Source organism: Haliotis cracherodii, unplaced genomic scaffold (genome assembly GCF_022045235.1).
Source record: "Haliotis cracherodii isolate W230 unplaced genomic scaffold, xgHalCrac1.p SCAF_2, whole genome shotgun sequence".
Lineage (NCBI taxonomy): Eukaryota > Metazoa > Mollusca > Gastropoda > Lepetellida > Haliotidae > Haliotis > Haliotis cracherodii.
This window is the reverse complement of record NW_027266275.1, coordinates 9,210,001-9,334,354: the sequence shown is the minus strand read 5'-3', so window position 1 is coordinate 9,334,354 and position 124,354 is coordinate 9,210,001. Positions and strand designations below refer to the sequence as shown.

The following is a 124,354-nucleotide window of genomic DNA, read 5'->3' as shown; positions in this document are numbered from 1 at the left end:
ACCTCTCTCCCTTTCTATCTCTCTCTCTCTCTCTCTCTCTCTCTCTCCTCCCCTCTCTCTTTCTACCCTTCTCTATCTTTTCCTTTGCCCACCTCTCTCCCTTTCTCTCTCTCTCTCTCTCTCTCTCCTCCCCTCTCTCTTTCTACGCCTTCTCTATCTTTTCCTTTGCCCACCTCTCTCCCTTTCTCTCTCTCTCTCTCTCTCTCCTCCCCTCTCTCTTTCTACGCCTTCTCTATCTTTTCCTTTGCCCACCTCTCTCCCTTTCTCTCCTCTCTCTCTCTCTCTCCTCTCCCCTCTCTCTTTCTACGCCTTCTCTATCTTTTCCTTTGCCCACCTCTCTCCCGTTCTCTCTCTCTGCTCTCTCTCTCTCCTCCCCTCTCTCTTTCTACCCCTTCTCTATCTCTTCCTTTGCCCACTTCTCCTTTCTCTCTCTCCTCTCTCTTTCTACCCCCTTCTCTATCTTTTCCTTTGCCCACTTCTTCCTTTCTCTCTCTCCTCTCTCTCTCTTTCTACCCCTTCTCTATCTCTTCCTTTGCCCACTTCTTCCTTTCTCTCTCTCCTCTCTCTTTCTACCCCTTCTCTATCTTTTCCTTTGCCCACCTCTCTCCCTTTCTTTCTCTCTCTCCTCTCTCTTTCTACCCCTTCTCTATCTCTTCCTTTGCCCACTTCTTCCTTTCTCTCTCTCCTCTCTCTTTCTACCCTTCTCTATCTTTTCCTTTGCCCACCTCTCTCCCTTTCTCTCTCTCTCTCTCTCTCTCCTCCCCTCTCTCTTTCTACCCCCTTCTCTATCTCTTCCTTTGCCCACTTCTTCCTTTCTCTCTCTCCTCTCTCTTTCTACCCCTTCTCTATCTTTTCCTTTGCCCACTTCTTCCTTTCTCTCTCTCCTCTCCTCTCTCTTTCTACCCCTTCTCTATCTCTTCCTTTGCCCACTTCTTCCTTTCTCTCTCTCCTCTCCTCTCTCTTTCTACCCCTTCTCTATCTCTTCCTTTGCCCACTCTTCCTTTCTCTCTCTCCTCTCCTCTCTCTTTCTACCCCTTCTCTATCTTTTCCTTTGCCCACTTCTTCCTTTCTCTCTCTCCTCTCCTCTCTCTTTCTACCCCTTCTCTATCTCTTCCTTTGCCCACTTCTTCCTTTCTCTCTCTCCTCCCCTCTCTCTTTCTACCCCTTCTCTATCTTTTCCTTTGCCCACCTCTCTCCCTTTCTCTCTCTCCCCTCCCCTCTCTCTTTCTACCCCTTCTCTATCTCTTCCTTTGCCCACTTCTTCCTTTCTCTCTCTCCTCCCCTCTCTCTTTCTACCCCTTCTCTATCTTTTCCTTTGCCCACCTCCCTCCCTTTCTCTCTATCTCTCCTTCCCTCTCTATTCCTCCTCCTCTATCTCTTTCTTTCTTTCTCTCCCTCTCTCTCTTTCTCCATCTTTCCCTCTTTTCTCCCCCTTCATGTATCCCTCTCTCTATCTCTCCCTCTGTAACCCCTCCCCTTCTCCATCTTTCTCTCTTAATTCTGTAAGCAATGAGGATATTTGAGATATGTGCTGTTACATAGAGAATTTCACCCGAGTGTCTATTGATATCAAATATATTTGATATGCTGATGCAATTCCATTGCAGCGATATCTACAATGCACCGCCGCAGTCAACATTCGTCCAACTCAATCAATCTATACTTATGATTCTGATGAGGCCAAATTCCTGTAGTACATAGCCTGGGGGGTGTTACAAATTCATACATTTCTTAGTTTCATAGCATGATATATGAACAAAGATAAATGTCTAGTATTTTTACAATCACGTGGCATTAATTTACAGAATTTGTTATAATACGTTTGAATTGTGGTGGAAATTAAGTCGATATGTTATACGGCCCAACTCTATCACTGCGGCCAGTAAATCGAAATGTCCTTGATAAAACGGTGAGTGAGGATATGAGCACTGATCCCAACCCCCCCCCCCCCCCCCCCCCCCCCCCACACACACACACACACCACACACACACACACGCCCAGGGCACGGTGACATGCAATCCGCCTAGTCACAGAGCCCGACCACTCAGTCCGGACAATGACTTACTTGTGACCTGAACTGACCCATACATTCCTTAGAATCCCCCATTTTAAATATGATGATTTGTTTGTTATTCGCATAAAGGCAGAAAATTGCAGAAATATTGTGTGCATGCATGAAGTGACTGCAATGGTGATGATATATTATTACAACTGATGCGACTTACCTCCTCTCTGCAACAACTTCAACAACTGTGTCTAAAGCAGTGACAACGGAACCGAATACAACAACGGTGATATCTACAACTGAAGATACGACAACAACCTTGGCGATGTCCCAAGCAGCCACAGATACAACACCTACCACACCGATGTCTACAACTACCACAGATACAACAACTACCACGCTGATGTCTACGCCAACCACAGATACAACAACCACGCCGATGTCTACACCATCCACAGATACAACAACAACCCACCCGATGTCTACACCAACCACAGATACAACACCAACCACGCCGATGTCTACACCAACAACGCCGATGTCTACACCAACAACAGATACAACAACAACCACCCCGATGTTTACACCGACCACAGATAATACAAGTCCGCCAATGTATACAGCTAGAGGTTCCACGATTTTAACACTGATACCAACTCCAAATGGCCCTACCACAGCACCCATCCAAACAACGACATCTGTCACATCTACAGTACCAACGACCACAACGACGCCAATTACAGCACTCACAGAATCTACTAAAGTTTTCACAACCATGTCTTCGACTCCAAAGCAGACCTCCACACAATCATTTTCAAAAAAAAAGGCGAGGACAACGACTCTTCCAAACCCTTCTGCCAAGACTTCGACAAGCCCTTCTGTAGAATCCTACACAGCCTCCCAAACACCAGAAACATCAAACACACCGTCTCTAGGAAACATCAGAATGTCAGGTACGTCTGTCCTATGTTTGGAAAATCACATCCACGTTCAGAGCATAAATACAGATTGGCTATAGACGTAGACATTTTTTTCAAACTCGTTTTTCCTTCAAAGAATATATTTCAAGATACAAATAAAACTATTACAGGGTAGTGAATCGCCATTTTGAAACATATGACACTGCTGATGCAATGTTCATTTCTATAACAAGACAACTGTTTTATGAAAACTTGTCTAGGTGAGTGCTTTGAATTTATAAGCATTTTTGTTGCTTAACTTTTATTCTTATTTACTGTTAACTTCGTGTTTTGTAATTTACGATAACGGGAGTTTGTTTGTATTTTCGATTATTAGAGGGGACCTTCAAAGCAAGCGTTGTTTACAACAATGTTCCAATCATTCGTGTGTTCCTACCCTTTATCCACAGTTTCTTTTACAGGGAGTCCTCGGATGTCTACAGATGCTCAAATCGGTATCGCCGTAACCATAGGAACTGTCACCATAGCCTTCATCATCACATGTCTCGTTATACTTGGGTAAGCTGACCAAGTCGAGTATACACGTCCTTCTGTATTCCTTGTTACGGGTCGAATCCCACAATGAAATAATATCTTAACCCAGAAATCTTTATGTAAAAGAATATATTGTGAAGGAAACAGACAACTAATGGTGTACAATCAACAAATGTACTACAATTCACTAGATTTTCAAATCAATACAAATTAATACACAGCAATTTCAATGGCAGTACACAAAAGAGCAGCAGTATAATATTCAATGGCAGGATATGATGGTAGTAGTCAGTATCAAATATAGTGGTGACAGCAAAAGTCAATCATGATAATATATTCACCCAGTGGCAACAGTGGTCAAGCTTCCGAGATGGGCCTGAGCTAGGAATCCAGGGTGATAAGTGATCTTCACACGAAAGCTGGTCTTGGTGTATTCTCAGATGAAAATGTGTGAGGAAATGTGTAAGAGATGAAATAGTCACGCATTCGTCATTTATATAGCCCAAACACTCTCCACAATATTCATAAACGCTCCATAGCAGTATATTTCGGTGTGCTGACTAGGCCGAGTAAACACGTGCATCTGCATGCTTGGGTGACTTGACTTGGCCGAGTAAACACGTGCATCTGTATATATTTCAGTGTGCTTACAAGGCCGAGTAAACACGTGCATCTGTATATTTCAGTGTGCTGACTAGGCCGAGTAAACACGTGCATCTGTATATTTCAGTGTGCTGACTAGGCCGAGTAAACACGTGCATCTGTATATTTCAGTGTGCTGACTAGGCCGAGTAAACACGTGCATCTGTATATTTCAGTGTGCTGACTAGGCCGAGTAAACACGTGCATCTGCATGCTTGGGTGAATTGACTAGGCCGAGTAAACACGTGCATCCGTATATTTCAGTGTGCTGACTAGGCCGAGTAAACACGTGTCCTTGTATACTTGGGTGAATTGACTAGGCCGAGTAAACACATGCATCTGTATACTTGGGTGTGCTGACTAGGCCGAGTAAACACGTAAATCTGTATATTTCGGTGTGCTGACTAGGCCGAGTTAAAACGGACCCGTGACGATCCGGGATAGAATAGGCCTTCTGTAACCCATGCTTGCCGTAAAAGGCGTCTATGCTTGTCGTAAGAGGCGACTAACGGGATCGGGTGGTCTTGATTGATGCATGTCATCGATCCCAATTGCGTAGATCGATGGTCATGGTATCAATCACTGGATTGTCTGGTCCAGACTCGAATATTTACAGACCGCCGTCACATAGCTGGATTATAGCTGAGTGCGGCGTAAAACAACCAACCAACCAACCAACCGAGTAAAACGTGAATCTGTATCACTTGGGTGTGCTGACATGGCCCAGTAAACACATGCATATATACTTGGGTAGGTTGTAGCCTTCTGTGCATGTTGTCCTGACTGCCTTGGGGATTGTTTAAAAGAAATATGTTGAAAAAAGTTAAATCCAACCCTCAGCATTATGACAGCATCAGATACATTCTCGTGTTGCAGAAGACGCAAACGACGCCAACGAAGCATACAACTTGATCAGGAAAGGGATACCACAGAGTCACAGCCTGCCTACATACAAGGGACGCACTCATACTTTTAAAACTATAATATCTCAGTTAGCGACTTTCGTCACAACTGGGCCATCGCTCGCAATTGCAAGACTCTTTCTCCTATCGATCATTATCACGAAAACACGACACGACAATCAAAGTTATATTGAATATTGTTTTAACCACAGAACAGTGAGGCAGTACAGATATATTGTTCTGAATAAGATCAAGAATATACTATTTAGCCACAAACCACATTCTATAAACTGCACAGTCCTTTTGGTTTGATTTTATTCATTCGTTGCAATGAAATGAGAATGATTCTAATCACGGTGTCTGCATAAACTGAGATATTGTAAAGTAAATTTGGCATGAAAGCTTGTGTATATGGATAAAAGTCGGGAGGCTATGTCCAAGCCTTGTTTCAAATTAAACACATCTGTTGGAAGTTTGTATGTTGTTTAACGCCGCATTCAGCGATATTCCAGCTATGCGACGGTGGTTTGTAAATAATTGAGTCTGGGCCAGACAATACAATGATTAACATCATGAGAATCGATCAACTCAAATTGGGAGACGACGACATGCATCATACAAAGTCAGCGAGCCTGACCACCCGATCCCGATAGTCTCCTCTTACGACAATCATGAGTTGCTGAAGACCTATTCTACCCCGGACCTTCACCGGTCTGTTGGAACGGGTTGCCCTGTCTCCCCTTGAAGTCTCTGTATGGACCGTAAGTGAATGAATACGGGGGCCGGTCAAGCCTGACTAACTTTCAACTAAGGGCCATAACAAAATGAACTAGTCAATGTAGTACATTGTTTGAGTAGTTACAGTTATGGCCACTTTAAAGTGTGTGACCCTTGTTGATAACTTGGAAAGTCAAAAGACGATTACCGGAGCATACTATACTGATTTGCTTCATCGCCTGATAGTTTCTATCAGAGAAAAACGGCGAGGAATTCTGACTTCTGGACTTCTACTACTTCATGACAATGCCTCTCGATTTGTAAAGGCTGCTGTGCGAAATGTTCGAAATGCTTCCCCACCCTCCATACTCGCCAGACCTGGCACCAAGTGATTTCCACCTGTTTCCTAAACTGTAAGAACACTTTCGTAGAAAGCGCTATGACGACAACGATGACCACAAAGCTGCCGTCAATGGGTTTTTCAGGGTGTCTTCAGAAAACGTCTTCCTGACCGGAATTGAAAAGCTTCACTATCGATATGAGAAGTGTATTGAAAAGCAGGGAGATAATGTTGAAATATAAAATTAAAAACACTTTCTCCGTTGTTGGTTTTGTTAGAACTTTTTGACCTGCCTTCGTATTGTTATACGCCACAGGCGCTCGTATCCCATCTTGGTCACGGCGACCTGTTGATACTCGAGATGTGGAAAATATACCTTCCCCCATAGATGCTACGAAATCAATGGACTACTAGGAATCTTCTCTGCCCGGGAATGTCCTAGAAATTTGACTGACCTAAACTGCTTGGCAAAAGAAAGTACACACTTGGAAATAGGAGTGAGTGAGTGAGTTTGGTGTAACGTCGCTTTTAACAGTATTCCAGTTATATCACGACAATTCAGCTTAATGTGGGAGGAAAGCTCGAAGTGATGAAGGTCTCAGACGTTTACCACTTCGGTGAAGCACGGATGAGGTGCTGACAACCTAGAAACATAATCGGGGCGAACCGGGATTCGAACCTACAATCATAGCTTTCTGACATGCCCAAGGGACGCAACTCTGCACAGCGAATTACGGCGCCTTAGACGACTGGGCCACCTGTGCCCCCTGGAAATAGGACTTGACCAAAGCATTACAAACAATATTAAAACGTTAATCGACTGAAACACTGCAAAGTTAAGGTCCAAACCAAGACTATGACACCCGTACCTAATACATCACCGTTGAACAACCATTTCTTATTTGTTTGATATTTAGCCACCATCGAACATGGGTGTATACTTTCTTTTGCCCGGCAGTTTAATGTAAAGAATAACATTGACCTTTCTCAATAAAATCTGGATTTATTGATTTATTGATTTGCCGATTAGTTTATTTTGACACCTCTCTTATAGTAGTTCACTAACATCATAGGGTGTCAGCTTGATGTGACCCGTGAAGATCCGGGTTAGAATAGGTCTTCAGCAACCAATGCTTGTCGTAAGAGGCGACTAACAGGGTCGGGTGCATGCCATCGTATCCAAATTACGTGGATCGATGCTCATGATGTAAATTATTGGATTGTCTGGTCCACGCTCGATTATTTACAGACCGCCGTCATATAGCTGGAATGTTTCTGAGTGCAGCAGTAACCAACCAACCAACCAACCAACCAACCAACCAAACAACCAACCAACCAAACAACCAACCAAACAACTAACCAACCAACCAGCCAACCAAACAACCAACCAACCAACCAAACAAACAAACAAACAAACAAACAACCAAACAACCAACCAACCAAACAACCAACCAAACAACTAACCAACCAACCAACCTACCAAACAAACAACCAAACAACCAACCAACCAACCAACCAACCAGCCAAACAACCAAACAACCAACCAAACAACCAACCAAACAACCAAACAACCAAACAGGAAACCCCAGAATGGTGCTGGTCTTTGAGGTTTACTACTTTGGGTAAACCCACAAGCACGGAAAGACGTTCACACACCCAAGAAAAATAGTTATTGCCATTTCAGGTGAAATGAATACACGTGTAACTGCATTATCATAAAGTGCCGCGTGAACCAAGAGATGGTTTGATTCCGTCCTCCCGTCTAAGGATGGTCCATGCAAAGATGTGCATAGTGTAGGTTCATTAACAAACATGTTTCATCAGTTCTCTTACAACGAATATGGTCAGATCTGAATTAATGAGTGAGTGAGTTGGTTTTAACGCCACTTTTAACAGTATTCCAGTTATATTACGGCGTGTCAGCTTAATGTGGGAGGAAAGCTCGAAGTGATACAAGTCTCAGACGTTTACCACTTCGGTGAAACCCACGAGAACGGGTATGGTGCTGATAAACCTAGAAACATAATCGGGGCGAACCGGGATTCGAACCTACAATCATAGGTTTCTGGGGTGTCCAAGGGACGCAAATCAGATACTAATCGACGTTTGATACGGAATTATTATCGTTGTCGAGGCATATACTGTTCAACGTTTTTTTTTTATGTACATATCGTTGTTGACGCATATACTGTTTACCGTTGGTTGGGATATTAGATATCGTTTTGAGGCATAAACTATTCAACGTTTAATTGGGATATACATATCGTTGTTGAGGCATATACTGTTTAACGTTTAATTGGGATATACATATCGTTGTTGAGGCATATACTATTCGACGTTTAATAGGGATATACATATCGTTGTTGAATCACGTACTGTTTAACGTTTGATACGGATATATGTAGCGTTGTTGAATCATATACTATTAAACGTTTGATACAGATATACATATCGTTGTTGAATCATATACTATTCAACGTTTGATTGGGATATACATATCTTTGTCGAGGCAGATACTAATAAACGTTTGATTGGGATATACATATCATTGTCGAGGCATATACGGTTAAACGTTTGATACGGATAAACATATCATTGTTGAATCCTATATTGTTCAACGTTTGATATGGATATACATATCATTGTTGAATCCTATATTGTTCAACGTTTGATACGGGTATACATATCGTTGTTGAATCATGTACTATTCAACGTTTGATACGGATAAACATATCATTGAAAAGGCATATACTGTTCAACGTTTGATTGGGATATATATATATCATTGTTGAATCATATACTATTCAACGTTTGATACGGATATACCTACCAGTGTCGAGGCATATACTACTCAACATTTGATTGGGACTCGTACTGTGTAATATGTTCCTGCACAAAGCGTGAAATAAGTCGCGTGTCTTGGAATCGAACACACTTCCATCTGGCCGCGGCGGGACAAAGGGGCGCAACTCTGCACAGCGACTTGATACTATTGGAAATGAAAAGTTTGAGATTAGATATTACCTGCGACCCATTATTAAATATGGCGAGGTAAAACATCCAAAGGCTTGTCTTGTCATCCTGCCAAAGTTTGTCATGAGGATATTCGGTTACCTTGTCTAACTGCAAACTTTGCCATATAGTACATGCGGATATTTCTCACACCTCCATAGCAGGCTAGCTATTAAGTACAGGCATGTGAGATAGGTTCAGCAGCATAATAATGTCAGTTGTGTTCACATTCTATAGGCTGCACCTTCCTGTTTGGACTGATTATTTTCTTTTGTTGTAAGACTACACTGAGATTGAAATGACGCGTGATATTGGGATATTGTTGAGTGAAATTGTAAAGGAGATATTAACGTTATTTCGTAATTTGTGTATAGGGTTACATATCGGAAGGCTATGGAAAGCCGACTGTCCAATTAAACGCCCTATTGGAATGTTTTTAGCGAGGTGCATTGAGCACCAGTATTCCAGCTCGGAGGCCGGTTCACAATGCAGCCAAGGCCAGGCGTTACAGGGAACGGCCGGGGTGGCGCCACTTTAATAACATCTGTAGACAGAGTCAGTTGTATTGACGGGGGTGATGTCTCCCCGAGAACCTGTGTCTCTACGGTTGTTACACGCTAACCTGCGTGCATGTGGCGATTCCCTGGTAGCCTGCGTGTCCCCTGTGATTCCCTGATAACCTGCGTGACTGCTGTGATCCTTTGGTAACCTGCGTGTCTGCTGTGATCCCCTGATAACCTGCGTGTCTGTGACAATCTCCCGATAACCTGCGTGTCCGCTGTGATCCCCAGATAACCTGCGTGTCTGCTGTAAACCCCTGATAACCTGCGTGTCTGCTGTAAACCCCTGATAACCTGCGTGTCTGCTGTGATCCCCTGATAACCTGCGTGTCTGCTGTAAACCCCTGATAACCTCCGTGTCTGCTGTAAACCCCTGATAACCTGCGTGTCTATGGCAATCTCTCGATATCCTGCGTGTCTGCTGTAAACCCCTGATAACCTGCGTGTCTGCTGTAAACCCCTGATAACCTGCGTGTCTGCTGTAAACCCCTGATAACCTGCGTGTCTGCTGTAAACCCCTGATAACCTGCGTGTCTGCTGTAAACCCCTGATAACCTGCGTGTCTGCTGTAAACCCCTGATAACCTGCGTGTCTGCTGTAAACCCCTGATAACCTGCGTGTCTGCTGTAAACCCCTGGTAACCTGCGTGTCTGCTGTAAACCCCTGATAACTGGCGTGTCTATGGCAATCTCCCGATAACCTGCGTGTCTGCTGTGATCCCCTGATAACCTGCGTGTCTATGGCAATCCCCTGAAAACCTGCGTGTCTATGGAAATCCCCTGATAACCTGTTCTCATCCCCTGATAACTGGCGTGTCTGTTGCGATACCGGACCTTCGGCCCCTCTCAGACAGCACTTGAGATCACTCTCATTTAAAATGCGAGCATCTGGGTTGAACAAGGCCACTTCGTAACCACATCCAAAATGTTATAATCAGCGTCAAAAACAACCTGTGTGTTTATACTGTCAAAGTACTTTCGGTACGCGTAGTCTGCCTCATGATCTCGTGGTGCAATTATTCGAACATACTGTCAATAGCACCAACGACACCTGGGAAACCTGCAATGTTCATGAACGCACCTGTTTCTTTGTATTTCACGTACATGAATTTGGATTTTTTTGAATTGCGTCTAAATACGAGTCAAGACATTCAACGTGTCATTGATGAGACTGCTGACCTTTGACTGTGATGGTACCAAGTCATCTCCATTGCACAATTGCATTTTACCCGTTGCGTACCCGCAAGGTAAAAGCAACTTGCAGCTCAGGTGCTATAGCCAAAATTCGTTCAGTGGGTGATCGCAATCAGTCTCCAACCAGATCAGTCACAAAAATGATTCCCGCTAACGAAATCTTTTGATTAATTCATGGCAAATGTAAATAGTTAAATCGTCTTTCCGTCCTAAAAATGTCTGAGGTGACGGCTGCGTTGTCGAGCGCAGCCTTTTAAAATTCTTTTGACTTGGTGTCCCTTGGCGGGACTCCCAACTTTGCGCACTCTAAGAGTAATCTTAAGTCTAAAGAGGCTTTATAGGTGTAACTCTTAGAGAATTCTAAATATTTTCTACACTAAGGAATAACTTTAATTCTGATAATGGTTGTACGGCCGATAGAGATATAGAGGATGTGGGTGAGTTGGGATTAACGCCGCTTTTAACAGTATTCCAGTCATATCACGGCGTGTCACCTTAATGTGGGAGGAAAGCCCGAAGTGATGCAGGTTTTAGACGTTTACCACTTCGGTGAAACCCAAGAGCAGGGGTATGGTGCTGACAAACCAAGAAACATAATCGGGGCGAACCGGGATTTGAACCCACAGGTTTCTGGAGTGCCCAAGGGACGCAACTCTGCACAGCGAATCGCGGCGCCTTAGACGTCTGGGCCACCCGTGACCCCTATAGGGGATGTGGGTGAAGGGTCTTGACATATAACTGTACGAACGCCATTTATAGTGTACGCCATTTATAGTGAGTGCGTAAGTGTGGTTAACGTTGCTTTGAACGCTATGTCAGTTACTGACCCCTATATTGTTATGTATAGCATATAACGGCATGTCAGTTTGATGTTGGAGGAAAGCCAAGTCTGAGGCAGGCTATAGACGGGTAACAGTATTGTTCTCGAGCCACTCTACCACACGTAACCAAATCGTTTCACTCAAAGCAATATATAGACAACACGTGCCTGTAATCCACACCACAATCGTGTCAGCGGCAATGTAAAGGTTCAATTGCCATGGTGCTAACCGTTGTTTGAAACAACCTTTGAACCTTGAACTGAGATCCATAATCTGTTGTCGCGTGATTCAAAACAACACTGCCAGCAGTTACCCAAAGCGTTTCGCAATACAACAGCTGTTACAGCAGTGAATACCACTATGTCATGTTGTTCCCGGATAATAGACTAGTCGATAGAGACAGTGAGACGAGAACCAGACAACGACACCTGCTTTGAAAGTTGATGAAGACGTTGAGGAGTCGTTGGTGGTGACGTGAGCCACTGGTACTGTTGTTGCCGTTGATAACGACATCGCCGAACGCTCCAGCAAGTAACCCACGGTATAAACGAGGCATACTCTGCAGACAGTAGATGTGAGTTTGTGAGTATATAGATACAGATAAATTAAGTGTATTTATTTAAAAGTGAAAGTGATGAGAGAGTTCGAATTAACGCCGCTTTTTACAGTATTCCCGTTATATCATGACGTGCCAGCTTAATGTAGGAGGAAAACCCGAAATGAAGCAGGTCTCAGACGTTTATCAATTTGGTGAAACCCACGAGCACGGGTATGGTGCTGACAAACCTAGAAACATAATCGGGGCGAACCGGGATTCGAACCAACAATCATAGGTTTCTGGGGTGTCCAAGGGACGCAACTCAGATACTAATCGACGTTTGATACGGAATTATATATCGTTGTCGAGGTATATACTGTTCAACGTTTTTTTTTATGTACATATCGTTGTTGACGCATATACTGTTTAACGTTGGTGGGTGTGGTGCAACATAATCAGTGCGAACCGGAATTCGAACCACGACCACAAGCTTCTGGTGTGACTAAGGGACGCAACTCTGCACAGCGAGTCCTGAGAGTGAAAGAGGCAGATGGAGAAATGGGGATGGTTCAAGACTCCTATAGAAAAAGTGGAGTCGTTTAAGAATGACGGATTATGAAATATGGATGATTAATTTTGGAATTTTAAGTGTGTTTTATCATTTCATTTTAGATCTTTTAAGATATATTGTCATTAATTCCACGTAAGGCATAACTACAGTTATAACCAGAGGAATGCAATGATCCTTGAGAGTATTCCGGGTTGTGTCACAATTGCATTAATCGGTGCTCATGCTGTCAGTCACTGGGTTGACAAACAAAACAACAAATTCATACAGAAAACACACACACACACACACACACACACACACACACACACACACACACACACACACACACACACACACACACACACACACACACACACACACACACTCCGACCATGTTATAGTTGATTTAAAATGTTTCCATAATTTTGCATAACAATCTATAAATGTATCACTTTTACCTGTCTATGTATAAATATTGTTCAGAATGGCGAGTGAATTCTGGGAAGAAGGATTTTTGGGCTGGGTAAAGTGTCCTCTGATTACAGAATGTAAGTGCCGTAACAGTACTTATCATTCAGCCGTGACGAGATCACCCGATCAATAACAATACACCGTTATATAAAAAGTCTTTAATAACATCACGTGCAGAAGGGACTATTTTGGGCAATATGTAACAGATATGAGAAATGTGTCGGATGTGTACATAGCGACGTGTAAGCATGACGTGGGAGAACAATCTCGATGTTTGGTAAATCAGCCCTACTAAACATCCACGGTTTGTCAGCACAATGCCCTAGCTGGTGGGTTTCACCAAAGTGGTAAACGCCTGAGACCTGCATCACATGCGTTCCGCCCACATTTAGCTAAAGCGGTGTTTGTGCTGAAATTCTGTTCAAAGCTGCTTGAAACCCAAAGCACTGTCAAATTAACAATGGATGTGAAGTCAGTTTGAACAGTGCAGGTGAGGGAGCCCGTGAAATGATCGACTCGTCGATTCATACACCATGTGACATGACTGATTTCTTTTGAGTCAGCAGATAGTTTATCTGTCATGAGATTAAGTGTAATAACCGTGAAGGTACACCATTTGTTCAATTTCGGAGCAAGGAAGATTCACGACACGGAATTGAATCGGTTAACTGACATGAAGACGAAATATCTACAATCTTATCAAAATCAGATCTCAGTGCCCGCCGCCGCTTCACGAAGATCCGGAGACATCCCATTAGAGGTCACGTCTGAACGACCTTTCCCAAACTTGAAACGACCAACAAGAAGTCAACATTGGCAGATCAGAAAGCAGCTTTCACAAGCTTTACGGCACTAATTTCCAACTGACAATCTTCTTGTTGACAATAAGTAGAATCATTTTTCGTTTTAATTTAAGCTGCTACTGAATAGCAATTTATGTTTTTCCGTAACTTTCAAGAATTACTTCCCCTTAGTGTCACCTGCGGTCCAACACAGTTGGAAACATGAAGAAACTCGGTTGAAGGTAAACACATGTATGACGTGCTATGAGACGCATGAAGCAAAAACACAAACACAATTTCATGTATCCAAGTGATGGCGTAGCAGGAATAAACTTTTGAAACGAATGACTTTAATTCTTTATGTTCTCTCACGAACATAAAGTTTCCAACTTGGTGTAATGCAGTGATCGAAAACTGAACACTATTTACGAAACACGTGTTTTGGAAGATTGTAGTTCGCCATGTCAGACGACGATTCTGTGAACACAAACAGGGATGAATTGAAGCATGTCCGTCGTGGACATGCAGCCCATGTTACTGCTTTGTGTAATAGAGCTTCAAGTGAAATGACAGCCGGTCGTTCCAAACGAAAACTCGGGCAAACACTTGAACAGTTAGAAGCGGCAATAAAATCGTTCACTATTGCACACAAACGTTATATTGACTCGCTTGACACTGAACAAACTCGGTATGAAGAAGAGTGGTTTAATAACAGATTTGATGTGGCAAATGATGTTATTCACCAGATAGCAGTGTATTTAACTCAAACCAGTGTTAAAAGTGTATCAGTTGCTTCCACATTCAACACACAAGTTACTGAAAACAGTGCAGCAATGAAAAGTGAGCAAGTAAAGTTAAAAGTTGTTCATGCTGAGGAAAATGCAAAACTAGTTTCCCAAATTGCTGACTTAAAAGCGGAAAAGGCGAGACAAGAGGCAAGACATCTTAAAGAAGTGGCCGATCTTGAACATCGTATGTACCAAACTATGCTGAACCACAATGAAAATCAAGCTGATCTGCTTGCAACTAAACACTACAGTAAAGCGTACATACAGCAGTGGCTGGATCATACTGATTTAAAACACACAAGTCATTTTAATCCTCATGCAAAGCCATTCTACCAAGAACCCATGACACAACAACTACCACAGTCAAGACTTGAACAAGTGCACATGAAACAGCAGTCTATTGATTTGTGGATAGACGAATTAATCATCGGACAAGAAACCACACCAGTGTTCCTGGATGCACATGAGAATTTGTCACATACACTGATAAAACTTGAAAGTGAACGTTATCTACCAAAGATCGACTTGCCAGTGTTTAATGGTGAAGCTCTTACCTGGCCACGATTTGTTGAGCAATTTTATGTGCAGATACACTGCAGACCTGCCATTACAGACACCAGACGCATGGACATACTTCAATCGCATGTTGATGGTGAAGCCAAACGACTTATTCAAGGACTTGGTTACAGTGGAAGAAACTATGCTTTGGCACTCAAGGAGCTAAAATCTTCATTCGGTCATAGAATAAAAGTATGCAGAGCTTTCATTGATAGCGTGGCCTCAGGAGCACAAATCCCTAGTCATGATCCATCTGCATTGCGTAGACTCTATGTTGCTGTTCGTGACTGTATTGCGACATTGCAGCAACTGAATTACCTGTCTGACCTTAACAGCTCTGACATTGTGTTGAAAGTTACAAGGCGCCTTCCCATCGACAAAGTAACCCGGTGGAATGAGTTTGTTAGAAACATTGTTTCTTTCAGAGACCCGAACCTCACTGATCTGCAGAACTGGTTGAGAGATCGTGTTGAAGCAGACTTCAACCCATATGCCATCCCGATTTTGAGTGAGCCATCACGTGAAGACACAAACAAACGTCGCAAGAATGACACACGGTACACCAAGCCTCAAGAGAAGCGGATTGTCAGAAAGCAATCAACAAAACCACCAACAATCATTGACAATGTAGATACAACACCAAAACAGGCAAAAGCGCCATGTGCATTGTGTGGTGAGTCTCATTACCTGTACAGGTGTCCTATTTTCGCAAACCAGACTGCATCTGAGAGAAGGGACATAATTGTCGATCACAGTTTGTGCTTCAACTGTCTTAAACCATCACATCGAGCAAACAAATGTTTCTCTACTGTGACTTGCCAAGAGAAACATTGTGGTAAAAAACATCACACACTACTGCACAATGTTTTTTCTGAGCCACTGGTGGTTTATAATAAGAAACTGCAGTCATCCAGAGCAAAAGTGTATTTGCAGATTGTTCCTGTTCATGCTTTTGGTCCAAATGGCAGAATAATCAAGACTTTTGCCTTGTTAGACTCAGGAAGTGATGTCACCCTTATTCATAGGGATCTGGTAAAAGATTTAGGTCTCCATGGAGAGAGAAGAAAGCTCAAGGTTAAAACATACAACAGTGTTTCAACTGAAAACTCCCTTAAGGTATCACTTGACATTGAATCAGCTAGTGATCTTGATGCACAGAGAATCCATTTGAAAGAAGCTTGGGCAGTTGATACTAATGCCTTTGATTGCCTTCCTCAGCGCATCAGTGATGAATGGGAACACCTCAAAGACTTGCAATTGCCTGATATTGAACCCACCCAGGTCAACATGTTGATTGGTGTTGATGTCCCTGAAGCACACCTTCAACTTGACATGATACAAGGACTTGAAAATCAACCCGTTGCAGTCAAAACCCTGCTGGGGTGGACAGTCATGGGAATAGCCCACAGTGATGATGAACTGTATCATGAAACTCAAGCTAGAATTAACCTCACAATTACTCGTGATCAACATTTGAGTGATCAGCTTGAAGACTTCTGGAAAACAGAATCTTTTGGCATTTCACACAACAAGACAAAGCCCTATTCAACTGAAGATGAAAAGGCACAATACATCCTTGAAACAACGACTCAACTTATTGAAGGACACTATCAAATTGGCATGCTGTGGCGTGATAAATCATCATTGCCAAACAACTTGAAAGCAGCTCAAAGAAGACTCAAAATCTTAACCAAGCGCATTGTGAGAGACTCTGAATTTGGTGTTCTTTATAGCAAAACTCTCAACGATTATGTGTCAAAGGATCAAGCAGAGAAACTCTTGGCTCAAGAAATTGACAATTCATCATGTCGGACCTGGTACTTACCTCATCACGGTGTGATGAATCCTAATAAGCCAGGGAAGGTGAGAGTTGTGTTCGACGCTGCGGCTTCATACTTGGGCACATCTCTGAATGACAAATTAATGACTGGTCCTGATCTCGTCAACAGTTTGTTTGGCATTCTCCAGCAATTCAGACTTTTTGAAGTTGCGATAGCTGCTGATATAGAAGGTATGTACCATCAAGTGGGGGTCCCTAAAGAGGACTCTGAAGCACTCAGATTTCTATGGAAATCAGATCTCAAGACTCCTGGTCCTCCGGATGTGTACAGGATGAAAGTACATGTGTTTGGAGCAGCTGACTCATCCTCTTGTGCAAACTACGCTGTGAAGCGCACAGCTAAGGACAATGCTGACCTATTTGAGCAGTCAGTGATCGATACAGCCCTCAATGATTTCTATGTTGATGATCTTTTAAAATCAGTTGAGACTGAAACTACTGCAGTGCAGCTGATCCAAGACATTACATACCTCATGAAAATGGGTGGATTTCACCTCCACAAGTGGATTTCGAATTCAGAAGTTGTGATGAAATCAGTTCCTGAAAGTGAAAGAGCTGTTAGCTCAAAGAGTCTTGATCTTAATGAAATATCCACTATCAGAGCCCTTGGACTAAAATGGAATATTGTCTCCGACACTTTTGTGTTTGATCCAAGAATTCACAACAGTGCCAGAACAAAGAGAGGTTTGATAAGCATGGTGAGCTCCATCTTTGATCCTTGTGGGTATTTGGCTCCATACACAGTTCGCGCAAAGTGTCTCATACAAGACTTATGGAAGCTAGGTCTTGATTGGGATGATGACTTACCACTAGAAATTCAATCAAGATGGAATGTCTGGCTGGAAGAAATTCAAGACTTGTCATCATTCAACCTGTGCAGGCATCACCAGGGCTTTTCATCAAAATCTAGTCTCATTGAAGTTCATCTGTTCGCGGATGCCTCCGAGAAAAGCTTTGGAGCATGTGCATACATGCGCTACAAATCTTACCCTGACCAGGATGAAGTGACTTGTTCATTCCTGGCTGCAAAGACGCGCGTGTCCCCCCTAAAGCCTGCATTGACAATTCCAAGGCTGGAACTGCAAGGTGCAGTATTAGCGGTTAGACTTTGGCTTTCTCTCAAAGAAGAATTGATGGTCCCTGTCCAGAGAATTCAGTTTTGGACTGACTCAAATACAGTGTTACAATATTTGAACAATTCCAACAAGCGATTCAAGCCTTTCGTCGCTAACAGGATAGCAGAAATCCACGATTCCACAAAACCTCAACAATGGCGTCATGTCCCATCAGATATCAATCCGGCTGATCACTGTACTCGCGGACTTCAAGCAAAACAGCGCACAGAAACACATCCATGGCTACGGGGTCCAGAGTTCTTATGGAAAAGTGAAGACACATGGCCAAAACTGTCAAACCCTGTGGATATGCTCAGTGATGATCTTGAAGTGAAGAAGAGTATGTTCAAGACCACTAGAAATGCATCATCTGAAATCAATCTGAATCAAAGACATTTGACTGAACCACAAATCACAAATTTGTTGAATCCAGCTGACTATTCTACATGGCAAAGACTGTGTCGCATTTCAGCTTGGGTTCTCAGAGCAGCCAGAAACTTTCTGTCGAAACTCAGGCATCTTGACCTCAAACCTGTAACAGATGAAAGTCTGACAGTGAGTGAATGTGAGGAAGCGTTGCTCGCCTGGGTTCAAGAAGCACAAAAGGATGCATTTCAAGGTGAGATTTATTGTGCTCAATCCGGAAACGAAATATCTCCAAAATCATCTCTGATAACACTATCACCATTCTATGATGGACGACATCTCAGAGTGGGAGGACGACTTCGAAAAGCTACTATTCCAAGAGAAGCGAAGTATCAACTCCTCCTTCCAGATTATCACCCAGTCACACAGCTACTGATGAATAAAACTCATAAGGAAAATGCTCACTGTGGTACTGAACACATTATAGCTACAGTAAGACAGCGATTCTGGCCTCTTCATGCAAGAAAGTTAGCAAAGCGTGCTGTCAGAAGTTGTCAAGAGTGTAGGAAGCGTTCCGTGAATCCAGTTGCACCCAAGATGGCAGACCTTCCATCATGTCGTGTAAGCCTTACCGATGGAGTATTCTCTCATACTGGAGTGGACTACTTTGGCCCGATTTTGGTAAAGTTCAAGCGAAGCACAATGAAAAGGTGGGGATGTTTGTTTACTTGTCTGTCTGTAAGGGCAGTACATATTGAGGTTGCTGATTCATTGGAAACAGATGATTTTCTTCTCGCCCTCAGAAACTTTATCGGGCGTCGTGGAAACCCTCAACATTTGTATAGCGATAACGGTACAAACTTTCATGGAGCAGACAACGAACTCCGTCAGTGCCTTCACAATCTCAAACAAGCCAAAATCAGTGACTTCCTGTGTGTGCGAGGTATTCAGTGGCACTTTAATCCACCGCTTAGTCCGCACTTTGGTGGTGCATGGGAACGACTGGTGAGATCTGTAAAAACAGCCTTAAATTGTGTTTTGAAAGGAACCCTTGTTCATGAATCTGTGCTTCGCACATCTCTGATTGAAGTCGAAGCAATGCTGAACAGTCGACCTTTGACTTACAACAGTGCAAACCCAAACGACTTCACCGCCTTGACACCGAACCATTTTTTGCTCGGCAGATCTAACCCATTCCAACCAGTTGATGTGTTCCAGGACAAAGAGATGTGCAGCAGAAAAAGATGGCGCCAAGCCCAAGTCCTTGCAGATCATCTGAATCGCCGATGGATGAGAGAGTACTTACCTAACTTGACAGTAAGGCATCGCTGGAGAGTTGGTGGTTGCAGAATATCGGTCGGTGATCTTGTTCTGATAGTTGATGACTCTAAACCCAGAGGTCAGTGGGAAATGGGAAGAATAATTGACATTCTGCCTGGTGATGATAGTGAAGTGAGAACTGTGAGAGTGAAAACTCCCAAGGGTGAATACACAAGACCTGCTGTGAAAGTGTGTGTTCTTGAATAGACAGTGTAGATGTGATCTCCAATCATCTATCATTGACTTACCTGTTTATCAGGTACATAGACTGTGACGTTTAACTCTGTCAGGTGGGGTGGGGTTTTGTTGACAATAAGTAGAATCATTTTTCGTTTTAATTTAAGCTGCTACTGAATAGCAATTTATGTTTTTCCGTAACTTTCAAGAATTACTTCCCCTTAGTGTCACCTGCGGTCCAACACAGTTGGAAACATGAAGAAACTCGGTTTAAAGGTAAACACATGTATGACGTGCTATGAGACGCATGAAGCAAAAACACAAACACAATTTCATGTATCCAAGTGATGGCGTAGCAGGAATAAACTTTTGAAACGAATGACTTTAATTCTTTATGTTCTCTCACGAACACTTCTTGAAACAAACTTTGAAAGCGGTAGCGAGAACTAGGATCTAATTTTAATCAGACTGACCACTTGGTCCAATCTGAGGACAATTTACAACACGAAGGTCAAGGTCGTAAGTATAGCGGCGATGACTGTTGTGATGATATTTTCATCGTAATGTTTTGTTTATCAATAATGCTCTGAACCTTTATGTGAGGCCAAGATGCTAGCAATACAACAAATCAAAAGTCTCTATTCTCTCTCTATTGTGAGTGAGTGAGTTTTTTAACAGCATTCCAGTTATATCACGGCATGTCGGCTTAATGTGGGAGGAAAGCCCGAAGTGATGCAGGTCTCAGACGTTTACCTCTTCAGTGAAACCCACAAGCACGGGTATGGTGCTGACAAACATAGAAACATTATCGGGGCGAACCGGGACTCCAATCTTTATTTCACATACTGAAGAGGCCACAGGCCTATAGTACAATTTGAAGAATATACAATTTTATACAATTTATGTACATATCTCACCAAATCACCTCACGTCATTCTACCTCGCATCTCAACGCAGTCACATAATTTCACACATACAGTACAATGCCATACCCTGTAATTACATAATTTCTATTTTACCATATCACAACTTGTTATATCATACAACATATTTTATAACATCATATCATATTGTATCATTATTATAAGATCATACTATATAGTATTATTTCATATACCATTATCATATCATAACATACCATACATACCATCGTACCATATATCACCCCTATATAATATCACATTTCAACATGTCATATCACACAACACATTTGCAATTTCATAGCTTGTCCCATCATATCTTATCATATCATACCATATAATGCCATGTCATTCCATGCCAATTTATTTCATATAAATCAATCAATATTTATTCAACACTGGAAGACCGCAAGCCATAAAATATGTACACTAAAAAAAACAGTATTTACACAATTTCTATTATACACATAACATGTTGCATCATATCCCCTCATGTTTCATATCACACCACAACACTTATCATATCATATCACATCATGTCATGTCACATCATATCATTTCATATACATATAACTATACTAAACCATTTGTAATATCACATCCCACAAGATCATATGACAGCCTAGTAGTTTAATACCATTTCTAACTCTTTTGTTTGTAGTTTATTCATAAGGCAAATATCTATAAAAATGTACTTAATGTATATACACAATAGTTTCCTAGTACCAAGCAGCTAAGATTATTCTTTCATAAGGTTCTGTCGGTATAAAGAGGCATAATATATGTACATGGAAACATTTTGTAAGATACTTCTTTTTCTGTTTGACAGCAGTGTAACAAATTTAATAATATTAGGGTACCTGTAATAATAAGCTTGCAGGTATTTTTCTCTAAGGTGTAAATACACTGGACATCCAAGTAAGAAATGAAATTCATCTTCTACTAAGTTTAAACTACATAGATTACAGATTCTTTCTTCACGAGGAATGTTTACATAGCGCCCTGTTTCTATTAAAAGGTCGTGAGAAGAACATCTAAAACGTGAAAGAGCCGTTCGAAATTTTTTAACATTAACTTTTGATAAATAATCTTCCATAATTATTTCTGATTTAAACATTTTGTAATAAAAGCACTTGTTTGTTAGAGTCAGTGATGCTGTCCAAGATTGTAAATAAATATCCTTTAATCTCTGGGTTAATGAAAGTATAAACATTGATTTGGAAATCACATTTTGGATTTGCCAAATATCACCAAAGCCACAACTGAAAAGTAATTCTCTAACACCTGTAACCCAGTTTCTTTTCCCATTATTATCATAAACTATCATCATATTATAACACTTTTTTGGCAATCTATATGAGGGCATGTCGAAGTGATGCAGGTCTCAGACGTTTACCACTTCGGTGAAGCACGGATGAGGTGCTAACAACCTAGAATCATAATCGGGGCGAACCGGGATTCAAACTCACAATCATAGGTTTCTGGCGTACCCAAGGGACGCAACTCTGGACAGCGAATCGTGTCGCCTTAGAAGACTGGGCCACCCGTGACCCCCTCTCTTGTGAACGTATTTGTTCGCAAATCCTGCGATGGATCAGGCAACTACAAACCTCACGGACTTGACCTATATAATACATGTACTATAATTATCATTATAGCTATCACGCCCACGACGGGATTATCACGCCCACGACGGGATTATCACGCCCGTTGTAAGGTGACGTCATATTTATGTTCAATAGTGACGTCATCTGTTTTGTTCTTTGACGTTTCCATATTTGCTAAAGTGGGTCATTGACATTCGTTCGTTGATTGAAGTAAATGTTTCAAAGCCGATATTATTGTTAACTTATATTTGATAAATTCTATCCTTTTCAGATATAATAACGGTAACGCTATTTTTCAGGGCATTATCATTGGCAGAAGATCTCGGTCTTTTCAACTGCCCTCCTTCAACGTACAGTTAATGGAAGACCTATCCTTTCTGTACATGATAATGCCCTGAAAATAGCGTTACCCTAATATTAATAATGCAGTATTGCGATGCATATGTGGTGTGTCTATGCATCTATGGTGTTTTGTGAAATATCTGAAGTAGATTCTCTGTCTAGGAATAGAGAAGATGTTGTCGAGTCCGTTGCACAGTTCCGACGCCACCTGAATGGCTACCTGGTTCCAAAAATAGTGCCCAAACACGTGATGTCAACAAACACTTTCTATAACGGTGTGTTGTTAGTAAATGGGTTAGCTCGGTCTGCCTTTATAATACAGTACCACAAACCGTTTAAACATATGACAATATCCTATAATTTCTTATAGGTTAACAAAAACACCGGCGCAATAACGCCCTGCAACGTCAGGGGTCATCGAGTGTGCATTAGAAGCTCCTCTGTGATCTCTTCACTGGTGAGTAAGAAATATAGTTGCTAAACACTCCCCGCTAGATACCGTTTTTATTACGCATGTACAGTAAAGTGCGGTTATAACAAACTCAAAGGGGATCACTGATTTTAGTTCGATATAACCGTAGTTCGTTGTAAGCGTATATACAGCATATACACGGCACAAAATGTGTTCGTTAAATCCGTCAGTCCCTTCAAAGCGCGTTCGTTATAAAAATGGTTTTCAAACGTATTCAGCGAAGGGTAGCGAGTTGTGATTAAAACGGTATCTAACGGAGACGAGTGTGTTGTTGTTGTTGTTGCATTACGTGTTTAAGAGGCCGCCTTCTGCCATAGCAACTTCAGCTGACCTGTCCCTCTTTGGGACTCCTGTGTGTGAGTTGGGTACACATATCTATTGTGAGTTTGGTATTCACAGAATTTCTGTTGATATGACTTCTATTTTCGTATGTTGATATAGTTTCATTTTTTATCTTTGGCTGTTCTGTTTATATTCGTTCGAGTAGCTGTCCATCTCTCAGTTTAGTTTGGTTGGCCTTCGCTATAGCATCTCTTGGTTTTAGAAGATCTACGACAGACACCGAATCTAACAGCAATTCTTGTTGTAAGGACGAGTGTTGTGATGAATTTGTTCTCACTTAAAGTATTTCCTGGTGTGGTTGAATTATCAAGGTTTGCAAAATATTATCTAATTTACTTTTTCCAAACGCCATGATACACATCGCCTGAACTCATAACGAAATCAAAGCAATGCCACAGAAACTATCAATATAATGCCACATACTATCAATATATTGCCACATACTATCAATATAATGCCACATACTATCAATGTAATGCCACATACTATCAATATAATGCCACATACTGTCAGTATAATGCTATATACCATCAAAATAGTGCCACAGAAACTATCAATATAATGCTACATAATATCAACGTAATGCCACATACTATCAATATAATGCCACATACTATCAGTATAATGCTATATACCATCAAAATAGTGCCACAGAAACTATCAATATAATGCTACATAATATCAATGTAATGCCACATACTATCAATATAATGCCACATACTATCAATATAATGCTATATACCATCAAAATAGTGCCACAGAAACTATCAATATAATGCTATATACCATCAAAATAATGCCACATACTATCAATATAATGCCACATACTATCAATATAATGCTATATACCATCAAAATAGTGCCACAGAAACTATCAATATAATGCTATATACCATCAAAATAATGCCACATACTATCAATATAATGCCACATACTATCAATATAATGCTATATACCATCAAAATAGTGCCACAGAAACTATCAATATAATGCTATATACTATCAATATAATGCCACATACTATCAATATATTGCCACATCCTAACAATATAATGCCACATACTATCAATAAAATCCCACATACTATCAATATAATGCCACAGAAACTATCAATATAATGCCACATACTATCAATATTATGCCACATACTATCAATATAATGCATCATACTATCAATATAATGCCAAATACTCTCAATATAATGCCACAGGTTAGTTTACAGTTGAATCGCATTCATCAAGCACGGTGGTTCCTGCTAATTTGATTAATATGCAGTTTTATACTCGAGATTAATGAGGTGGGGAAGAAGTGATCAAAGGGCGACAATCTAGTCCGTCGAACGATGCAATGGCCAGAAAAATGACATCAGTATCAACTGTTCAAAGCAAAACCCTGTCATGACCCTGTCTGGCACCACTGACATGTGCACAAAGAATCTTGTGTCAGCTTCTTCATGTGAACACTGATGCAGATCATTGACGACATAGGACCTTTGAACCTGCTTACCACAAGTGGTTGTTATTTGTTTATCCCCACGTCCCCGTGATCCAGTCCCCACCTCCCCGTGATCCAGTCCCCACGTCCCCGTGATCCAGTCCCCACGTCCCCGTGATCCAGTCCCCACATCCCCGTGATCCAGTCCCCACATCCTCGTGATCCAGTCCCCACATCCTCATGATCCAGTCCCCACATCCTCATGATACTAATCCCCATATGCTCATGATCTAATCCCCATACCCTCAGGATCTAATCCCCACATGCTCATAATCTAATCCCTAAATCCTCATGATCTAATCCAAAAATCCTCATGATCTACATTTTACACAAACATGCACCTTTCTTGAATTCCTCCTCCACTGTAGGATGTTTCGATGCTATTCATGTCACGCAAATGCACTGGAAGCCAGTGGACACAATCAACATGGTCAAGTAAAAATCCCATGGAATTAGCTTTGCGAGTGAGCACTTATACACGTCAAAGTCAACTTCAACTTGTTGACTAGGATTTGAACCGAGGACTTTCTTGTGTTTTGTCACCTCTCCGTGTGCTAGGATATGGAATTATTGCTGTTGACAAACCTGATGTGTCTTCCCTGTAAGCTTTTGACATCAATATGAAGAGACATGGGGCTGTGATGTCATGCAGGTGTCTTGTTCCGGATATATTTGAATCTTTCCAAAAGCAATCAATTGTTCTTGGAGAAGCAAACTTTGCTTCAGAAAATGCAAATTTCCATGCACTTTCACCAAGCCAGTCCCCAGCTGTGCTCAGTGCTGCTATTCCTAGATGAAGGCCACTGAGCATCATGACAACGTGATCTTCACATACCTATCAGGCTATTCCCATGGTACTTGTTTTGCTGTTTGAAACAAGGTTTGATCAGATGCAACAATTGGGATCTGTTCTGCATTGACATGGTATACAGCTTTGTGTGTTCGTTTGTCGTTTAACGCCGCATTCAGAAATATTCCAGCTCTCTGATATATATATTTTCCAAATCTTTTCAAGTGGTTTGATGCACTTCGCGAGGTGAGACCCGTCTTTACTGTGCGTCACCTTTTTGTTTAAAGCAAATGCAAGTGATATGAGATGTGGAATCTGATTGGTCAATAGGAAGGACATAGAAGGGACATAACTCGTAATAGCCAGTGGTGGCGCGAAGATCGAGCCACGAAATTCCAGCCTAGTTCGGGTGGAAACAGTACTTGTACAGTCAATTCACCCCCTTGCCTCACGAAGATGGTATGTATATACATGATAATCATAGAAGTATGAACATGCAGTTTCAGTGAATTATCTCACATATTAGAACAAATCACTTATTAAAGGTGATCGATTCCTACCTGAACTATGGACTACATAGAGGGTTCATCATATCCATGGCTTCAACAGAAGGCACATCAACTTACTTATTCCAAAGTGCACAGTCCACCTTATGTCTGTCACGAAAGGGCTGGTAATGTGGACAGAGAGACAGTAAGTCATACTGATATGCAGAAAATGAAAGACATGCCTGCCTATGTAACGTTGGGTTATTACGTTTCAAAATGTTCATTTTCCACAATATATGTAGGTTGTGGATCATGTTCGTACAAGATATATTGTATCTACAATATCTATACAACCTACAACGGTGTCAATTTTCATGCTTTTTCAACTCAAAGTGCACACTTTTTCACATTTAAAATACTTTTTCTTACACTAGTTATTTTTTTTTAAATGAAAAAAAAAATTACAATAAAACCAGAAAATGTTTTTTTTAAACAAATATTAAGGTATTTGCAAACGAATTTTTATTTTAATTTTTTAGTCAATAACTAGGGCCTAAAACTAGTGTCTGGTGGCCGTCTTTGGCCGTCTTTGTTAATGGTCCCATATCCATAAATGATGGTGACACCAATATCTACAATCATTGCAAACTTCATCCTTTTTATCATGAAGTGCACAACTGACACAATCTTTATCACGAAGCGGCTGCACAATGAGTGAGTGAGTGAGTTGGGTTTAACGCCGCTTTTAACAGTATTCCAGTTATATCACGGCGTGTCAGCTTAATGTGGGAGGAAAGCCCGAAGTGATGCAGGTTTTAGACGTTTACAACTTCAGTGAAACCCACGAGCACGGGTATGGTGCTGACAAACCTAGAAACATAATCGAGGCGAACCGGGATTCGAACCCACAATCATAGGTTTCTGGCGTGACCAAGGGACGCAACTCTGCACAGCGAATCGCGGCGCCTTAGACGACTGGGCCACCCGTGCCCCCGGCTGCACAATGAAGCTGCAATGGCAACCCAAACGACTCCGTCCACCAGAACGTTTAGGAACCGTGGGAGAGCAGCAGGAATGGCGTCAAAAGGAGTGATCAAACGGAACCCATTGGCTGATCACCATCATAGCTTCCGTGTGGCATTGTGTTTAGCACGGTTTGGAATCTGAGAACCTGGCGGAAAATCCATGGGTCGGGCGAGCAGGTTCCAACTCCCTGATACAGATGGATTACTGAGGCTGTGGGGGTACAGGGGCGTCAGGCCGACTGTCCCTTATGGGGGAGGCTAGCTAATGATTTTGGGGTGTATCTCGCACCATCGCAAGCTGGACCGATCAGCCCCTTCAACAGATCCGGCGTGTTACTGGATGGGCGCAATAGTGGAGGCCGTGATCCGGGCATGTGGAGAGTTTACTCGCAACTGAACCTTTGAACTTTCAGTCTCATCTAGAGACTCAAATAGACATGTTTATCCAGAAATATATCTGGATAAAATCAAATCGGAGTGAGTGAGTGGGTGAGTTTGGTTTAACGCCGCTTTAAACAGTATTCCAGTTATATCACGGTGTGTCAGCTTAATGTGGGAGGAAAGCCTGAAGTGATGCAGGTCTTAGACGTTTACCACTTCGGTGAAACCCACGAGCACGGGTATGGTGCTGACAAATCTAGAAACATAATCGGGGCGAACCGGGATTCGAACCCACAATCATAGGTTTCTGGCGTGCCCAAGGGACGCAACTCTGCACAGCGAATCGCGGCACCTTAGATGACTGGACACCCGTGCCCCCAAATCAAATCTGAAATCGTTGTATGAACTCTGCTACAGCACATTTAAAAGGGATGTTGTTTCGGGGTGAAAACATCACCGGTGGTTTGTTTTACAATATCGTAGGCTCAACTGACAATGGTGGCGGTTGGGTAATTTCATCCCAGCACTTGTCTAATTAGTCACTGAAACATTCCGAGGGTGCGAAATGTATTAATGCATAACCATTAGCGAATAACACCAAATAACTAAGATGGCACCCGTTGCTATGGTTACTAATACATGACATGACTTAAATTTTTCCTTAATACCACACTGTGAGCTGATGAATACCAATCTGTGAACTGATGAATACCAATCTGTGACAAGTCATGCCTGATTTGCCTCAGAGATTTCATTATGTGCCTTATTATACAAGTGTCTTCATGTTGAGAGTCGGTGCATCGCATATGTCCTACAAACACACTTCGGTTGAACGAATATACATTGTTAGTTTCGATTGATACTCGTAATATCAACATAAAACCTATAAAATTTCATGTAAATAGATTGAAGGATAAGACAATCTGCGGACTGACACACATATACACACAATTCATATACACCTGTCATTACGTTAATGTGTTCGTCAATGTTTGTGTTAATGCGTGTGTCATTACGTTAATGTGTCTGTCAATGTGTGTGTTAATGCTGGTGTCATTACGTTAATGTGTTCGTCAATGTTTGTGTTAATGCGTGTGTCATTACGTTAAAGTGTGCGTCAATGTGTGTGTTAATGCGGGTGTCATTACGTTAATGTGTCCGTCAATGTGCCTGTTAATGCGTGTGTCATTACGTTAATGCGTCCGTCAATGTGCATGTTAATGCGTGTGTCATTACGTTAATGTGTCCGTCAATGTGTGTGTTAATGCAGGTGTCATTACGTTAATGTGTCCGTCAATGTGTGTGTTAATGCGTGTGTCATTACGTTAATGTGTCCATCAATGTGTGTTAATGCGTGTGTCATTACGTTAATGTGTTCGTCAGTGTTCGCGTTGACGTGTGTTATTACGTTAATGTGTTCGTCAATGTTCGCGTTGACGTGTGTTATTACGTTAATGTGTTCGTCAATGTGTGTGTGTGTCATAACGTTAATGCGTTCGTCAATGTGCATTTTAATCCGTGTGTCATTACGTTAATGCGTCCGTCAAAGTGCATGTTAATGTGTGTGTCATTACGTTAATGTGTTCGTCAATATGCGTGTGTCATAACGTTAATCTGTGCATCAATGTGCATGTTAATTCGTGTGTCATTACGTTAATGTGTGCGTCAGTGGGCGTGTTAATGCGTGTGTCATTACGTTAATGTGTGCGTCAATAGGCGTGTTAATGCGTGTGTCATTACGTTAATCTGTGCGTCAATGTGCATGTTAATTCGTGTGTCATTACGTTAATGTGTGCGTCAATGGGCGTGTTAATTCGTGTGTCACTACGTTAAGTGTTTAATTGCATATTAGCGCTGACTGCATATTCCCTTACCTATCATTGGAAAGATACAACCCAATAACAATACGAATGTATAAAATATGCATGAAAAACATACACAAAGCCTTTTGTTACATGTATTTCAAGTTGCATCTTCCTTTACTTGATACACTTCCAGTGAATGCAAGTTTGTGTAGCAATGTTCTTGTTGTACATGACAAACTGACCCGGGGTAGAATAGGTCTTAAGCAACCTATGCTTGCCGTAAAAGGCGACTATGCTTGTCGTAAGAGGCGACTAACGGGATGGGGTTGCAGGCTCACTGAAGTGGTTTGTGCATGTCATCGATCTCAATTGAGTGGATCGATGCATATGATGTCAATTACTGAATTGTCTGGTCCAGACTCGATTATTTACTGTCGTCTGGAATATTGGAATATCTGGAATACTGCTGAGCGCCTCGTTAAACAAAGACACAAGCAAACATGACAAACTCGACCTTCCTTAAACCAGCCATTGTGATGACCCATGCTGATTTTGAAAATTATATTCTTTCTACCCTTCTACACCTTAGTTTGTATCGATATTCGTCTTCAATTTATTTTCTCTCTACATACTTCTTTAACATACAGTCATATATAATCCCTTGGTTGTTGCAGTTTAAATAACTAACCACTGTTTGATCTTAGGTCAAGTTAATCCATGTCATTTATCCTGGCTGGTCATAAGACGAATTAATCCTCTTCGGCTCTTAACCTCTTAAACCTGTACAATAAACATGCTAAGAACACAACGCCCTCATCCTTGAACCTGTACAACAAACATGCTAAGTACACAACGCCCTCATCCGTGAACCTGTACAATAAACATGCACAGTACACAAGGCCCTCATCCTTGAACCTGTACAATAAACATGCACAGTACACAACGTCTTCATCCTTGAACCTGTACAATAAACATGCACAGTACACAACGCCCTCATCCTTGAACCTGTACAATAAATATGTACAGTACACAACGCTCTCATCCTTGAACCTGTACAATAAACATGCACAGTACACAAGGCCCTCATCCTTGAACCTGTACAATAAACATGTACAGAACACAAGGCCCTCATCCTTGAACCTGAACAATAAACATGCACAATACACAACGCCCTCATCCGTGAAACTGTACAATAAACATGCACAGTACACAACGCCCTCATCCGTGAACCTGTACAATCAACATGCACAGTACACAAGGCCCTCATCCGTGAACCTGTACCATAAACATGTACAGAACACAAGGCCCTCATCCTTGAACCTGTACAATCAACATGCACAATACACAACGCCCTCATCCGTGAAACTGTACAATAAACATGCACAGTACACAACGCCCTCATCCGTGAACCTGTACAATCAACATGCACAGTACACAAGGCCCTCATCCGTGAACCTGTACCATAAACATGCACAGTACACAACGTCTTCATCCTTGAACCTGTACAATCAACATGCACACATTGTGCGTGCGAGCGTGCGTGCGTGCCTTTGTCTGTTGGTGCGTGAGTGCCTTTGTGTGTTGTGCTTGCGTGCCTTTGTGTGTTAGGTAGGTAGGTAGGTAGGTAGGTAGGTAGGTAGGTAGGTAGGTAGGTAGGTAGGTAGGTAGGTAGGTAGGTAGGTAGGTAGGTAGGTAGGTGTATAATTGCATTGAGAGACATGACAATCGGGAATAAGTTAAGGATTGATATTGTTAGTGTGAGGGGGAGGGGTGGGGGGTCATTGCTTGCTTGTTTATAGCTAAGACAACAAGTAACAACAAAACACGAAAAGCTCTGCATTATTCATGTTCTAAAATTAAGAGACATCTACCAATATTAATCATAGCAATGTATATTCTAATACAACTTATATGAATCATGTGTGGTGAATCACTTCCAATAACAGTGGTACATTGTTAGCCAATGAAAGTCCGTGTATGTCCATGTATTTCACTGCAAGTCAATCTTGGGCAGCTCGTCTCTGTTACTATTCGGTGTGGAGTAATGTTTCTAAGTGGCAATCAGCGCCGAGGCTTCTATATTCGAAGTTAAGAGCGTGAGCGAAGTATATCTAATATCTGTGTCTCGAAAATGAAGAAATCGGGCAGTTTCGAATGGAAATGAAAGAGTACACGCAATTATATTGTTGTGGATAAATAATATAACCTGTCATTTAGTGTCATCTACACTAAAAGAAGGAGTACATCGGAAGGGACAGTAGTGTTCTGTGTGAGTTTTCCTTTCTAAAGATCAAATTTCCGAATCGAGTTGGCAAACAAATGAAACCGCATCTTTCTAGAAAGCTGCTTGGCCTAACAACCAACACATTCTTTTTTAAAAGGTCGCTTATGTCTTCCTTCCATCGATGTTTTTTAACGCGGGGAGGTATCGTATCAAAGCAAACGATCTGATTGTAATGGGAATGTCAGATAATAATACTTTGGTCTGAAACAAAATGTACTTGAACCCTCGAAATCTATACCCCAGAACATGAATGAAACGCCATATTAAATGCAAACACGTATATGATTATCTTTTGGATGGACGATGCATATATTTACAGTTACATGTATTGATAAAAAAATTCATTGTCTATATCATAGACTAAAGCTTAGTCTCTGAATATATTTAAATTAAATTGTAAGCATCCCCAGTGAAATTGTGGAAAATCTATACTTGCTTAATTGAGGGCTTTTGCATGACAGAAAGGGATGGCGGAAGGGAAAATAATATGGTCCAGGGACTGTGAGACAGGCTATCTATATCATGAGGATTCCTCCTATTTCCATTATTTCTATATTCCAGAATATGACCATTCTCCATGACAAGTTAGTTCTGTATTTGGTCTTAGTAATGACAGAGATTATACAGAAAAACACTCGACCCGTGAAGATTCCGGGGTAGAATAGATCTTCAGCAACCTATGCTTGTCGTAAAAGGCGACTAACGGGATCGGGTGGTCAGGGTCGCTGACTTGGTTGAAGCATGTCGTCGACCCCAATGGCGTGGATCGATGCTCATGATATTAATCACTGGATTGTCTGGTCCAGACTCGATTATTTACAGAGCGCCGTCATATAGCTGGAATATTGCTGAGAGCGGCGTAAAACAACAAAACAACCAACCAACAGAAAAACACTCAAACGATTATATTATCATAAATCTCTACGAGAAGTGATGCAACGACAATTGGAAAAGAGTTAGTGAGTGAGTGGGGTTGAACGCCTCTCTTGAAAGTATTACAGTTATATCACACCGTGTCAGCTTAATGTGGGAGGAAAGCCCAAAATGATGCAGGTCTCAGACGTTAACCACTTTGGTGAAACCCACGAGCACGGGTATGGTGCTGACAAACCTAGAAACAATCGGGGCGAACCGGGATTCAAACCCACGATCAAATGTTTCAGGGGTTCCCAATGCAATTGGAGAAGAGGGTGAACATACACGTACTGTATGGAGGAGTGTTCCGTTCTCCTATTATCCACATGTTCAGCAAGTAGGACCCAGTGAAGCACAATTGTATGAAAATGGAAATATTGAATATTAAACTGCCAAATACATTGTTCTCCTTCAGACATTTCATACTTACTTAACGTCTATAGTACACATGACAATGTAATCTGGCACGTTGTTGCTTAATATTGGAGGTGTTTACTATGCATGTTAAGTTTAACGTCAAACCAGTTGCCAATGGTCATGCAAAGCTTGGCACGCTATATTTACACGACCAAGGCAACGCAACCTATGCATAATGTATATATGTCAGCTTGAGCACGGTGGTTAATGTTTATACATCCATATATGCAAACAACACTGAATTAAATATGTTTCTAACACACTCTCAATGAGATATAGATGTTCACTTTTATTAGATAGTCCGTTTGAAAATATACCCACTGTGGCAATCCAGTAAACATTGCAACAGTTATCAATACTATAATCCATTTTGACTTTGGATAAAATCAATTAAGCAGGCATACATGACCTCAACAGAAAATGAATTAAAAACAATGTGTTTAATCATTACCAGAACCGCCTCCGTGGTCTAGTGGTAGAGCGTTCGCCCGGAGAGAGGAAGGTCCGGGGTTCGATCCCCGACAGCGTCACACCAAAAGACGTTTAAAGATGGTACTTGTTGTTACCCTGTCAGGTGCTCGGCATTAAGGGTCTTAAACAAATACTGTCGACTCGGAGTCAGTATACTGTGTCTGAGTGGGCATCAGTCCGACTAGTACAAGCACACACAAACACACAAACACACACACACACACACACACACACACACACACACACACACCTGTTCAAGCAGGTCGCTATATAAGTGCAATAGTCTTAGACGTGACGTTAAACCCCATTTCACCTCACCTATCATTACTAGATAACCCGAAGAATGTTTGCTTCTCTTATTTATCCTCGCTAGAAACAAACAATGAAATAAATACCACATTCAAATGCTAATAAAACGTATAAGTCTAGAATCTAAAAACGTGTACTGAATTTGTATACCTTCAAAGACTTCGCTGAATTAAATAGGCAACGCGATATGGCACATTATCACATATCACCTGTGAATGAATAATTTACAGACTGAAGAACATAAAAAGATAAACATTATGTTCTCATACGTAAAAAAACCGTGTTTAATGTTCGTAAAACAGTAACATAATTCAGTGAAGTTGAGCTACCATTGATTCTCTGGTTTACACAAGACAACATCGCAATAGAACATCATGTTCTCAGGGTCTATAGGCTTCGATATAACCGTTTTAACAACCTCATTACGACATACAGTAAACTACGGTTATAACGAATAGTAGTCCCTTTGAGTTCGTTATAACCGTAGTTTACTGTATTTTGAAGGGCCGGTTTTCAATGTTGTTACCGGGACGGATACACGATGACAGGTATACAATACATTGAATGCACATTAATTGCATTCGTATAAAAATATATGAAACAACTATTCACAGTCCGACCATTGTAGTCTCATTATCCTCGATAAAAGGCGAAGAAAGTGACAAATACCCAAACACGAATCCTCACGAATACTTGCACATTTTTAATGATGTCAGCGGGGTGTTTGGAAAGTCGGTGAGCATATGACAGCAATAATAGACGCTGTACTTTATATAAAGACACTATAAAACTGAAGGCAAAAGGACAAAAGGCTTTCGAAAATCAGAGACCCCTCAGTGTCGACACCATACATGACATGCGTATGTAAGGAAACCTTACAATTGTAGTCTGTGGTCTACTGCACGGAGTGCCTGCCCGGAGAGAGGAAGGACTGTGGTTCGACTCCCTGCCGCGTCATACAAAAAGACGTTCACCCGTTCACTTGTCTGGTGCTCGGCATTAAGGGTCTAAAACAAGGACTGGTCGGCTCGGAGTCAGTATACTGTGTCTGAGTGGGGTATGCATGTTAAACTGCGGCATGGTATCTCAGTGGGCTAGCACTATAAATCGGCATTAGTCCGACTAGTACAAGCAGCCACACACACATACACAGGCATGCACCTCGCTATAGAAGTACAATAATCTTGAACGCGGCGTTAAACCCCATTTCACCTTCGCCTCACTGATCCGTTTAAGACTTCCAGTGTTTCTGTTTCAGCGTCTCCGACCATGACGCCAGGGAGAATGCTGATGTTTCCACTTGTTCTTATTGTGTTTCCTGTGGCCAAAGGTAATGCGACATTTGTTTAAACCTTTAATCGTCCTATCTTTTGTCATTACAGTAAACTACGTTTATAACGAACACGCTAATAACGAACTAGCGGATATAACGAACTAGTTTTAGGTCCCTGCCATTTGCTGTATATATGCCTATAACGAACTACGGTTATAACGAACTAAAATTTGTAGTCCCTTTGAGTTCGCTATATAGACTAATAGCCGTAGTTTACTGTATTGTCTTAAGACATGACAAATCTCTAATACTAAAAACATCCTTAAGACCAAAACTAATATTTAGAAGAATAAACCCAAAGAGCAATCAGGGTTTATTGAAGCTGACGGTTTTACTTTAGAACTTTGTCAGGCGTATCTTCTCTGGGGTATTTCTAAAACCGGTTTGTTTGTTCATGTGTGTTTGTGTAGCCATGCATTAATACTCTGTGGATTCTATCCTTTGTATCATGGAGTGTAGAGATATGTCGGTTCTAGTCTTTATAAGAAGCTTAAATCCATTGACTTCTGGGGGCGGTCGGGTAGCCTAGTGGTTAAAGCGTTCGCTCGTCACGCCGAAGACCCGGGTTCTATTCCCGACACGGGTACAATGTGTGAAGCCCATTTCTGGTGTCCCCCGCCGTGATATTGCTGGAATATTGCTAAAAGCGGCCTAAATCCATATTCACTCACTCCCCATTGACTTTTTGTGCGTCAGGTCAGTCATGCAGCTTCAGTGAGGTTCCGGGACAGAAGGGGTCGGACAGCCTGCGGAGTGACTCGGCGACCGACACAAGCCTGAGTGCCTGCAAGACTCGCTGTAACACGACGGAGTTGTGTATAGCTGGAGAATTCCTCTCCACCACGAACACGTGTCACATCTACCTGGTGGAGACAAGTCTCACTGGTCAAACTGAGACGGTGTTCTTTCAGTGGGCCTGTAACAAAGAAACAAGTAAGTATTTATTGTACAATATGTGTTAATATTTGATATACACAACACACACACACACACACACACACACACACACACACACACACACACACACACACACACACACACACACACACACACACACACACACACACACACACACACACACACACACACACACACACACACACACACACACACACACACCTACTACATCTACTACATCTACCAAGCGTACGGGGAGTACGGGTGGCCCAGTCGTCTAAGTGTGCAGAGTTGCGCCCCTTGGGCACACCAGAAACCTATGATTGTGGGTTTGAATCCCGGTTCGCCCCGATAATGTTTCTAGGTTCGTCAGCACCATACCCGTGCTTGTGGGTTTCACCGAAGTGGTAAACGTCTGAGACCTGCATCACTTTGGGCTTTCCTCCCGCATTAAGCTGACACACCGTAATATAGCCTGCAACCTCGGGGTATCGCGGTACTTGTCATGTTCGCTAAACGGAACAAAATGCACACACTAACCTTTATTATTACTCGTGTTCTCTATATCAAATGTCATTTATTTATCTAACAATGCATGTTTTACTCATAAAACTTCATTATTTACAATTTAGTAACTCCGAGTAAAAGCCGGGCCTCGCGTTCTGTTTGACAAGGGAGAGAACTCCATCGTATCGCGGTACAGAGAAAAGTTGTGTATGGAGGTCCGAATTGGACAAAAAGAGGACATAATTCTACCAACTACTTGGTATGATCATTCCAGATATCAGTGATTTGTCCAGACAAGTACAAAGACAGGACAAGTAAAATTCTAAATGTGTTATCAGTTATAGGTATTCAATGTACAACGAAATACGGTTATTACGAACTAAAATTAGTGGTCCACTTGAGGTTGCCATATATATGGAACGTTTCGACTGCCTCTGTGATCATAGCGCTGTTATCTATCTACAACATGTCCATTTTTATATTCGTATGTCGAATGTTTCAGATGTTTCAGACGGATTCCCTGTAGCTTTGACAGTGGGATTAGTCGTTGGTGCTGTGGCGCTCGTTGGCACGACAGCAGCAGTTGTCGTAGGCGTCAAAAGATATAACAATAGGTCAGTAAATGGACACTGTCAGGAACCAGGGTGCAAACCAACAACTGTCCATCCGTCTGTCCGTCTTACTGTCATTTCACGGCTTGCCTCTCTGTCTGTTTTAAACCAACTGCTTCTTGTTAATGTGTCTTAGATAATAACAACGCACATTGTATTTGAACCAGTGCTTCGATCTCAGTGGTGAAGACACTGTATTCTGGAGTACTTAAACGAAATAATATCAGTGCATTATATTTATTGAGCTGATGCGATGTCATCTTCGAACACATAGAACTCTATGGTTTCACTATAAGTGACAAATGATCACATTTCTTTCCGACTATGCACACATTCCTTCTGACTTGATATGTTTGCATAAAGATAAAACTTCAGTCAACTTCAGTGTATGCATGACCGAATCATTTTATACCTGTATCTAAATACATTTTGACAGGAGTACGGTCAAACGTTTCCCAATCGGACATTTTGTACCTATCTCTTGAGACCTACAGCGGGTACCCGGGTAGGATCGGGTAATAGGGAGGTGGGTACCCGGTAGTAAATTTGGACTAGTCCCAGCCCTAGTAACAACAAGTACCACCTTGTAGCGTCTTTTGGTATGACGCGGCCGGGGAACACGGGTTGAAACACCATGTCGTCGTGCGCCGCCCTGAGAATCACAACAGCATCTGTATCCCTTTTTATTTTCCAGACAATAACAAAACCGAGAGCGAAGGCCAAGAAAAAGAGAAAACTTCACGAAAGTCCGCCACAGCCCCAGCCGAGGAAGAAGAAAAATTGAAATCGGACAGAGAAAGTATGAAGAAACTGCCTGGCGTTTCTTAAAAAGAAAATGAATAGGTTCAAAGGAAATATAACGAAAGGCTCATATCCCCTTTAATTAACAAGAATGACAATTTTAGTTACTTACTCTATTTCTGAAATGAAAAAATAGTGTTAAAGGTGTTTGAAAGAGGCGATGTGACCGACCGATATATATAAAGGGAATATGTCTAAAAAAACCTTGATGTTAAATCAGGGAATATGTATAATACCTGAAAAATTTAGGGATTATGTATATTCCCTCAGAGAATCAAATATTAAATATATTCCCTGAAAATTTCAGGGATTATACATATTCCATGTAACATATGTATATCTTTTATATCATATATATATTTTATTGTTTAAAAGTAAAACAAGAATATATAATAATATATCATAAATATGGAATACTGTAAGGGACATTCTCGCGATCTCGCATTCTCGCGATCTTGACCTTTGGAAACGAGGTAAATGCCCAAAACACGAGAATGCGAGATCGCAAGAACGCGAGATTTGGCCAATATCAATATAATGCCACAGAAACTAGATCGCGAGATAATGAAATGTCGCATTCTCGCGTTCTCGCGATTTCGTGCTTTTGTGGCCTAATTTGACAAGTCGAGATTGCGAGATTGCGAGATTTTGCATCATGTCCAAATGTCGCATTCTCGCGTTGTCGACTTTTGACAAAAAGTGCTATGTACCAAAAACACGAGAATGCGAGATCGCGTGAACGCGAGATTTCTCGTGTTTTTGGTACATAGCACTTTGGGTACCTCGTTTCCAAAGGTCGAGATCGCGAGAATGCGAGATCGCGAGAATGTCCCTTACAGTATTCCATAGTTAACAAATACACCGGCGCAATAACGCCCTGCAACGTCAGGGGTCATCGAGTGTGCATTAGAAGCTCCTCTGTGAGCTCTTCACTGGTGAGTAAGAAATATAGTTGCTAAACACTCCCCGCTAGATACCGTTTTTATTACGCATGTACAGTAAAGTGCGGTTATAACGAACTCAAAGGGGACCACTGATTTTAGTTCGATATAACCGTAGTTCGTTGTAAGCATATATACAGCATATATACGGCACAAAATGTGTTCGTTAAATCCGTCAGTCCGTTAAAAGCACGTTCGTTATAAAAATGGTTTACTATATTTCAAAACGTATTCAGCGAAGGGTAGCGAGTTGTGATTAAAACGGTATCTAACGGAGACGAGTGTGTTGTTGTTGTTGTTGTTGTTGTTGTTGTTGTTGTTGTATTAAGTGTTTAAGAGGCCGCCTTCTGCCTCAGCAATTTCAGCTGACCTGTCCCTCTTTGGGACTCCTGTGTGTGAGTTGGGTACACATATCCATCTCTCAGTTTAGTTTGGTTGGCCTTCGCTACTGCATTTCTTGGTTTAAGAAGATCTACGACAGACAGCGAATCTAACAGCAATTCTTGTTGTAAGGACGAGTGTTGTGATGTATTTGTTCTCACTTAAAGTATTTCCTGGTGTGGTTGAATTATCAAGGAATGCAAAATGAATATAAATAAATGCAAAATATTATCTAATTTACTTTTTCCAAAACACCATGAAACACATCGCCTGAACTCATACCGAAATCAATATAATGCCAAAGAAACTATCAATATAATGCCACATACCATCAATGTAATGCCACATACTATCAATATAATGCCACATACTGTCAATATAATGCCACATACTATCAATATAATGCCACATACTGTCAATATAATGCCACGTACTATCAATATAATGCCACATATTGTCAATATAATGCCACATACTATCAATATAATGCCACATACTGTCAATATAATGCCACATACTATCAATATAATGTCACATACTGTCAATATAATGCCATATACTATCAATATAATGCCACATACTATCAATATAATGCCACATACTATCAATGTAAATGCCACATACTATCAATATAATGCCACAGAAACTATCAATAAAATGCCACATACTATCAATATAATGCCACATACCATCAATGTAATGCCACATACTATCAATATAATGCCACATACCATCAATGTAATGCCACATACTATCAATATAATGCCACATACTGTCAATATAATGCCACATACTATCAATATAATGCCACATACTGTCAATATAATGCCACATACTATCAATATAATGCCACATATTGTCAATATAATGCCACATACTATCAATATAATGCCACATACTGTCAATATAATGCCACATACTATCAATATAATGTCACATACTGTCAATATAATGCCATATACTATCAATATAATGCCACATACTATCAATATAATGCCACATACTATCAATGTAAATGCCACATACTATCAATATAATGCCACAGAAACTATCAATAAAATGCCACATACTATCAATATAATGCCACAGAAACTATCAACATAATGCCACATTCTATCAATCTAATGCCACATACTATCAATATAATGTCACATACTATCAATATAATGCCACGTACTATCAGTCTAATGCCACATACTATCAATATAATGCCACAGAAACTATCAATAAAATGCCACATACTATCAATATAATGCCACAGAAACTATCAATATAATGCCACATTCTATCAATCTAATGCCACATACTATCAATATAATGCTATATACTATCAATATAATGCCACATACTATCAATATATTGCCACATCCTAACAATATAATGCCACATACTATCAATAAAATCCCACATACTATCAATATACTGCCACAGAAACTATCAATATAATGCTACATACTATCAATATTATGCCACATACTATCAATATAATGCCACATACTATCAATATAATGCCACATACTCTAAAAATAATGCCACAGGTTAGTTTACAGTTGAATCGCATTCATCAAGCACGGTGGTTCCTGCTAATTTGATTAATATGCAGTTTTATACTCGAGATTAATGAGGTTGGGAAGAAGTGATCAAAGGGCGACAATCTAGTCCGTCGAACGATGCAATGGCCAGAAAAATGACATCGGTATCAACTGTTCAAAGCAAAACCCTGTCATGACCCTGTCTGGCAGCACTGACATGTGCACAAAGAATCTTGTGTCAGCTTCTTCATATGAACACTGATGCAGATCATTGACGACATAGGACCCTTGAACCTGCTTGCCACAAGTGGTTGTTATTTGTTTATCCCCACGTCCCCGTGATCCAATCCCCACGTCCTCGTGATCCAATCCCCACGTCCTCGTGATCCAATCCCCACGTCCTCGTGATCCAATCCCCACGTCCTCGTGTCCCCACATGCCCATGATCCAGTCCCCACATGCCCATGATCCAATCCCCACATGCTCATGATCCAATCCCCACATGCTCATGATCCAATACCCACATGCTCATGATCCAATCCCCACATGCTCATGATCCAATCCCCACATCCTCAGGATCCAATCCCCACATGTTCATGATCCAATCCCCACATGTTCATGATCCAATCCCCGCGTCCTCATGATCCAGTCCCCGCGTCCTCATGATCTAGTCCCCACATCCTCATGATCTAATCCCCATATGCTCATGGTCTAATCCCCACGTCCTCATGATCTAATCCCCACATCTTCATGATCTAATTCCCACATCCTCATGATCCAATCCCCACATGCTCATGATCCAATCCCCACACCCTCATGATCCAATCCCCACGTGCTCATGATCCAATCCCCACATGCTCATGATCCAATCCCCGCGTCCTCATGATCCAGTCCCCGCGTCCTCATGATCTAGTCCCCACATCCTCATGATCTAATCCCCATATGCTCATGGTCTAATCCCCACGTCCTCATGATCTAATCCCCACATCTTCATGATCTAATTCCCACATCCTCATGATCTAATCCCCACATCCTCATGATCTAATCCCCATACCCTCAGGATCTAATCCCCACATGCTCATAATCTAATCCCTAAATCCTCATGATCTAATCCCAAAATCCTCATGATCTACATTTTACACAACCATGCACCTTTCTGGAATTCCTCCTCCACTGTAGGATGTTTCGATGCTAGTCATGTCACGCAAATACACTGGAAGCCAGTGGACACAATCAACATGGTCAAGTAAAAATCCCATGGAATTATCTTTGCGAGTGAGCACTTATACACGTCAAAGTCAACTTCAACTTGTTGACTAGAATTTGAACCGAGGACTTTCTTGTGTTTTGTCACCTCTCCATGTGCTAGGATATGGAAGTATTGCTGTTGACAAACCTGATGTGTCTTCCCTGTAAGCTTTTGACATCAATATGAAGAGACTTGGGACTGTGATGTCATGCAAGTGTCTTGTTCTGGATATATTTGCATCTTTCCAAAAGCAATCAATTGTTCTTGGAGAAGCAAACTTTGCTTCAGAAAATGCAAATTTCCAAGCACTTTCACCAAGCCAGTCCCCAGCTGTGCTCAGTGCTGCTATTCCTAGATGAAGGCCACTGAGCATCATGACAACGTGATCTTCACATACCTATCAGGCTATTTCCATGGTACTTGTTTTGCTGTTTGAAACAAGGTTTGATCAGATGCAACAATTGGGATCTGTTCTGCATTGACATGGTGTACAGCTTTGTGTGTTTGTTTGTCGTTTAACGCCGCACTCAGAAATATTCCAGCTTTCTGATATATATATTTTCCAAATCTTTTCAAGTGGTTTGATGCACTTCGCGAGGTGAGACCCGTCTTTACTGTGCGTCGCCTTTTTTTTAAAGCAAATGCAAGTGATATGAGATGTGGAATCTGATTGGTCAATAGGAGGGACATAGAAGGGACATAACTCAGTCCACCTTATGTCTGTCACGAAAGGGCTGGTAATGTGGACAGAGAGACAGTAAGTCATACTGATATGCAGAAAATGAAAGACATGCCTGCCTATGTAACGTTGGGTTATTACGTTTCAAAATGTTCATTTTCCACAATATATGTAGGTTGTGGATCATGTTCGTACAAGATATATTGTATCTACAATATCTATACAACCTACAACGGTGTCAATTTTCATGCTTTTTCAACTCAAAGTGCACACTTTTTCACATTTTAAATACTTTTTCTTACACTAGTTATTTTTTTTAAAATGAAAAACAAATTACAATAAAACCAGAACATGTTTTTTTTAAACAAATGTTAAGGTATTTGCAAACGAATTTTTATTTTAATTTTTTAGTCAATAACTAGGGCCTAAAACTAGTGTCTGGTGGCCGTCTTTGTAAATGGCGGCCATATTGGATTTTTCTTAATGGTGCCATATCCATAAATGATGGTAACATCAATATCTACAATCATGGTAAACTTCATCCTTTTTATCACGAAGTGCACAACTGACCCTATCTTTACCACGAAACGGCTGCACAATGAAGCGACAATGGCATCCCAAACGACTCCGTCCACCAGAACATTTAGGAACCGTGGGAGAGCACCAGAAATGGCGTCAAAGAGAGTCATCAAACGGAACCTATTGGCTGATCACCATCACAGCTTCCGTGTGGCATTGTGTTTAGCACGGTTTGGAATCTGAGAACCTGGCGGAAAATCCATGGGTCGGACGAAGCAGGTTCCAGCTCCCTGATACAGATGGATGACTGAGGCTGTGGGGGTACAGGGGCGTCAGGCCGACTGTCCCTTATGGGGGAAGCTAGCTAATGATTTGGGGGTGTATCTCGCACCATCGCAAGCTTGACTGATATATATCTGGATAAATAAAATCTGAAATCGTTGTATGAACTCTGCTACTACACACTTAAAAGGGATGTTGGTTTGGGGTGAAAACATGACCGGTGGTTTGTTTTTACAATATCGTAGCCTCAACTGACAATGGTGGCGGTTGGGTAATTTCATCCCAGCACTTGTCTCATCAGTCACTGAAACATTCCGAGGGTCTGAAATGTATTAATGCATAACCATTAGCGAATAACACCAAATAACTAAGATGGCACCCGTTGCTATGGTTACTAATAAAACATGACATGATTTAAATGTTTCCTTCAATACCACACTGTGAGCTGATGAATACCAATCTGTGAGCTGATGAATACCAATCTGTGACAAGTCATGCCTGATTTGCCAGTGAGATTTCATTATGTGCCTTATTATACAAGTGTCTTCATGTTGAGAGTCGGTGCATCGTATATGTCCTACAAACACACTTCGGTTGAACGAATATACATTGTCAGTTTCGATTGATACTCGTAATATCAACATAAAACCTATGAAACCTCATGTAAACACATTGAAGGATAAGACAACCTGGGGACTGACACACATATACACTCAATTCAAATACACCTGCAGAGCCGTTGAACGGCGAAAGAGCTTGTGTGTAAAAAGGAGTTTTGACAAGCACGAATAATTTTTTGGTATATTTAGTACTTATTCAAACTTGTCATTACGTTAATGTGTTCGTCAATGGGTGTGTTAATGCGTGTGTCATTACGTTAATGCGTCCGTCAATGTGCATGTTAATGTGTGTGTCATTACGTTAATCCGTTCGTCAATATGCGTGTGTCATAACGTTAATGTGTTCGTCAATGTGCATGTTAATTCGTGTGTCATTACGTTAATGTGTGCGTCAATGGGCGTGTTAATGCGTGTGTCATTACGTTAATTTGTGCGTCAATGGGCGTGTTAATGTGTGTGTCATTACGTTAATCTGTGCGTCAATGGGCGTGTTAATTCGTGTGTCACACAGTACACCGCAGCCTCATCCTTGAACCTCTACAATAAACATGTACAGTACACAAGGCCCTCATCCGTGAACCTGTACCATAAACATGTACAGTACACAAGGCCCTCATCCATGAACCTGTACCATAAACATGTACAGTACACAAAGCCCTCATCCGTGAACCTGTACCATAAACATGTACAGTACACAAGGCCCTCATCCGTGAACCTGTACCATAAACATGTACAGTACACAAGGCCCTCATCCTTGAACCTGTACCATAAACATGTACAGTACACAACACCCTCATCCTTGAACCTGTACCATAAACATGTACAGTACACAAGGCCCTCATCCGTGAACCTGTACCATAAACATGTACAGTACACAAGGCCCTCATCCTTGAACCTGTACCATAAACATGTACAGTACACAAGGTCCTCATCCTTGAACCTGTACCATAAACATGTACAGTACACAAGGCCCTCATCCGTGAACCTGTACAATAAACATGTACAGTACACAAGGCCCTCATCCGTGAACCTGTACCATAAACATGCTAAGTACACAAGGCCCTCATCCTTGAACTTGTACAATAAACAATATTAAACATGCACAGTACACAACGCCCTCATCCTTGAACTTGTACAATAAACAATATTAAACATGCACAGTACACAAGGCCCTCATCCGTGAACCTGTACAATAAACATGTACAGTACATAACGCCCTCATCCTTGAACTTGTACAATAAACATGTACAGTACACAAGGCCCTCATCCGTGAACCTGTACAATAAACATGCTAAGTACACAAGGCCCTCATCCTTGAACCTGTACAATAAACAATATTAAACATGCACAGTACACAAGGTCCTCATCCTTGAACTTGTACAATAAACAATATTAAACATGCTCAGTACACAAGGCCCTCATCCGTGAACCTGTACAATAAACATGTACAGTACACGACACCCTCATCCTTGAACCTCTACAATAAACATGCACAGTTCACCAAAGCCTCACCCATAACTCCGCGGTGTAACTAGGTTATTGCCGAGAGCGGCGTAAAGAAATCACACCATTCAATAATGTACTTTTTGTGAAGCGGAACAGCCTCAACACAATACACTATGCACTGGCGCGTTTCAAAATTTAGTTCTGTCTCGCTACGACAGGTGCAACCTTGGAAACTTGACATAACATACTTGGACTGTACCGGGGCTGCTGTACACCCACTCATGTGTACAGATGAGTACAGATCACACTGTCAGACATGCCACGTGATCGTGGTTTCCGTTATGCGTGGTTAGAGTTAGCGGTATACAGGCAGACGACGCCGGTCATATTACGTAAACAGGCGACAGCTTGAGGCGGACAGGAGTTGTGAGCGCACCGGAGAGGTGAGAGTATGTGTGAAGCATGATGGTGTTCTTGGTCGTGTTGTCAGTACCGACGTAGTAGTCGTGTACAGGGACGTTGTTGTAGTAGCCACATAAAGTATATTTGTATGTATAAATCCTGTATATCCAGTAAAACCAACCGGATTAACTACTTTTCAGATGAACTAGCTGTGTGTTATGATAAATGTGCTCACAACGTACAATGTAATCACAATTAGGATATTATGTAGTGTATGTAACGAGAGAGCAATGATTTGTGCCCGCCTCTCTGTGTGTGTGTGTGCGTGCGTGCGTGCGTGCTTGCGTGTGCGTGCGTGTACATGTGAGTGTGTGTGTGCGTGTACATGTGAGTGTGTGTGTGGGTACATGTGAGTGTGTGTGTGGGTACATGTGAGTGTGTGTGTGGGTACATGTGAGTGTGTGTGTGCGTGTACATGTGAGTGTGTGTGCGTGTACATGTGAGTGTGTGTGTTGGTACATGTGAGTGTGTGTGTGCGTGTACATGTGAGTGTGTGTGTGGGTACATGTGAGTGTGTGTGTGGGTACATGTGAGTGTGTGTGGGTACATGTGAGTGTGTGTGCGTGTACATGTGAGTGTGTGTGTTGGTACATGTGAGTGTGTGTGTGCGTGTACATGTGAGTGTGTGTGTGGGTACATGTGAGTGTGTGTGTTGGTACATGTGAGTGTGTGTGGGTACATGTGAGTGTGTGTGTGGGTACATGTGAGTGTGTGTGTGGGTACATGTGAGTGTGTGTGTGCGTGTACATGTGAGTGTGTGTGCGTGTACATGTGAGTGTGTGTGTTGGTACATGTGAGTGTGTGTGCGCGTGTACATGTGAGTGTGTGTGTGGGTACATGTGAGTGTGTGTGTGGGTACATGTGAGTGTGTGTGGGTACATGTGAGTGTGTGTGTGGGTACATGTGAGTGTGTGTGTGGGTACATGTGAGTGTGTGTGTTGGTACATGTGTGTGTGCGTGTACATGTGAGTGTGTGTGTGGGTACATGTGAGTGTGTGTGTTGGTACATGTGAGTGTGTGTGTGCGTGTACATGTGAGTGTGTGTGTTGGTACATGTGAGTGTGTGTGTGCATGTACATGTGAGTGTGTGTGTGGGTACATGTGAGTGTGTGTGTGGGTACATGTGAGTGTGTGTGTGCATGTACATGTGAGTGTGTGTGTTGGTACATGTGAGTGTGTGTGCGTGTACATGTGAGTGTGTGTGTTGGTACATGTGAGTGTGTGTGTTGGTACATGTGAGTGTTTGTGTGCGTGTACATGTGAGTGTGTGTGTGGGTACATTTGAGTGTGTGTGTGGGTACATGTGAGTGTGTGTGTGGGTACATGTGAGTGTGTGTGTGCATGTACATGTGAGTGTGTGTGGGTACATGTGAGTGTGTGTGTGGGTACATGTGAGTGTGTGTGTGGGTACATGTGAGTGTGTGCGTGTACATGTGAGTGTGTGTGTGGGGGGGTACATGTGAGTGTGTGTGTGGGTACATGTGAGTGTGTGTGCGTGTACATGTGAGTGTGTGTGTGGGTACATGTGAGTGTGTGTGTGGGTACATGTGAGTGTGTGTGGGGGTACATGTGAGTGTGTGCGTGTACATGTGAGTGTGTGTGTGTGGGGGTACATGTGAGTGTGTGTGTGGGTACATGTGAGTGTGTGTGCGTGTACATGTGAGTGTGTGTGTTGGTACATGTGAGTGTGTGTGTGGGTACATGTGAGTGTGTGTGTGGGGGGGTACATGTGAGTGTGTGTGTGGGTACATGTGAGTGTGTGTGTGGGTACATGTGAGTGTGTGTGTGGGTACATGTGAGTGTGTGTGTGGGTACATGTGAGTGTGTGTGGGGGTACATGTGAGTGTATGTGTGGGTACATGTGAGTGTGTGTGTGGGTACATGTGAGTGTGTGTGTGGGTACATGTGAGTGTGTGTGGGGGTACATGTGAGTGTGTGTGGGGGTACATGTGAGTGTGTGTGTGGGTACATGTGTGTGTTGTTTTGTACGTGTAGGTAGGTAAATCACAATGTAAGCCATTATGTAGTGTATGTAACGAGAGAGCAATGCAGGCAGGCAGGCAGGCAGGCAGGTGTATAATTGCAATGAGAGACATGACAAAGCTGGAATAAGTTAAGGATTGATATTGTTAGTGTGAGGGGGAGGGGTGGGGGGTCCTTGATTGCTTGTTTATAGCTAGGACAACAAGTAACAACAAAACACGAAAAGCTCTGCATTATTCATGTTCTAAAATTAAGAGACATCTACCAATATTAATCATAGCAATGTATATTCTAATACAACTTATATGAATCATGTGTGGTGAATCACTTCCAATAACAGTGGTACATTGTTAGCCAATGAAAGTCCGTGTATGTCCATGTATTTCACTGCAAGTCAATCTTGGGCAGCTCGTCTCTGTTACTATTCGGTGTGGAGTAATGTTTCTAAGTGGCAATCAGCGCCGAGGCTTCTATATTCGAAGTTAAGAGCGTGAGCGAAGTATATCTAATATCTGTGTCTCGAAAATGAAGAAATCGGGTAGTTCCGAATGGAAATGAAAGGGTACACGCAATTATATTGTTGCGGATAAATAGTATAACTTGTCATTCCGTTCTCCTATTATCCACATGTTCAGCAAGTAGGACCCAGTGAAGCACGATTGTTATGAGAATGGAAATATTGAATATTAAACTGCCAAATACATTGTTCTCCTTCAGACATTTCATACTTACTTAACGTCTATAGTACACACGACAATGTAATCTGGCACGTTGTTGCTTAATATTGGAGGTGTTTACTATGCATGTTAAGTTTAACGTCAAACCAGTTGCCAATGGTCATGCATAGCTTGGCACGCTATATTAACACGACCAAGGCAACGCAACCTATGCATAATGTATATATGTCAGCTTGAGCACGGTGGTTTTATGTTTATACATCCATATATGCAAACAACACTGAATTAAATATGTTTCTAACACACTCTCAATGAGGTGCTTCTGATATGATATACACGTTCACTTTTATTAGATAGTCCGTTTGAAAATATACCCACTGTGGCAATCCAGTAAACATTGCAACAGTTATCAATACTATTTTTCATTTTGACTTTGGATAAAATCAATTAAGCAGGCATACATGACCTCAACAGGAGATAAATTAAAAACAATGTGTTTAATCATTACCAGAACCACCCCCGTGGTCTAGTGGTAGAGCGTTCTGCGGCATGGTATCTCAGTGAGCTAGCACTATAAATCAGCATCAGTCCGACTAGTACAAGCAGCCACACACACACACACACACACACACACACATGTTCAAGCATGTCGCTGTTTAAGTCTAATAATCCTGTACGTGACGTTAAACCCTATTTCATCTCACGTATCATTACCAGATAACCCTGGAAGATAGTCGCCATACAGCTTTGTGAAGAAGAATGTTTGCTTCTCTTATTTATCCTCACTAGAAACGAACAATAAATACCACATTCAAATGCTAATAAGACGTATTAGTCTAGAATCTAAAAACGTGTACTGAATTTGTATACCTTCAAAAACTTCGATGAATTAAATAGGCAACGCGATATGGCACATTATCATGTATCACCTGTGAATGAATAATTTACAGACTGAAGAACATTAAAAGATAAACATTATGTTCTCATGCGTAAAAAAACGTGTTTAATGTTCGTAAAACAGTAACATAATTCAGTGAAGTTGAGCTACCATTGATTCTCTGGTTTCCACAAGACAACATCGCAATAGAACATCATGTTCTCAGGGTCTATAGGCTTCGATATAACCGTTTTAACAACCTCATTACGACATACAGTAAACTACGGTTATAACGAACACGCTTATAACGAACTGACGGATATAACGAACTAACTTTTTAGTCCCGACTATTTGTTGTAGTTATGCTGTATATATTATAACGAACTACGGTTATAACGAACTAAAAATAGTAGTCCCTTTGAGTTCGTTATAACCGTAGTTTACTGTATTTTGAAGGGCCGGTTTTCAATCCTGTTACCGGGACGGATACACGATGACAGGTATACAATACATTGAATGCACATTAATTGCATTCGTATAAAAATATATGAAACAGCTATTCACACTCCGACCATTGTAGTCTCATTATCCTCGATAAAAGGCGAAGAAAGTGACAAATACCCAAACACGAATCCTCACGAATCCTTGCACATTTTTAATGATGTCAGCGGGGTGTTTGGAAAGTCGGTGAGCATATGACAGCAATAATAGACGCTGTACTTTATATAAAGACACTATAAAACTGAAGGCAAAAGGACAAAAGGCTTTCGAAAATCAGAGACCCCTCAGTGTCGACACCATACATGACATGCGTATGTAAGGAAACCTTACAATTGTAGACTGTGGTCTACTGGACGGAGTGTCTGCCCGGAGAGCGGAAGGTCTGTGGTTCGACTCCCTGCCGCGTCATACAAAAAGACGTTCACCCGTTCACCTGTCTGGTGCTCGGCATTAAGGGTCTAAAACAAGGACTGGACGGCTCGGAGTCAGTATACTGTGTCTGAGTGGGGTATTCATGTTAAACTGCGGCATGGTATCTCAGTGGGCTAGCACTATAAATCGGCATTAGTCCGACTAGTACAAGCAGCCACACACACATACACAGGCATGCACCTCGCTATAGAAGTACAATAATCTTGAACGCGGCGTTAAACCCCATTTCACCTTCGCCTCACTGATCCGTTTAAGACTTCCAGTGTTTCTGTTTCAGCGTCTCCGACCATGACGCCAGGGAGAATGCTGATGTTTCCACTTGTTCTTATTGTGTTTCCTGTGGCCAAAGGTAATGCGACATTTGTTTAAACCTTTAATCGACCTAGCTTTTGTCATTACAGTAAACTACGTTTATAACGAACACGCTTATAACGAACTGGCGGATATAACGAACTAGTTTTAGGTCCCTGCCATTTGCTGTATATATGCTGTATATATGCCTATAACGAACTACGGTTATAACGAACTAAAATATTTGTAGTCCCTTTGAGTTCACTATATAGACTAATAGCCGTAGTTTACTGTATTGTCTTAAGACATGACAAATCTCTAATACTCAAAACACCCTTAAGACCCAAACTAATATTTAGAAGAATAAACCCAAAGAGCAATCAGAGTTTATTGAAGCTGACGGTTTTACTTTAGAACTTTGTCAGGCGTATCTTCTCTGGGGTATTTCTAAAACCGGTTTGTTTGTTCATGTGTGTTTGTGTAGCTGTTGTAGCCATTATAGGTGCATATGTGTCCCAGATAACATAATGACACAGGCTAGGGTGTGAGGTCTGATTATTTATTCTGTCGTGATAAACCGACACCCTGGAACAATGAATACAATAATAAACATACAATTATATCTAGTACATTAAAACTGAAGCAGATTAATTAATAATCTACTACACTTATAAGCTATACATATTATATCATTTATAACATTTCACAATTATAAGCTTAGATATGTAAGTTTAATTGATTTACACATTTAATATAAATATGGTACAATAAATATTATATTATGTTACAATGCAAGCAATATATAAGTATGCATATATATATACCCGGTGAATCCCACTGGGGTGTATTTGGGTGGTCACAATCCCTTGTAAATAGATTAAATCCCTCGTGAAAACCTGTTCATGATATAAAATACATCATGAAGGTATGTTTATCTACACACATGAACATAACATGTAAACTATTATCAACTTATTAATACACAATACAAGTTACAGAATACACAAATGTCCTAGATTAACACAGACACACATATAGTGAAATGAAATATATCTAGTATACATACACTCACCATGCACACACTAATACTAGTAAATGTGACATGTTTAAATATAATTAAGGATCTATATAGACATTGATTAAACTTAAGTGATTTGCATAATTATACTGGCATGAAATACAATTATAACTTTTAACTACTAACCTTTATATAAGTATATCCTTTCTTCCAGTCCAGTGCACAGTGAAGTAGTAATGCCAAGTGCAGGGTGAAAACAAAGGGGTTTGAAAGTGGGACACAGAGATTTAAAACTAGCCAATCCAGAGGACGCCTGGGCTTACACTCTGATTGACCACCAAGCAGTTGACTGACCCACTAAGTAAAACATGACATTAGAATAGGGCTTTAATTATAATACTTGACTTACAACTATTTAAGTATGCAGCCTGAAATGAGAAATACAATAAATAATTCTTGATTACTGCAATATCTGAAATATACAAAATATCATTATTGACAACATACATAGTAAATTAAAAGCTAATTAATAAAACATGATTGATATATACAGAACTACTATCTACCACACACTTCCCCCCCTGGGACTAAATGATGTCCTCATCATTTGCCTGAGATAAGGTGAAGTAGAGTGTCTTGAACTTGTCCAGGATCACTCGTCAGAATACCACTGAGCATCAATGAAGTGAGGTACTCTGCTCTGGATTTCCAATCAGGTTTTGGTACAGCTGCTGACATCACATATTCACCACTGGTCATCCACTGTGGTTTAGTCCTGGAACGACTGGATGTCCTGGGACATGCTACTGGTGGTGTGACCAATCTCTCTTGAGGTACGCTAACATCTTGTGCTATCCCTGGTTCTGAAGGTAAATTCAGAACTTCAGATGTTTCGTCCTCCTGTGATGTCTGTGCTGTGTCAGATGTATCATTGTTGGAACTATCCACCGCTGAAGATGCACCCACATCCTGCTCCAAATCTAGAGCAACTTCCTGTGACTGGTCCTCTGCATCTTCATCATCCACAGCAGTACTATCTATATCTGCCTCTACCTCAGCTGGCCTATCAACTACATCTGCAGCTGAAACTGACGGTTCGGATGAAGAGATGGGGACAAGTACAAAGTCATCATCTTCACTCTCTGCGGTGGTGTTTTGATCATTATCAGTTGATGCTGTCTCTCTCATAGTAGGTTGCAGACGTGGGCTAGACCTCCTTTTCCGTGGTTTGGGTACAGGAATAGATGTTTCTGGTCTAGGAAGAGAACCAATGGGCAGTAACAGATTCCTATGAAGAGTCTTCTTCCTGCCCCCTCCGTTTTCCTTTTCAACAACATACACTGGTATAGAAGGGTTTGGTTGGCTTGTGACAATGTAAATGTCATCTTCCCACTTGTCAGCTAGTTTGTGACGACCGTCAAAAGCTACTACTTTAACAAGGACACGGTCACCCACATCTAATACAGCTGCTCTTGCACTCTGATCGTAGTAGGACTTCTGCTGGGATTGAGACTGTTTGGCTTGTCTAGTAGCTATCTCATAGGCATTACGCAGCTTTTCCTGAAAGGTCTTGGTGTACTTGAGAATTGATCTCGTGGTGACAGGTTCTATGTCTAGTCCAAAGGCCAGATCTATAGGAAGTCTGGGATGACGACCGAACATGAGATAGAAAGGAGAGTGTCCAGTAGATTCATGTCGTGTGCAGTTGTACGCATGCACTAGTGGTGCAACATGGGTCTTCCAATCCTTCTTGGCTTCAGGTTCAAGTGTTCCAAGCATATTGCACAATGTCCTATTAAACCTCTCGCACATTCCATTACCCATGGGATGATAAGGTGTTGTGGAGGACTTGTCTATCTTTAGAAGCTGACAAAGCTCAGTCATCACCTTGCCCACAAAGTTAGCTCCCTTGTCCGAATGAATCCTTTTGGGCAAACCATAATGGACTACAAAGTTGTTGAAGAACAGCTCTGCTGTGGTTCTTGCTGAAGTGTTCTTTGATGGATATGCCTGTGCATAACGAGTAAAATGATCTGTTATCACAAGAACATATTGCTGACCACCTGTAGAGGGTTCCAATGTCAAAAAATCCATGCACACTAGTTCAAGTGGCTGAGATGTTGCGATACTAACCAGAGGTGCACGAATTGAGGTGGAGGACTTGCGCTTCATGCATCTGCCACAAGATTGTATGTGAATCTCAACATCCTTGGTCATACCAGGCCAGTAGAACCTTTCCTTGAGGAGAGAAACTGTCCTGTCTCTGCCTGGGTGTCCTATATTTTCGTGAAGACTTCGTAAAGCTGCTGCTCGACACCGTGAAGGGAGAACAAGTCGCTTCTGTTCAGTTCCATGCTGTTGAACAACACGGTAGAGAACATCCTTCTGGATTTTGAAGTGGTCGTAGTTCTTCAACAATATTGTCATCTCTGAGTTCCCTATATATGACCTTCTGTCAGGCTTGATCCTGTTCTCCAGTCCCTCAATGATGGTTGCAAGACAAGGGTCTCTAGCTTGCGCACGTATCCAATCATTGGCATTCATGTTACACTGATCTTCGTCTACATTGATTTCCTTCTCTCCTGTTACATCTGTGGACATACAGAGACTTTCTACCAAGCTGTTTACATTGATCATTCCACAGATAGCACGAACTGAATCTGCTGTGATTTGATCAACCTCAGTATTGGCTTCTTCAGTGGGCAGCCGGGATAGAGTGTCTGCATCCACGTTCTCTTTTCCTGGTCTATATCTGATGCTAAAGTTGTAGCTTGCCAAGGCTGCCAACCAGCGATGACCCGTAGCATCAAGTCGAGCTGTAGTTAGTACGTATGTGAGCGGATTATTATCTGTCACTACAGTAAAGTCATTACCATACAGGTAGTCGTGGAACTTATCAGAGATAGCCCACTTCAGACACAAGAACTCTAATTTATGTGCTAAGTAATTTCTCTCTGAATGGTTCAAACTCCTACTGGCGTAAGCAATGACCTTTAAGTGACCTTCCTGTTCCTGGTACAGTACTGCACCGAGACCTTGGGTACTGGCATCAGTATGAAGTTCAAAAGGCTTCAAGAAATCAACGTAACCAAGCACTGGCGGTGTTGATAACTTTATCCTCAACTCATTGAAAGCTCGATCCTGCAAAACACCCCATGTCCATTTCTGTTTGGTCAGCTTCTGGGCTCTTGACTTCTTGGAAGCAGTCTTTGGCAGTAGTTCAGATAAAGGCTTTGAAATCTTTGAAAAGTCCTTGACAAATTTTCGATAATAGCCTGCAAACCCCAGGAATTGTCGAACTTGTTCTGGTGTAGTTGGCGTAGGCCATTGACGAATCTTGTCAATCTTCTCAGGATCTGCTTCAATGCCATCAGCTGAAACAATGTACCCGACGTATTTGACCTTTCTCTTGAAAAACTTGCATTTCTTGGGAGCTAGCTTAAGTCCACATTCCTGCAGCCGCTGGAACACAAGCTTAAGCCTCTCGACATGCTCCTCATATGTCCTGGAGAAAATGATCAAGTCATCAATATAGATCAGACATATATTCAAGTGCAGACCTTCTAAGCACTTCTCCATCAGTCGTTGATAAGTAGCTGGAGCATTGGATAAGCCAAAAGGCATCCGGTTATACTCGAAAAACCCTAAAGGACCTACTGTAAATGCGGTTCTTTGCTTATGATCTTCCTCCACCTCTACCTGATGGTAGCCGCTCTTCATGTCAAGGACAGAAAAGTAGGTCATACCACCGAAACAGTCAAGCATTTCTTCGATTCTGGGGAGTGCATAGGAATCTTTGATGGTTCGGCGGTTCAGTTGCCTGAAGTCTATACACATCCTGAGTTTTCCATTTTTCTTCTTAGCAAGGACTACATTGGATGCCCATGGGCTGTGTGAGTGTCTTATTACACCTGCAGATAGCAACTCCTGTAAATGACTTCTAACTTCATCAAACATAGCTGGTGGAATACGACGATGTCTCTGCTTAAAGGGCGTGTGGTCATAGAGCTCAATCCGATGCCGAACTTGTGTTGAGTGACCCAAGTCATCATCTGCCTTGGAAAAGATGTCCTTGAATTTGAGTATGGTGTCTAATCCTTCCTCAATCTGATCACGTGTTAGGCCCTCCTTATCCATCTCTATCTGATCAATCAATGTGTCAGAGTCTACGGGACGACCAGGTGGTAGATCTTGAATTGTGACCGGTTGCAGCTCACATAAAATAGCCCGAGTCGGAATGACGACAGCCTTGGTAGTGACATTTGAGATGTGCACTTCAATGGTATCCTGTCCTTGAGGGTTGTATTGGATGATAGTTGGGGCAATGTCAAGATCATGTGGTACTGCAGAACTGATGGTTGGTTGTAGCAATGCACATACCTGAGGATATGCTAACCCTCTGCTCAGTTGACCCTTGATGACTGTGGTGCTATTACTAGGGATTACAACACTTTTATGTTCTGCATTCCTAACCAAAGCAAGTTTCCCATGGTTTCTCTCCAATTCCTTTTCATGTAATACAATACTTCTGAATGCTAAGTACCAGGGGGTACGCAAATTGGCCTTCTGTAAAAACCTATCTCCATTTTGGTTTCGGCATGTTTCAAGAAAATGTGATAACACATTTGTGCCCAGTAAAACTGGCACCTTTGCATTGTATCTGGTGTCAGATACCACAAGAAACAGACAAGATACAGAGTCCTCATTAACACCACCTCCAGGAGTCCTAACTGTAACCTCGATAATTCCCTGATATTGGAGTTGCTCACCACCAGCACATTCAATATCAAGCAACTTATCCAAAGACACTAATGGGATATGAGAAAGATGATTCTCATAAAAAGACTGAGAAAATATTGATACAGTGGCTCCAGTATCAAGAAGGGCGCACACTGGAATGTCCTCAATGTAAACTTCAACTTCATTAGAAGTTCCTACTAATCCTTGAGGCAGTTGCCTGTGTGTGGGGCGTTGAGAATTGCCTAATGGTAGCCCCTCCCCATAGGCCCGGGCAAGTTTAAAGGGCGCCTCTGATGATCCAATAAGACACGACAACCATAGGCTAAATGGCCTGGATATCCACATCTGTAGCAAATAGGTGTGTTTCCTTGAGGTTGTGTGTTATTACACTGTGACGTGATACGTCCACCTGTCGGCTGGGACTGCTGTGGGCTGGGGGGCTGATACAGTGGTGCAGCCGCACCCTGTGGGGCATCCCCTGACTGTGCACCCCTCCATGTAACCTTTTGTCCACACTCTCTACGTCTGGGATCTCTGCCTCTTCCCCTCCATGAACCACTCTGGTGTTGTCTGTCCTCATAGCTTGGTGGATTGGGATGTATAAATGACTGACACTGATATACCTGAGCAGACATCTGTGTCTGTTGTTCTTTCATCTCTGAAATTTCTGCTTTCAATTCTTTCATCATGTCCTTAAGTTCCGAAAGGTCTCTTTCTTTGGCAGTCTCAGTTGTCGAGGCCATCTTCACAGTTGCAGACATGGGCCTGATCTTGGGTGTGTCTCGTTTCCCATGGTTCAGATCAAACTCAAGTTCCCGGAGGCATAGTCTTAATTCATCAAAATTGGATATAGCATCGTATTTGTATCCAGCTAGACTCTTAAGCGATGAGTGTAGACCATCCCAAAGTCTTGACCTTAGCATATCATCCTGTTCTTCTTGTGAGATGTGCTTTAGTTCAGTAAGCTGGAACAATAACCTCTCCAACCTACAACTCCAGGTTGCCACGTCCTCGTCATCATGCTGACTGGTACTGTAGAACTCTGATAACAAGGAGGAACAACTCCGTAATGTTCCAAAAGCACTCTTAAATTTGGACAACAACTCTGCAATAGTTGCCTTATGACCTAATTTCATGGAAACCAAAGCTGCTTCTCCTTTAAGTGATTTGCGAAGGGCTTGCAATATTACCTCGGGGCTGTATGTCTTACTCTCCATGAGGCAATCCACCTCATATCTCCAAAGATCATACTCTGTATCTTTCCCATGTTCTCCACTGAAGAATGGTAATCTGGGAAAACGCTGGTAAGAAACTGATGTCGGATGGCTATGACTTGTTTGCGGCTTTGAGGTATCAGACGAGTCTTCCATCTTTATAGCAATACCTTCCTCCTGAGACATTCCATGTATCCAATGCTTTAAATCCTCTGGAGTATCATCTTTAGGTGTCATCCCCATCTTTCTAAACAGTTTCACCATGTTACCCAACTCCTCCTTACTGAGTTCCATATTGGACAGAGTGGATATAATCGCGGACAAATGTTCTAAGAAGAGTTTATATTAACAAGTGTCACTAAGACGAAAAAAACTAAAGTGCAATATGGCGCCAGCGCTGTTGTCACCTTTGTGACTAAGTATGTATGTGACGATGAAAGAAGCAAATTGACAAGAATGTGATTATAGCTAGAAAGAAGGCATTATGAGCTGAAAACAAAATGAAGGGCAGTAAAGCAGACTTGATATAACCAAGTGAAGCAGCAAAGTCATCTGAGTTGATCACCTGGAAAAGAATATGAACATGTCTAACTACCAATTAATACTAAAGTATGGGATAGGTGGGTTCAATCACATAAAATGAGTGAGTGAGATCAAAGCAAACTAACCTGGCTTGACGACACTAATGACAATATAAGTGGGACACGACCAGAACCACCTGTTATACCATCTTTGTGCATAGATGTGTGCAAGGTGCCGTGAGTGCAGGGTGATGATAAATATATGTAGTGAGTCAGTCACAGAGTCATTCTGGGTTTATGGATAACCTGTTTTGGTTTGGTTAATGCATAATGCCTAAGATGAATGCCTACACACTTTATTAATTAAGCAAGTATTTAAATCTTATCTAAGCATTATGTAAACAAAAAAAGCACACCACTCATACACATCACAATGAAATACCATGCATCACTAATGCATGTGTATCCGGGTACATGTAGTCAACACTAATAAATAAAGAAATACAGTTTACAGTGACCTTCAGGGTAAGACTCAACAAACTGACACACCTAACTGAGTCAGTAATGGCACCATGGTTAAATATACAAGAGAAAAAAATGTGTTGCAACACAGGAATAACACTGCAGTATACAATCAGTAACAAAGTATGACAGGGAACACCATTTGAATTTTCAAAGAAATATAAGATGCATCTTCTGTAGAGTATAACACAATTATGACTGTTTGCTGACAATAGAACAAATGCGCATTTGATGAGACAGAGCTAAAGCAATTGCTTCATAGCTAGCTTTGAAAACGAGTCCATGATTGCGTGAATCTTGGTACAAGTTGATAACATTCTGCACCCAAATAGTTCATAATTACCACGTATTCACATGGGTATGCAGTCCATTACTGGATCACTGGGATGGTCACTGAATCACGGGAATTGTCACTCCACCCAACATCAGTCGTCAACAGATCCTCACTGGGAGCTCCATTGTTGTAGCCATTATAGGTGCATATGTGTCCCAGATAACATAATGACACAGGCTAGGGTGTGAGGTCTGATTATTTATTCTGTCGTGATAAACCGACACCCTGGAACAATGAATACAATAATAAACATACAATTATATCTAGTACATCAAAACTGAAGCAGATTAATTAATAATCTACTACACTTATAAGCTATACATATTATATCATTTATAACATTTCACAATTATAAGCTTAGATATATAAGTTTAATGGATTTACACATTTAATATAAATATGGTACAATAAATATTATATTATGTTACAATGCAAGCAATATATAAGTATGCATATATATATACCCGGTGAATCCCACTGGGGTGTATTTGGGTGGTCACAATCCCTTGTAAATAGATTAAATCCCTCGTGAAAACCTGTTCATGATATAAAATACATCATGAAGGTATGTTTATCTACACACATGAACATAACATGTAAACTATTATCAACTTATTAATACACAATACAAGTTACAGAATACACAAATGTCCTAGATTAACACAGACACACATATAGTGAAATGAAATATATCTAGTATACATACACTCACCATGCACACACTAATACTAGTAAATGTGACATGTTTAAATATAATTAAGGATCTATATAGACATTGATTAAACTTAAGTGATTTGCATAATTATACTGGCATGAAATACAATTATAACTTTTAACTACTAACCTTTATATAAGTATATCCTTTCTTCCAGTCCAGTGCACAGTGAAGTAGTAATGCCAAGTGCAGGGTGAAAACAAAGGGGTTTGAAAGTGGGACACAGAGATTTAAAACTAGCCAATCCAGAGGACGCCTGGGCTTACACTCTGATTGACCACCAAGCAGTTGACTGACCCACTAAGTAAAACATGACATTAGAATAGGGCTTTAATTATAATACTTGACTTACAACTATTTAAGTATGCAGCCTGAAATGAGAAATACAATAAATAATTCTTGATTACTGCAATATCTGAAATATACAAAATATCATTATTGACAACATACATAGTAAATTAAAAGCTAATTAATAAAACATGATTGATATATACAGAACTACTATCTACCACACAGCCATGCATTAATACTCTGTGGATTCTATCCTTTGTATCATGGAGTGTAGAGATATGTCGGTTCTAGTCTTTATAAGAAGCTTAAATCCATTGACTTCTGGGGGCAGTCGGGTAGCCTAGTGGTTAAAGCGTTCGCTCGTCACGCCGAAGACCCGGGTTCGATTCCCGACACGGGTACAATGTGTGAAGCCCATATCTGGTGTCCCCCGCCGTGATATTGCTGGAATATTGCTAAAAGCGGCGTAAATCCATACTCACTCACTCACCATTGACTTCTTGTGCGTCAGGTCAGTCATGCAGCTTCAGTGAGGTTCCGGGACAGAAGGGGTCGGACAGCCTGCGGAGTGACTCGGCGACCGACACAAGCCTGAGTGCCTGCAAGACTCGCTGTAACACGACGGAGTTGTGTATAGCTGGAGAATTCCTCTCCACCACGAACACGTGTCACATCTACCTGGTGGAGACAAGTCTCACTGGTCAAACTGAGACGGTGTTCTTTCAGTGGGCCTGTAACAAAGAAACAAGTAAGTATTTATTGTACAATATGTGTTAATATTTGATATACCACACACGCACACACGCACGCACACGCGCACACGCACACGCACACGCACACGCACACACACACTACATCTACTACATCTACCAAGTGTACGGGGAGTACGGGTGGCCCAGTCGTCTTAGTGTGCAGAGTTGCGCCCCTTGGGCACGCCAGAACGCCAGAAACCTATGATTGTGGGTTCGAATCCCGGTTCGCCCCGATAATGTTTCTAGGTTCGTCAGCACCATACCCGTACTTGTGGGTTTCACCGAAGTGGTAAACGTCTGAGACCTGCATTACTTTGGGCTTTCCTCCCGCATTAAGCTGACACGCCGTAATATAGCCTGCAACCTCGGGGTATCGCGGTACTTGTCATGTTCGCTAAACGGAACAAAATGCACACACTAACCTGTATGATTACTCGTGTTCTCTATATCAAATGTCATTTATTTTATCTAACAATGCATGTTTTACTCATAAAACTTCATTATTTACAATTTAGTAACTCCGAGTAAAAGCCGGGCCTCGCGTTCTGTTTGACAAGGGAGAGAACTCCATCGTATCGCGGTACAGAGAAAAGTTGTGTATGGAGGTCCGAATTGGACAAAAAGAGGACATAATTCTACCAACTACTTGGTATGATCATGCCAGATATCAGTGATTTGTCCAGACAAGTACAAAGACAGCACAAGTAAAATTCTAAATGTGTTATCAGTTATAGGTATTCAATGCATATTTACCGAAAAGTAAGAGAAAAATATTTAAAAAATCAACAGCAAAATATCAGAAATGATATTGTAAGATTGTTATTTAAAAAGAAGTGGATGTCAATAATTTATCACAAAATGGAAAAATGTTAAAAGTCAACAATAAATATATAAAAAAACACTCATAGTATGCCCAAAGTATGTATTTATCTTTTGGCTACTAGTGAAGAAAGTATTTCTAAGTTTGGCATGATGGCCCTTATGATCTCCAAATAGATTCTGGCACAGAGCGGGAAAAAATGTGCGGACTACGTAACTAGTTCAAGTCGATAGGGAAAGTTTACTTGGGGAACTGCGGGTTATGATTATCGTTGGCCATTATCGTTGGCCATTGACAGATGGGGGTAAGGCAGTATTTAAAAAAATGCCAGAAGTAAGTATCAACGCATTAATAACTCCTTACTTACAGCAGACAGAACATTCCGAGGAAATTTAAAATTGTTTACGAAGTGAACACTTCCTGGTTACTAGACAGCTGCGAAGAGGCGTGTCCCGCGTGAACGACCGGAAATCACAAATCCTGCGATACGATGAATACCGCGGTACCACGGGGTCCGAGTATAACTGAAATAATGTTAAAAGCGGCGTTAAACCCAACTCACTCACTCACTACCAAGTTTACAATATTTAATTTTTTAGGAAAGTACCAATAAACCAAATCAGAAGTCAATAATAAATAATGAAGGTATAGAAAAAAGGGTAAAGGCCATCCTCGCTTTCTCGACCTTTTGATAGGAGCTCAAAATGCAAAAAAGAAGGAGAGTGCGAGACCTGAAGTTCTCGCGATCTCATATTCTCGTGATTTTAGCACATTGTATTTTTTCCAAAATCGAGAATGCGAGAATGTAACATTTGGACATGTTGTATATTTACACTTGTCAGAGGGGTACACAAAGTACGTGATCTAGACTACCAATTGTCGGATTTCATTTTGTGGAAGCCTCGGTGTCTGGGCTAGATTGTTGAGTTTGTGTGCTGGGTATCAGGTGCCTCGCACTGGCAGTGTGGGTTCGAACCCCGGACTGGACTCAGCCCCCCAAAGGTATGAGAATCTGTATTTTACTAAGAAATTGTTATCCCAAATATAACATTTTTTTACATGTTGCAAATTCTCGCGTGAACGCGACATTTCATTTTCTGCATTCCTGCGATTTCGCGTTTTAGACACTGCCCGCCAGCATGCGTAATATTTATAATGAAAGGTTATTTAAAAAACATAAGGAAAATACAAAGAATACCGAAACTCGCTACGAATACGTCGGGGTACTGACTGGGCACCTGATCTGTCCGGAATAACAGTGGTAGTGCATGTCTCCTCATCGCTTGAGGGGCGGTCTGGTAGCCTAGTGGTTAAAGCGTTCGCTCGTCACGCCGAAGACCCGGGTTCGAATACCGACATGGATATAATGTGTGAAACCCATTTCTGGTGTCCACCGCCGTGATATTGCTGGAATATTGCTAAAAGCGGCGTAAAACCAAACTCACTCACTCACTCACTCATCGCTTGACGGCGATCTAACATTGAATATATCAAAAGTGTTGTCATTGCTCGTTATTGGTGAAACGAAAAAAGATTGGTAAAAGTTAAAATATGCAAAGCATTTGAAAAAGCTTATTTCAGATTTATAATAACAATATAACTCATAACACCGATTAAGAATGTCTAGACCTAGGACTGAATAATCACCAGTTCATGGAACATATTCTGTGTTTAGGCAAACATGCCCTAGCACCTCAAGGAGGTGATATCATGGGATACTATTGTCCTATCAAGTGTTTCCCTTTACTTATAAACAACAGGACCCATACCAAGCAACTGGAATACAAAATATAGTTTTTAGTTTCAGTGAACGCATTGTCAGTAAACAAAATCAGTAAACGACATTGTGTTTCTGGGTTGTCTGTTTACAGTGCTGTTGCAAGGCATGGGTACTTCAGCGCGGCGTTTACAACAAGCAGATACTTTTTTTAACGCAAATTAGGGGGGTGACGGGTTCTATCTGTAGAGTAGGACATTTCGCAAACACCAGGCGTCATCGCTGATTTTCAGTGATTCAGTCATATAGTTTTCAGCAATACAACAAACTACGGTTATAACTAACTCAAAGGGACTACTATTTTTAGTTCGTTATAACCGTAGTTCGTTACAAGCATATATACAGCATAACTACAGCAAATAGTCGGGACTAAAAGTGAGTTAGTTATATCCGTCAGTTCGTTATAAGCGTGTTCGTTATAAGTAGTTTACTGTATTTTGTCTTTTACGCCCACTGGAATCTGTTTCGGCAGATAATCAATTCTGATTTTATCCTGGTGTTGACGTTTAACATTTTTGTGATCCATACATGTTCGCACCGTCACAGTTTCGTCATGGCCACAAAACCCCGGATTTGTTATGACATGAGATAAAAACGGGACATTTTTTTATGGATAACAACCACCGCATTCGTGTATTTACGTTTCAAGATCCTTAATTACGTGGCCTGCATTGAGTTAATATATGTATATACATGCTGATATCTTTGCTTAGGGTTGGAGTAAAGTACAAAATTAACAATATTATGACCACCCTGACAATGATATTTCGTGCCAAGTCTCCATACCAATCACTTAAAAAAGAGGAAACTTCATGAAACCATTGAAAAACAAAGAAAGAAACCTGCCAATCACAAGAACAGATGCCGACTATGATCCTTGGTCAGTCAGAACCATAGATCTAGCAAGGCAGTTTTTGCTGCATAGTCCCCAGGGAGCTGAGAATGAATATTGAGTGCGCACAGATCCATTGAAAGAGTAATAATTTTACCGCTTTGAGTATACGCCGAGGCTAGCGCAATACAAGTACACACGTAATTATCATCATTGTTAATATTATCATTATTACTTGTTCTCGTAGCTTTCACAATAATTTTCACACTGACGACACATTCCACTTTGCTATTCCTGCAAAAAACAACACTGATACGCCATGATATAACTAAAATGCTGTTCAAAGCGATTCAAAGTAAACTCACTCACTCACTCACTCGATAAGTTTTTAATTATTTTGAAAAGTTGTCGTTTTTGTTAAAGTACAGTCACTGTTTACATGAGACTCATGACATAAATGTGGATCGACAATACTGCTACTTGATCAGTCTGGCTGGCCATGCTTCGCTATCTCGATTGTCCAGATATCTCGAAGTTAGAACTCGACCCCGGAACGTGGTTCGGGATACAGGAGTCCGCCTGTATGTCTGATACGAAGACGCTTATAACGAACTGACCGATATAACAGGCTTATTTTTTAGTCCCGGCCATTTGCTGTATACATGCTGTATATATGCTTATAACGAAATACGGTTATTACGAACTAAAATTAGTGGTCCACTTGAGGCTGCCATAACCGTAGTTTATATATGGAACGTTTCGACTGCCTCTGTGATCATAGCGCTGTTATCTATCTACAACATGTCCTTTTTATATTCGTATGTCGAATGTTTCAGATGTTTCAGACGGATTCCCTGTAGCTTTGACAGTGGGATTAGTCGTTGGTGCTGTGGCGCTGGTTGGCACGACAGCAGCAGTTGTCGTAGGCGTCAAAAGATATAAAAATGGGTCAGTAAATGGACACTGTCAGGAACCAGGGTGCAAACCAACAACTGTCCATCCGTCTGTCCGTCTTACTGTCATTTCACGGCTTGCCTCTCTGTCTGTTTTAAACCAACTGCCTCTTGTTAATGTGTCTTAGATAATCACAATGTACAGTGTATTTGAACCAGTGCTTCGATCTCAGTGGTGAAGACACTGTATTCTGGAGTACTTAAACGAAATAATATCAGTGCATTATATTTATTGAGCTGATGCGATGTCGTCTCCGAACACATAGAACTCTATGGTTTCACTATAAGTGACAAATGATCATATTTCTTTCCGACTATGCACACATTCCTTCTGACTTGATATGTTTGCATAAAGATAAAACTTCAGTCAACTTCAGTGTATGCATGACCAAATCATTTTATACCTGTATCTAAATACATTTTGACAGGAGTACGGTCAAACGTTTCCCAATCGGACATTTGTACCTATCTCTTGAGACCTACAGTGGGTACCCGGGTAGGATCGGGTAATAGGGAGGTGGGTACCCGGTAGTAAATTTGGACTAGTCCCAGCCCTAGTAACAACAAGTACCACCTTGTAGCGTCTTTTGGTATGACGCGGCCGGGGAACACTGGTTGAAACACCATGTCGTCTTGCGTCACCCTGAGAATCACAACAGCATCTGTATCCTTTTTATTTTCCAGAAAGAACAAAACCGAGAACGAAGGCCAAGAAAAAGAGAAAACTTCCGCCACAGCCCCAGCCGAGGAAGAAGAAAAATTGAAACCGGAGAACAACTGAAATCGAACAGAGAAAGTATGAAGAAACTGACCGGCGTTTTTTAAAAAGAAATTGAATAGGTTCAAAGGAAATATAACGAAAGGCTCGTATAGCCTTTAATTAACAAGAATGACAATTTTAGTTACTTACTATATTTCTGCAATGAAAAAAATAGTGTTAAAGGTGTTTGAAAGAGGCGATGTGACCGACCGATATATATAAAGGGAATATGTCTAAAAAAACCTTGATGTTAAATCAGGGAATATGTATAATACCTGAAAGATTTAGGGATTACGTATATTCCCTCAGAGAATCAGACATTAAATATATTCCCTGAAAATATCAGGGATTAAACATATTCCATGTAACATATGTATATCTTTTTTATCATATATATCTTTTATTGTTTAAAAGTAAAACAAGAATATATAATAATATGGCATATCAAGGTTATTAAAAATATTGAGGGTTGGTGGAAGTATTTTCAGGTTTGTGGTTTTAAGCTTATGTCAATTATATTGGCATTTGGTTGACATATAAATTTAAGTTTTCTCAATGGTTATCTTGTCATGGTTATGGTTTAGGAAGATGCTGGATCAAGAATCTTGTCTCATTCTGAAACCAGGTTGAAATTTGTTTATCACCTGACCCTAATTCTTAGGTTATCATTGACTAATTTCAAAACTAAGACCCTCCCCCCACCCCGCTCACCCACCATTCTAACCACGTAAGTCACAGCACAGCACAGCACAACAGGCATGGACCAAGGCGGCAGGATTCAACAGTTAAATAATTCAACACTAAAGTATGTTTAGATATGTTAGTTCTTTCATATGTTCTTTCAATCGATTGTTTATGAAGCAATGTTATTAAGTGGTCCTGAAAAAGTACCTAATGTTGGTCAATTATTATTGATATTTATTAACGTCAGCTATTGCCAGTTGGCTATGTGCATTTATCAGTGAGTGAGTGAGTATGGTTTTACGCCACTTTTAGAAATATTCCAGCAATATCACGGCGGGGGACACCAGAAATGGGCTTCACACATTGTACCCATATCGGGAATCGAACCCGGGTCTTCGGCGTGACGAGCGAACGCCTTAACCACTAGGTTACCCGACCGCCCTGTGCATATATGAGCAAGAGTTTGGCTTCAATTGTGTGCTAGAAGACCATGAGAGATGGTGAGTACGTTTGTCACAATGTTGTGTATTGGTGTTTGTGACTTGCAGGCAATATATGATCTTCTCTGTGTGTGTGTCACCATGTGTTCTCTTCTGTATCAATTCCACAAATATGTAGGGTTTGTTATCATGTATAGATATATTTGATATTATGTACACTTTTCGGTCACCTATGTACACTTTTCGGTTACAACATATGTATCTGATTGTACGTTATGTTATTTGTTGAAAGATGTCTATGTCAGGTATATGTGTAAATATTGTTTTAATTGTGATTATTGGGGCAAAACGTGTCATTTGCCTATAGATTATCTCCCTTTGTGTGATTTCAAACTTGCTGATAAAACCCAATGTGTGTTCATTACCTCCCTTGATGTAGTGATAACGTTATACATTTGTCTGACAACTTACATGTATAGTTGTTTTAGGAAGCCATAAATCCCATACATGTTTTTGTCATAAGTTACTGTAATATTTATGTATAATTATTTTTTTTAATTTTGTGGTCGTGTCTACAATGTTATTTGTTTTTCAGGGCCATCACGATATGTTAAATAAATTGTTCACAACCCCACAGCGAGTCATGGTTAACCTTGGCGCCTGTTAGTAACATTCATACAGCTTATTATCGAAATATCTCAAATCAATCATCAAATGTTTGTGTATATCTAACGGTACTTAAGTAAGCGAAATGTAGCTGCTTGAAAGTTTCGTAGAATATAATTTCATCATCTTTGCCATAAATTTGAAAAATAGTTCGCTTTCCACAATTACTGTGAACATTCTCTTATTAAATGACAATATATATTGATCTATTGATGATAATGATGCCTCTCTTGGAATGACCCTTAATAAGGGCTTTTCGTCTGAAACATTTCACAGTATGGGTACACAGCCATAGGTTAGGTGAGGTGAAATGGGGTTTGACGTCGCGTCCAAGATTATTGCACTTATATAGCGACGTGCATGTACGTGTTTGCGTGGCTGCTTGTACTAGTCCGGACTGATGCCGATTTATAGTGCTAGCTCACTGAGATACCATGCCACAGTTTAATATGAATACCCCACTCAGACAAAGTATACTGACTCCGAGCCGACCAGTCCTTATTTTAGCCCCTTAACGCCGAGCGCCAGACAGGGTAACAACAAGTACCATCTTTTAACGTCTTTTGGTATGACGCGGCCGGGGATCGAACCCCGGACCTTCCGCTCTCCGGGCGGACGCTCTACCACTAGACCACGGAGTCGGCCACACAGCCATAGTGAAGATCTTAACAATAGTGTTATAAAAACGAGAACTGCATACACATTTATCATATTTTAAGAATGATGAATCGTGCATGTTAAATCGGTTTTGATGAACTGTTATGTTGTTTTGTCTTTGTTGTTTAACGCCAAAATGAAAACACACATTCTATCTATACGACGTCGGCCTGTAAATACTCGAGTCTGGACCAGGCAATCTGGTGATTGATATTATGAGTAGCCCCATCAGGGTATGATGGCATGTAACAAAATGGCGCCGAGCCTGACTATCCGATCCAAAAGTTCTCTTCTTACGACCGCCATATGACTTGGAACCTAACTTTGAATACTCACAGTGCCAATGTTTGATCCGGTTTCGGGTTTTAGTAGAGACTGTTGTATATTTATTTGTAGTGATTGTCACTGGCAGAAAATCATTGAAGTGCAAGTAAAATATCGAGGTCTGTCAGCGGCAGCGTATGATTACAATTGTCTACCCCTTGTTGTTTACAAACATGACAATCTTGATCGTTCGAGACGTTTCTGTACCTGTATAAGAGCGACAAGACTTGTGTTTTGTCTACTCTAACACCGAATTCGTGCATGCTTTCAGTACTATTCTGACTTCAAGAACGGAGACGGGTCTGTTTCGAGGTATTCGAGAGTGACAAAATAAGTGTACAAAGAGAACACACCTTAATAGGCTCTGTTAATGTTGCGGGTGCTACTGTCTTCACCCATTGACTGTAAACCTAAATCTGTGTTTTGTAATATAATTGATTGATAATTCATTGATCTTGTGTGGTCATTTAATGATTTCAAAATTTAGTTTTGTGTCAACTGATTTCTGGGTTAACATCGGCGTTCTAAGTTGCAAATTGCCTCGTAACACTATGTAAAATGCTTGCTGTAAAAGACGACTATGCTTGTCGTGAGAGACGACTAAAGGGATCGGGTGGTCAGGTTCGCTGACATGGTTGATGCCTGTCATCGTATCCCAATTGCGTGGATCGATGCTCATGATGTCAATCACTGGATTTTCTGGCCCAGACCTGATTATTTACCGACCGCAGTCATATAGCTGGAAAAGTCTTGAGTGGGGCGTCAAACAACAGACCAAACCCCAAAACACCATTTTTATGCACAATACTCTATATTTAAATTTACTACAAAAACCTTCAAGTACAATTCTGATATAATTTCAATAGTACAATAAAATGTGACATTATAGAGATAGCACTATACAATCATGGGTCTAAACCCGTAAGTGTAATTCACAAATTTGAAACATTTGTTAGCGATAATGCTGAATGTTCATGCGATTTTTTCATTGAAAGTCCTTCACACTACCTATTTACTTGCCCAAATTATACTGAGATTATTATGTTGATGGACCTTCGAGCCGTCCTGTTTGGTAACGTCAGCCTAGACAAAAAAATACTGCTGAATATCGTTGACTCTGTATGTACATCATTTCTTCTCTATAAGCAAAAGATTTGTCTAAACATGCACGCTTATATATATATATATCTCACCAACAACTGTTTACTTTTGACGTACCACATGTGACTTAATATCAAGTCAATACTTCTGTATAACAAATACTACTGCTGCTGCTTGTTCGAACTTTGATGGGGAGAGATATTTATATAGACTCTGCCTGTTTTTCAATCCCCTTTCACTGTACCTGGTGGAAATAAAAATTGTTTAAAAAAAGAAAAAAAGAAGTGAAATTCAGATGTAACGTTTATGGATATTCGTCCATAAGGAACTTACTGGTGGATGGTTTTCAGCCATGGTATACCGTACTACGTAAAACGCATACCCATTTCACATGTGTTTTAGTACGTGATTATCATACCCAATGTATTAAATATCATTCATGTATTAAACTTGGCAGTGCTGAATATAAAGACGATGTTTAAGATTCAGTGTTATGTATTTATTTATAGCATTCAGTATGCCCAGCACTTGAACTCTGTCATGTGACCCATGACACCTCGTTTACCCGGACACGTATTTGGGCGTGGGGATTGGTGGATGGGGGATCTCTATATGGTAGGGGAACAGTCTACATACACAGGGTTTGATGGAACCCCAGGGCGCATATAGCGCCTACCACGTTTTTGGGCACGGCCTGGTGGTTAAGCGTAACACATGAGACCCGGGCATACATGAAGCTCAATGGCGTCACCGTCGTCTTATTGCTGTGTACTGCTTGACGCCGCGTAAACACAAGCATACCACTTTTTACAAAACCCGGATAAGGATCCGGTTGAAAATACAAGTTTCTTATGCAATGTCATGATCCGCGTCAAGATTCTGTTACAAAGGCAAATAACTCCACACACCATCTTGAGGAGTTGGAACTGGGGAATTCAAGCGACCCGATCTTTAAACATAGGGTGCGTTTAGGCGAACTGTTCTACAAGTTAATCCAAAAGCAGGTCTTGAGAACAACAGATCTTCAAGATCATGGCCAGTGTTCAATGTTAATTTAACTTTCGTCAATATCAGTCTCACTATAAACAATAATCAAACCAACTTCCTTAGCTTTTGTTTGTGAAGTTAAAGTCAAAAACATAATATACAACATATGCAGTCGGACCCCTTTTCTCGAGATCCGTTATCTCGATGTACCGATATCGCAAACCTATATATAGTTTGTTTGTTGGGGAGTGAAGGGCGGGAAGCAATAATGTACTGCCTTCATTTATGTAGTCAGACGAGTGACACTCCATACCTTTGTTAATGCATAGACCTCCCTTTAGTTCTTGCAAAATGACACATTTAGCTTTCGTAATATTTTAGGCTTTAGTTGCTCTTCAATATGTTTACCCATAGTGCACTTCTGTTAATTGAACGTTCAATCATCACCTTCTGTTAGGGCTTCTGTTTCAGTCTTGTTAAGAAACAATTATATTCGTCAGAGCAGAATTCTCCCACTATACACACAGAGGCACAGTTACTGCTATAGTTGTCTATCCAGCCACACCTTAACACTGGTTTAGTGTTGAATGAAACGACCGTAGCGTTAAGACATGTTTGAAGAAAACATCAAAAGTGTTGCTGAAAGAACGCTATGTCAGCATCGTTTCTACAGAAAAGTCACAGCATCCTAACAGACGATTAAAAGGATAGGGTCAGTGACGATTTATTCCGCCTATTATACAATGTCGAAGCATCATACACAAATGACAGGTAGCTCCACGCGGGGTGTTGTTCAGCCATATGCTAGAACAATCATCTTTAAGTTAGCACGGTTTTGCTCCGCTGGAACAATCACTTGAAGCCTGTTGGGAGAAAGTGAAATGTGATCCAAGATCCGAATCAGCAGATATATCGGAATGGCCCGCAGACCTTGTGAGACAAGTCTGGAGCACCACCCGTGGCCCTGTATAGCATAAGGGAAGAGTTCTTGACACAGCTATTGGCACAGCTATTGAAGGTCAACTGACTTCCTGTACCTACATATAAGCCGCTCACTAACACCAGGTTAGTGTAAATAACATTCTTGGGATCCTTAAAGTACAATACATCAATAATACACCTTATGACAGAATCATGTCAGCTTTAAACCTGGAGTGTCATTTAGCTGAGTGAGGTGACAATGGGATTCAGGTGAGTGAAATACCAATGAGATCAAGGTGAGTGAGATAACAATGTGATTCATTTGAACGAGGTGACAATGTGATTCATCTGAGTGAGGTAACAATGGGATTCATTTGAGTGATGGGACAATGGGATTCATCTGAGTGATGGGATTCATCTGAGTGATGGGACAATGGAATTCATCTAAGTGAGGTAACAATGGGATTCATCTTAGTGAGGTGACAATGGGATTCATCTGAGTGAGGTGACAATGGGATTCATCTGAGTGATGGAACAATGGAATTCATCTGAGTGAAGTAGCAATGGGATTCAGCTGAATGAGATACCAATGAGATTCATCTAAGTGAGATGACAATGGGATTCAGCTGAGTGATGTCACAATGGGATTCAGCTGAGTGATGTCACAGTGGGATTCAGCTGAGTGATGTCACAATGGGAATCAGCTGAGTGATGTCACAGTGGGAATCAGCTGAGTGATGTGATAATGGCATTCATGGATAATTTATACATGTATTGAATATACCTTCATAAACACCATGTTAACCACAATGTTGTGACATATTTTGTTAGCATGGATTCTTTTAATTGACATCCTACAAATGCTTCCTTCTTAATATATTTTTCCGTATTTCTGTGTTTATTGTACAAGACTTCCGTATTTCTGTGTTTGTTGTACAAGACTTCCGTATTTCTATGTTTATTGTACGAGACTTCCGTATTTCTGTGTTTATTGTTCAAGCCTTCTGTATTTCTGTTTATTGTACAAGACTTCCGTATTTCTGTGTTTGTTGTACAAGACTTCCGTATTTCTATGTTTATTGTACGAGACTTCCGTATTTCTGTTTTTATTGTTCAAGCCTTCTGTATTTCTGTTTATTGTACAATACTTCCGTATTTCTGTGTTTATTGTACACGACTGACAGGCACCCAGTCCTAAATGTAATAATGCACCTGCACGTGTATGTAACATTAAAACGTTTATCTTGATTCAATTGTCAACATGACAATACTTAATATATATAAAATAACAAACAATATTGTTTGAACAGTTTTATCGTATTTATTGCTATATCATACATGATAACGATTTTTGGTTACAGAAACATCACATTGTCACATTAACAATCAAGGGTCTTGTAATTAACAGGTTAAATTTAAGTCACTGTTAATGTCTAATAATGTTAATATTGCTAAAAGCGGCGTAAAACCATACTCACTCACTCACTTAACGTTAACTAGTGAAAGGGAGATAACTCTACCGTATATATTTCATCACTTATTGAAAAGTAGTGGTGCATTTTCTGGCACATGTGTATCAATAATGGCTAATACGTTCAATGTTTCACACTCTGTGATTAGCAGACTATTGAACAGGTACCAACAAACACAAAATGTTGACGATCGACCAAGTTCAGGACGTCATCCATTAACGACAAAACAGGATCGATTGATTCAAAACCAGGCTCTACGAAATCGAGGTCAAAAGGCAAATCCAATTGCCTTTTATCAGGTTACTTGAGTACGCTTTCGGGTCGGAACATTAGAAGGCAAGACGTGTGGGTCGACGTTTTTCCTTTCAGGACAACAACCCGTGAAAAACGTGCACGAGTCGGAAATTCTCACATCCACCAGCACAACATCCATGGCCAGAAATGCAGCAATGAGCTCACGTCTTCCCCCGTTGAACACGTCTGGGACATGACAGGGAGACGTGTGCATCAACGTCACGGGCTGCCGACCATGTTGGTTGGACTTAACCGTCGCTGCAAGAGGGGAGGGACAGTGTCCCTCAGATTGCCTTTGGGAGACTCATACGCAGTATGCCTTGTCCAGTGAGTGAATGTTTGACAACTCGTGGCGGTATTTTTCACTACTGATCCAAAACCGTCAACTTTGAAATTTCCCATCTTACCCCTATCGTCCTTCGAGATCTTTGGCGGTCATAACGTCCACTGTCATACGTCACTACCGGTTGTAATGTGGTCCCAATTCGTTCATTATCATACAACAACGTTCATAACGAATTGGCTTTTAACGAATTGACGGATATAACGAAATGGTTTTGATCCCCTTGCATTTTCTGTATATTTGCTGCACATATACATAAAACGAACTACGGTTATATCGAACTAAAATTAGTGGTCTCTTTGAGTTCGTTATAACCGTAGTTTACTGTATTACTAGACACTAATATCTCTTACACTTTGGGACATTTTCAGTTATTTCAGAGTATCTCCTACGTTTGTTTTGAAGACTATATGATATATATGATACGGAAACAGAAGAGGGTATATCATCGTTATCATACCTTGTCATTATAAAAATGATGGTTGTGTTAGACGTCAACCACTCAAGGAAATAGAAAATGAAATGTGAATACATACGATTTTTTAGCAAATTTATAGTGCAAAATGACTCACAACAATATTGTCGCCATGTTTGGACGACACGTTGGGGAACCACCACCAAAGCATATTGGCCAAAAGTATATTGAGAACGAAGGCATCGCATTAATGTATGGAGCTTCCTGTATATATTTCGGATCGTGACGCCAAGCTTGTCGGATTGAATCGATAACACCAGCCATCATATATCATAAGAATTTTTAAGAAACGTTAGTTGAAACAATGTGTGCTTAAATATACAAATCTATACCAGAACAAGACATGAATGTTAGATACTACGCGATAAATCACAAAGAACAATGAAGAAGGAAGCATGGTTTATTTCACGGTAAAATATTGTTCTGTCATGTCTGAAGATTCGAACATGCAACTTGATGACGCCGTAAATTGGACGACGTTTTATTAGAGTGAAGTGCCTAGTGTGTTGTTCCCCATAAATGTAGATGGACAACGCAGATGAACGCGATGGTCGAACGATCGCACCCACAATTCAAGACTTCGAGCACCTGTGTGAGTGTCTGAATGTTGTGTAACGCCGCAGTTTGCAATATTCTAGCGGCGGCGTAAATGATCGAGTCTGTTCCATTCAAGCCAGTAGCAACATAAGCGACTACCTACGTCATCGGGCGATGACACGCAATCAGCTTCGTTACCGAGCCTGACAACCCGATCCTCACTAGCTCTTAGAGCTGTGGGTACTGGAGACCTGTGTCCACTTGCAGAAAACGATCTTATTTCTAAAATGATCGCAACTGCCATACTTTAACATAGGCTTACGATTGTCGTAGCGTTAAGATAATTTTGTGGAAAGGGACCTTTGGTCCACAAACTGATCTTAGCACTAAGATGGTCGTAATTCCTATATTTTAACATGGGCTTAGGACAGTCGTAGCGCTAAGATCGTTTTGGGGGGACGGGTACCTTGGTTCATATTATCTCAAGGAACTTATTACACTTTTTTAGTTCGAGTAAAGAGAATTTGGTTAGTCCATTGCTGCTTAAGGTATGATAAGAATTAGATACATGGCTGCACAGGTCAAGAGAAGGTTACTTCCTAAAATATTGAGGCAAACAGTGCTGTCTCAGTTCAGTGAAAAATGGACATATAGAACAGAAATGGTATTCCAAGAACTATACATGAGAGAAGATATTTTCAAGCAAGGAGTGCTGAAGACCTGTTTTCCCCCGAATTCACGGGTCTCGTATATGTTGATACATGATCGTGACATGTATATACTATTTTGCGTTTTCACAAATTTTATTCATTAAGACACCATATACTGAGCAAAATCTGGCCATTTATGCGCTCTGTCAATAACAGAGCAAATTTACGGAATGTATCGTGACAGCAAGGGACATAACTCCTGCTATATTTAACGTGTCATTTTGTGGTCGCCAAATCCTTGTTCCATATACTGCGTAATTCAATAGTTATTGTTATTGTATCTAATGTTTCATTATAAGCTGTAGCAGGATCACGAGGGCTACATTGGTTTTTATAAATCTAACAAGGGACTCCTAAAACCCATTGTACCCCGTGAGATCCTGCTACAACGAATATATCTTACCGACATGTTTTCATATGACATTGTAAAAGAATTAAAACAAATAACACGTCCCATTTTAATTCTGGAAACCCAAAAGTCCAGAAACTCTACGGTCTTTTCCCAGTCTTGGTCAAAGGTATTTACAAAAATAAGCATGTTGTTTTCATGGGAACATACTAAGGAAGAAAAAATGAAAAAAAAAAGTTTAAAAACTCAATATTTACACCATCTCGCCCATGTTTTTATTTCGCAAATACTTAACTTGTATTCCATCAAGTATCATGACACAAAATCTAACTCATTTAACTTAATTCAACGATTTTATAGCGATATTGAAATAGTTCGCCCATGGGCGAGAAAAAGGTTGGGCCCATGGGCGAGAATATTTTCCATTACACAAAACTCATGTGTTTGTTTCGCAAATATATTTTAATGCACTCCTTTACGTATCATGACACAAAAGTTAACTCATTTTAACTTAATTCAACGATTCTTAAGCGATATTGAAATATTTCGCCCATGGGCGAGAAAAAGGCTTGGCCCAGGGGCGAGAATATGTTCCTTTACACAAAACTAATTTTTTTGTTTCGCAAATAGTTAACTTGTATTCCATCAAGTATCATGACACAAAATTTAACTCATTTTAACGATTTAATTCAACGATTTTAAAGCGATATTGAAATATTTCGCCCATGGGCGAGAAAAAGGTTTGGCCCATGGGCGAGCATATTTTCCTTTGCTCAACAGTTTTAGTTTCGCAAGTACATTAAGGGATTATAAGCATGACACATGATTCAACTCATTTTAACTTAATTCAACTAATTTTTGGCGTTATTAAAATATTTCGCCCATGTTTTCGTAAGTCCCTTTAAAGAATTAACTAATTCTTTACAAAGTATATTGTATCATGTAGAACACACTTTGTATCATTACATTACTATTTTAAAAGGGCCTTTGGTTGGATGTTTCCCCTGCAGAAGTTTTACAAATTTCACCTTTTTTACATATTGCAACGATCTTTAATGAACCCGGCCTTATCTCTCAAAACATTTTGACAGTTTATCATACAAATTCATGCGCATGTACACCAATTTATTGGCATTATTTTTCAACAAATTAAAGTTTAGTTTGTTTCTTTTTCACTTCCAATTTTATGTCTCGTTAGTACATCACATTGGGACATTAAGTGTCAATAGATATGCAATATACAGGTACACGTGCGCGTATTTTAATGGGGGAAAACCCGATTCGTCTTTCATTACATAACGTCTAGCTGAATATCTCACATTCTAACTAAATCTCGAAATAATTATTTCATTATATGAGGTGCGATGTTTAGAGGCGATTGAGTGAATGTTATGACACTAAAGCAACTTTTAAATACATTGTCACTTTTGGTATGAAAATGGTAACAGTTCAGAAAAAAAACAGCCTTCTTATGATAATTCTCATATTCTCATTAGTACGTTGTATCTAATTACAGTGTCGGCATTATTCACAGGTGATTCTACAATACCTGCTCTCGGTCAATTACGATGCGATCTACCACACCACGCGCGAATAAACAGTTATGCAGGTGTTGCTGTGGGCAATTACCTAGCCTGTATATGTATATTTTTTTTTGTCGATACATATATTACATATTTTCGTTGATATGTGGATATATTAAGCACAAAGACAAAAAAAACGGTTTATGAAAGATGAATTAGTGCCTTGAAATATTCAACGAGATGTGTATCATCGTTTAAGGGGTCATTCAATAAAAGTATGTTTGGAGGAGATATCAAAGGAGCCGCCCAATATACACAGTGTCGTCCGGTGAACTACCACTCCACCCTGTCCGTAAAAGTTATGTAATCGGTACACAAATATATTTGGTGTAAATATTGAGTTTTTAAACTTTTTTTTTTCATTTTTTCTTCCTTAGTATGGTCCCATGAAAACAGCGTGCTTATTTTTGTAAATACCTTTGACCGAGACTGGGAAAAGACCGTAGAGTTTCTGGACTTTTGGGTTTCCAGAATTAAAATGGGACGTGTTAAATTCAAAATGGATAGAAACAGCTGTTCTATTGAGCTGAGGTTAACTTGTGCTATGTCACAAGACTTCCATTGCCTCGGTAAAAGCGTGCAGCGTTTTCCTTCGAAGCGGGGTATAAGGGATTCTACTTTCCCTGCAGCCTGGTTTGCTTGTGGCGGGGTATAAGAGATTTAAGGAAATCTATTCCCCTCCAAGGCGGGATACATCGTATTTTATCAAGATCAAAATCTTGACCGCTAGCCAGTACTCACATATATGTCTTCATTAGTCTATATTCCCGTCTCGTTTATTTCTAACAGGAAATATGGCTCTGTTTAGACACAAACAACCGTGCTGAACTTTAACCTTCTTCACATTGTTTACATGCCAAATCAAACTTAAACCATATTCTTAGTATTTATAATTACCTTACTGATCTCCAAGGCGGCGATTTTTTCGCCATACATAATGATACGTTTTTTCCTCAGTGCAAGTCGAAGCGCGAACACACAATGGGACATAATGACATCGTGTAAGGTATGCCACTCCAGTCATGCATGGGATGTGAAAGGGCAGGCACCTGGCGTGATACTAGAGTGAACTAGAGTACGGGCATGAACGGGTGGTTTGGGCTGACGGTTCTGACAGCTGTGGTCGGAGGTGGCTACTTTCGATACTTTGTTTAGGTCTGCATTGCCCATACCAGGTTAGTAAAGATGGGACGACTCTAGTGTAGCAGGGAGGCGACCTACTTGGCGTGTGTGTACAACACGGTGAGTATTCACCGCGGTATATGTGCTAGAGGCTACACATTCTAAATATGATGTGACACAGAGAGAGGCGACCTACTTGCTGTGTGTGTGTGTGTGCGTGCGTGTGTGTGTGTGTGTGTGTGTGTGTGTGTGTGTGTGTGTGTGTGTGTGTGTGTGTGTGTGTGTGTGTGTGTGTGTGTGTGTAACACAGTGAGTATTCACTACGGTATATGTGCTAGAGGGTACACATTCTATATATGTTGTGACATTGAGAGCTGGAGAGGGGAGGAGAGAGAGATACCGACCTCACACATAACGACATACAATGCATTATCTTTCTTTTGAATATGCAGTGGGACAAGTTCTTTTCTACACCTTTGTTAATGACGCAGAATGCAGTTGATCGCTACTTTTTCAATACTTGCCCGCATACACTGGATTACCTTCGTGTATTCAGTGCAACTTGTTATACTCCACAACTTTGTTGAAAAGATATCCCATTTCAAGTGACACAGAATCAGATCACCACGACTTCACTATAACAGTACACCACGACGTGATGTATATATCTGCCCCTCTGTTGTGCAATTGTAACCGGTATCACATACCTGCAGCTCACACCCGTGGCCTCAGGCGGACCTCAGGTGGTCGAATCTGCACTTTAGATATCTTGTTCGAAGTTGATTTTTGTCTGGCCCTTATTAAGGTCCAGGTATGAGTCAGAGTTGCCTTCTACCACTCCTATATGTTAGAAGTGACTGTCTAGCATACTAGCATAACTTTCTAATTAAACGCTGTTGTTTACGATCTCCGTTGTTCCTGTTTCAGCATCTCTCATTATGGGAGCCAGATGGACATGTGTGTTTCTTGTCGTCCACCTTACAAGTCTGCTTTTGATGTCCGAAGGTAATCACATTTGGTTCTAAACCTCATCACCAAAGTTACTGTGGTGTCTTATATTTTATCCAATTATATACTACCCATGGTAAACTGTCGGGCAAAAGAAAGTATACCCTTGAAAATTGAATTTACCCAATAATTACAAACGTTATCAAAACATTACCAGGCGAAAAACAGTCGCTGAAACACTGCAAACTTAAGGTCCAAAACAGAGGTATGATACCCGTATCAAATGCATCACCACTGAATAACCATTTCTTTCTTGTTATATTTTAGCCACCTTCAAACATAAGTACATTTCTTTGCCCGGCAGGTTAGAATACCTATAAGAAATTATATGAAAGGGCCCTGATTGGCCAAAGGGATGTGGTTATTTCAATAAATGAGGAACATTGACAAATACAGTAAACTACGGTTATAACGAACTCAAACGGACCACTTATTTTATTTCGTTATAACCGTAGTTCTGTATAAGCATATACAGCATATTGACGAGATCAAAACACATTTCGTTATATCCGTCAGTTCGTTATAAGCGTGTTCGTTATAAACGTAGTTTACTGTAATTATAAACGTTATTAGATGTGTTTACATGTATAAGAAGCAGACTTTGTTCATTTAAAAAGTTGGGTGTTAGAGATTTATACATGTAATGTTACGTGTGTTCCACAACCCGTTTTAGTGGTGTTCGGAAAGCTTTACTTTAATGTTTGTACATAATCAATTCTTTAAACCAAGTTGTTTTTCTTGGGAGACGGAGATAACACTAGTAGGAACATATAGTAAAACGTATCTTGAGCCATGGACTGGCTCATATTTTCTAACGAAGATGGCAACTCGCCCCCTTTTCACGAGAATTGGGTAAGAATACGTAGCTTCATATAATGTTTTATAATGTGATTTATTCTGAAAATAAATACTGCAACTTTCAATACATAGTCATGATGACATGTGCTCGTCCTGATTCAAAATTTGCACGTCCATGTTAATTTGGATGTTTGCGTGTTCGTTCGGAGCATGATGCTCACACACGTGTTTTAATGTGAACATAAGATAATGATTGTTCAACAGTAAAATACGTTTACGTTGTAATTCGGTTGGGTACGCATCTGCCACTAAATGGTCTGAATCAAGGGGCCTCCTCTGTGGTCAAGTTGATATGTGAGCGGAAGGTCGTGGGTTCGATCCCGACACCAAAAGACGTTAAATATGGCACTTATTGTTATCTTGCTTGGCGCTCGGCATTAAGGGGCTCAAACAAGTACTGATCGGCTCGGAGTCAGTGTCTCGGTGTGCTAGCACTATAAATCAGCATTTGTCCGGACTAGAAAAAGCAGCCACACCCATGCCCCCACACCCACACGCACATACATGTACGTCTCTATAAACGTGCAGCAATCTTGGAGGCGACGTTCAACCCCATTTAACCTCATCTTATACAAGGTGTGTTACCAAAAGTGCTGCACCATGGCGGTTATTGTTTGTGATTCTTAGGGACGATGGAAAAGCCAAGCGGTTAAAGCGTTGGTTCGATTCTCTAAATAGGCACCAATTCTAGTGTCCCCCGAGGAGATATGGCTGGAATTTTGATAAAACGGCGTAACATTCAACTCACTCATTTTTTCATAATGTTATCGTGATAGGGCGGTTTCAGTGTTAAAAGCAGCGTAACTCACACCCGTGAACTTCTTGTTTGTCAGGTCAGACATGCTTCTTCACGGAGACGGCAGGACAGAAGGGATCTGAGATGCTGCGCAGTGACTCTGCGAACACGACGGACGTGAGTGCTTGCGAGACTCTCTGTAACACGACGGAGTTGTGTATAGCTGGAGAATTCCTCTCCACCACGAACGCGTGTCACATCTACCTGGTGGAGACTAACCTCACTGGTCAAACTGAGACGGTGTTCTTTCAGTGGAACTGTACTAACGAAACAGGTAAGTAGATGTATGCAACCCATTTTCATTATCACAACATTTATTCATGTATATAATGCTTGTAACATTCTTAGATTACCCAGAGTGTTTTCATCCCATCTGCGACAGAGGGGTGAAGGTGAAAACAAATTATGTTTATTTCTTCCACTTCTGTTATTATTGTATTTATTTATGTCCATTCTTTTATTATCATTCCCCAATTGATTTATAGGAATTGAAAAATCAAAGACCACAGAACAAAATTTTAAACTATGCCATGGGCATTTTGAGGAATCCTGAAACGTTTTAAAATGCACATTTAATACAGTCCCAACACGACTATTAAAACCACGTCTGGTTCTAATTTTAATATTCATTTCATTACTGCTATATAATATTTATTCGTTGGGAGGAAATATGCATGTTTGCAAATGTTGGGAGAGATAAACTACTTGCATAAAATGTGCAAATTATTTTCCCCCGAAGCAACAACTGCGACTACAATGACAACAACTATTACACCTTCAACTACAATGCATCCGATTTCAACCACCCCGACCTTCGTCAGCAGCAGTTTTGGTCAGTAATATGAGGTGCATGTACATGATGGTTTTGGTTTGGTTGGTTTGTTGTTTTACGCCGCACCCAGCAATATTCCAGCTATATGTTGGCGGTCTGTAAATAATCGAGTCTGGACCAGACAATCCAGGGATTGATAACATGAGCATTGATCCACGCAATTGGGATCGATGACATGCATCAACCAAGTCAGCGAGCCTGGCCACCCGATCCCGTTAGTCGCCTCTTACGGCTAGCATAGTCGCCTTTTACGGCACGCATGGGTTGCTAAAGACCTCTCCAACCCCGGATCTTCACAGGTGATGATTAGAATGTTAGCTATGTTTGTATCATCCATATATGAGTGAGTGAGTGAATGAGTGAGTAATTATTGCTTAACGTCGCATCAGAGATCTTTTGTTACATATGAGTGATGACACATATGCAATTTCAATTGTAATATAATCAATCGATAATTTGAAAGATTAATTTATTCGATAATCATTTCATGAATTAGAGAATCCGTGCTATAAATTATATGTATGATAATGTTTTTTCGCCCATTGCGGTGAGATCCAGTGGTTTAAGTCGCCGTGACTCAGTTGCCTCCCTTAACCGTGACAGGCGCTGCTTGTCAAGGATCGAATTTCAGATTCGCAGTTGTCAGTCAGTACCACACCACTTCTCGCAGGTTTCACAAAAGTATTAACCGTCCTGACACACCTCCTCCCTAATTAAGCCTTCATCCCGTGATATAACTAAAATATTGTTGAGAGCAGCATCAACCCATCTCATTCACTCACTCCTACCGCATTAAACTGTCATTCCGTGATATATCTAAACTACTGTTGAGAGCAGCGTCAAACCAACTCACTCACTCATTCACTCACTCACATTAAACTATCATCCCGTGATATAACTAAAATATTGTTGAAAGCAGCGTCAACCCAACTCACTCATTCACTTCTACCACATAAATCCGTCATCCCGTGATATAACTAAAATACTGGTGAAGCTTAAGGTTGCGTCAACCCAACTCACTCACTTCTACCACAGTAAGCCGTCATCCCGTGAGATAACTAACATACTGATGAGGGCAGCGACAACCCAACTCACTCACTCCACTGACATTAAGCTGCAATCTGTGTTATAACCAACACAAACGTCAAAACAACAGGCTCACGAGTCACTGATGTGTTGTTCCACAACACCTCCACGACCACTTCTGTGAACAAGGGGGCACGGGTGGCCCAGTCGTCTAAGGCGCCGCGATTCGCTGTGCAGAGTTGCTTCCCCTGTGTTTGTAGGTTCGAATCCCGGTTCGCCCAAGTATGTTTCTAGGTTTGTCAGCACCACACTCGTCCTTTTGGGTTTTACCGAAATGGTAAACGTCTGAGACCTGCATCATTTCGGGCTTTCCTCCCACATTAAGCGGACGCGCCGTGATATAAATGGAATACTGTTAAAAGCCGCCTTAAACGCAACTCACTCACTCTTCTGTGAACACTTTTTATTGCCTTCTATTCTCTTCTTCTTCAGGTCCTCAATATCGTACAGAGGGTGCGATAGCATCCGCCGTCGCAAGTTATGCCGTCCTCCTCTCCATCCCCTGCCTGATGTGCATTATCTTGTCCAGGTGAGCTACACTAGGTCCAGGTACCATCTGTCGTCTCCATTACAAATTGTGCCGTCAAACAGACAGGATTTGAGATCCAGTCCACAGGGGCATGTGCATAAAAATAGGACGTGTGAGTTTACGAGAATCATTAAAAGTCGCTTTTGACATTATTTTGTTTATAACGGACATTATACATATTGGTACTCATACGGAGAATTGAACCCAGGACTTCGATAGGTGAGCTAAACCTACAGGTTACCATTCTTCCCTTACCGTTATGATGCATAGTGGAACGTAGTGAAGAGAGCCTGTTTGTTCCATGCTGCTTGGTGACTATGAAGGGGGTTTTAATAGACTCTTCTGTCCAATGGGGGCATAGGTGGTCCAGTCACCTAAGGAATAAGTAGAGAAGCCTTTGATCGTCGGTTTTAATCCCAGTTCCGCTCTGATCATATTTCTAGGTTTGTCAGCACCATACACGTACTCGTGGGTTTCGGGCTTTTCACCCAGATTAAGATGACTCGCCGTGATTTAACTTAACGTCAGTTCAAATCGGCGCTTATTCCAGCTCTCTTCTTTAGAGTGAGAGGTTCATTTTCGAAACAACAACTGCTTGTAGTTTAAATATGAATGTTTTGGCTTTTCCAGAAAGTCAAGACAGCAGGGAAGACAACGGGAGATGGATCAGTGAGTGAGTGAGTGTTTAGCTATGCTGGAATCATCTTTGAGTGAGCACGGTTTTGCTCCGTTGGAACAATCACTTGAAGTGTGTCATCAGATGTTGGAAGAAAGTGAAAAGTGACACTTTTGATGACGCCCCACAATGAATAGTTTGGTGCTGGCAGACCAAGATCCGAATCAGCTGATATTCAGACTGACCCGCAGACCTTGTGAGCCAAGTCTGGAGCGCCACCCGTGGCCCTGTATAGCATAAGGGAAGAGTTCTTGACACAGCTATTGGCACAGCTATTGAAGGTCATCTGACTTCTTGTACCTGCATATAAGCCGCTCACTAACACCGGGTCAGTGTAAATAACATTCTTGGGATCCTTAAAGTACAATACATCAATAATACACCTTATGACAGAATCATGTCAGCTTTAGACCTGGAGTGTCATTTAGCTGAGTGAGATGACAATGGGATTCAGCTGAGTGATGTCACACTTGGATTCAGCTTAGTGAGATGACAATGGGATTCAGCTGAGTGATGTCACAATGGGATTGGGCTGAGCGATGTGATAATGGCATTCATGTATAATTTATACATGTATTGATGATACATTCATAAACACCATGTTAACCACAATGTTGTGACATATTTTGTTAGCATGGATTCTTTTAATTGACATCCTACAAATGCTTCCTTCTAAACATATTTTTCCGTATTTCTGTGTTAATTGTACAAGACTTCCGTATTTCTGTGTTAATTGTACAAGACTTCCGTATTTCAGTATTTATTGTACAAGACTTTCGTATTTCTATGTTTATTGTACAAGACTTCCGTATTTCAGTGTTTATTGTCCAAGACTTCCGTATTTCTATGTTTATTGTACAATACTTCCGTATTTCTATGTTTATTGTACAAGACTTCCGTATTTCTATGTTTATTGTACAAGACTTCCGTACGCGTATTTCTATGTTTATTGTACAAGGCACTCAGTCGTAAATGTAATGATGCACCTGCACGTGCTTGAAACATAAAAGCGCTCATCTTGATTCATTTGTCAACATGACAACAATTAATATATTTGAAAATATAAACAATATTTTTTTGCGCGTGGTAGTTTTATCGTATTTATTGTCATATCATACATGAAAACGATGCCTGAGCCAACAGATGTTTGGTTACAGAAACATCACATTGTCACATTAACGATCAAGGATCTGGTTATAAATAGCTTAAATTCACTGTTAATGTCTGCAGTACTCGTGATAATACCAGCCGTGCTGCAGCTGATCTGTGTGAAGTGTCTCTACCCAACGTGTTCAGTTTATCTGTTTAGCTAAAACAGTTGCTTCAGACTCTTTCTTTTCTTTAGTTGCTTTCGTAGACTCTGTGAGGATTGTGTTCACATAACTGTACGCTAAAGCTGGGTACAGTAATACGATAACTCAAGCTCCTCACAGTGATATCTCGTTCGCGGAGCTCTCGACACTATTGCTGCCACCGGTGAAAGCTCCCCACTGTGAAAGGTTGCAACAACCATGCTTGGAGTTGAACGTGCAGCCGACGGCCCGTTATGTTTACAAAGAAGTGATGATTTCTGTGACGCCGAATACTCTAACACCTGCTAAATATTTGTCTTTGTTTGTCAGTTAGAATGTCTGTTTCATTACAACTGTCATGTAATTGGTATAGTAGGAATGTAAGGGAGAAGTAGGTTGATTTCCCGTTCTTCTGCAATCTCAAACCAATCCGATCAAACGAACAAAAGGGTAAATTCATTTGGGAAATATGGTCAGTCGTTAACCTTTTCAAAATTAACTGTGATTACATTCCCAAAGACATAAACACATGTATAGACGTTACTACATTTGGGATAAGAGGGCAAATTTCAAGATTCTTGTAATGGCCGCGCCCACACTGGTGGCAGCGATGTTACCGAGAGTGTAACGAAGGTGTCACGCGCTGGGAAGGAGCTTGACGATAATTAGTAAAAGGGAGATAACTCTACCGGATATATTCCATCACTTACTGATAAGTAGTCGTGCATCTTCTGGCACATGTGTACCAGTAGTGGCCAATACGTTCAATATTTCACAGTCTGTGATTAGCAGACTATTAAACAGGTACCAACAAACACAAAATGTTGACGATCGACCGAGTTCAGGACGTCACAGGTTAAAGACAATACAGGATCGATTGATTCAAAACCAGACTCTAAGAAATCGAGGTCAAAAGGCAAATCAAATTGCCTTTGATCAGGCTGCTGGAGTACGCTTTCGGGTTGGAACATTAGAAGGCAAGACGTGTGGGTCGACGTTTTTCCTTTCAGGACACCAACCCGTGCAAAACGTGCACGAGTCGGAAATTCTCACATCCACCAGCACAACATCCATGGCCAGCAATGCAGCAACGAGCCCACGCCTTCCCCCGTTGAACACGTCTGGGACATGACAGGGAGACGTGTGCATCAACGTCACGGGCTGCCGACGATGTTGGTTGGACTTAACCGTCGCTGCAAGAGGTGTGTGACAGACTCCCTCAAGTCGTCATTTGGAGACTCATACGCAGTATGCCTCTTAGAGTGAGTGAATGTTTGACAAACCGTGGCGGTATAAGGCACTACTGACAAAAAACACGTCAACTTTGAAATTTCCAAACTCCCCCCACCGCCCTTCGAGATCGTTGGCGGTCATAACATCCACTGTCAAAAGTCACTACCGGTTGTAATGTGGTCCCAATTCGTTCATTTCCATGTATATATGCTTATAACGAACAAGGGTTATAGCGAACTAAAATTAGTGGTCCCTTTGAGTTCGTTATAACCGTAGTTTACTGTACATGTATATGCTTGTGACCACTTATCTCGAACTGGAGATAAGATTACATTCTCGAACCTTGTACTCCGTCTCAACTTTTTTTTTAGCACAGCGATTTTATACTTTTAACTCGAAGTTGGCATTTGCCACATAAACATTTTTGAGAAGTGAAAATATAAATTTTACCTAGATATATCTGATAACTTTCCTCACACAATCATCTAACATCTCTGTAAATATACAATGCTATTTGAATCAGTTGTTCAAACGATATGAATTTTCAGACAATCCGGATTATATATGTGTCACATATAATATACGTTTTGTTCATCATAATTTGAGCACGTATTCAAACAGAGAATCTATGGAATGCCTATTGTGTCGTTAAATATTGCGAAACTAAATTTCTTTGAACATGACTAGGTTGGCAGTGATGAAATGGGTTTACAAGATTGCCCATTGCCCACATTGGTCAATCCAACATGCATATATGCACCGTATATATTTTGTTACAGCTAGTATTGATCATTGCCTGCAAAATACATTAAATTTTCAATTTGCTAAACACGTGTTGTGTATTTAATCTATCGTGTTTGCAACCGTATAGCAATGTACTGTATACATGTTTTAGATCCTAAACACAAACTTAAACACGTTCCTTGTTTAATAGTTTGGACACGTTTAGGTCTTAACATGTTTAGGGTTGTGTTATACATCTAAACGTGTTTAGGGTCGAAATGTGTATTCCCTTTTGAAATTCATTGTAGGTAATTTGGAAAGGGATGCTTTGTATGTTTTTATTATTTAATGATAAATGTACTCACAACGTTCTTATTTGTGTTGGCGATCGGGTAGCCTAGTGGTTAAAGCATTCGCTCGTCACGCCGAAGACCCGGGTTCGAATCCCGACATGGGTACAATGTGTGAAGCCCATTTCTGGTGTCCCCCGCCGTGATATTGCTGGAATATTGCTAAAAGCGGCGTAAAACCATACTCACTCACTCACTCACTCACTCACTCTTATTTGTGTTTGTGTTTGTGTGTGTGTGTGTGTGTGTGTATTTTCTGTATGAATTTGCTGTTTTGTTTGTCAACCCAGTGACTGACAGCATGAGCACCGATTAATGCAATTGTGACACAACCCGGAATACTCTCAAGCATCATTGCATTCCTCTGGTTATAACTGTAGTTATGCCTTACGTGGAATTAATGACAATATATGATAAAAGATCTAAAATGAAATGATTAAACACACTTAAAATTCCAAAATTAATCATCCATATTTCATAATCCGTCATTCTTAAACGACTCCACTTTTTCTGTAAGAGTCTTCAACTATCCGCATTTCTCCATCTGCCTCTTTCACTCTCAGGACTCGCTGTGCAGAGTTGCGTCCCTTAGTCACACCAGAAGCTTGTGATCGTGGTTCGAATTCCGGTTCGCACTGATTATGTTGCTAGGTTCGTCAGCACCACACCCGTGCTCGTGGGTTTCACCAAATTGGTAAACGTCTGAGACCTGCTTCATTTCGGGTTTTCCTCCTACATTAAGCTGGCACGCCATGATATAACGGGAATACTGTTAAAAGCGGCGTTGTGTATGTGTGAGTGTTTTAACGTGTTTAAATTCTGAACATGTTCAGATTATGGGGATGTTGTATGTGTTTAGGTGACAGCTCATTTCACGTGATCAGACAAAAATGCGTTTGGATAGAACACACCAAATGTGTATTCGGTTAAGGATTTACATGTTTAGATGTAATCATGTTTAGATCTAAACATGTCTTGTCTGTGTTTACATTCTAAACATTTACAACATTGTGGATCTATAATAAAGTTACTTGAGCTGTCTGGCAGTCCACACCTCGCTATCTCGGACGTACGGATATCGCGATGGTACAACACGGTTCCGCTTGGTTCGAGATACCGGGGTCCGAATGTGCATCTACCATGTACTGGATAGCGCATACTTTAAGAATTCCTAATGCTCAACAACACTCCAGGACAATGAACAAGGGAAGGTTGAGTTTGTAAGGTACAGAGTTTCTATTAACATTGTGCATGTTACGTACCGGGATTTAACCAACATTAATTTTATATTTTATATATTAAAATAAAATGAAACCCGCCCTTATCGCTGGGACACACTGGGCAGATCAGTGAATATCAATGGACATCTTTCTGCAGGTATAGAAATTAACACAAGGTCACTAGACCGGACCAGTTAACTTAATATATTGCCTTCGTATATGCAGTGCAACTAGCTGTACTCCATACCTTTGTTGAAAAGATATAACAGTCAATGACACAGAATGCAGAGAGGGAGGGGGAGAGAAGGGCGGGGAGCAATAATGTACTGCCTTCATTTATGTAGCCAGACGAGTCAGACACCATACCTTTGTTGAAAAGATATAACAGTCAATGACACAGAATGCAGAGAGGGAGGGGGTGGGGTGTGGGGTGGGGTGGGGGGTGGGGCGGAGAAGGGCGGGGAGCAATAATGTACTGCCTTCATTTATGTAGTCAGACGAGTCAGACTCCATACCTTTGTTGAAAAGATATAACAGTCAATGACACAGAATGCAGAGAGGGGGTGGGGTGTGGGGTGGGGTGGGGTGGGGTGGGGGGGTGGGGCGGAGAAGGGCGGGGAGCAATAATGTACTGCCTTCATTTATGTAGTCAGACGAGTCAGACTCCATACCTTTGTTGAAAAGATATAACAGTCAATGACACAGAATGCAGAGAGGGGGTGAGAGAGAAGGGCGGACACAATAATGTACTGCCTTCGTATATGCAGTGCAACTAGCCGTACTCCATACCATTGTTGAAAAGATATAACAGTCAATGACACAGAATGCAGATAGGATGTGGGGTGGGGGGTGGGGTGGGGGGTGGGGTGGGGCGGAGACGGGCGGGGAGCAATAATGTACTGCCTTCATTTATGTAGTCAGACGAGTCAGACTCCATACCTTTGTTGAAAAGATATAACAGTCAATGACACAGAATGCAGAGAGGGGGTGGGGTGTGGGGTGGGGTGGGGGGTGGGGCGGAGAAGGGCGGGGAGCAATAATGTACTGCCTTCATTTATGTAGTCAGACGAGTCAGACTCCATACCTTTGTTGAAAAGATATAACAGTCAATGACACAGAATGCAGAGAGGGGGTGAGAGAGAAGGGCGGGGAGCAATAATGTACTGCCTTCATTTATGTATTCAGACGAGTCAGACTCCATACCTTTGTAGAAAAGATCTAACAGTCAATGACACAGAATGCAGAGAGGGGGTGGGGTGGGGGTGGGGCGGAGAAGGGCGGGGAGCAATAATGTACTGCCTTCATTTATGTAGTCAGACGAGTCAGACACCATACCTTTGTTGAAAAGATATAACAGTCAATGACACAGAATGCAGAGAGGGGGTGGGGTGGGGGTGGGGCGGAGAAGGGCGGGGAGCAATAATGTACTGCCTTCATTTATGTAGTCAGACGAGTCAGACACCATACCTTTGTTGAAAAGATATAACAGTCAATGACACAGAATGCAGAGAGGGGGTGAGAGAGAAGGGCGGAGACAATAATGTACTGCCTTCGTATATGCAGTGCAACTAGCCGTACTCCATACCATTGTTGAAAAGATATAACAGTCAATGACACAGAATGCAGATAGGATGTGGGGTGGGGGGTGGGGTGGGGGGTGGGGTGGGGCGGAGAAGGGCGGGGAGCAATAATGTACTGCCTTCATTTATGTAGTCAGACGAGTCAGACACCATACCTTTGTTGAAAAGATATAACAGTCAATGACACAGAATGCAGAGAGGGGGTGAGAGAGAAAGGCGGAGACAATAATGTACTGCCTTCGTATATGCAGTGCAACTAGCCGTACTCCATACCATTGTTGAAAAGATATAACAGTCAATGACACAGAATGCAGAGAGGGGGTGGGGTGGGGGGTGAGGCGGAGAAGGGCGGGGAGCAATAATGTACTGCCTTCATTTATGTAGTCAGACGAGTCAGACTCCATACCTTTGTTGAAAAGATATAACAGTCAATGACACGGAATGCAGAGAGGGGGTGAGAGAAAAGGGCGGGGATCAATAATGTACTGCCTTCATTTATGTAGTCAGACGAGTCAGACACCATACCTTTGTTGAAAAGATATAACAGTCAATGACACGGAATGCAGAGAGGGGGTGAGAGAGAAGGGCGGGGAGCAATAATGTACTGCCTTCGTATATGCAGTGCAACTAGCCGTACTCCATACCTTTGTTGAAAAGATATAACAGTCAATGACACAGAATGCAGAGAGGAAGGGGGAGAGAAGGGCGGGGAGCAATAATGTACTGCCTTCATTTATATATGTAGTCAGACGAGTCAGAATCCATACCTTTGTAGAAAAGATCTAACAGTCAATGACACAGAATGCAGAGAGGGGGTGGGTTGGGGCGGAGAAGGGCGGGGAGCAATAATGTACTGCCTTTATTTATGTAGTCAGACGAGTCAGACACCATACCTTTGTTGAAAAGATATAACAGTCAATGACACAGAATGCAGAGAGGGGGTGAGAGAGAAGGGCGGGGAGCAATAATGTACTGCCTTCGTATATGCAGTGCAACTAGCCGTACTCCATACCTTTGTTGAAAAGATATAACAGTCAGTGACACAGAATGCAGAGAGGGGGTGAGAGAGAAGGGCGGGGATCAATAATGTACTGCCTTCATTTATGTAGTCAGACGAGTCAGACACCATACCTTTGTTGAAAAGATCTAACAGTCAATGACACAGAATGCAGAGAGGGGTGGGGTGGGGGGTGGGGCGGAGAAGGGCGGGGAGCAATAATGTACTGCCTTCATTTATGTAGTCAGACGAGTCAGACACCATACCTTTGTTGAAAAGATATAACAGTCAATGACACAGAATGCAGAGAGGGAGGGGGTGGGGGGTGGGGCGGAGAAGGGCGGGGATCAATAATGTACTGCCTTCATTTATGTAGTCAGACGAGTCAGACACCATACCTTTGTTGAAAAGATATAACAGTCAATGACACAGAATGCAGAGAGGGGGTGAGAGAGAAGGGCGGAGACAATAATGTACTGCCTTCGTATATGCAGTGCAACTAGCCGTACTCCATACCATTGTTGAAAAGATATAACAGTCAATGACACAGAATGCAGATAGGATGTGGGGTGGGGGGTGGGGTGGGGGGTTGATGTGGGGCGGAGAAGGGCGGGGAGCAATAATGTACTGCCTTCATTTATGTAGTCAGACGAGTCAGACACCATACCTTTGTTGAAAAGATATAACTGTCAATGACACAGAATGCAGAGAGGGGGTGAGAGAGAAGGGCGGAGACAATAATGTACTGCCTTCGTATATGCAGTGCAACTAGCCGTACTCCATACCATTGTTGAAAAGATATAACAGTCAATGACACAGAATGCAGAGAGGGGGTGGGGTGGGGGGTGAGGCGGAGAAGGGCGGGGAGCAATAATGTACTGCCTTCATTTATGTAGTCAGACGAGTCAGACACCATACCTTTGTTGAAAAGATATAACTGTCAATGACACAGAATGCAGAGAGGGGGTGAGAGAGAAGGGCGGAGACAATAATGTACTGCCTTCGTATATGCAGTGCAACTAGCCGTACTCCATACCTTTGTTGAAAAGATATAACAGTCAATGACACAGAATGCAGAGAGGGGGTGGGGTGGGGGGTGAGGCGGAGAAGGGCGGGGAGCAATAATGTACTGCCTTCATTTATGTAGTCAGACGAGTCAGACACCATACCTTTGTTGAAAAGATATAACAGTCAATGACACAGAATGCAGAGAGGGGGTGAGAGAGAAGGGCGGAGACAATAATGTACTGCCTTCGTATATGCAGTGCAACTAGCCGTACTCCATACCATTGTTGAAAAGATATAACAGTCAATGACACAGAATACAGAGAGGGGGTGAGAGAAAAGGGCGGGGATCAATAATGTACTGCCTTCATTTATGTAGTCAGACGAGTCAGACACCATACCTTTGTTGAAAAGATATAACTGTCAATGACACAGAATGCAGAGAGGGGGTGAGAGAGAAGGGCGGAGACAATAATGTACTGCCTTCGTATATGCAGTGCAACTAGCCGTACTCCATACCATTGTTGAAAAGATATAACAGTCAATGACACAGAATACAGAGAGGGGGTGAGAGAAAAGGGCGGGGAGCAATAATGTACTGCCTTCATTTATGTAGTCAGACGAGTCAGACACCATACCTTTGTTGAAAAGATATAACAGTCAATGACACAGAATGCAGAGAGGGGGTGAGAGAGAAGGGCGGGGAGCAATAATGTACTGCCTTCGTATATGCAGTGCAACTACCGTACTCCATACCATTGTTGAAAAGATATAACAGTCAATGACACAGAATGCAGAGAGGGAGGGGGAGAGAAGGGCGGGGAGCAATAATGTACTGCCTTCATTTATGTAGTCAGACGAGTCAGACACCATACCTTTGTTGAAAAGATATAACAGTCAATGACACAGAATGCAGAGAGGGGGTGGGTTGGGGCGGAGAAGGGCGGGGAGCAAAAATGTACTGCCTTCATTTATGTAGTCAGACGAGTCAGACACCATACCTTTGTTGAAAAGATATAACAGTCAATGACACAGAATGCAGAGAGGGGGTGAGAGAGAAGGGCGGGGAGCAATAATGTACTGCCTTCGTATATGCAGTGCAACTACCGTACTCCATACCTTTGTTGAAAAGATATAACAGTCAATGACACAGAATGCAGAGAGGGAGGGGGAGAGAAGGGCGGGGATCAATAATGTACTGCCTTCATTTATGTAGTTAGACGAGTCAGACTCTATACCTTTGCAGCGGTAGAAACTCACATTTTCGGTCCACTAGTCTTTAAAATGATAATATATAGAATAAAAACTAAAAATGACAAATATCTACTAGTCCTTATGATACCTTAACTATTGGGCCGATTTACAAGGACTATAGGACTAGTGCCAATTTCTCACCCTGCCTTGTTAATGCATAGACCTTCCTTTAGTTCTTGCAAAATGACACATTTGGCTTTCGTACTATTTTAGGCTTTAGTTGCTCTTCAATATTTTTACCCATAGTGCACTTCTTTTTTTTGAACGTTCAACCAGCACCTTCTGTAAGGTCTTCTGTTTCAGTCTTGTTCAAGTAACAATAAAATAAATTATATTCGTCAGAGCAGAATTCACCCACTATATAAGCACCATGTTCGGGAAAGAAAGCATTGCAAGCGAGTGTATTGCATATCAATATTCAGCCTTCCGCTCTATTTAAATTTAGATTTAGATTGTCATTATCGTTGTATCAACTTCCAAACCTTTATCCACCGTGATGACACACACAGGTTTGATACAGTTGCTGCTATATTTGTGTTTCGTTGACGCGCTGTTTATCAACGAACCAAGACGGTGCAGCCACCATGCCTTGACACTGGTTAAGTTATTAATGAAACGACCGTAGCGTTTTAAACAGATGAGTTGAGAGATGATTATAAAAAGCCACGAAACACATAAGGGTTTGCTGAAAAAACGCTATCTTAGCATCTTTTTTTAACACAATAGTTGTGCGTCATCATAAACCACAGGGTAAGAATATAGGTCACCAGCATCCTAAGAGACGATTAAATGGATAGTGTGAATGAGTATATATTCAGCCTATTATACAATGTCATCATATATAAATTACAACTGGCGCCGCACGGAGTGTTGCTCAGTCATGTACTGATATGATATGATACTATATATTATCTCAAGGAACGTATTACACATTTTGAGTTCGAGTAAAAGGAATTTGGCTAGTCCATTGATGTTGGACTTTTCATTAGGATTAAATAACTGGCGACACAAGTCAAGAGATGGTTAGTTCCTAAAATATTGAGGCAAACAGTGCTGTCTCAGGTCAGAGTAAAATGGACATATAGAACAGATATGGTTTTCCAAGAACTATACATAATAGAAGATATATTCACATCTAGGAATATGGAATCTTCTTCCATCAGGGCATAATGAGACCTAGTGTTGGGTATGCGACTCAAGTCATGCATGGGTTTTGAAAGGACAGTCACCTGGGGTGACAGAGTACAGAGTACGGACATGGACGGGTGGTTTTGGAATATGTACCCTACTTCCATCAGGGCATAATGTGAACAACGTAACTGTGTTAAAATATTTCTAAAGACATTAGCACTTACAAAAGGCTAAATTTTCTTCAAATATGTTAATCATTTTAATTACATATAGAAAAGTTTTTGTCTGTTTTGTTTGTTTGTTGTTTGACACCACTCTCAGTAATATTCCCGCTATATGACGTCGGTCTGTAAAAAAGTCGAGTCTGGACCAGACAATTTGGTGATTGTCATCATGAGCATATATCCACGCAATTGGGATACGATTATATGCAGCCTGACCACCCGGTCCCGTTGGTCGCCTCCTACGACGGGCATAGTCGCCCCTTACGGCAAGCATGAGTTTGCTGCAGACCTATTCTCTATCCGGGTCTGAAGAAGTCTGAGTATGTCTGATTATCGATATCAATACACCTTCGTTCATGAATGTTTGGACTCAAGCAACTTGTTGGTGGTTCCAGATGCAACCGAAACCACGGCTAAACCTAAATTCAAAACCGTCAATGGTAGGCCTGCTTGCAAAATGTTAGGGTTGAAACGGAAATCTACAGCATAGTTAAACATTTTGAAGCGGATTATCATTGACGGTCTTGAATTTCCCTCCCTTCATCATGTGCTAATATTACGATACACATTTTAACCAATCAGAAACGTTTGCCGAGTTCAAGCCCGTGAAGAGCCATTATTTCCGGCCACCTTTTTGACATTTGATGGTTGTTTAAAATAAATACGAGGTAAGGTGACCACAGATGAGCATGATTGTATAGCCTATGGTTTGTTTAGGTTGAAATAAGTGACATTCATATTTCATGCGATATCGAGCTGTGGTTCGAACCTAGTGCGAAATAAGAACCAAGATGGCGGGTTTCACTCCTTGTCTCTTTGAAAATAGAGGGGGTGTGATTTTTTTCTGTACTCTCAGAAATCCACGTGCAGCTTGACTTGCTTGTCGCGGGGTATAAGGGACGGATTTATTCCACCACTGAGAATTTTATTCTCCTCCAAGGCGGGATACATCGCATTTTATCAACATCACGTGGACCAGTCAGATCTCATCATTCTGACATGGAGGTATATGTTGTATCTGTAATACTGCGCGGTGACAATGCCCCACCCCCATCTCACTAGTTGCAACATGGGTACGACAATGAACACCCTCGTCACCCCGACACACCCTGTCTAACTTGTACAGTCTCATCTTGATGACTAATATAGCCACAACCTCTGTGTGACGTCGTACTGCAGGCGGACTTAACAAGCACTGACACGCCCACAATAAAACGGTGTCAGGGTCAAAATCACACACTGGTCTTTTGTCCGTGGCCAGTAGAAAAGTAATAGAGTACCTTCTATTATTTGCAGTCAGTTGATCATGACCGGTAGCCTATACTCAGAAATATGTTTTCATTCGTCTATATTCCCGTCTAGTTTATTCCTAACAGGAAACATGTCTCTGTATAGACACAAACAATCGTGCTGAACTTTAACCTTCTTCAAATTGTTTACATGCCAAATCAAACTTAAACCATATTCTTAGTATTTATAATTACCTTACGGATCTCCAAGGCGGTGATGTATCACCATGCATAATAATAAAAAAATATGCATTTTCCTCAGAGCAAGTCGACGCGCGAACACACAACGGGGCATAATGAGACAAAGTGTAAGGTATGTCACTTTTTCACTCCAGTCATGCATGGGTTGTGACAGGGCGGGGGACCTGGTGTAATTCGGTCCCTCCTATCAGTCAGTTAGAGTACGGCATGAACGGGTGGCTTGGGGTGACGGTTCTGACGGCTGTGGTCGGAGGTGGCTACTTTCGATACTTTGTTTGGGTCTGCATTGCCCACACCAGGTCAGTGAAGATGGAACGACTCTGGACACGGATAGTGGGAGTGTAGCAGGGAGGGTGACCTACTTGGTGTGTGTGTACAACACGGTGAGTATTCACCGCGGTATATGTGCTAGAGAGAGAGAGAGAGAGAGAGAGAGAGAGAGAGAGAGAGAGAGAGAGAGAGAGAGAGAGAGAGAGAGAGAGAGAGAGAGAGAGAGAGAGAGAGTTTGATCGTGCATATTTCCTTCGTTTATTCAGTGCAACTTGTTATACTCCACACCTTTGTTGAAAAGATATCCCATTTCAGTGACACAATGCAGTTGATCACGACTTAACTATAACAGAACACCATGACGTGATGTATATATCTGCCCCTCTGTTGTGCAATTGTAACCGGTAGCACATACCTGCAGCTCACACCCGTGGCCTCAGGCGGACCTCAGGTGGTCGAATCTGCACTTTAGATATCTTGTTCAAAGTTGATTTTTGTCTGGCCCTTATTAAGATCCAGGTATGAGTCAGAGTTGCCTTGTACCACTCCTATATGTTAGAAGTGACTGGCTAGCATACTAGCATAACTTTCTAATTAAACGCTGTTGTTTACGACCTCTGTTGTTCCTGTTTCAGCATCTCTCATCATGGGAGCCAGATGGACGTGTTTGTTTCTAGTCGTCCACCTTACAAGTCTGCTTTTGATGTCCAAAGGTAATCACATTTGGTTCTAAACCTCATCACCAAAGTTACTGTGGTGTCTTATATTTTATCCAATCATATACTACCCATGGTAAACTGTCGGGCAAAAGAAAGTATACCCTTGAAAATTGAATTGTACCCAAAAATTACAAACGTTATCAAAACGTTACCAGGGGAAAAACAGTCGCCGAAACACTGCAAACATAGGGTCCAAAACACAACTATGATACTCGTATCAAATACATAACCATTTCTGCTTGTTATACTTTCGCCACCATCAAACATGAGCATATTTGTTTTGCACGGCAGGTTAGAATACCCATTAGACATGGTATGAAAGGGCCCTGATTGGCCAAAGGGATGTGATTAATTCAATAAATGTGGAACATTTACAAATACAATAAACTCAAACGGACCACTTATTTTATTTCGTTATAACCGTAGTTCTGTATAAGCATATATACAGCAAATATACAGCATATTGACGAGATCAAAACACATTTCGTTCTATCAGTCAGTTCGTTATAAGCGTGTTCGTTATAAACGTAGTTCACTGTAATTATGAAAGTTATTAGATGTGTTTACATGTATAAGAAGTAGACTTTGTTCATTTAAACAGTTGGGTCTTTGAGACTACACATGTAATGATATGTGTGTCCCACAACCCGTTTTAGTAGTTTTCGGAAAGCTTTACTTCAATGTTTGTTCATAAACAATTCTTAAACCCAAGTTGTTTTTCTTGGGAGACGGAGATAACACTAGTAGGAACATATAGTAAAACGTATCTTGAGCCATGGACTGGCTCATATTTTCTAACGAAGATGGCAACTCGCCCCCTTTTCACGAGAATTGGGGTAGAAAAAGTAGCTTCATGTAATGTTCAATAAATTGATTTATTCTGAAAACAAATACTGCAACTTTCAATACATAGTCATGAAGACAAGTGCTCGTCCTGATTCAAAATTTGCACGTTCATGTTAATTTGGATGTTTGCGTGTTCGTTCGGAGCATGATGCTCACATGATGTTTTAATGTGAACATAAGATAACGATTGTTCAACAGTAAAATACGTTTACGTTGTAATCCGGTCGGGTACGCATCTGCCACTAAATGGTCTGAATCAAGGGGCCTCCTCTGTGGTCAAGTTGATATGAGAGCGGAAGGTCGTGGGTTCGATCCCGACACCAAAAGATGGCGCTTGTTGTTATCTTGCCTGGCGCTCGGCATTAAGGGGCTCAAATAAGTACTGATCGGCTCGGAGTCAGTGTCTCGGTGTGCTAGCACTATAAATCGGCATTTGTCCGGACTAGAACAAGCAGCCACACCCATGCCCCCACACCTACACGCACGTACATGTACGTCTCTATAAACGTGCAGCAATCTTGGAGGCGACGTTAAACCCCATTTAACCAAAAGTGCTGCACCATGGCGGTTATTGTTTGTGATTCTTAGGGACGATGGAAAAGCCAAGCGGTTAAAGCGTTGGTTTGATTCTCGAAATAGGCACCAATTCTAGTGTCCCCCGAGGAGATATGGCTCGAATTTTGATAAAGGCGGTGTAACATTCAACTCACTCATTTTTTTATAATGTTATCGTGATAGGGCGGTTTCAGTGTTAAAAGCAGCGTAACTCACACTCGTGAACATCCTGTTTGTCAGGTCAGACATGCTTCTTCACGGAGACGGCAGGACAGAAGGGATCTGAGATGCTGCGCAGTGACTCTGCGAACACGACAGACCTGAGTTCTTGCAAGACTCTCTGTAACACGACGGAGTTGTGTATAGCTGGAGAATTCCTCTCCACCACGAACACGTGTCACATCTACCTGGTGGAGACTAACCTCACGGGCCAAACTGAGACGGTGTTCTTTCAGTGGAACTGTACTTACGAAACAGGTAAGTATGCAACCCATTTTCATTATCACAACATTTATTCATGTATATGATGCATGTAACATTCTTAGATTACCCAGAGTGTTTTCGTCCCATCTGCGACAGAGGGGTGAAGGTGAAAACAAATTATGTTTATTTCTCCACACTTCTGTTATTATTATGTTTATTATTTTTTCTTCCTTTCTTATTATCCTATAATTATTATTTTATGAATTGAAAGACCACAACACAAAGATTTCAACCTATGCCATCGGCACTTTGAGGGATCCTGAAACGTTTTAAAATACACATCTAATACAGTCCCAACACAGCTATTAAAACCACGTCTGGTTCTAATTTTAATATTCATTTCATTACTTGTATGTGATATTCATTCGTTGGGAAGAAATATGCATGTTTGCAAATGTTTGGAGAAATAAACTACATACATAAAATGTACCTAACAGATGTATCATTTTCCCATCAAGCGACAACTGCGACTACAACAGCATCTACGACTACAATGCAAACGACTACAACTACAACGCAACTGACTACAACTACACCTACAACTACCATGCAAACGACTACAACTACAACGCAGCCGACTACAACTACAACATCTACAACTAGAATGCAACCAACTACAACTACAACTGCAACGACTACCACCACCATGCAGCCGACTACAATTACAACGACTACAACTACAATGCAAACGACTACAACTACAACATCTACAACTACAAGGCAACCGACTACAACTACCCCGACCACTACTACAACAACATCAAGAACAACGCCTACTACAACTATAACTACGACAACAACTCCTGCATCAATGACGACAATCACGCTCGACAGCAACAGTTCTGGTGAGTTATATGAGGTGCATGTATATGATGGATAGAATGTTAGTGATGAAAAGCTATCTTTGTATCATCCATAGTGAGTGAGTGAGTTATTATTACTTAACGTCGCACCAGGAATCTTTTGTTTACATATGTGTGATGACACTCAGATGAAATTTCCATTGTAATAGAATCAATCACTTATTTGAAAGATTAATTTATTTGATAATCATTTCACGAATCAGAGAATCAGATGGAAAAGCCAAGCGGTTAAAGCGTTGGTTCGATTCTCTAAATAGGCACCAATTCTAGTGTCCCCCGAGGAGATATGGCTGGAATTTTGATAAAACGGCGTAAGACTCAACTCACTCAATTTTTGATAATGTTATCGTGATAGGGCGGTTTCAGTGTTAAAAGCAGCGGAACTCATTCTTGAACATCCTGTTTGTCAGGTCAGACATGCTTCTTCACGGAGATGGCAGGACAGAAGGGATCTGAGATGCTGCGCAGTGACTCTGCGAACACGGCAGACCTGAGTGCTTGCAAGACTCTTTGTAACACGACGGAGTTGTGTATAGCTGGAGAATTCCTCTCCACCACGAACACGTGTCACATCTACCTGGTGGAGACTAACCTCACTGGTCAAACTGAGACGGTGTTCTTTCAGTGGAACTGTACTTACGAAACAGGTAAGTATGCAACCCATTTTCATTATCACAAACGTTATACATGTATATAATGCTTGTAACATACTTACATTACCCAGAGTGTTTTCATCCCATCTGCGACAGAGGGGTGAAGGTGAAAACAAATTATGTTTATTTCTTCACACTTCTGTAATTATTTTATTTATGATTTTTTCTTCCTTTCTTATTATTCCCCAATTATTTTTTTATGAATTGAAAAATAAAAGACCAAAACACAAAGATTTCAACCTATGCCATCGGCACTTTGAGGGATCCTGAAACGTTTTAAAATACACATCTAATACAGTCCCAACACAACTATTAAAACCACATCTGGTTCTAATTTTAATATTCATTTCATTACTTGTATGTGATATTCATTCGTTGGGAAGAAATATGCATGTTTGCAAATGTTTGGAGAAATAAACTTCATACATAAAATGTACCTAATTGATGTATCATTTTCCCATGAAGCGACAACTGCGACTACAACAGCATCTACGACTACAATGCAAACAACTACAACTACAAGGCAACTGACTACAACTACACCTACAACTACCATGCAAACGACTACAACTACAACGCAGCCGACTACAACTACTACATCTACAACTACAATGCAACCAACTACAACTACAACTGCAACGACTACCACCACCATGCAACCGACTACAATTACAACGACTACAACTACAATGCAACCGACTACAACTACAACATCTACAACTATAATGCAAACGACTGCAACTACAACGACTACAACTACAACGCAACCGACTACAACTACAACATCTACAACTACAATGCAACCGACTACAACTACCCCGACCACTACTACAACAACATCAAGAACAACGCCTACTACAACTATAACTACGACAACAACTCCTGCATCAATGACGACAATCACGCTCGACAGCAACAGTTCTGGTGAGTTAAATGAGGTGCATGTATATGATGGATAGAATGTTAGTGATGAAAAGCTATCTTTGTATCATCCATAGTGAGTGAGTGAGTTATTATTACTTAACGTCGCACCAGGAATCTGTTGTTTACATATGTGTGATGACACTCAGATGAAATTTCCATTGTAATAGAATCAATCACTTATTTGAAAGATTAATTTATTTGATAATCATTTCACGAATCAGAGAATCAGATGGAAAAGCCAAGCGGTTAAAGCGTTGGTTCGATTCTCTAAATAGGCACCAATTCTAGTGTCCCCCGAGGAGATATGGCTGGAATTTTGATAAAACGGCGTAAGACTCAACTCACTCAATTTTTGATAATGTTATCGTGATAGGGCGGTTTCAGTGTTAAAAGCAGCGGAACTCATTCTTGAACATCCTGTTTGTCAGGTCAGACATGCTTCTTCACGGAGATGGCAGGACAGAAGGGATCTGAGATGCTGCGCAGTGACTCTGCGAACACGGCAGACGTGAGTGCTTGCAAGACTCTCTGTAACACGACGGAGTTGTGTATAGCTGGAGAATTCCTCTCCACCACGAACACGTGTCACATCTACCTGGTGGAGACTAACCTCACTGGTCAAACTGAGACGGTGTTCTTTCAGTGGAACTGTACTTACGAAACAGGTAAGTATGCAACCCATGTTCATTATCACAAACGTTATACATGTATATAATGCTTGTAACATTCTTAGATTACCCAGAGTGTTTTCATCCCATCTGTGACAGAGAGGTGAAGGTAAAAACAAATTATGTTTATTTCTTCACACTTCTGTTATTATTATATTTATTATTTTTTCTTCCTTTCTTATTATCCTATAATTATTATTTTATGAATTGAAAGACCACAACACAAAGATTTCAACCTATGCAATCGGCACTTTGAGGGATCCTGAAACGTTTTAAAATACACATCTAATACAGTCCCAACACAACTATTAAAACCACGTCTGGTTCTAATTTTAATATTCATTTCATTACTTGTATGTGATATTCATTCGTTGGGAAGAAATATGCATGTTTGCAAATGTTTGGAGAAATAAACTACATACATAAAATGTGCCTATCAGATGTATCATTTTCCCATGAAGCGACAACTGCGACTACAACAGCATCTACGACTACAATGCAAACAACTACAACTACAAGGCAACTGACTACAACTACACCTACAACTACCATGCAAACGACTACAACTACAACGCAGCCGACTACAACTACTACATCTACAACTACAATGCAACCAACTACAACTACAACTGCAACGACTACCACCACCATGCAACCGACTACAATTACAACGACTACAACTACAATGCAACCGACTACAACTACAACATCTACAACTATAATGCAAACGACTGCAACTACAACGACTACAACTACAACGCAACCGACTACAACTACAACATCTACAACTACAATGCAACCGACTACAACTACCCCGACCACTACTACAACAACATCAAGAACAACGCCTACTACAACTATAACTACGACAACAACTCCTGCATCAATGACGACAATCACGCTCGACAGCAACAGTTCTGGTGAGTTATATGAGGTGCATGTATATGATGGATAGAATGTTAGTGATGAAAAGCTATCTTTGTATCATCCATTGTGAGTGAGTGAGTTATTATTACTTAACGTCGCACCAGGAATCTGTTGTTTACATATGTGTGATGACACTCAGATGAAATTTCCATTGTAATAGAATCAATCACTTATTTGAAAGATTAATTTATTTGATAATCATTTCACGAATCAGAGAATCAGATGGAAAAGCCAAGCGGTTAAAGCGTTGGTTCGATTCTCTAAATAGGCACCAATTCTAGTGTCCCCCGAGGAGATATGGCTGGAATTTTGATAAAACGGCGTAAGACTCAACTCACTCAATTTTTGATAATGTTATCGTGATAGGGCGGTTTCAGTGTTAAAAGCAGCGTAACACGACACTCGTGAACTTCCTGTTTGTCAGGTCAGACATGCTTCTTCACGGAGACGGCAGGACAGAAGGGATCTGAGATGCTGCGCAGTGACTCTGCGAACACGACGGACGTGAGTGCTTGCAAGACTCTCTGTAACACGACGGAGTTGTGTATAGCTGGAGAATTCCTCTCCACCACGAACACGTGTCACATCTACCTGGTGGAGACTAACCTCACTGGTCAAACTGAGACGGTGTTCTTTCAGTGGAACTGTACTTACGAAACAGGTAAGTATGCAACCCATGTTCATTATCACAAACGTTATACATGTATATAATGCTTATAACATTCTTACATTACCCAGAGTGTTTTCATCCCATCTGCGACAGAGGGGTGAAAGTAAAAAGAAATTATGTTTATTTCTTCACACTTCTGTTATTATTTTATTTTTATTTTTTCTTCCTTTCTTATTATTCCCCAATTATTTTTTTATGAATTGAAAAATAAAAGACCAAAACACAAAGATTTCAACCTATGCAATCGGCACTTTGAGGGTTCCTGAAACGTTTTAAAATACACATCTAATACAGTCCCAACACAACTATTAAAACCACATCTGGTTCTAATTTTAATATTCATTTCATTACTTGTATGTGATATTCATTCGTTGGGAAGAAATATGCATGTTTGCAAATGTTTGGAGAAATAAACTACATACATAAAATGTGCCTAACAGATGTACCATTTTCCCATGAAGCGACAACTGCGACTACAACAGCATCTACGACTACAATGCAAACGACTACAACTACAACGCAACTGACTACAACTACACCTACAACTACCATGCAAACGACTACAACTACAACGCAGCCGACTACTACTACTACTTCTACAACTACAATTCAAACAACTCTAACGACTACAACTTCAATGCAGCCGACTTTAACTACTACACTTACGACGCAACCGACTACAACTACTACACCTACAACTACAATGGAACCGACTAAAACTGCAACCACTACAACCACCATGCAAGCGACTACAATTACAACGACTACAACTACAATGCAACCGACTACAACTACTACACCTACAACTATAATGCAAACGACTGCAACTACAACGACTACAACTACAATGCAACCGAGTACAACTACAACGGCTACAACTACAATGCAACCTATATCAACTACAACATCTACAACTACAATGCAACCGACTACAACTACCCCTACAACTACCATGCAAACGACTACATTTACAACGACTACAACTACAATGCAACCGACTACAATTACAACGACTACAACTACAATGCAACCGACTACAACTACTACACCTACAACTATAATGCAAACGACTGCAACTACAACGACTACAACTACAATGCAACTGACTACAACTACAACGGCTACAACTACAATGCAACCTACCTCAACTACAACATCTACGACTACAATGCAACCGACTACAACTACCCCAACCACTACTACAACGACATCAAGAACAACGCCTACTACAACTATAACTACGACAACAACTCCTGCACCAATGTCGACAATTACGCTAACTCTCGACAGCAACAGACCTGGTGAGTTATATGAGGTGCATGTATATGATGGATAGAATGTTAGTGATGAAAAGCTATCTTTGTATCATCCATAGTGAGTGAGTGAGTTATTATTACTTAACGTCGCACCAGGAATCTTTTGTTTAATGAAATTACCATTGTAATAGAATCAATCACTTATTTGAAAGATTAATTTATTTGATAATCATTTCACGAATCAGAGAATCCGTGCTGTAAATTATTTGTATGATAGTGTTTTTTCGCCCATATTGCGGTGAGTTCCAGTGGTTTAAGGCGCCGCGACTAAGTTGCCTCCCTGAGCCGTGACAGGCACCGCTGGTGGAGGATCGAATTTCAGTTTCGCAGTTGTAAGACAGGACCACACCCGTTCTCGCAGGTTTAAACAAAGCGGTAACCGTCCTGACACACCTCCTCCCTTATTAAGCCGGCATCCCGTGATATAAGTAAATCATTGTTAAAAGCAGCATTAACCCATCTCATTCACTCTCTCACATTCAAGTGTCATTCCGTGATATCACTGAAATATTGTTGAGAGCAGCGTCAATTCAACCAAACTCACTAACCCACATAAGCTGTCATCCCGTGATACAACTAAAATATTTTTAAGAGGAGCGTCTTCCCCTTCTCACTCACTACCACATTTAGTCGTCATCCTGTGATATAATTAAAATACTGATGAAGGAAGCGTCAACCAAACTCACTCACTCACTCCTACCACATTAAGCCGTCATCCCGTGAGATAACTAACATACCGTAAAGAGCAGTGTTACCCCTGCTCACCCACACCTCTCACATTAAGCCGTCATCCCGTGAGATAACTAACATACCGTAAAGAGCAGTGTTACCCTTCATCACCCACACCTCTCACATTAAGCCGTCATCCCGTGAGATAACTAACATCCCGTAAAGAGCAGTGTTACCCTTCATCACCCACACCTCTCACAGTAAGCCGTCATCCCGTGAGATAACTAACATACCGTTAAGAGCAGTGTTACCCCTTCTCATCTACACCTCTCACAGTAAGCCGTCATCCCTGAGATAACTAACATCCCGTAAAGAGCAGTGTTACCCCTGCTCAACCACACCTCTCACATTAAGCCGTCATCCCGTGAGATAACTAACATACCGTTAAGAACAGTGTTACCCCTGCTCCCCTACACCTCTCACATTAAGCCGTCATCCCGTGAGATAACTAACATACCGTAAAGAGCAGTGTTACCCTTCATCACCCACACCTCTCACATTAAGCCGTCATCCCGTGAGATAACTAACATCCCGTAAAGAGCAGTGTTACCCTTCATCACCCACACCTCTCACAGTAAGCCGTCATCCCTGAGATAACTAACATCCCGTAAAGAGCAGTGTTACCCCTGCTCACCCACACCTCTCACATTAAGCCGTCATCCCGTGAGATAACTAACATACCGTAAAGAGCAGCGTTACCCCTGCTCACCCACACCTCTCACAGTAAGCCGTCATCCCTGAGATAACTAACATCCCGTAAAGAGCAGTGTTACCCCTGCTCACCCATACCTCTCACAGTAAGCCGTCATCCCGTGAGATAACTAACATCCCGTAAAGAGCAGTGTTACCCTTCATCACCCACACCTCTCACATTAAGCCGTCATCCCGTGAGATAACTAACATCCCGTAAAGAGCAGTGTTACCCCTGCTCACCCACACCTCTCACAGTAAGCCGTCATCCCGTGAGATAACTAACATACCATAAAGAGCAGTGTTACCCCTGCTCACCCACACCTCTCACATTAAGCCGTCATCCCGTGAGATAACTAACATACCGTAAAGAGCAGTGTTACCCCTTCATCACCCACACCTCTCACATTAAGCCTTCATCCCGTGAGATAACTAACATACCGTAAAGAGCAGTGTTACCCCTGCTCACCCACACCTCTCACTTTCAGCTGCCACCCATGTTATAACCAACATAAGCGTCACAGGCCAACGAGTTACTGTTTTCAGATGCGATGATCCACAGCACCTCCACGACCACTTCTGTGAACACTTCCTTGTTATTTCCTTCTACTGTCTTCCTCAGGACCTTCTTCAGGTCCTCAATATCGTACGGAGGGTTCGATCGCAGCCGCCCTCGCAAGCTTTGCTGTCCTCATGTGCATCCCCTGCTTGATGTGCATCATCTTGTGCAGGTGAGCTACAATAGGTCTGTCGTCTCCATTACAACACGTCCACGTCAGTTGTGCCGTCAAACAGATACGATTTGAGAGTCTACTGGGACATATGCATGAAAATAAGACGAGGTTAGCCTTGTGTGTGATTTCACAAGAATCATTAAAAGCCGCTTTTGACATTATTTTATTATAATTAAATTTTCTTTGCGTTCTTTGAAATTCCTGCATTCTGATTAGCTGAGTTGGTCACGTGTTATTGCATTCATTTCTCAATGAATGTAAAACATTAAGCCCCGCCCACCGAAGCGGACTACTTTTATTACTACAGAATGTCGGGGAATTCCCTATTCACTCACGTATATCGCCATGCACAGGGCGTTAAGCGAAACTCCTGCATATTCATTGTCCAAATAACCCTTTGAGACCGAAGGCCGAGAAGGAATGAATCAGCGCACGTGCAGGCTCGCTCGCCTTTTTTTTGTCCCGCTCACCTCGGTTCCACAACTTTTCATGTCTTCGGGTTTCATTTCCGACTAACATTTTCCCATCGGTGTCTTCCCGTTCTCAGGGAACAAATGCTTGAATCTGGTAGTAACTGACCATTTCATTTGAAACAGCCGCCTCTCCCGGACATATTTGTTCCATTTCGTTACAGTCTGACTTTTGCAGTTCTTCTCGCCTCTTGCCTTGATTGACAGGTCCAATGAATATGGTTTTGATCTTATTCTCTGTTGATTGGCTACTGACATTGTGGGCGTGTCAAGTTATGTGCATAAATCAAACAATCACCTGATTCATGTCACGCCACAGTATGTAATCCTACAACTGGAATGTTTATCAATCTCGTCATTTTTGTCTGCTTTGATGAAGACAACTGTTTCTGGTTAAACTATCCTAGATAAAACATGTTTTCGTTGTCGAATTTAATTGTAAGCATTAACTGTGTGTTTTCGTTTCGGTTTCGCCTACGCGGATTCAGACAGTTTGTGCAACGGTTTTGCTATTCATACCTCAATGAACCGAAACAAAATACACAGTCAATGCTTAAATGTCTCAGCACGGAACACTAAAGACATTAAACATAATTGTATTCATACGGAGAATCGAACCCACCACAGGTGAGTTAAACTTACAGGTTACCATTCTGCCCTAACCGTTATGATGCATAGTGGAGCGTATTGAAGAGAGCCTGTTTGTTCGAATTCCATGCTGCTTGGTGACTATTTAGGTGGTTTTAATAGACTCTTCTGTCTAATGGAGGCACGGGTGGCCCAGTCACCTAAGGCCTTAATAGAGAAACCTTTGAGTGTTGATTTTAATCCAAGTTTTGTTTTGATCATATTTCTAGGTTTGTCAGCACTATACACGTACATTGTACTCCTGGGTTTCAGGCTTTTCACTTTAATTAAGCCGACACGCCGTGTTCTAACTGAACTTCTGTTCAAATCGGCGCTAAATCCAACTCCCTCACTCACTCTCTTATAGAGTAAGGAGTTCATTTTCGAAACAACGACTGCTTGTAGTTTACTATGAATGTGTTGGCTTTTCCAGAAAAAATGACCCCTCAAGTGAAGACAACGAGGAAGACAACGGGAGATGGGTCATCTATAGGGGGCCAGGCTTGAGGGAATCGCTCAAGAAAGAGATATTCATAAAACGACGGTCTATACAAACAATGTCCACGGAGATCAGAGGTTAAAACCCTAAGACTAACCTATTTACGTCACCATTTCATCAAGGACATACGCGTGGGAATAACTCTTGCTGAGTCAGTGAGTGTTTAGCTAAGCTGGAGTGAGCACGGTTTTGCTTCGTTGGAACAATCACTTGAAGTGTGTCATCAGTGAAAAGTGACACTTTTGATGACTTACTTACTTACTTACGTATTTCGCACACGGGCCCAGCCAGGCCATTTAATGTGTTTCCGAAAGGGGCGAAAGTGGTGTGTGCAACCCAAGAGGAGGCTTTAGGGGTTGCTTTTGATGACGCCCCACAACGCTGTTTGACGCTGGCAGACCAAGATCCGAATCAGCTGATATTCTGAAATGCCCCGCTGACTTTGACAACCCGTGGCCCTGTATAACACAAAGGAACAGCTAATGACACAGCTACACAATGATATTCAGCTGAGTGATGTCACAATGAGATTCAGCTGAGTGGGGTGACAATGTGATTCAGCTGAGCGGGGTGACAATGAGATTCAGCTGAGTGGGGTGACAATGAGATTCATCTGAGTGAAGTGACAATGAGATTAAGCTGAGTGAGACGACAATGGGATTCAACTGAGCGGGGTGACAATGAGAATAAGCTGAGTGGGGTGACAATGATATTCATCTGAGTAATGTCACAATGAGATTCAGCTGAGTGGGGTGACAATGTGATTCAGCTGAGCGGGGTGACAATGAGATTCAGCTGAGTGGGGTGACAATGAGATTCAGCTGAGTGGGGTGACAATGAGATTCAGCTGAGTGGGGTGACAATGAGATTCAGCAGAGTGGGGTGACAATGAGATTCATCTGAGTGGGGTGACAATGAGATTCAGCTGAGTGGGGTGACAATGAGATTCATCTGAGTGGGGTGACAATGAGATTCAGCTGAGTGGGGTGACAATGAGATTCAGCTGAGTGGGGTGACAATGAGATTCAGCTGAGTGGGGTGACAATGATATTCATCTGAGTGATGTTACAATGAGATTAATCTGAGTGGGGTGACAATGAGATTCAGCTGAGTGATGTTACAATGAGATTAATCTGAGTGGGGTGACAATGAGATTCAGCTGAGTGATGTTACAATGAGATTCAGCTGAGCGATGTGACAATGGGATTCATCTGAGTGAGTTACTAATGTGATTCTGCTGAGTGAGTTAACAATTGGATAAAGTTGTGTGGGGGCGACAATGGGATTCAGATGAGTGATGTGACAATGAGATTCAGCTGAGTGAGACAACAATGGGATTCAACTGAGCGGAATGACAACGGGATTCACTTGAGTTGGGCGACAATGGGATTCATCTGAGTGATGTGACAATGAGATTCAACTGAGTGAGATGACTTCCGTATTTCTGTGGTTATTGTACACGAGTGACAGGCACCCAGTCCTAAATGTAATAATGCACCTGCACGGGTATGTAACATAAAAACGCTCATCTTGATTCATCTGTCAACATGACAATACTTAATATATTTGAAAATGTAAATTATATTGTATTGTACAGTTTTATCGTGTTTATTGCTATATCATACATAAAAACGAAATCTGAGCCAATAGATTTTTGCTTACAGAAACACCACATTGTCACATTAACAATTAAGGGTCTGGTTACAAACAGCTTAAAGTCACCCTTAATGTTTTAAATACTCGTGATGGTACCAGCCGTGCAGCAACTGATCTGTGTGAAGTGTCTCTACCCAACGTGTTCTGTTTATCTGTTCAGCTACAACAGTTGCTTTAAATTCATGCGTTGTCCTCGTGCTCTAGACCTGTGAGAATTATATCCACATAACTGTATGCAGTACAGTAAAGCGATAACTGAAGCTCCTCACAGCGATGTTCTGTTCGCGGAGCTCAAGATACAACCGCTGCCACCAGTCAAAGCTCCCCACTGTGACTGGTGACCACAACCATGCTTGGAGTTGAACTCGCAGCCGAGGGACCGTTATGTTTACAAACAAGTGATGATTGCCGTGATGCCGAATACTCTTACCCCTGCTTAATTATTTTCTTTGTTTGTCAATTTGAATTCCTGTTTCATTACAACCATCATAGTTAGAATGTAAGGGAGATGTTGGTTGATTTCCCGTTTGTCTGCAGTCTCGAATCAAACCGACCGCATCCGTGGTCATACCAAAAGACGTTAAAAGATGGTACTTGTCATTACGCTGTCTGGCGCTCGGCATTAAGGGGTTAAAGCAAGGACTGGTCGTCTCGGAGTCAGTATACTGTTTCTGAGTGGGGTATTCATGTTAAACTGCGGCATGGTATCTCAGTGTGCTAGCACTATAAATCGGCATAAGTCCGCAGCCACACACACACACACACACACACACACACACGTGAACGCGACGTTAAACGCAATTTCACCTCACCTCGAATCAATCCGATCAAACAAACGAAACGGTAAATTCATCTGGGTAATATGGTCAGTCGTAAACCTTTTAAAAATTAACTGTGATGGCATTCCCAAAGAAATAAACAAAAGTATAAACCTTACTACCGTATGAAAGTCACTACAGTTAGAATTAGAGGGCAAATTTCAAGATTCTTGTAATGGCCGCACCCTCAATGGTGGCAGCGATGTGACCGAGAGTGTAGCCAAGGTGTCACGCGCTGGGAAGGAGCTTGACGATAACTAGTGAAAGGGAGATAACTCTACCGTGTAACACTCACACATACACAACGCTGCTTTTAACAGTATTCCCGTTATATCATGGCGTGCAAGCTTAATGTAGGAGGAAAACCCGAAATGAAGCAGGTTTCAGACGTTTACCAATTTAGTGAAACCCACGAGCACGGGTGTGGTGCTGACAAACCTAGCAACATAATCAGTGCGAACCGGAATTCGAACCACGATCACAAGCTTCTGGTGTGACTAAGGGACGCAACTCTGCACAGCGAGTCCTGAGAGTCAAAGAGGCAGAAGGAGAAATGCAGATGTTGAAGACTCCTTTGGAAAAAGTGGAGTCGCTTAAGAATGACGGATTATGTAATATTTAAGATTAATTTTGGAATTTTAAGTGTGTTTTATCATTTCATTTGAGATCTTTTATCATATATTGTCATTAATTCCGAGTAAGGCATAACTACAGTTATAACCAGAGGAATGCAATGATCCTTGAGATTATTCCGGGTTGTGTCACAATTGCAATAATCGGTGCTCATGCTGTCAGTCACTGGGTTGACAAACAAAACAACAAATTCATACAGAAAAGACACACACACACACGCACGCACGCACGCACGCACGCACGCACGCACACACACACACACACACGTGAACGCGACGTTAAACGCAATTTCACCTCACCTCGAATCAATCAGATCAAAAAAACGAAACGGTAAATTCATCTGGGTAATATGGTCAGTTGTAAACCTTTTAAAAATTAACTGTGATGGCAGTAAGAAAGAAATAAACAAAAGTATAAACCTTACTACCGTATGAAAGTCACTACAGTTAGGATTAGAGGGCACATTTCAAGATTCTTGTAATGGCCGCACCCTCACTGGTGGCAGCGATGTGACCGAGAGTGTAACCAAGGTGTCACGCGCTGGGAAGGAGCTTGACGATAACTAGTGAAAGGGAGATAACTCTACCGTGTATATTCATTTACTGATAAGTAGTGCATCTTCCGGCACATGTGTACCAGTAGTGGCCAATACGTTCAATATTCTACAGTCTGTGATTAGCAGACTATTAAACAGGTACCAACAAACACAAAATGTTGACGATCGACCAATTACAACTATCGTCCTTCGAGATCGTTGGCGTCATAACATCTACTGTCATACGTCACCTCCGGTTGTAATGTGGTCCAAATTCGTTCATTATCATCATACAACTATGTCTATAACGAACTCGCTTATAACGAATTGATGGATATAACGAAATTGTTTGGATCCCCGTGTATTTGCTGTATACATGCTTATAATGAACGACGGTTATAGCGAACTACAATTAGTGGACCATTTGATTTCGTTAAAACCGTAGTTTACAGTATTACTAGACACTAATATCTCATATCCTTTGGGACATTTTCAGTTATTTCCGAGTATCTCCTACGTTTGTTTTGAATACTATATTATTATGATACGGAAACAGAAGAGGGTAATATTATCGTTATCATACCTTCCCATTCTTGATATGGTGGTTGTGTAGGTTGTGTAGGCGCGGAAATAGAAAATGAAATGTTAATACATACGATCTTTTTAGCAAATTTATAGTGCAAAATTACTAACTGCCATGTTTGTCGCCATGTTTGGACGACACATTGGGGAACCACCACCAAAGCATATTGGCCAATAGTATATTGAGAACGAAGGCATCGCATTGATGTATGGAGGTTGAAAATAGTTCCTGTTTTTCGGATCGTGACACCAAGCTTGTCGGATAAGTTTATTGATTCGATAACACTGTCCAGCTATCATATATTATAAGAAACATTTAAATTTAGTTTACACAATGTATGTATAAATAGACAAATCTAGATCTATAGCAGAACAAGATAGAACTTATACATGATTATAAGAAAGTCACTCAATAAATCGCGAAGAACAATGAAGAACGAAGCGAGGTTTATTTTACGGTAAAATAGTGTTCTCTTATGACATCATGTCTGGAGATTCGAACATGCGCTCACAACTTGATTACGTCGTAAATTAGAGACGTTATTTTTTGGAGGGAAGTGTCAAGAGTGAGTATTTCTCCATAGATGTGGCGGGACAACGCAGATGAACGCCATGGCGGAAGGATCGCACCCGAAATTCCAGACTACGAACACAAAGTAAGTGGCTGAATGTTGTGTAACGCCGCAGTCTGCAATATTGTAAACGATCGAGTCTGTACCAGTCGACCCAGAAACTGAAAGTATAATATCTACGTCATCGGGCGATGACACACAATCAGCTTCGTTACCGAGCCTGACAACCCGATCCTCACTAGCTCTTAGAGCTGTGGGTACTGGAGACCTCGGTCCACTTGCACAAAGCGATCCTATTTCTAAAATAATCTCAACTGCCACACTTAAACATGGGCTTACGATAGTCGTAGCGTTTTGTGGAACGGAACCCTTGGTCCACTGTCACAATCCGATCTTAGCACTAAGATGGTCGTAACTCCTATATTTTAACATGGACTTACGACAGACGTAGCGCTAAGATCATTGCGTGCAGTGGACACATATGTACGTGTCGGACTCCCCACGGCGTCTTCCTTCTTGCACCAGCGTTTAAAGTAACTCAAATAGTGTTTTCAAGATATGTGCTAGGAGAGCAAAGTGAGAGATCACGAGTTAGATTTGTAAACAGCATAGACTTGAACTAATGGAAAAGTAAACGTATCATATTAACTAATATGTTTGAACTAAGTAGTGGAGACTTGTGAACACTAGTCCTGTTTTCAACTTGCAATGTTTACAATGTTAACGGCCTCCATCCGACGATTGATCGACGTATGGCTTTGCCATGCTTCTTCAACATCAATGTAAGTGGTATGCATTTGTTAAGTCCATAGACTTTTACATTATAACATATAAATCAAACAATACGCTAAATAGCGTTCCTATTTACCTGGATTAGAACATCTTTTGGTACCGCTCATGCCCCGTGTTATGTGCAGAGTTGCCTCCCTTAGACGTGACAGAACACAGATCACATTGATTATTGGTCTTGCCACCTGTGTTCGTGGGTGTCTCCAGAGCGGTAAATGTCTGAGACCTGCATCACTCCGGGCTTTCCTCCCACATTAAGCTGACAGACCGTGATATAACTGGAATACTGTTCAAACTGGCGTTTTAGCAAACTTACTCATTCTCTAAATCGTAAATTTGTTGGTCTTGAGATTTACTCTGTGCATGGTGTATCAGCATCATACTCGTTGGCTTCATCAATGTAGCAAACATCTCTGACCTGCGTGACTTCAGGGATTTCATCCACATTAACATGACACGTCATTATCTTAATGAAACCTTAATACAGTTCAAAGGGGTTTAAACGCTTCATAGTGCAATAGTCCAGCAATGTAACGAAGCTTTGTCAATAATCGAATCTTGCCTAGACAAGTCAGTGATTGACAACATGAACATCGATCCACGCAATTGGGATACGACGATATGCATCAAACAAGTCAGCAGGCCTGACCACATGATCCCGTTTGTCGCCTAACGACAAGCATAGTCGCCTCTTACGGCAAGCATGGGTTGCTGAAGTTCTATTCCTAACCGGATCTCCACGTCTACATAGAACCTAAATTGCTTGACAAAAGAAACAACACACCCATGATTGATGGTTTCTAAAGTGAAACAAACAAGAAATGGTTATTCAAGGGTGATGTATTTGATACGGGTATCATAGTTATGTATGGGCCTTAAGTTTGCAGTGTTTCAGCGACTGTTTTCAGGCCAGTGTCGTGTTGATAACGTTTACAATCATGTGGTCAAATTCATTTTTCAAGGGCACACTTTATTTAGCCCGGCAGTTTAATTCACTCACTGTGAGCGTTTGACGGGACATGACATTCAATACGAGTGAGTGAGTGAGTGAGTGAGTTGGGTTTAACGTTGCTTTTAACAGTATTCCAGTTATATCACGGCGTGTCAGATTAATGTGGGAGGAAGGCTCGAAGTGATGCAGGTCTCAGACATTTACCACTTCGGTGAAAGCCACGAGCACGGGTATGGTACTGACAAACCTAGAAACATAATCGGGGCGAACCGGGATTGTAACCCATAGTCATAGGTTTCTGGCGTCCCCAAGGGACGCAACTCTGCAAAGCGAATCGCGGCGCCTTAGACGACTGGGCCACCCGTGCCCCCCAATACGAGTCACATGATATGCAGACATATACAACAATGTAGAGAGCTATATAACGATTACATTTGACACCGACTGCCACGAAAATATTCAATTACAATATCGACCCAAACTGGAGCACACGACCACTTAACGCTATAAACAAATCCTCTGAAGTATATCCCAATCTGAAATACCTACAAGAAAACACTTAGCATATGTTGTATTTATGTATTATGTATATTCACAATCCGCTTTCAGACATTCCATACCTAAGTTATGAAAACACCATGAGCGTATTAAGTTAATCCCAATACTATTTGTTCACACTTCTTCTACAATTCCATCTATTTAGATATGTACGTGACGAACAAAGCGGATACGGCCTCAGTGAAGCTTTTATTCCGGGAACCTGGCAAGGGGTGCTGTCGCGTAATTGCTGGTGTATATTGGGCGAAATACACTCTGTACTCAACAAATGCGGTTTAATACAGAAGCGTCGCGAGGTGGTGGCCCCTATTTGGAGAAGAATGTCTTTTAAGTGGTGGATTTATTTTGAAATCCTACTTCAAACATTCTAAGATCAATAGATATGTTAAGAGGGACATTAGTGTGTGAGTGAGTGAGTTGGGTTTAACGCCGCTTTTAACAGTATTTCAGTTATATCGCGACGTGTCAGCTTAATGTGGGAGGAAAGCCCGAAGTGATGCAGGTCTCAGATGTTTACCACTTCGGTGAAAGCCACGAGCATGGGTATGGTGCTGACAAACCTAGAAACATTATCGGGGCGAACCGGGATTCGAACCACAATCATAGGTTTCTGGCATGCTCAAGGGACGCAACTCTGCACAGCGAATCCCAGCGCCTTAGACGACTAGGCCACCCGTGTCCCTAAGACATTCTACACCAGGATTGTGTTTTACAGAAACGGGTTGGGTTTTGAAGTCATTGTGTCAATGGTTCACTGATTACAATTTGTTATTGAAACAAAAGATACTGTATAGTGCGTGTACTGCCGAACAAGTGATGCGAGTGAGTGAGTGAGTGGGTGGGTGAATGAGTGAGAGAACGCTTAAACAACTAGGCTACCCCACCGCCAAAGTACTGATAGTGACATCAGAGAACGAGAATTTGTTTATATACCACATTTACAGCTGTGATGGTGTCCCATATCTCTACAGAAAATACTGATAGGTGGTAAGACTCGTCATGAGATCGGTGGCTTAATGGGTAGTGCCACTGGTTCGATTCACCCTATCCATGGTGTGATAAGGGGAAACCCTTTGTAGTGCTATGGAAGTATTCGCCTCTCTTTCACGGCGTACTTTCAGGGGGAACGGGTGCCTCAGTCGTCACTTTGCAGAGTTGCGTCCCTTGAGCACGCCAGAAACCTATGATTGTGGGTTCGAATTCCGATCCCCCGATTATGCTTCTAGGTTTGCCAGCACCATACCCCTGTTCGTGGGTCTCACCAAAGTGAGACCTGCATCACTTCGGGTTATCCTTCTGCATTAAGCTAAAACGTCTTATATACAGGGAATATTGTTCAAAGCGGCGTTAAACCCAACTCACACACTCACTGTACAAGCAGTATCTCAGAGGACAAAGCGTTTGCTTGTTACGCCGAAGGTCTTTGTTCAATTCTCGAGATGGGTCGAGTACTTGAAGCTGTCGTTGGTGTTCTCTGGCATTCAGCAATCGTCACACCCACGCCTGTCTATTTCAGCAAATGTATCGGTATGAGAGATTTAGTGCAATAATAGTATTGGCGATAAATCAATAGATTTGTAGAGTGAGTGAGTGAGTGGGTGGGTGGGTATGAGTGAGTGAGTGAGTGTCATTTGACAAGAATCATTTTTATTTTGGAGGTTGAACAGTATGTGAAAACTATACAACCAATACCCCTTCCTATTCGATATAAGAAACATAGTCACTTCAAGTTGATATTATTTTGTAATAACCAAGTTGAACTAAGTTGAAACGCCACTTTTCCTCAAGCACATCCTTCCCAGCAAATATCTGTAAATTTATAAATGGAGAATCTCACCCAAGTGTCTTTTGATATCAAATATATTTACACGAGTCGATAAAAGTTTACAACCTCGAGGCTTTTGTCGACGACTGGTGACATATTTGATATCAATAGACCAGAGAATGAGATTCTATATGTCATCCAACATAATTGTAAACAATTATAAGCAGTGTCTTGAGTGTAAAAAGTACTGGTAACCAGATTTTGTAGCCGATAGATTAGTGATCGGAAAGCGTTGAATGGCAATGTCATTGCTGCGGAATCTCCATGGAAATATCGTTTTTCATTACCCACAAAGGACGTATTTAGTGCATTACATGTTCTGTAATGCTCTTGGTAATTACAGCTTTTCTATGAATAACACGTCTTTCATGGGTCGCCGGTAATACTTTTCCTTCTTTCCTTCTTTCAGTCTGTCATCCAAGTGATGATATGGAATGAGACGTCGAAAAGTTCTGGATTCTGATTCTGAATAAACATCCCATGTCCATCCATCCATCATCCAGTTGTGTTATGCAGGTATGGCGTCAACTTGTTCATGTTCGAAAACTGGCTTACTCAGTTCCGCCAACAAGCGCGACAAACACCTCAACTGACATTCTCAACTGATACAAATATTCTTTCTAAATGGTAATAGGGAGTAATTTTACACAATCAGATGCCCCTGAAAAGGTCGCTTGTTTACTGTTGCGTAGGGATACATATGTTTTGGGTTACAGCCACAAGAGGGTGGTCGGGTAGCCTAGTGGTTAAAGCGTTCGCTCGTCACGCCGAAGACCCGGGTTCGATTCCCGACATGGGTACAAAGTGTGAAGCCAATTTCTGGTGTCCCCCGCCATGATATTGCTGGAATATTGCCCAAAAAAGTGGCATAAAACCATACTCACTCACTCACTCACTCACTCACTCACTCACTCACTCTCTCACTACAGCCACAAGATAATTCGAAGGTGGTTAGGCATGAGGCGTTTGTAGTAAACTTGATTATGCGTTTAAGAAAGAGAATAACCAACTCGAAACTTGGAATTACGATTTATATTTCCCTAGAGAGTTGATGTCATACGCCCCTCGTTCGCTGCGCTCACTCGCGATCTATGACATTAATTCCCTTGGGAAAGATAAACCGTAATTCCTCGTAGCTCGTTAGTTACTCTCATGATATCGCCCACGCTATATCTCCTGTAGAAGCCAGATTTGGGTGATAAATCACACCATCTTACATCCTATGGTGTTGACAGCGATGGTCAGGACATTTGCTCATGCATATAATCCAGACACATCACAATGCACACAAACATTCCACTTTGCCATTTAAGTTACAAACACATTCCTTCGAGCGACCTCTTCTCAAATGCGACCCAGCATCGTCACACCCAAATAATATTATGTCCCACAAATTCATATTAAAACTAAATGTAATTTTTTCTCATTATCGTGACACTTAACATTCTAAAGCTTTTTCATGATCATGAAAATATACCAAATGACAAATGAGCTTCACTGAGACTAGACAGAGATAGATTTGGTTTTGTAAGAGATTATCTTATACATGTAACCTTATGTTCCGCCCTGACATTTTTAAACTTCTCATCTCATTACACTATGCATGAATCTGTTTCCTGAATACAGGGAGCTCGTAATTTGAATGAGTTGCTCGCTTTCGTCCTGGCAGACTAGTACATTATGCCTCGGTAATAATCTGTTATTTTTTACTTAAAACACAGTCTGATATCTCACGTGTAGCACGCTTGGTAGCCTGGTATGCGTTCACCAAGCAATAAATATACCCAACGTTCTCATTTGAAAATGTTTTGGTCAATAAGAATCTGTAATTGTTCTTTTGGAGGTTGGTAAATGGCGTGATCACTTTGGATAAAATGTCTAACCATTTAGTACTTATATCCATCTTCCCGAGGCAAGGGAGTTAACTGACCGTAAAAGTCCAGTTTCCACCCTTGCCGAACTAAGTTGGAATTTCTGGGCTCGATGGTAGCGTCACCAGTGGCTATTATGAGTTATGTCCCTTCTAATTCTCTCCTATTGACCAATCAGATTGCACCTCTCATGCCACTTGCATTTGCTTCAAACAAAATGGCGGAGTCCAGTGAAGACGATCTGATCGATAATCAAGATCTATATTGTTAGAAAACGGGTCCTACATCGAGAAGTACATCAATTTACGTGAGCACCTTGATTGAAAACATGAAACGACTTGGAAAATATCTGTTGACGCTAAGGTGACGGTACACTTGCTTGGCAAATCCAGCAATCGACCAAAATCTGCACATCGTTACGCGATTTTGATTGGACCTTTCTTAGACCTTCCGCTCTCCGCGCGGATGCCCTATCAATAGACCTCGGAGGAGGTCGATCCCTTCTCGTAGGTGACCGCCTGTCTGTCAGCAGAGGGGTAGGTCGGTGGTTCGATCTCCGGTCATATCATACCAAGTCACTATTTGCTCACCCTATTGACCACTGGTAGGCTGTTGCAGGATCTGCTGATCGTTTGTCTTAAATCCACTATTGTTCTGATTCTGATCTTATATTTGTCAGCACTATACCCAAACACGTTGGTTGACACGCCTAGAAATTAAATACTTTTCAGGTTCACAAAAATATCAACCACGCATTCTCCTTAAAATCTGTACCAAATGCCTAATATAGCGCTTACCTCTCAGTCACACAAATTCAAACGGATTAAGTTAAAAAACAGCAGCTATATCCATAGCCTAAATATGCTGTTTCTTGAACGCAGTGAAAACTAAACAAAACCATGCCAAGCAGGTCCCCGCAACGTAATCTGTAAGCACTGATTCACGATTTTATACACAGAAGCGTCTTTTATTCGTAAACCGTTTCGCAATCTAAGTCTTACCGCGCAGCCGCCGCCGTAACAGAACCACCCAGACAAATCCACTGTGATATTAAGTTAGCCCTTCATCAAGTATTCACGTACGTACAGGGGGATGGGCACCTGTGTCACACGCCCCCTCCCCGACCCCCCTTCGAGAAGACGTTGACGGGTCATTAAGGTGACACGGATGGTCAGAATCGCTAGGTGACTCCGTCCATACTCGGCTGTTGTTGCGGCATTGTGTATACATTCGACATACTCTACACAGATAGCGGCAACGCGGAACTCGCAGTCAGAGCCAGGATTACCGAGTGGTTCGCGAGAGGAGGCAGGACTATCTTACAGCCGTGTGCAGCACATGAGACCGTTGAGGTGAGTTGGGATCGGAATCATGTTGACTAGCGCTGACTATGTGCATGTGGAATGTATTCAGCGAATGTCTGTCGTTGTTGTAAATTCAGGTTTTGTTATGCCTGTGTAGTACGTTTTAGAGATGTGTAGAGACACAGATACCATGACAACAGTTTTCCGTAAGTTAAAAAAACTGTATTTTATGATTTTCCCGTGTATCGTATTGAATATCAGAGAATCTACATGTGACTACATATATGATATGTGATGTGTGATGTGAGATATGTTATGTGAGATGTGTGCTATGTGATGTGTGATATGTAATGTGTGATGTGTGATATGTGATGTGTGATATGTAATGTGTGATGTGTGATGTGTATAGCCCTGATGTTCTCTACAACGATGTAAAATACGGAGTTAAAAATAGTCATATTAACAATATGCATGGACCTCCCCGAGATTTACGAGAGACCAAATACGTAAACCTAGAACACACGTAAACATAGAACACATGTAACCAGAGAACACACGTAAACATAGAACACATGTAAACATACAACACACGTAACCATAGAACACATGTAACCATAGAACACACGTAACCATAGAACACATGTAACCATAGAACACACGTAAACATAGAACACATGTAAATATACAACACACGTAACCATAGAACACACGTAACCATAGAACACATGTAACCAGAGAACACACGTAAACATAGAACACATGTAAACATACAACACACGTAACCATAGAACACATGTAACCATAGAACACATGTAAACATAGAACACATGTAAACATAGAACACACGTAACCATAGAACACATGTAACCATAGAACACACGTAAACATAGAACACATGTAACCATAGAACACACGTAACCATAGAACACATGTAACCATAGAACACATGTAAACATAGAACACATGTAACCATAGAACACACGTAACCATAGAACACATGTAACCATAGAACACATGTAAACATAGAACACATGTAACCATAGAACACATGTAACCATAGAACACACGTAAACATAGAACACATGTAAACATACAACACACGTAAACATAGAACACACGTAACCATAGAACATGCGTAAACATAGAACACACGTAAACATAGAAGACACGTAACCATAGAACACACGTAAACATAGAAGACATATTAACATAGAACACACACTACGACATAAACATGCACACACACACATGCATGTTAACACATGCATAAGAACACACGTTACGACATACACATACTCATAGCCTAACACATTCACTACATAACATACAGAGACATACTCTGACACGTACACCTCTTCATAACACGACACTCATACACCTGTCATTTCCATTCCTCCATTCTACACACATACAGATACATAGACACGCGCATATTTACAAACTGTACGTATATACCAACACATTAAATATTAATTAGAACATTTACGTATTACATATACAGATCCTAAAGAACGTATCTCCTTTAACGCCTAAATGATAGTGCTTGCCTGCTGGGATTTTCATGTTCAAAGACATATTTTCTTCTGAAAATTAATCCCAAACGTGCAGTCCAGTTACCGGGGATGGCTGAAAAAGTCATAATCAACAATATTAACATGAGTTTCATCTTCAATAGACTACGGGCAAAGAGGGTATATCTGTTTTCCAGAGGGACAGGCAACTTAGCATCATGCTTGTCGACCACCAGGCTTTATATGCACGTCATCGGATGAAGATGACGGTGATGTCTAGACATAATTCTGGCCATATTTATAGTGTATATTCACTGAACTGCTGATGTGTCTCGACAGTCATCCATCGTGCAGGTCAATTACATTACTCGATATGTGATTAAATATAGTGATTCCTAAACAAAGCTGCGGTGTTGTGTCGTGAGTCTTAGGAGCAGGGTTCTTAACTCCACCGTGAGGCTGTGTCAGGGGTAGCCAGTTGTATTTACATAACTCTCTGCTACGCCCATATCCATTTCTCTAAGGAGCAATAGTAAACCTAGTTTACATTTCACAACTGACGGAGCCTTAACGTTGCCGGATATGTTTTTAATGTAAAAGTCTGTATGGCAAGCATTGTATTCACTTGGACGGTTTTTAGAATATTGAATTTTCATATTGGGGTGGTAGATG

General features: G+C 41.3%; 8 protein-coding genes across 21 annotated transcripts in view; 7 read left to right on the top strand and 1 right to left on the bottom strand.

The window, feature by feature from the left end:
* The first annotated feature begins 1,997 nt into the window (after positions 1 to 1,997).
* LOC139469739 (uncharacterized) lies at positions 1,998 to 5,476 on the top strand. Its single transcript, XM_071252005.1, has 3 exons — positions 1,998 to 2,959; positions 3,388 to 3,484; positions 4,979 to 5,476. The coding sequence occupies exons 1-3, from the start codon at positions 2,332 to 2,334 to the stop codon at positions 5,076 to 5,078; spliced, it is 825 nt and encodes a 274-aa protein (XP_071108106.1). The 5' UTR covers positions 1,998 to 2,331; the 3' UTR covers positions 5,079 to 5,476.
* A 6,467-nt stretch (positions 5,477 to 11,943) lies between these two features.
* Positions 11,944 to 40,015, top strand: LOC139468664 (uncharacterized). 4 transcript variants are annotated; one of them, XM_071250789.1, is made up of 6 exons: positions 11,945 to 12,221; positions 23,392 to 23,478; positions 35,473 to 35,544; positions 36,244 to 36,480; positions 37,454 to 37,565; positions 38,257 to 40,015. In XM_071250789.1, exons 3-6 carry the CDS (start codon positions 35,484 to 35,486, stop codon positions 38,261 to 38,263), a joined length of 417 nt encoding a protein of 138 aa, XP_071106890.1. In that variant the 5' UTR covers positions 11,945 to 12,221; positions 23,392 to 23,478; positions 35,473 to 35,483; the 3' UTR covers positions 38,264 to 40,015. The 4 variants fall into 4 exon arrangements, with proteins under 4 accessions (XP_071106891.1, XP_071106890.1, XP_071106889.1 ...); XM_071250788.1 differs by having other exon boundaries at positions 11,945 to 12,229; XM_071250790.1 differs by lacking the exon at positions 23,392 to 23,478 and having other exon boundaries at positions 11,944 to 12,229.
* Positions 13,220 to 19,965, top strand: LOC139469664 (uncharacterized). The gene is made up of 5 exons (XM_071251896.1): positions 13,220 to 13,258; positions 15,641 to 15,919; positions 16,553 to 18,629; positions 18,762 to 18,908; positions 19,874 to 19,965. The coding sequence occupies exons 1-5, from the start codon at positions 13,220 to 13,222 to the stop codon at positions 19,963 to 19,965; spliced, it is 2,634 nt and encodes an 877-aa protein (XP_071107997.1).
* A 6,229-nt stretch (positions 40,016 to 46,244) lies between the features above and the next one.
* LOC139469735 (uncharacterized) lies at positions 46,245 to 70,640 on the top strand. The gene is made up of 5 exons (XM_071252002.1): positions 46,245 to 46,455; positions 51,222 to 51,293; positions 61,102 to 61,338; positions 65,608 to 65,719; positions 66,409 to 70,640. Exons 2-5 carry the CDS (start codon positions 51,233 to 51,235, stop codon positions 66,503 to 66,505), a joined length of 507 nt encoding a protein of 168 aa, XP_071108103.1. The 5' UTR covers positions 46,245 to 46,455; positions 51,222 to 51,232; the 3' UTR covers positions 66,506 to 70,640.
* Positions 52,732 to 54,152, bottom strand: LOC139469049 (uncharacterized). The gene has a single exon (XM_071251179.1). The coding sequence runs from the start codon at positions 54,135 to 54,137 to the stop codon at positions 52,857 to 52,859; it is 1,281 nt and encodes a 426-aa protein (XP_071107280.1). The 5' UTR covers positions 54,138 to 54,152; the 3' UTR covers positions 52,732 to 52,856.
* Positions 70,641 to 79,118: 8,478 nt separating the features above from the next.
* On the top strand, positions 79,119 to 85,758 carry LOC139468787 (uncharacterized). Of its 2 annotated transcripts, none has more exons than XM_071250922.1 (6): positions 79,119 to 79,269; positions 80,077 to 80,154; positions 81,849 to 82,085; positions 82,551 to 82,643; positions 84,162 to 84,258; positions 84,889 to 85,758. In XM_071250922.1, the coding sequence occupies exons 2-6, from the start codon at positions 80,088 to 80,090 to the stop codon at positions 84,929 to 84,931; spliced, it is 537 nt and encodes a 178-aa protein (XP_071107023.1). In that variant the 5' UTR covers positions 79,119 to 79,269; positions 80,077 to 80,087; the 3' UTR covers positions 84,932 to 85,758. The 2 variants fall into 2 exon arrangements, with proteins under 2 accessions (XP_071107023.1, XP_071107024.1); XM_071250923.1 differs by having other exon boundaries at positions 79,146 to 79,202.
* An 11,766-nt stretch (positions 85,759 to 97,524) lies between these two features.
* On the top strand, positions 97,525 to 111,692 carry LOC139469731 (mucin-2-like). 2 transcript variants are annotated; one of them, XM_071251997.1, is made up of 12 exons: positions 97,525 to 97,545; positions 98,339 to 98,416; positions 100,064 to 100,300; positions 100,765 to 101,151; positions 101,580 to 101,816; positions 102,288 to 102,746; positions 103,175 to 103,411; positions 103,876 to 104,334; positions 104,766 to 105,002; positions 105,473 to 106,312; positions 108,369 to 108,477; positions 110,011 to 111,692. In XM_071251997.1, the coding sequence occupies exons 2-12, from the start codon at positions 98,350 to 98,352 to the stop codon at positions 110,156 to 110,158; spliced, it is 3,417 nt and encodes a 1,138-aa protein (XP_071108098.1). In that variant the 5' UTR covers positions 97,525 to 97,545; positions 98,339 to 98,349; the 3' UTR covers positions 110,159 to 111,692. The 2 variants fall into 2 exon arrangements, with proteins under 2 accessions (XP_071108098.1, XP_071108097.1); XM_071251996.1 differs by lacking the exon at positions 97,525 to 97,545 and adding an exon at positions 97,616 to 97,816.
* A 10,594-nt stretch (positions 111,693 to 122,286) lies between these two features.
* LOC139469730 (uncharacterized) overlaps positions 122,287 to 124,354 on the top strand; it is a 59,150-nt gene continuing 57,082 nt past the window's right edge. For all 9 annotated transcript variants that reach the window (XM_071251994.1, XM_071251993.1, XM_071251992.1 and 6 more), the window contains exon 1: positions 122,287 to 122,377. In XM_071251994.1, the coding sequence (XP_071108095.1) occupies positions 122,341 to 122,377 (37 nt within the window). In that variant the 5' untranslated portion in view covers positions 122,287 to 122,340. The remainder of the gene's footprint in view (positions 122,378 to 124,354) is intronic.

Excerpts from the sequence above, each read along its gene's own strand:
- LOC139469739 (XM_071252005.1), top strand. The coding sequence starts at position 2,332 with ATGTCCCAAGCAGCCACAGATACAACACCTACCACACCGATGTCTACA. Across the intron at positions 2,960-3,387 it reads AGGAAACATCAGAATGTCAG|GGAGTCCTCGGATGTCTACA; the intron begins GTACGTCTGTCC and ends TTTCTTTTACAG. Across the intron at positions 3,485-4,978 it reads ACATGTCTCGTTATACTTGG|AAGACGCAAACGACGCCAAC; the intron begins GTAAGCTGACCA and ends CTCGTGTTGCAG.
- LOC139469664 (XM_071251896.1), top strand. The coding sequence starts at position 13,220 with ATGGCGAGTGAATTCTGGGAAGAAGGATTTTTGGGCTGG. Across the intron at positions 15,920-16,552 it reads AGCCTCAAGAGAAGCGGATT|CGCATCAGTGATGAATGGGA; the intron begins GTCAGAAAGCAA and ends TGCCTTCCTCAG. Across the intron at positions 18,909-19,873 it reads ACAAAAGGATGCATTTCAAG|GACAAAGAGATGTGCAGCAG; the intron begins GTGAGATTTATT and ends GATGTGTTCCAG.
- LOC139468664 (XM_071250787.1), top strand. Across the intron at positions 35,545-36,243 it reads TGTGTTTCCTGTGGCCAAAG|GTCAGTCATGCAGCTTCAGT; the intron begins GTAATGCGACAT and ends TTTGTGCGTCAG. Across the intron at positions 36,481-37,453 it reads GGCCTGTAACAAAGAAACAA|ATGTTTCAGACGGATTCCCT; the intron begins GTAAGTATTTAT and ends CGAATGTTTCAG.
- LOC139469735 (XM_071252002.1), top strand. The coding sequence starts at position 51,233 with ATGACGCCAGGGAGAATGCTGATGTTTCCACTTGTTCTTATTGTGTTT. Across the intron at positions 61,339-65,607 it reads GGCCTGTAACAAAGAAACAA|ATGTTTCAGACGGATTCCCT; the intron begins GTAAGTATTTAT and ends CGAATGTTTCAG. Across the intron at positions 65,720-66,408 it reads GTCAAAAGATATAAAAATGG|AAAGAACAAAACCGAGAACG; the intron begins GTCAGTAAATGG and ends TTTATTTTCCAG.
- LOC139469049 (XM_071251179.1), bottom strand. The coding sequence starts at position 54,137 with ATGACTGAGCTTTGTCAGCTTCTAAAGATAGACAAGTCCTCCACAACA.
- LOC139468787 (XM_071250922.1), top strand. The coding sequence starts at position 80,088 with ATGGGAGCCAGATGGACATGTGTGTTTCTTGTCGTCCACCTTACAAGT. Across the intron at positions 80,155-81,848 it reads TCTGCTTTTGATGTCCGAAG|GTCAGACATGCTTCTTCACG; the intron begins GTAATCACATTT and ends CTTGTTTGTCAG. Across the intron at positions 82,644-84,161 it reads CTTCGTCAGCAGCAGTTTTG|GTCCTCAATATCGTACAGAG; the intron begins GTCAGTAATATG and ends CTTCTTCTTCAG.
- LOC139469731 (XM_071251997.1), top strand. The coding sequence starts at position 98,350 with ATGGGAGCCAGATGGACGTGTTTGTTTCTAGTCGTCCACCTTACAAGT. Across the intron at positions 98,417-100,063 it reads TCTGCTTTTGATGTCCAAAG|GTCAGACATGCTTCTTCACG; the intron begins GTAATCACATTT and ends CCTGTTTGTCAG. Across the intron at positions 103,412-103,875 it reads GAACTGTACTTACGAAACAG|CGACAACTGCGACTACAACA; the intron begins GTAAGTATGCAA and ends TTTCCCATGAAG.